The sequence below is a fragment of the Glandiceps talaboti genome, chromosome 17 (genome assembly GCF_964340395.1).
Source record: "Glandiceps talaboti chromosome 17, keGlaTala1.1, whole genome shotgun sequence".
Taxonomy (NCBI): domain Eukaryota; kingdom Metazoa; phylum Hemichordata; class Enteropneusta; family Spengelidae; genus Glandiceps; species Glandiceps talaboti.
The window spans coordinates 2,369,232-2,497,641 of record NC_135565.1 but is presented as its reverse complement, the minus strand read 5'-3'; the positions used below and the strand labels follow the sequence as shown (position 1 = coordinate 2,497,641).

Below are 128,410 nucleotides of genomic sequence, written 5' to 3'. Positions count from 1 at the left end.
AGACACAGGGCGATCCCTATAGCACTACTGAACCTGAGTTCAGTTCTGCTAAAAAATCACCGCGAACACTGCGTAACATGAAACTGAAAGGTATGACACACATACCCATGGGTTGGACTGTCTCTGATAGTGGTACTTGTATAGTATTATCTTCACCACCAAAATCAATCCCTCCATCATCAATATCGTCATCATCACAATCATTATTCTGGCCGACATCAATATCTGGTGTATCTATTTCCTCTTCTGTGGTTAATTTCTCTAGAGCTGCCAATTCTTCATACCTTCTCTCTTCTCTCTGTATTGTGTATACAGCAATATATATGATGGTGATGTCTAATATAATAATCCTGACAATAACTAAGTACTAGCAGTGCCTTGGTGATGTCTAATATAATAATCCTGACAATAACTAAGTACTAGAAGTTCCTTGGTGATGTCTAATATAATAATTCTGACAATAACTAAGTACTAGCAGTGCCTTGGTGATGTCTAATATAATAATCCTGACAATAACTAAGTACTAGCAGTGCCTTGGTGATGTCTAATATAATAATCCTGACAATAACTAAGTACTAGCAGTGCCTTGGTGATGTCTAATATAATAATCCTGACAATAACTAAGTACTAGCAGTGCCTTGGTGATGTCTAATATAATAACCCTGACAATAACTAAGTACTAGCAGTGCCTTGGTGATGTCTAATATAATAATCCTGACAATAACTAAGTACTAGCAGTGCCTTGGTGATGTCCAATATAATAATTCTGACAATAACTAAGTACTAGCAGTGCCTTGGTGATGTCTAATATAATAATTCTGACAATAACTAAGTACTAGCAGTGCCTTGGTGATGTCCAATATAATAATCCTGACAATAACTAAGTACTAGCAGTGCCTTGGTGATGTCTAATATAATAATCCTGACAATAACTAAGTACTAGCAGTGCCTTGGTGATGTCTAATATAATAATCCTGACAATAACTAAGTACTAGCAGTGCCTTGGTGATGTCTAATATAATAACCCTGACAATAACTAAGTACTAGCAGTGCCTTGGTGATGTCTAATATAATAATCCTGACAATAACTAAGTACTAGCAGTGCCTTGGTGATGTCCAATATAATAATTCTGACAATAACTAAGTACTAGCAGTGCCTTGGTGATGTCTAATATAATAATTCTGACAATAACTAAGTACTAGCAGTGCCTTGGTGATGTCCAATATAATAATCCTGACAATAACTAAGTACTAGCAGTGCCTTGGTGATGTCTAATATAATAATCCTGACAATAACTAAGTACTAGCAGTGCCTTGGTGATGTCCAATATAATAACCCTGACAATAACTAAGTACTAGCAGTGCCTTGGTGATGTCTAATATAATAATCCTCAAAATAACTAAGTACTAGCAGTGCCTTGGTGATGTCCAATATAATAATTCTGACAATAACTAAGTACTAGCAGTGCCTTGGTGATGTCCAATATAATAACCCTGACAATAACTAAGTACTAGCAGTGCCTTGGTGATGTCTAATATAATAATCCTCAAAATAACTAAGTACTAGCAGTGCCTTGGTGATGTCCAATATAATAATCCTGACAATAACTAAGTACTAGCAGTGCCTTGGTGATGTCTAATATAATAATCCTCAAAATAACTAAGTACTAGCAGTGCCTTGGTGATGTCCAATATAATAACCCTGACAATAACTAAGTACTAGCAGTGCCTTGGTGATGTCTAATATAATAATCCTCAAAATAACTAAGTACTAGCAGTGCCTTGGTGATGTCCAATATAATAATTCTGACAATAACTAAGTACTAGCAGTGCCTTGGTGATGTCCAATATAATAACCCTGACAATAACTAAGTACTAGCAGTGCCTTGGTGATGTCTAATATAATAATCCTCAAAATAACTAAGTACTAGCAGTGCCTTGGTGATGTCCAATATAATAATCCTGACAATAACTAAGTACTAGCAGTGCCTTGGTGATGTCTAATATAATAATCCTCAAAATAACTAAGTACTAGCAGTGCCTTGGTGATGTCCAATATAATAATCCTGACAATAACTAAGTACTAGCAGTGCCTTGGTGATGTCCAATATAATAACCCTGACAATAACTAAGTACTAGCAGTGCCTTGGTGATGTCTAATATAATAATCCTCAAAATAACTAAGTACTAGCAGTGCCTTGGTGATGTCCAATATAATAATCCTGACAATAACTAAGTACTAGCAGTGCCTTGGTGATGTCCAATATAATAATTCTGACAATAACTAAGTACTAGCAGTGCCTTGGTGATGTCTAATATAATAATTCTGACAATAACTAAGTACTAGCAGTGCCTTGGTGATGTCCAATATAATAATTCTGACAATAACTAAGTACTAGCAGTGCCTTGGTGATGTCTAATATAATAATTCTGACAATAACTAAGTACTAGCAGTGCCTTGGTGATGTCTAATATAATAACCCTGACAATAACTAAGTACTAGCAGTGCCTTGGTGATGTCTAATATAATAATCCTCAAAATAACTAAGTACTAGCAGTGCCTTGGTGATGTCCAATATAATAATTCTGACAATAACTAAGTACTAGCAGTGCCTTGGTGATGTCTAATATAATAACCCTGACAATAACTAAGTACTAGCAGTGCCTTGGTGATGTCCAATATAATAATCCTGACAATAACTAAGTACTAGCAGTGCCTTGGTGATATCTAATATAATAATTCTGACAATAACTAAGTACTAGCAGTGCCTTGGTGATGTCTAATATAATAACCCTTACAATAACTAAGTACTAGCAGTGCCTTGGTGATGTCTAATATAATAACCCTGACAATAACTAAGTACTAGCAGTGCCTTGGTGATGTCCAATATAATAATTCTGACAATAACTAAGTACTAGCAGTGCCTTGGTGCTGTCTAATATAATAATTCTGACAATAACTAAGTACTAGCAGTGCCTTGGTGATGTCCAATATAATAATTCTGACAATAACTAAGTACTAGCAGTGCCTTGGTGCTGTCTAATATAATAATTCTGACAATAACTAAGTACTAGCAGTGCCTTGGTGATGTCTAATATAATAATTCTGACAATAACTAAGTACTAGCAGTGCCTTGGTGATGTCTAATATAATAACCCTGACAATAACTAAGTACTAGCAGTGCCTTGGTGCTGTCTAATATAATAACCCTGACAATAACTAAGTACTAGCAGTGCCTTGGTGATGTCTAATATAATAATCCTCAAAATAACTAAGTACTAGCAGTGCCTTGGTGATGTCCAATATAATAATTCTGACAATAACTAAGTACTAGCAGTGCCTTGGTGCTGTCTAATATAATAATTCTGACAATAACTAAGTACTAGCAGTGCCTTGGTGATGTCTAATATAATAATTCTGACAATAACTAAGTACTAGCAGTGCCTTGGTGATGTCTAATATAATAACCCTTACAATAACTAAGTACTAGCAGTGCCTTGGTGATGTCTAATATAATAACCCTGACAATAACTAAGTACTAGCAGTGCCTTGGTGATGTCCAATATAATAATTCTGACAATAACTAAGTACTAGCAGTGCCTTGGTGCTGTCTAATATAATAATTCTGACAATAACTAAGTACTAGCAGTGCCTTGGTGCTGTCTAATATAATAATTCTGACAATAACTAAGTACTAGCAGTGCCTTGGTGATGTCTAATATAATAATTCTGACAATAACTAAGTACTAGCAGTGCCTTGGTGCTGTCTAATATAATAATTCTGACAATAACTAAGTACTAGCAGTGCCTTGGTGATGTCTAATATAATAATTCTGACAATAACTAAGTACTAGCAGTGCCTTGGTGATGTCCAATATAATAATCCTTACAATAACTAAGTACTAGCAGTGCCTTGGTGATGTCCAATATAATAATTCTGACAATAACTAAGTACTAGCAGTGCCTTGGTGATGTCCAATATAATAATCCTTACAATAACTAAGTACTAGCAGTGCCTTGGTGATGTCCAATATAATAATTCTGACAATAACTAAGTACTAGAAGTGCCTTGGTGATGTCTAATATAATAATCCTTACAATAACTAAGTACTAGAAGTGCCTTGGTGATGTCCAATATAATAATCCTTACAATAACTAAGTACTAGAAGTGCCTTGGTGATGTCCAATATAATAATCCTTACAATAACTAAGTACTAGAAGTGCCTTGGTGCTGTCTAATATAATAATTCTGACAATAACTAAGTACTAGCAGTGCCTTGGTGCTGTCTAATATAATAATTCTGACAATAACTAAGTACTAGCAGTGCCTTGGTGATGTCTAATATAATAATTCTGACAATAACTAAGTACTAGCAGTGCCTTGGTGATGTCTAATATAATAATCCTGACAATAACTAAGTACTAGAAGTGCCTTGGTGATGTCTAATATAATAATTCTGACAATAACTAAGTACTAGAAGTGCCTTGGTGATGTCTAATATAATAATCCTGACAATAACTAAGTACTAGAAGTGCCTTGGTGATGTCTAATATAATAATCCTGACAATAACTAAGTACTAGCAGTGCCTTGGTGCTGTCTAATATAATAATTCTGACAATAACTAAGTACTAGAAGTGCCTTGGTGATGTCTAATATAATAATCCTGACAATAACTAAGTACTAGAAGTGCCTTGGTGATGTCTAATATAATAATTCTGACAATAACTAAGTACTAGAAGTGCCTTGGTGATGTCTAATATAATAATTCTGACAATAACTAAGTACTAGCAGTGCCTTGGTGATGTCTAATATAATAATTCTGACAATAACTAAGTACTAGAAGTGCCTTGGTGATGTCTAATATAATAATTCTGACAATAACTAAGTACTAGAAGTGCCTTGGTGATGTCTAATATAATAATCCTTACAATAACTAAGTACTAGCAGTGCCTTGGTGATGTCCAATATAATAATCCTGACAATAACTAAGTACTAGCAGTGCCTTGGTGATGTCTAATATAATAATCCTGACAATAACTAAGTACTAGCAGTGCCTTGGTGATGTCTAATATAATAATTCTGACAATAACTAAGTACTAGCAGTGCCTTGGTGATGTCCAATATAATAATTCTGACAATAACTAAGTACTAGCAGTGCCTTGGTGATGTCTAATATAATAATCCTTACAATAACTAAGTACTAGAAGTGCCTTGGTGATGTCCAATATAATAATTCTGACAATAACTAAGTACTAGCAGTGCCTTGGTGATGTCTAATGTAATAACCCTGACAATAACTAAGTACTAGCAGTGCCTTGGTGATGTCCAATATAATAATTCTGACAATAACTAAGTACTAGCAGTGCCTTGGTGATGTCTAATATAATAACCCTGACAATAACTAAGTACTAGCAGTGCCTTGGTGATGTCCAATATAATAATTCTGACAATAACTAAGTACTAGCAGTGCCTTGGTGATGTCTAATATAATAACCCTGACAATAACTAAGTACTAGCAGTGCCTTGGTGATGTCCAATATAATAACCCTGACAATAACTAAGTACTAGAAGTGCCTTGGTGATGTCCAATATAATAATCCTGACAATAACTAAGTACTAGCAGTGCCTTGGTGATGTCCAATATAATAATCCTCAAAATAACTAAGTACTAGCAGTGCCTTGGTGATGTCTAATATAATAACCCTGACAATAACTAAGTACTAGCAGTGCCTTGGTGATGTCTAATATAATAACCCTGACAATAACTAAGTACTAGCAGTGCCTTGGTGATGTCCAATATAATAATTCTGACAATAACTAAGTACTAGCAGTGCCTTGGTGATGTCTAATATAATAACCCTGACAATAACTAAGTACTAGCAGTGCCTTGGTGATGTCTAATATAATAATCCTGACAATAACTAAGTACTAGCAGTGCCTTGGTGATGTCTAATATAATAATTCTGACAATAACTAAGTACTAGCAGTGCCTTGGTGATGTCTAATATAATAACCCTGACAATAACTAAGTACTAGCAGTGCCTTGGTGATGTCTAATATAATAATTCTGACAATAACTAAGTACTAGCAGTGCCTTGGTGATGTCTAATATAATAATTCTGACAATAACTAAGTACTAGCAGTGCCTTGGTGATGTCCAATATAATAATTCTGACAATAACTAAGTACTAGCAGTGCCTTGGTGATGTCCAATATAATAATTCTGACAATAACTAAGTACTAGCAGTGCCTTGGTGATGTCTAATATAATAATTCTGACAATAACTAAGTACTAGCAGTGCCTTGGTGATGTCTAATATAATAACCCTGACAATAACTAAGTACTAGCAGTGCCTTGGTGATGTCTAATATAATAATTCTGACAATAACTAAGTACTAGCAGTGCCTTGGTGATGTCCAATATAATAACCCTGACAATAACTAAGTACTAGCAGTGCCTTGGTGATGTCTAATATAATAATCCTGACAATAACTAAGTACTAGCAGTGCCTTGGTGATGTCTAATATAATAATCCTGACAATAACTAAGTACTAGCAGTGCCTTGGTGATGTCTAATATAATAACCCTGACAATAACTAAGTACTAGCAGTGCCTTGGTGATGTCCAATATAATAATTCTGACAATAACTAAGTACTAGCAGTGCCTTGGTGATGTCTAATATAATAATTCTGACAATAACTAAGTACTAGCAGTGCCTTGGTGATGTCCAATATAATAATTCTGACAATAACTAAGTACTAGCAGTGCCTTGGTGATGTCTAATATAATAATTCTGACAATAACTAAGTACTAGCAGTGCCTTGGTGATGTCCAATATAATAATTCTGACAATAACTAAGTACTAGCAGTGCCTTGGTGATGTCTAATATAATAATTCTGACAATAACTAAGTACTAGCAGTGCCTTGGTGATGTCCAATATAATAATTCTGACAATAACTAAGTACTAGCAGTGCCTTGGTGATGTCTAATATAATAACCCTGACAATAACTAAGTACTAGAAGTGCCTTGGTGATGTCTAATATAATAATTCTGACAATAACTAAGTACTAGCAGTGCCTTGGTGATGTCTAATATAATAACCCTGACAATAACTAAGTACTAGCAGTGCCTTGGTGATGTCTAATATAATAATCCTGACAATAACTAAGTACTAGCAGTGCCTTGGTGATGTCTAATATAATAATCCTGACAATAACTAAGTACTAGCAGTGCCTTGGTGATGTCCAATATAATAATTCTGACAATAACTAAGTACTAGCAGTGGCTTGGTGATGTCTAATATAATAACCCTGACAATAACTATATAAATAGTGGTCAGATAAAGATGACACTCATTATACTAGATGACTTTGACCTACTCTGTATATAAATAGTGGTCAGATTAAGATGACACTCATTATACTAGATGACTTTGACCTACTCTGTATATAAATAGTGGTCAGATTAAGATGACACTCATTATACTAGATGACTTTGACCTACTCTGTATATAAATAGTGGTCAGATTAAGATGACACTCATTATACTAGATGACTTTGACCTACTCTGGATATAAATAGTGGTCAGATTAAGATGACACTCATTATACTAGATGACTTTGACCTACTCTGTATATAAATAGTGGTCAGATTAAGATGACACTCATTATACTAGATGACTTTGACCTACTCTGCATATAAATAGTGGTCAGATTAAGATGACAGTCATTATACTAGATGACTTTGACCTACTCTGTATATAAATAGTGGTCAGATTAAGATGACACTCATTATACTAGATGACTTTGACTTACTCTGTATATAAATAGTGGTCAGATTAAGATGACACTCTTTATGCTAGATGATTTTGACCGTGTAACATACAACCATAGCTCATAGCACCTATCAAACTACCATTTTAGAGAGTATTACAGATTGCTCATCTCCTAATGTTGGACTACGGTATTATGAATATACAGGAAAGAAATTTGGTATGTCCAGTTTCTGCATGGCATTGTGAAATATACTGTAGTTATAAGTGACAACTATAGAACTTACCAGTATTTTAAGATTGTCTTGTATTTTGGCTTGTCTGATTTTGTATTCATTCCAAAAAAGAATCTCAAATTCTCCATAGAGTGGTACTTTCAACGGATTTTTTGGAAACTTTGTAACATGTGAAAAATCTAATAATGAATAACAAAATAGAACAAAACATTTACATTGTATTTTCAATTACAAGATAAAGTGTTCATAACTTGAAGGACATTTTGATGACTAGATAAAGTGTTCATAACTTGAAGGACATTTTGATGACTAGATAAAGTGTTCATAACTTGAAGGACATTTTGATGACTAGATAAAGTGTTCATAACTTGAAGGACACTTTGATGACTAGATAAAGTGTTCATAACTTGAAGGACATTTTGATGACTAGATAAAGTGTTAATAACTTGAAGGACATTTTGATGACAAGATAAAGTGTTCATAACTTGAAGGACATTTTGATGACGAGATAAAGTGTTCATAACTTAAAGGACATTTTGATGACAAGATAAAGTGTTCATAACTTAAAGGACATTTTGATGACAAGATAAAGTGTTCATAACTTAAAGGACATTTTGATGACAAGATAAAGTGTTCATAACTTGAAGGACATTTTGATGACTAGATAAAGTGTTCATAACTTAAAGGACATTTTGATGACAAGATAAAGTATTCATAACTTGAAGGACATTTTGATGACAAGATAAAGTGTTCATAACCTGAAGGACATTTTGATGACTAGATAAAGTGTTCATAACTTGAAGGATATTTTGATGACTAGATAAAGTGTTCATAACTTGAAGGACATTTTGATGACAAGATAAAGTGTTCATAACTTGAAGGACATTTTGATGACAAGATAATTTAAAGTGTTCATAACTTAAAGGACATTTTGATGACTAGATAAAGTGTTCATAACTTAAAGGACATTTTGATGACTAGATAAAGGGTTCATAACTTGAAGGATATTTTGATGACTAAATTCTTAATCCAAGAAATTGTCTCCACAATGCTTGTGTTACTCTGTAACTAAGGTCCAACTTTTGATTGTATAATAAATATACAAAAATAAGGGACAAAAAACTTATTTAGGGCTAAAAACTTGTGATTATCATAGTACTCTTTGGTTTACCACCCTCAGTTGAGGCAATAGTATAACACTGGTTGGTTTACCACCCTCAGTTGAGGCTGTATGTGAAGTCAGTGATTGCTATAGAGGCTGTATGTGAAGTCAGTAGTTGCTATAGAGACTATGTGGTCAGTAGTTGCTATAGAGACTGTATGTGAAGTCAGTAGTTGCTATAGAGACTGTATGTGAAGTCAGTAGTTGCTATACAGACTGTACATGTATGTGGTCAGTAGTTGCTATAGAGACTGTATGCGAGGTCAGTAGTTGCTATAGAGACTGTATGTAAAGTCAGTAGTTGCTATAGAGACTGTATGTGAAGTCAGTAGTTACCATTATGATAGTGATTGTATGCGAGGTCAGTAGTTGCCATAGTGATATTAAATCAGCTGTCTCTGTATGCTACTTACATGCTTTTTCTATAAATTCATCAATTGGTGTGATGTTAGTTTTAACTCTGGTATTATTTCTCTTCCTCTTCTTAGTTTGTAGGTTTGTAGGAATCTTGAATGTCTTAGCTGGAACAAAACCAAACAAAACATACAATTACATATTTTCTCAATGTTTTTCTTTTTTTTTCTCAGAAATTTGCTCTTTCAGATAACCAATGTAATAATAACAGTGAACCATATGCCCCATGACTGCATGTGTAAGTACAATGTACTTTTTATATTTGCACTCATGCTTGCAGTGTTTTCTGTTGCACTGTTTCACTTGCTACACTCATGATAGTACTTCCTGAGAACACTGCAAGCACTTGTGCAAATCCCTGAGTATGCCATACTTGTACCCATATAATGTCATGGGGTATTCCTTAGATATCAGTTTTCACACTATACTTGTACCCATATAATGTCATGGGGTATTCCTAAGATATCAGTTTTCACACTATACTTGTACCCATATAATGTCATGGGGTATTCCTAAGATATCAGTTTTCACACTATACTTGTACCCATATAATGTCATGGGGTATTCCTAAGATATCAGTTTTCACACTATACTTGTACCCATATAATGTCATGGGGTATTCCTTAGATATCAGTTTTCACACTATACTTGTACCCATATAATGTCATGGGGTATTCCTTAGATATCAGTTTTCACACTATACTTGTACCCATATAATGTCATGGGGTATTCCTTAGATATCAGTTTTCACACTATACTTGTACCCATATAATGTCATGGGGTATTCCTAAGATATCAGTTTTCACACTATACTTGTACCCATATAATGTCATGGGGTATTCCTTAGATATCAGTTTTCACACTATACTTGTACCCATATAATGTCATGGGGTATTCCTAAGATATCAGTTTTCACACTATACTTGTACCCATATAATGTCATCAGGGGTATTCCTAAGATATCAGTTTTCACACTATACTTGTACCCATATAATGTCATGGGGTATTCCTAAGATATCAGTTTTCACACTATACTTGTACCCATATAATGTCATGGGGTATTCCTAAGATATCAGTTTTCACACTATACTTGTACCCATATAATGTCTTGGGGTATTCCTAAGATATCAGTTTAACACTATACTTGTACCCATATAATGTCATGGGGTATTCCTAAGATATCAGTTTTCACACTATACTTGTACCCATATAATGTCATGGGGTATTCCTAAGATATCAGTTTTCACACTATACTTGTACCCATATAATGTCATGGGGTATTCCTAAGATATCAGTTTTCACACTATACTTGTACCCATATAATGTCATCAGGGGTATTCCTAAGATATCAGTTTTCACACTATACTTGTACCCATATAATGTCATCAGGGGTATTCCTAAGATATCAGTTTTCACACTATACTTGTTATACCCATATAATGTCATGGGGTATTCCTAAGATATCAGTTTTCACACTATACTTGTACCCATATAATGTCATCAGGGGTATTCCTGAGGTATCAGTTTTCACACTATACTTGTACCCATATAATGTCATGGGGTATTCCTGAGGTATCAGTTTCCTTAGCTTAGAAGATACTATATTCTATTTCAACACATTTTTTTTACCTTTTTTGAATGGTTTCTCTGCCAGTCCTGCAGAATCATATGCATCTAATGCTTTCCACGGATCAATAGTTGGTTTTTCAGTTTGCAATTGTATTTTTTCAATTCCTCTTCTCTCTCTCAGACCATGTCTGCTTTCAACAACCTACAAAACAGTAAAAAAAAAAACTACCAATGGCACTGTAGTACAGCTGAAGTTGGCTGTTGCTATGGGCGAGGTCTTGTTGCTGGGCAAATTTGCATATATTTTTTAATCTTTATTAATTTGACTACCCTTTCCAGTTTTCATCTTTCCAATTATGTATACCATCATTTAGCCATTGCTATGGGTGTGGTCCTTTTGCTAGGTATATTTGCATACATATTTTGAATATCTATTTACTTACCTACCCATCCCTGTTATCCTCTATAATATGCATCATCATTTCACTGTGTCCATTGAAATGTATTAAGTTAGATAATTTACCTGTGATTGGTTGCCATCATGTACAGGTGAACCATTGAAATGTATTAAGTTAGATAATTTACCTGTGATTGGTTGCCATCATGTACAGGTGAACCATTGAAATGTATTAAGTTAGATAATTTACCTGTGATTGGTTGCCATCATGTACAGGTAAGCCATTGAAATGTATTAAGTTACATAATTTACCTGTGATTGGTTGCCATCATGTACAGGTAAACCATTGAAATGTATTAAGTTAGATAATTTACCTGTGATTGGTTGCCATCATGTACAGGTAAACCATTGAAATGTATTAAGTTAGATAATTTACCTGTGATTGGTTGCCATCATGTACAGGTGAATCATTGAAATGTATTAAGTTAGATAATTTACCTGTGATTGGTTGCCATCATGTACAGGTGAACCATTGAAATGTATTAAGTTAGATAATTTACCTGTGATTGGTTGCCATCATGTACAGGTAAGCCATTGAAATGTATTAAGTTACATAATTTACCTGTGATTGGTTGCCATCATGTACAGGTAAACCATTGAAATGTATTAAGTTAGATAATTTACCTGTGATTGGTTGCCATCATGTACAGGTAAACCATTGAAATGTATTAAGTTAGATAATTTACCTGTGATTGGTTGCCATCATGTACAGGTGAACCATTGAAATGTATTAAGTTAGATAATTTACCTGTGATTGGTTGCCATCATGTACAGGTGAACCACTGAAATGTATTAAGTTAGATAATTTACCTGTGATTGGTTGCCATCATGTACAGGTGAACCATTGAAATGTATTAAGTTAGATAATTTACCTGTGATTGGTTGCCATCATGTACGGGTGAACCATTGAAATGTATTAAGTTAGATAATTTACCTGTGATTGGTTGCCATCATGTACGGGTGAACCATTGAAATGTATTAAGTTAGATAATTTACCTGTGATTGGTTGCCATCATGTACAGGTGAACCATTGAAATGTATTAAGTTAGAAAATTTACCTGTGATTGGTTGCCATCATGTACGGGTAAACCATTGAAATGTATTAAGTTAGATAATTTACCTGTGATTGGTTGCCATCATGTACGGGTGAACCATTGAAATGTATTAAGTTAGATAATTTACCTGTGATTGGTTGCCATCATGTACAGGTGAACCATTGAAATGTATTAAGTTAGATAATTTACCTGTGATTGGTTGCCATCATGTACAGGTGAACCATTGAAATGTATTAAGTTAGATAATTTACCTGTGATTGGTTGCCATCATGTACAGGTGAACCATTGAAATGTATTAAGTTAGATAATTTACCTGTGATTGGTTGCCATCATGTACAGGTTAACCATTGAAATGTATTAAGTTAGATAATTTACCTGTGATTGGTTGCCATCATGTACGGGTAAACCATTGAAATGTATTAAGTTAGATAATTTACCTGTGATTGGTTGCCATCATGTACAGGTGAACCATTGAAATGTATTAAGTTAGATAATTTACCTGTGATTGGTTGCCATCATGTACAGGTAAACCATTGAAATGTATTAAGTTAGATAATTTACCTGTGATTGGTTGCCATCATGTACAGGTGAACCATTGAAATGTATTAAGTTAGATAATTTACCTGTGATTGGTTGCCATCATGTACGGGTAAACCATTGAAATGTATTAAGTTAGATAATTTACCTGTGATTGGTTGCCATCATGTACAGGTGAACCATTGAAATGTATTAAGTTAGATAATTTACCTGTGATTGGTTGCCATCATGTACAGGTGAGGTGGGCCATTGAAATGTATTAAGTTAGATAATTTACCTGTGATTGGTTGCCATCATGTACAGGTGAACCATTGAAATGTATTAAGTTAGATAATTTACCTGTGATTGGTTGCCATCATGTACAGGTGAACCATTGAAATGTATTAAGTTAGATAATTTACCTGTGATTGGTTGCCATCATGTACGGGTGAACCATTGAAATGTATTAAGTTAGATAATTTACCTGTGATTGGTTGCCATCATGTACAGGTAAACCATTGAAATGTATTAAGTTAGATAATTTACCTGTGATTGGTTGCCATCATGTACGGGTAAGTCATTCTCAAAGGGCACTGCTTCATCAACATCAAAATCATCTGAAGGATAAACAAAAAAAAGTGTCAAAGGCATTGTAATTAAAATAGTGTCAATGGCATTGTAATTTGTAGTTAAAATAGTTCCAGTGGCACTGTAGTTAAAATAGTGCCAGTGGCATTGTAGATAAAACTGGTGTCAATGGCATTGTAGTTAAAATATTTCCAATGGCATTGTAGTGCCAGTAGCATTGTAGTTAAAATAGTGCCAATGGCGTTGTAGTTAAAATAGTGCCAGTGGCATTGTAGTTAAAATAATGCCAGTAGCATTGTAGTTAAAATAGTGTCAATGGCATTGTAGTTAAAATAGTGCCAGTGGTATTGTAGTTAAAATAGTGCCAATGGCATTGTAGTTAAAATAGTGCCAATGGCGTCATAGTTAAAATAGTGCCAATGGCGTTGTAGTTAAAATAGTGCCAATGGCATTGTAGCTAGAATAGTGCCAATGGCGTCATAGTTAAAATAGTGCCAATGGCGTTGTAGTTAAAATAGTGCCAATGGCATTGTAGCTAGAATAGTGCCAATGGCGTCATAATTAAAATAGTGCCAATGGCATTGTAGTTAAAATAGTGCCAATGGCATTGTAGCTAGAATAGTGCCAATGGCGTCATAGTTAAAATAGTGCCAATGGCGTCATAGTTAAAATAGTGCCAATGGCATTGTAGTTAAAATAGTGCCAATGGCATTGTACTTAAAAAAAGTGCCAACGGCATTGTAGCTAGAATAGTGCCAATGGCATTGTAGTTAAAATAGTGCCAGTAGCATTGTAGTTAAAATAGTACCAGTAGCATTGTAGTTAAAATAGTGCCAGTGGCATTGTAGTTAAAATAATGCCAGTGGCATTGTAGTTAAAATAGTACCAGTAGCATTGTAGTTAAAATAATGCCAGTGGCATTGTAGTTAAAATAATGCCAGTGGCATTGTAGTTAAAATAGTACCAGTAGCATTGTAGTTAAAATAGTACCAGTAGCATTGTAGTTAAAATAGTGCCAGTGTAGATAAAATAGTACCAGTGGCATTGTAGTTAAAATAATGCCAGTGGCATTGTAGTTAAAATAGTGCCAGTGGCATTGTAGTTAAAATAGTGCCAGTGGCATTGTAATTAAAATAGTACCAGTGGCATTGTAGTTAAAATAGTGCCAGTGGCATTGTAGTTAAAATAGTGCCAGTGGCATTGTAGTTAAAATAGTGCCAGTGGCATTGTAGTTAAAATAGTGTCAATGGCATTGTAGTTAAAATAGTGCCAGTGGTATTGTAGTTAAAATAGTGCCAATGGCATTGTAGTTAAAATAGTGCCAATGGCGTCATAGTTAAAATAGTGCCAATGGCGTTGTAGTTAAAATAGTGCCAATGGCATTGTAGCTAGAATAGTGCCAATGGCGTCATAGTTAAAATAGTGCCAATGGCGTTGTAGTTAAAATAGTGCCAATGGCATTGTAGCTAGAATAGTGCCAATGGCGTCATAATTAAAATAGTGCCAATGGCATTGTAGTTAAAATAGTGCCAGTGGCATTGTAGTTAAAATAGTGCCAGTGGCATTGTAGTTAAAAAAAGTGCCAGTGGCATTGTAGTTAAAATAGTGCCAGTGGCATTGTAGTTAAAATAGTACCAGTGGCATTGCAGTTAAAATAGTACCAGTGGCATTGTAGTTAAAATAGTACCAGGGGCATTGTAGTTAAAATAGTGCCAGTGGCATTGCAGTTAAAATAGTACCAGTGGCATTGTAGTTAAAATAGTACCAGTGGCATTGTAGTTAAAATAGTACCAGTGGCATTGTAGTTAAAATAGTGCCAGTGGCATTGTAGTTAAAATAATGCCAGTAGCATTGTAGTTAAAATAGTACCAGTGGCATTGTAGTTAAAATAGTACCAGTGGCATTGTAGTTAAAATAGTACCAGTGGCATTGTCGTTAAAATAGTACCAGTGGCATTGTAGTTAAAATAGTACCAGTGGCATTGTAGTTAAAATAGTACCAGTGGCATTGTAGTTGAAATAGTGCCAGTGGCATTGTAGTTAAAATAATGCCAATGGCATTGTAGTTAAAATAGTACCAGTGGCATTGTAGTTAAAATAGTACCAGTGGCGTTGTAGTTGAAATAGTGCCAGTGGCATTGTAGTTAAAATAGTACCAGTGGCATTGTAGTTGAAATAGTGCCAGTGGCATTGTAGTTAAAATAATGCCAATGGCATTGTAGTTAAAATAGTACCAGTGGCATTGTAGTTAAAATAGTACCAGTGGCGTTGTAGTTGAAATAGTGCCAGTGGCATTGTAGTTAAAATAATGCCAATGGCATTGTAGTTAAAATAATGCCAGTGGCATTGTAGTTAAAATAGTACCAGTGGCGTTGTAGTTGAAATAGTGCCAGTAGCATTGCAGTTAAAATAGTACCAGTGGCGTTGTAGTTGAAATAGTACCAGTGGCATTGTAGTTAAAATAGTACCAGTGGCGTTGTAGTTGAAATAGTGCCAGTGGCATTGTAGTTAAAATAATGCCAATGGCATTGTAGTTAAAATAATGCCAGTGGCATTGTAGTTAAAATAGTACCAGTGGCGTTGTAGTTGAAATAGTGCCAATGGCATTGCAGTTAAAATAATGCCAATGGCATTGTAGTTAAAATAGTACCAGTGGCATTGTAGTTGAAATAGTGCCAATGGCATTGCAGTTAAAATAGTTCCAGTGGCATTGTAGTTGAAATAGTGCCAGTGGCATTGTAGTTGAAATAGTGCCAATGGCATTGTAGTTGAAATAGTACCAGTGGCATTGTAGTTAAAATAATGCCAGTGACATTGTAGTTAAAATAGTACCAGTGGCATTGTAGTTGAAATAGTGCCAGTGGCATTGTAGTTGAAATAGTGCCAGTGGCATTGTAGTTGAAATAGTACCAGTGGCATTGTAGTTGAAATAGTGCCAATGGCATTGTAGTTGAAATAGTACCAGTGGCATTGTAGTTACAAGTCATTGAGAATGACACAGTCCCCGCTATAATTGGGTTTTAAGGAATTATCACTATTCTGATCACGCAACAACATTTGTGAACCTAAAACAAACAGACTTAGATATGTTGTGTGTGCTTGTTGGACATGGAATATGCCTCCAACAATAAAGGATTGGTTGGGTATGGGGGATCATATCACGATGAAAATGGAGTCTGAGTTATGGCTTTGGACATGGAAAATTCACAAACAAAATGGCTGCCAGGCAGCCATATTGGATCGTATCACGACGAAAATGGATATGCACATGTATGTCATAGAACACTGTCCTAATGCCAACTTTAAATGAGATCTGTTCAAGCATGTCTGAGTTATGGCTTTGGACATGAAAATTCACAAACAAAATGGCTACCAGGCAGCCATATTGGATCGTATCACAATGAAAATGGATATGCACATGTATGTCATAGAAAACTGTCCTAATACCAACTTTGAATGAGATCTGTTAAAGCATGTCTGAGTTATGGCTCTAGACAGGGAAAATTTGCAAACAAAATGGCTGCTAGGCAGCCATATTGGATCGTATCATGACAACAATGAATATGCACATGTATGTCATAGAACACTGTCCTAATACCAACTTTGAATGAGATCTGTTAAAGCATGTCTGAGTTATGGCTCTAGACAGGGAAAATTTGCAAACAAAATGGTTGCTAGGCGGCCATATTGGATCGTATCATAAAACAAATTGGCGTGCATATGTATGCCATAGTATTTTGCCCCTGTACCAAGTTTGATAAAAATCTGTCCAGGCATCTCCAAGAAACAGCTGCGGACGGACGGACGGACGGACGGACGTATGGACAGACGGAACCCAATCCATAAGTCCCCGTTCCGGACTTCGTCCGCGGGGACTAAAAATAGTGCCAGTGGCATTGTAGTTAAAATAGTGCCAATGACATTGTCGTTAAAAAAAGTGTCAATGGCATTGTAGCTAGAATAGTGCCAATGGCATTGTAGTTAAAATAGTGCCAATGTCACTGTAGCTAGAATAGTGCCAATGGCGTCATAGTTAAAATAGTGCCAATGGCATTGTAGTTACAGCTGAATCATCGAGGGATCGCCGAACGACTTTGCTTATCATACACATTTTATGTTCGCCAAGACATTACAAATATAAACAACACCACACTTCTGCCGACAAAAAGGCACTATATGTGCACACACATATCACCACAGGGAACCATGCAAACCGACTGTCATATATTAGGATAAATGGAAGTACATGTATACACAATAAAAGAGACCCACTTCCACTCATCATCAATGAATATACGATGCATTCGTGCTCATACTCATCGATTGCATTGACCCGTCACGTTTGAGGGAACTAGACACATCGTGATAACTGTGGTCTTCACAACATTATTTTGCATAAATTTCACCAGTGGGATCTGTAAGTGGGGTTTCAAAGATATCGGCACTGCGGGAAATCAAAACACTTCTCTGTGCCATAACAAAGCGTCATTATTATATAGGTCGTTTATTGCAGTCCATGGCCATTGGCCCAAAATGCAATACATTTACATAATTACATTCACTTGTTAAAAGCAGAAAAAAGGAAAACAAAATGTCGCTCACAACAAAGAATCTGCTTCTTTCCTCAGAGAAAGAGCATGAAAAAGAAATACAGCCAACTTTTGCAATATATCTCCGTTCTCACTATGCATTATTTCAATAAACTTTTCGTAGGATGGTGGTGAATAATAATAGGCAGGAATATATTTGTTGCGATATTGGTTGAAAAAGGTACATTTCAGAAGAAAGTGGAATTCATCCTCAACTTCTCTAAAATCACAAAGTTTACAAATACGATCCTGTCTCTCTATGCCATATTTTCTCTCACTTTCGATTTTTAAGCAATGTGCAGAACACCTGAAACGTGCTAACATCTTCCGATGTTTGTCAATGGTAACAGAGAACAAATACTTTTCAGGTTGCAGCAGGGATTTGAAATTTCTGTAATTTTCTAGTTTATCTAAGGTTGATATTTCACTGTGCCAATTTAAAAATAAAAACTGTTTAAATCTAGTGGTGAATGTGCCTATAAAAAGGTCTATATTGTCAACTTCCTGTGCGTCCCATACATCTTGTAAACCAGAAATAGAGAGTAAGGTTCGTACTTCTCTGACCCATGTACCCTTAGATCTTAAACCAGAGTTTTCAATTTGGTAAAGCATATTATAGCATTTTTTTGGGTATCTATAATTTGGCATATTTACAAGTTTGGCCCAATATTTAATACATTTTTTTGCTGTTATTAGATATATTGGGTATCTCCCACATTCACCAAGAACAGCACAATTTGGAGCGCAATGTGGAAGCCCTAAAAATATTCTGCATGCTAAAAGCTGTACCCTTTCTAGTGACAAGTAACTTTGAAAACCCCATAGTTCAGATCCATACGTCAAAATTGGTGAAATCATTGAATCAAACAACTTAAAGAAAGTATCATATGACAAGGTACCAACTCTACTACACTTGCTCCAGGCGTTTATAAAAGCTTTTCTGCCCTGTTGTGATAGCAATTTGGTGGCTTGAAACCACTTTAAACGACATGATAACAATAATCCTAGGTATTTGTAGTATGAAACAACTTCAAGTGCCTTCCCGTTAAAAACCCATTTTTCTCTCTTTGACACAAATCCCCCATTTTTGAAAACTACTATTTTTGTCTTAGATAAATTGACAGTCATCTGCCATTTACTACAGTATTCACTTAGAGTGGTTAATAATTTTTGAAGTCCTATAATTGTGTCAGAAAACATTACAACATCGTCTGCAAATAGTAAACACATGATTTCAACTAAGTCTGGGGACAGCTGCACTCCACGCTGGCCAGTAACATGGATTTCCCTTGCTAATTCATTGATAAAAAATGAAAATAAGAAGGGGCTAAGCATACACAAAGCATACACAAAGCGTCATTGATACTGTTTCAACTTCCATGTTTTGACTGTCACACTACGACAGTGATGAACACGTTAGCGGCTTTCACAGTCATTCATGTTTCAATATCACTTGAAAACATCTACAAATCTGTTTGGAATTACTAAACTATTGCTGAGTAATTATTTCAGGCGATCAAACTTTTTGGTTTTCACGTTAAACAGAAGTTCCTGAAATCAAAAGACTTTTTACGGTTTGTTTTGTCATCCCGACTATAGTATAAATGATGATACTTGGACGCACACGTCAACCAATTTCTTCCGACTTGGATGATACACGTAAACCGACTGCCAAAGCAAGGGGTTACACTGTACATGTAATATTGCAGACATTGTTTGTTTTCTTGTACCTGCAACTCTAGCTTTGAGGATTACCTTATGCCAAATTCTAGACGGGTAGGCTGTTTAGACACGATGAGGTCCAACGTACGCAAATATAAACAACAACACTGCACTCTATACTACGTACGTAACGGCATGTGACCTTGTCAACGAAAATTACCAAAGGTGCCATGGTACAAGCCGATCGTTCAATCGTAGTGGCAACACTTACATTGTATAGGACATTCACGATAATTGAGTTGAATAGACTATGGAGAGGGCATCGCTAAAATGCTCCTAAGGTTCTAAGTTAGGCCACGTTTGGGTGAAAATTACGATGATGAGATGTCACGTTTGACGTGACCTCTAAACTTCGACTAAATTGTCATAGATAGCGTGGTATTGCGAACGTTTTTTCAGTACTAACAACAAGTTGATCGTTCGACTGATGTTGATTCAATCCTTCTATTAACGCGAAAACCAAAAAGTTCGATCGCCTGAAACATGTGAAATAATTATTCAGCAGCAGTTTAGTAATTCCAAACAGATTTGTAGATGTTTTCAAGTGATAGTCGAAACATGTGTGACTGTGAAAGCCGCTATAACGTGTTCATCACTGTCGTGGTGCGACAGTCAAAATCAACTGTGTATAAATTATGGAAACGTGCGAATAAAACGAAAACGAAGAAATTACGTTTCTTGTGCGTCAGTTTTAAAATGACACGGTCCCTAAGTTTGATGTTGCGGCATACTGTCAAGCATGAAGCAACACGTTAATCGTACGTAACAGATACTAACTACATGCAGGATCGGACACACTTCAAGTTCAGTTACAGTCACTAATACCAAGCTAATAGGTAATACGTAGGCTAAAACCATCGATGATTCAGCAAGAATTATGAGACACTCCCGACAGTTTAAAACTAAGACCAAAACCAGAACTTCAAAATCAACATGTACAATGTACAAATCCAGAACAGTTTTTTGTAACACAGACTCTTCATCTGTCAAAGTTGGCGGAGGAAATACATGGTAGTTGAAACAGTAATGCAATGACGCTTTGTTATGGTACAGAGAACTGTTTTGATTTCCCGAAGTGCCAATATCTTTGAAACCCTACTTACAGATCCCACTGGTGAAATTTACATAAAATAATGTGAAGACCACAGTTATCACAATGTACCTACTTCCTTCAAATGGGATGAGTCAACGCAATCGATAGTATTATTGAAAATTATATGAATTTACGTCTTTCAATGTGAGAGTCAGTGTGCTGTAAGCATGGAGGTCACTTGCAACTTTGAATCAATACACTTGTATGTGTCAAAATCTAATCCTGCAATGTGATGACTTTCAATAGCTTGTTTGTTCCAAGGACAATGTGTATGTGTCTGTGTATCAGTAGGGGTCGAATGATGTTGTTTATATTTGTATTGAGTGGTCTGTGGGAAGCCTGTTTCTTATCTATCTAAATTGTTCTTAGGGAACATAAAATGTGTATGATAAGCACAGTCGTTCGGCGATCCCTCGATGATTCAGCTGTAAAAAAGTGCCAGTGGCATTGTAGTTTAAAAAACTATGGCCCAATAAAACTAGACTTGAAAGTCCTTAAAATTACTAACTATGGCCCAGAAAAACACTCACCATCATCCATATCTGCTAAAGGCATTCCTGCATCAATATTTTCTTCATTTCCATTCATGTCTTTGTCTACTCCCATCTCATTAGGTTCTGAAACAATAAGTCAATCATTCCTTCATGTGCATGTCAATTCAAATCACTTCACAAGTTTCAAAAGCCAATGGTTAATGTACAATGTACTCCAAAGAATCTCTGGAGTCATGATGGAAATCATGTATGAATTTTCTTCTGACAGTAGAATGTAAAATAGTTTTGGCACTGTTATTTGGAAAAACTATTTGCACTAATTTCAGAAAAATTACAACAGTGTACACTAAGTTTTTTAGAGGGCTACTATTTACACTACATGTACATCAACGTCGTTGTACCACTATTTACACTACATGTACATCAACGTCGTTGTTCCACTATTTACACTACATGTACATCAACGTTGTTGTTCTACTATTTACACTGCATGTACATCAATGTCGTTGTTCCACTATTTACACTACATGTACATCAACGTTGTTGTTCTACTATTTACACTGCATGTACATCAATGTCGTTGTTCCACTATTTACACTACATGTACATCAACGTTGTTGTTCTACTATTTACACTGCATGTACATCAACGTTGTTGTTCCACTATTTACACTACATGTACATCAACATGTACATCAACGTTGTTGTTCTACTATTTACACTACATGTACATCAACGTTGTTGTTCTACTATTTACACTACATGTACATCAACGTCGTTGTTCCACTATTTACACTACATGTACATCAACGTTGTTGTTCTACTATTTACACTGCATGTACATCAACGTTGTTGTTCCACTATTTACACTACATGTACATCAACATTGTTGTTCTACTATTTACACTGCATGTACATCAACGTTGTTGTTCCACTATTTGCACTACATGTACATCAACGTCGTTGTACCACTATTTGCACTACATGTACATCAACGTTGTTGTTCCACTATTTACACTACATGTACATCAACGTCGTTGTACCACTATTTACACTACATGTACATCAACGTTGTTGTTCCACTATTTGCACTACATGTACATCAACGTCGTTGTTCCACTATTTGCACTACATGTACATCAATGTCGTTGTTCCACTATTTGCACTACATGTACATCAACGTCGTTCTTCCACTATTTGCACTACATGTACATCAATGTCGTTGTTCCACTATTTACACTACATGTACATCAACGTTGTTGTTCTACTATTTACACTACATGTACATCAATGTCGTTGTTCTACTATTTGCACTACATGTACATCAATGTCGTTGTTCCACTATTTGCACTACATGTACATCAACGTCGTTCTTCCACTATTTGCACTACATGTACATCAACGTTGTTGTTCTACTATTTACACTACATGTACATCAACGTTGTTGTTCCACTATTTACACTACATGTACATCAACGTCGTTGTTCCACTATTTACACTACATGTACATCAACGTCGTTGTTCCACTATTTACACTACATGTACATCAACGTCGTTGTTCCACTATTTACACTACATGTACATCAACGTCGTTGTTCCACTATTTGCACTACATGTACATCAATGTTGTTGTTCCACTATTTACACTACATGTACATCAACGTTGTTGTTCTACTATTTACACTACATGTACATCAACGTTGTTGTTCTACTATTTACACTACATGTACATCAACGTTGTTGTTCTACTATTTACACTACATGTACATCAACGTTGTTGTTCCACTATTTACACTACATGTACATCAACGTCGTTGTTCCACTATTTACACTACATGTACATCAACGTCGTTGTTCCACTATTTACACTACATGTACATCAACGTCGTTGTTCCACTATTTACACTACATGTACATCAACGTCGTTGTTCCACTATTTACACTACATGTACATCAACGTCGTTGTACCACTATTTACACTACATGTACATCAATGTCGTTGTTCTACTATTTACACTACATGTACATCAACGTTGTTGTTCTACTATTTACACTACATGTACATCAACGTTGTTGTTCCACTATTTACACTACATGTACATCAACGTTGTTGTTCCACTATTTACACTACATGTACATCAACGTCGTTGTTCCACTATTTACACTACATGTACATCAACGTTGTTGTTCCACTATTTACACTACATGTACATCAACGTTGTTGTTCCACTATTTACACTACATGTACATCAATGTCGTTGTTCCACTATTTACACTACATGTACATCAACGTTGTTGTTCTACTATTTACACTACATGTACATCAACGTCGTTGTTCCACTATTTGCACTACATGTACATCAATGTTGTTGTTCCACTATTTACACTACATGTACATCAACGTTGTTGTTCCACTATTTACACTACATGTACATCAACGTTGTTGTTCCACTATTTACACTACATGTACATCAACGTTGTTGTTCCACTATTTACACTACATGTACATCAACATTGTTGTACCACTATTTACACTACATGTACATCAACGTTGTTGTTCTACTATTTACACTACATGTACATCAACGTTGTTGTTCCACTATTTACACTACATGTACATCAACGTTGTTGTACCACTATTTACACTACATGTACATCAACGTTGTTGTTCTACTATTTACACTACATGTACATCAACGTTGTTGTTCTACTATTTACACTACATGTACATCAACGTTGTTGTTCTACTATTTACACTACATGTACATCAACGCCGTTGTTCCACTATTTACACTACATGTACATCAATGTCGTTGTTCTACTATTTACACTACATGTACATCAACGTCGTTGTTCTACTATTTACACTACATGTACATCAACGTCGTTGTTCTACTATTTACACTACATGTACATCAACGTTGTTGTTCTACTATTTGCACTACATGTACATCAACGTCGTTGTTCCACTATTTACACTACATGTATATCAACGTTGTTGTTCCACTATTTACACTACATGTACATCAACGTCGTTGTTCCACTATTTACACTACATGTACATCAATGTCGTTGTTCTACTATTTGCACTACATGTACATCAACGTCGTTGTTCCACTATTTGCACTACATGTATATCAACGTTGTTGTTCCACTATTTACACTACATGTATATCAACGTTGTTGTTCCACTATTTGCACTACATGTACATCAACGTCGTTCTTCCACTATTTACACTACATGTACATCAACGTCGCTGTTCTACTATTTACACTACATGTACATCAACGTTGTTGTTCCACTATTTACACTACATGTACATCAATGTCGTTGTTCCACTATTTGCACTGCATGTACATCAACGTCGTTGTTCCACTATTTGCACTACATGTACATCAATGTCGTTGTTCCACTATTTGCACTGCATGTACATCAACGTCGTTGTTCTATTTACACTGCATGTACATCAATGTCGTTGTTCCACTATTTACACTACATGTACATCAATGTCGTTGTTCCACTATTTACACTACATGTACATCAATGTTGTTGTTCCACTATTTACACTACATGTACATCAACGTTGTTGTTCCACTATTTACATTGCATGTACATCAACGTTGTTGTTCTACTATTTGCACTACATGTACATCAACGTTGTTGTTCCACTATTTACACTACATGTACATCAATGTTGTTGTTCCACTATTTACACTACATGTACATCAACGTTGTTGTTCCACTATTTACACTACATGTACATCAACGTTGTTGTTCTACTATTTGCACTACATGTACATCAACGTTGTTGTTCCACTATTTGCACTACATGTACATCAACGTTGTTGTTCTACTATTTACACTACATGTACATCAACGTTGTTGTTCCACTATTTACACTACATGTACATCAACGTCGTTGTTCCACTATTTACACTACATGTACATCAATGTCGTTGTTCCACTATTTACACTACATGTACATCAACGTTGTTGTTCTACTATTTACACTACATGTACATCAATGTCGTTGTTCTACTATTTACACTACATGTACATCAACGTTGTTGTTCTACTATTTGCACTACATGTACATCAACGTTGTTGTTCTACTATTTGCACTGCATGTACATCAACGTTGTTGTTCTACTATTTACACTACATGTACATCAACGTTGTTGTTCTACTATTTACACTACATGTACATCAACGTCGTTGTTCTACTATTTGCACTACATGTACATCAACGTTGTTGTTCAACTATTTACACTACATGTACATCAACATCGTTGTTCTACTATTTACACTACATGTACATCAACGTTGTTGTACCACTATTTACACTACATGTACATCAACGTTGTTGTTCAACTATTTACACTACATGTACATCAACGTCGTTGTTCTACTATTTACACTACATGTACATCAACGTTGTTGTTCTACTATTTACACTACATGTACATCAACGTTGTTGTTCCACTATTTGCACTACATGTACATCAACGTTGTTGTTCTACTATTTACACTACATGTACATCAATGTCGTTGTTCTACTATTTACACTACATGTACATCAACGTCGCTGTTCTACTATTTACACTACATGTACATCAACATTGTTGTTCCACTATTTACACTACATGTACATCAATGTCGTTGTTCTACTATTTGCACTACATGTACATCAACGTCGTTGTTCCACTATTTACACTACATGTACATCAACGTTGTTGTTCCACTATTTACACTACATGTACATCAACGTTGTTGTTCTACTATTTACACTACATGTACATCAATGTTGTTGTTCTACTATTTACACTACATGTACATCAACGTCGTTGTTCCACTATTTACACTACATGTACATCAACGTCGTTGTTCCACTATTTGCACTACATGTATATCAACGTTGTTGTTCCACTATTTACACTACATGTACATCAACGTCGTTGTTCTACTATTTACACTGCATGTACATCAACGTTGTTGTTCCACTATTTGCACTACATGTACATCAACGTCGTTGTTCCACTATTTACACTACATGTACATCAATGTCGTTGTTGTTCTACTATTTACACTACATGTACATCAACGTCGTTGTTCTACTATTTACACTACATGTACATCAACGTCGTTGTTCTACTATTTACACTGCATGTACATCAACGTCGTTGTTCCACTATTTGCACTACATGTACATCAACGTTGTTGTTCCACTATTTGCACTACATGTACATCAACGTTGTTGTTCAACTATTTACACTACATGTACATCAACGTTGTTGTACCACTATTTACACTACATGTACATCAACGTTGTTGTACCACTATTTACACTACATGTACATCAACGTCGTTGTTCTACTATTTACACTGCATGTACATCAATGTCGTTGTTCTACTATTTACACTACATGTACATCAACGTCGTTGTTCTACTATTTACACTGCATGTACATCAACGTTGTTGTTCCACTATTTGCACTACATGTACATCAACGTTGTTGTTCTACTATTTACACTACATGTACATCAATGTCGTTGTTCTACTATTTACACTACATGTACATCAACGTCGCTGTTCTACTATTTACACTACATGTACATCAACGTTGTTGTTCTACTATTTACACTACATGTACATCAACGTCGCTGTTCTACTATTTACACTACATGTACATCAACATTGTTGTTCCACTATTTACACTACATGTACATCAACGTTGTTGTTCCACTATTTGCACTACATGTACATCAACGTTGTTGTTCCACTATTTGCACTACATGTACATCAACGTCGTTGTTCTACTATTTACACTACATGTACATCAATGTTGTTGTTCCACTATTTACACTACATGTACATCAACGTTGTTGTTCTACTATTTACACTACATGTACATCAATGTCGTTGTTCCACTATTTACACTACATGTACATCAACGTCGTTGTTCCACTATTTGCACTACATGTATATCAACGTTGTTGTTCCACTATTTACACTACATGTACATCAACGTCGTTGTTCTACTATTTACACTGCATGTACATCAACGTTGTTGTTCCACTATTTGCACTACATGTACATCAACGTTGTTGTTCCACTATTTACACTACATGTACATCAATGTCGTTGTTGTTCCACTATTTACACTACATGTACATCAACGTCGTTGTTCTACTATTTACACTACATGTACATCAACGTTGTTGTTCTACTATTTGCACTACATGTACATCAATGTTGTTGTTCTACTATTTACACTACATGTACATCAACGTCGTTGTTCTACTATTTACACTGCATGTACATCAATGTCGTTGTTCCACTATTTACACTACATGTACATCAACGTCGTTGTTCCACTATTTACACTACATGTACATCAACGTCGTTGTTCTACTATTTACACTGCATGTACATCAATGTTGTTGTTCCACTATTTACACTACATGTACATCAACGTCGTTGTTCCACTATTTACACTACATGTACATCAACGTCGTTGTACCACTATTTACACTACATGTACATCAACGTTGTTGTTCTACTATTTGCACTACATGTACATCAATGTTGTTGTTCTACTATTTACACTACATGTACATCAACGTCGTTGTTCTACTATTTACACTGCATGTACATCAATGTCGTTGTTCCACTATTTACACTACATGTACATCAACGTTGTTGTTCTACTATTTACACTGCATGTACATCAACGTCGTTGTTCCACTATTTACACTACATGTACATCAACGTCGTTGTTCTACTATTTACACTGCATGTACATCAATGTTGTTGTTCTACTATTTACACTACATGTACATCAATGTTGTTGTTCTACTATTTACACTACATGTACATCAATGTCGTTGTTCCACTATTTACACTACATGTACATCAACGTTGTTGTTCTACTATTTACACTGCATGTACATCAACGTCGTTGTTCCACTATTTACACTACATGTACATCAACGTTGTTGTTCCACTATTTACACTACATGTACATCAATGTCGTTGTTCTACTATTTACATTGCATGTACATCAATGTCGTTGTTCTACTATTTACACTACATGTACATCAATGTCGTTGTTCTACTATTTACACTACATGTACATCAACGTTGTTGTTCTACTATTTACACTACATGTACATCAACGTTGTTGTTCTACTATTTGCACTACATGTACATCAATGTCGTTGTTCCACTATTTACACTACATGTACATCAACGTCGTTGTTCCACTATTTGCACTGCATGTACATCAATGTCGTTGTACCACTATTTACACTACATGTACATCAACGTTGTTGTTCTACTATATACACTACATGTACATCAATGTCGTTGTTCCACTATTTGCACTACATGTATATCAACGTTGTTGTTCTACTATTTACACTACATGTACATCAATGTCGTTGTTCCACTATTTACACTACATGTACATCAATGTTGTTGTTCTACTATTTACACTACATGTACATCAACGTTGTTGTTCTACTATTTACACTACATGTACATCAACGTTGTTGTTCTACTATTTACACTGCATGTACATCAACGTCGTTGTTCCACTATTTACACTACATGTACATCAACGTTGTTGTTCTACTATTTACACTACATGTACATCAACGTTGTTGTTCTACTATTTGCACTACATGTACATCAACGTTGTTGTTCCACTATTTACACTACATGTACATCAACGTCGTTGTTCCACTATTTGCACTACATGTACATCAACGTCGTTGTTCCACTATTTACACTGCATGTACATCAATGTTGTTGTTCCACTATTTGCACTACATGTACATCAATGTCGTTGTTCCACTATTTACACTGCATGTACATCAATGTCGTTGTTCCACTTTAGGTATTCCTTACATAAGTTTTGATACAGAGAACAAAGGGCCATTCCATCACTATAGATCACTGGGAATCCTTTCTCTTCAATAACAAGTCTTCATGGAAGACATACCCCCCAAAAAGTATTTCTTGAAGTGACTACAACAAGTTCTTTAGTTTGTACATTATGTCGCAGGCTTTCAGTTGAAAAAGGACAACAACTAATGGCATGGCCTTTAAGGCAATCAAAAAGATACACTGACAACACCTGAAAGGGTTGTGCATTTCTTAACTATAATGTGTAGATCCTTGACAATTTCAGGCACATTAGCATCAATATTTATATCATCTTAATGATTTCAAAATAGACAGACGTAGCTATTTGACCCTGAAGATGAAGGTCACGGTCAAAAGTCAGTGTGTCATTAGAAAGCTGATCATTGATAACCATGACGAAAACACTTGAATAGTGTCTCTATCTTTCACTGAGAGTGACCCTTCCAAACAGTCTAGATTAATCTTTCACTGAGAGTGACCCTTACCTTTCATACATTTTAATCCAAAGTCTAGATTAATCTTTCACTGAGAGTGACCCTTACCTTTCATACATTTTAATCCAAAGTCTAGATTAATCTTTCACTGAGAGTGACCCTTACCTTTCATACATTTTAATCCAAAGTCTAGATTAATCTTTCACTGAGAGTGACCCTTACCTTTCATACATTTTAATCCAAAGTCTAGATTAATCTTTCACTGAGAGTGACCCTTACCTTTCATACATTTTAATCCAAAGTCTAGATTAATCTTTCACTGAGAGTGACCCTTACCTTTCATACATTTTAATCCAAAGTCTAGATTAATCTTTCACTGAGAGTGACCCTTACCTTTCATACATTTTAATCCAAAGTCTAGATTAATCTTTCAGAGAGAGTGACCCTTACCTTTCATACATTTTAATCCAAAGTCTAGATTAATCTTTCAGAGAGAGTGACCCTTACCTTTCATACATTTTAATCCAAAGTCTAGATTAATCTTTCAGAGAGAGTGACCCTTACCTTTCATACATTTTAATCCAAAGTCTAGATTAATCTTTCACTGAGAGTGACCCTTACCTTTCATACATTTTAATCCAAAGTCCAGATTAATCTTTCACTGAGAGTGACCCTTACCTTTCATACATTTCCAAAGTCTAGATTAATCTTTCAGAGAGAGTGACCCTTACCTTTCATACATTTTAATCCAAAGAGATTAGCATCATTCTTCTCTGGAGGTGATAAGGTGGACATAGCAGCAGTAAATGAAACCCAATGAGTTCTATTCATCCAGTAATCCATTCTACTTCCAATGACTTCACCTTTACAACTGAACAAAAGAGAGTTTGGAGAATGACTGTTAACAGACTCTCAGTTCATAGTTACTCAAAATGTTTTTCTTCAAAAAATACCATAGTCCAACAATAGGAGATAAGAAATCTGCAACACTGTAAAATGTGATTTTCTTGAGCACTCTTTGAGCTCTGGGAGTGTGTTACACAGTGAAAGTCATCTCACTAGTATAATCAGGGGTTAAAAATTACGGTGGTCTGGACTAGTGCAATTTCCTGTTGGACTAGTGACTAGTGGTTTTAAAATCGTACATCCGTAATCAGACTAGTTTCATATATATGAAACTAGATGACTAAATGAGGACCACTAGATTTCTAAGCAGGACTAGTGGATTTCAATTTCCACTAGTCCTGGTCTAGTAGGTTTTGACAAGAATTTTTAACCCCCTGATAATGAATGTCATCTTAATCTGACCACTATTTATATCCAGAGTAGGTCAAAGTCATCTAGTATAATGAGTGTCATCTTAATCTGACCACTATTTATATACAGAGTAGGTCAAAGTCATCTAGTATAATGAGTGTCATCTTAATCTGACCACTATTTATATGCAGAGTAGGTCAAAGTCATCTAGTATAAAGAGTGTCATCTTAATCTGACCACTATTTATATGCAGAGTAGGTCAAAGTCATCTAGTATAATGAGTGTCATCTTAATCTGACCACTATTTATATACAGAGTAGGTCAAAGTCATCTAGTATAATGAGTGTCATCTTAATCCCACCACTATTTATATGCAGAGTAGGTCAAAGTCATCTAGTATAATGAGTGTCATCTTAATCTGACCACTATTTATATGCAGAGTAGGTCAAAGTCATCTAGTATAATGAGTGTCATCTTAATCCCACCACTATTTATATACAGAGTAGGTCAAAGTCATCTAGTATAATGAGTGTCATCTTAATCTGACCACTATTTATATGCAGAGTAGGTGAAAGTCATCTAGTATAATGAGTGTCATCTTAATCTGACCACTATTTATATGCAGAGTAATAGAATAAGTAGTTCTTACCTCAGTAATATTTTTTCAGCTTTTTCTGATTCTTCAACTCCTAGCAATGCAGATGGAGTTCTGACAGAAGTGTTCATATTCTGAAATTAAGAGTAAATAATCATTATAATACCACGTTGCCCATGACAACTGATCAATGTGACCTGGTTTGAGTGTGAATGTGGGTGTATATGTGAAAATAAGAGACAGTGATTTAGTTGCATAATCAATAAACCAAGGACAAGCCAAGATGGACAAAAAATATGGAATACATACTCGGTTTGTTCTACGTCACGACAACATGCATCTATGTCATGACAATGTGTGTCTACATTTGTATGTCACTGGTTCTGCTGTCTTTGAAATATGAGTCAAAATGTTCAAAATTGACATTACTTTCCCCAATTTTTCTGTGATATCACTAGCACTGGTACATTGTATAATTATGTTATTCTCCAATATTTTTCTTCATTCAGCCTGAAAACACTCGTGACCTAAGGTGTGTTTGTCACTCTGAGTCACTAGATGAGTAGTGACAAATGACCCAATAGGTCTCTCATATTTTCCTTGGCTGAAAGAAGAAAAAGGTTGGGAAATAATATTTAATCATCAAGTCAACACCACAAATAGAACTGGTATTAGTAGGCTATACAACTTGATGGTCAGACACTGCATTGTATGTTATTTACCAAGTCTTATCAAATATCATACAACTTAGTGGTCAGACACTGCATTGTATGTTATTTACCAAGTCATATCAAATATCATACAACTTGGTGGTCAGACACTGCATTGTATGTTATTTACCAAGTCATATCAAATATCATACAACTTGGTGGTCAGACACTGCATTGTATGTTATTTACCAAGTCTTATCAAATATCATACAACTTGGTGGTCAGACACTGCATTGTATGTTATTTACCAAGTCATATCAAATATCATACAACTTGGTGGTCAGACACTGCATTGTATGTTATTTACCAAGTCATATCAAATATCATACAACTTGGTGGTCAGACACTGCATTGTATGTTATTTACCAAGTCATATCAAATATCATACAACTTAGTGGTCAGACACTGCATTGTATGTTATTTACCAAGTCATATCAAATATCATACAACTTGGTGGTCAGACACACTGCATTGTATGTTATTTACCAAGTCATATCAAATATAATACAACTTGGTGGTCAGACACTGCATTGTATGTTATTTACCAAGTCATATCAAATATCATACAACTTGGTGGTCAGACACTGCATTGTATGTTATTTACCAAGTCATATCAAATATCATACAACTTGGTGGTCAGACACTGTATTGTATGTTATTTACCAAGTCATATCAAATATCATACAACTTGGTGGTCAGACACTGCATTGTATGTTATTTACCAAGTCATATCAAATATCATACAACTTGGTGGTCAGACACTGCATTGTATGTTATTTACCAAGTCATATCAAATATTATACAACTTGGTGGTCAGACACTGTATTGTATGTTATTTACCAAGTCATATCAAATATCATACAACTTGGTGGTCAGACACTGCATTGTATGTTATTTACCAAGTCATATCAAATATCATACAACTTAGTGGTCAGACACTGCATTGTATGTTATTTACCAAGTCATATCAAATATTATACAACTTGGTGGTCAGACACTGCATTGTATGTTATTTACCAAGTCATATCAAATATCATACAACTTGGTGGTCAGACACTGCATTGTATGTTATTTACCAAGTCATATCAAATATCATACAACTTAGTGGTCAGACACTGCATTGTATGTTATTTACCAAGTCATATCAAATATCATACAACTTGGTGGTCAGACACTGCATTGTATGTTATTTACCAAGTCATATCAAATATCATACAATTTGGTGGTCAGACACTGCATTGTATGTTATTTACCAAGTCATATCAAATATCATACAATTTGGTGGTCAGACACTGCATTGTATGTTATTTACCAAGTCATATCAAATATCATACAATTTGGTGGTCAGACACTGCATTGTATGTCAAATACCAAGTCATATCAAATATCATACAACTTGGTGGTCAGACACTGCATTGTATGTTATTTACCAAGTCATATCAAATATCATACAACTTGGTGGTCAGACACTGCATTGTATGTTATTTACCAAGTCATATCAAATATCATACAACTTGGTGGTCAGACACTGCATTGTATGTTATTTACCAAGTCATCAAATATCATACAACTTGGTGGTCAGACACTGCATTGTATGTTATTTACCAAGTCATATCAAATATCATACAATTTGGTGGTCAGACACTGCATTGTATGTTATTTACCAAGTCATATCAAATATCATACAACTTAGTGGTCAGACACACTGCATTGTATGTTATTTACCAAGTCATATCAAATATTATACAACTTGGTGGTCAGACACTGTATTGTATGTTATTTACCAAGTCATATCAAATATCATACAACCAATAGTTTGCCATATTCCTGTTGTCCATTTTCATCTGTTTTCAAAAGAACCACTTTACTAGGGAGTGCTCATTTAAATTCAAAAAGAACCACTTTACTAGGGAGTGCTCATTTAAATTCAAAAGAACCACCTTACTAGGGAGTGCTCATTTAAATTCTAAAAGAACCACCTTACTAGGGAGTGCTCATTTAAATTCTAAAAGAACCACTTTACTAGGGAGTGCTCATTTAAAATCTAAAATAAAGATTATTTAACTCACCTCATCAATAAACTGAGTTTCAACTTCTTTTAACTCAATATTAGGATTTTCTTGACAATCATCAAGATCAAGGTATTGCTGTAACAAATATTGATAATATTCCTTGATGAATGGGGTTGAAAACTGTAAGTAGATATTGGTTTTATTTGTAATTAAGTTAATATTCCTTGATGAATGGGGTTGAAAACTGTAAGAAGATTTCGGTTTTATTTGTAATTAAGTAAATATGATCTGATCAAAGACTTTCCGATAGAGTTAGATAAATCACACATTACTTGAGTTCCCTTAATTTTACAGGTTGTCTCTGCTAAAATTACAATATTTTGAAATATAGCAAAGTTCCCTATGTGGCCTGTCTCTGTTACCTGGCTGCAATATAGCAAAGTTCACTACATGCCCTGTCTCTGTAATCTGGGTGCTAAAACCCTGCAGAAGGACAAACACTGACAAAGATACTTGTACACCATGTGAATTAACAGAAAAGTTATGTGAGTAACCATGGCAACTGATACTCACAGTTTCATCTTGTTCACCTCCTAATGTGTCCTGACCATCATTCTGGTTATTTGTAGATGCTTGCTGTACTTTTCTGTATGAGCAAAAAAGTAAAAAGGAGTCTTTTCAGTTAAAAAGTACTACAAAATCTATTTGTCTTTTCCAACCAAAACTGTTCGCTTTCTAAAACTCTACTTCATAGGCAAAAAATAAAGAAGGAGAATTTTCACATTACACCACTCTTTTTGTGTGTGTGTTTGTCTAGCCCATGCAGTCTCGTCTACAGATCTAGGAGAAGCACAAAAATGACCCTCCCTACTTCAGTGAAGACAACTTCAGAGCCAATCATCAACAAGCATATGACATCTGCACCACATACACACTTGTTCTAAAGTACTAAATAAACAGAACAGTACATGTACATTGTAACTGTCATAAATAGTAGATTTAGTGACAGGTTTGATAAGAATAATAAAAACAATTCACGTCATCACACCACTTTAGACAAAATGTCCTGACCAGAAACAATTTTTGTTTTTGGCCTTATATGTAATATACAATCTGAATATTGTAATACAGTTTATTCAACTGTACATTCAGACATTAATATACAAATGTACCTATACTTAGACAGTAACACAGATTAAAAGGTTGATGTAGACTAGACAACTCACTTTACATTTTGATATTTACAGATACATGTACAGATTTCTCCATCAGATGTTAATCAGATTGAAGTAAGACAAGCTAACATCTCAGAATAATGCATGACTCCTATCTCCCTGAAATAAGAAACCAGGCGTACACTTGAAGAAACCAGGTGTACATGAAAGAAGAAACCAGGTGTACACTGGAAGAAGAAACCAGGTGTACACTTAACCTATTCCTATCTTCCTGGAAGAAGAAACCAGGTGTACATGAAAGAAGAAACCAGGTGTACACTGGAGGAACAAACCCGGTGTACACTGGAAGAAGAAACCAGGTGTACACTTTAACTTATTCCTATCTTCCTGGAAGAAGAAACCAGGTGTACATGAAAGAAGAAACCAGGTGTACACTGGAGGAACAAACCCGGTGTACACTGGAAGAAGAAACCAGGTGTACACTTTAACTTATTCCTATCTTCCTGGAAGAAGAAACCAGGTGTACATGAAAGAAGAAACCAGGTGTACACTGGAGGAACAAACCCGGTGTACACTGGAAGAAGAAACCAGGTGTACACTTTAACTTATTCCTATCTTCCTGGAAGAAGAAACCAGGTGTACATGAAAGAAGAAACCAGGTGTACACTGGAGGAACAAACCCGGTGTACACTGGAAGAAGAAACCAGGTGTACACTTTAACTTATTCCTATCTTCCTGGAAGAAGAAACTAGGTGTACACTTTAACTTATTCCTATCTTCCTGGAAGAAGAAACCAGGTGTAAACTTAACTTACTTTTTACTGCTGACCATATCTAATGCTTGGTAGACTAGATTATATAAATGTTCTACTTTCTTGCTGTAAACACATGTTGAACTCTGGATGAGAAGGGCAGCCTCTGCAAAGTTCATAGAAGTTGTACCTCCATCAAAAGAAATTTGGACTTCTTCCAACTGATAACAAAATGAAGTGAGAATTACTTTCAATAATAAAATTGCAAGTGTCAACAGTGTGTGAAATTAAGGGAAAATGACTACCCGGTACTGGTCATAAGGACCAACAGGTAGCAAAAGCTGCTGTACATGTGTATCTACATCAACCCCCCCCCCCCCCCCACTTACAGATCAAATGATTTTGAACTTGATGATACAACATATCTTTTGATATAATAAAGTAAAATAAAAGTACAATGAATTGTTTACTATCCTCTTTTATTTCATCGATCTGTTCTTACAATTCAAAATTTCCACTCAGTCAAAAAAATAACTTTGAAGCAAATTTTTGATTCACAACCAAGTAATTTTGTGACTCTGTGAGTAGAGATTTTCATTTGTAACTATGAACCCAGAGACTATGAACATTCATTCTCGCATAATCTGTTTGGTTATTCACTGAATGTATTCAGTCCGTACAAATACAGATCCATAGATTGTAGATAATATAGGTGAATGAATCATTAAATCTACATTATCTGCAATCTCTAAGAGATCACAGTCCTCTTCTTCCTCACTGTACGATTCACTAAATTCTGAATCACATCATCCAAAAGTTAGATTCATTGTCTGTGTCAACAGCTGATGTAGCTTTCCAACTCTAAGCGAACATAGACCAATAAATTCATCATAGCAGAAAGTTTTGTCGGATAACTAGCCCTCTTGAAAAATATGTATTCGCTGTATTTCAATTTCAATCCACACAGTGACAAGAAGCAGTGTATTGAGTATCGTCTCTGACTGTGTAAAAAAAATCTGCACATGATGAAGAGAACTATGGCTAAACATGTCTTACAGTGTGAGTTGTTTTTTGATGTGGGAATGTTATGTGTTGACTGTACTGTCCTGTGTCCATCCACTATGAACCTGTGTATGATGCAATAGTGGCAACAAAAATTGCAACATTTAGTGTCTAAGATTATATGTTGATTAGGACAGGACATACATTATCATATGCATCAAAATGAAAACAATCAGACTATGCATTGTTTTTTTTACTGTTTTTACACAAAAAGTACTATTGTAATTGTACTGAAGATATTTTACGAAGCTCACTTGCCTTCTTTATTAGTTAAAACGTCATTTTCAAAGTATTTTATATGTTTTCTGTCATTTTGCTTTGATCATGGCCACAGACATGGGGAACTCTGGTAAATTGATGGGGAAACCCGGTAACATTTACCGGCTTTAGTACCAGCCTTAAAAGTTAAAAAACACTGTGTCTCTTTCGTCTTCTTCTTCAGAAGCTCATTGCCACCTTCTAAATATCGCCACATACTTATAAATACAACGTGGAACTGTCTCAATCACGTTAAAAATTTCATACACTTCGAACAGTAAACTTTACAACAGTGATTAATATATGGCGGAAAAAGACGCACACACTGAATGTGTAAATTGGGACTGAATGTCTAAGACGTTCTGATTAGTCAAGACACAAATAATTAGAGAAATTTAACCAATCATGTGTTTGCTAACATAATTTTATAAAGTAAATGCTGTATACTACGTCATATGTAGACATGATATCAACATTGACAACAACACATAGCGAGCTACATTGTAGATTGGTGTAATGTGAAAATTTTCCTTCTTTATTGTAGCTCTGTCACTTGACAGGTTAATTTACATAATGTGACTTGAACGAGAGTAAAATAGGTAACATAAGCTAGATCGGATTCAAGTAGGTGAAATTGGATACATGTATATCTTTGAATAAATGTTATTATTTACTCCAAATTTCAACTGGTCATAAGGACCGACAGGTTGTTGTAATTCTGAAAGACTGTCTGTTTGAACGGAAATCTGTTGGTCTCGGATCGATAAACCGGTGTTAATTTTGCACACTGACTGTCAAAATAAATTATAAACTAAAGATGAAAATACTTCCATATACTTTGATTAAATGGACACAATGTTATCCAATGTTATCATTATGGACATTTAAAACCATACAACCAAATCCTAACTTAATCTTGAATAATTACATGTAACAACCCAAGCTGAAAATGTAAATATGGCTAAATGAATTCCGTGACAGAAATAACACAAAGCATTGAATTTTAATTTAGAGAACTCAACAAAAAATGTTTTGATGAGAGAGAATTGAGTATTGGCATTGGCATATTTCAATCACTTCTTACAAGTTCTCTGCAGTCATACTTTCAAACTTCAACAATTAGTTTAATTTTTTATAATTTGTAAACTTTGACAATCAGTTTAATTATATAATTTGTAAACCTCAACAATCAGTTTATTTGTGAGTAAAATAAATGACTTGACTGACCTCAGCAAGATATTCTTCAAGTCTTGAAGCAACGTCTACTTCCCAGTTCTTGGCCAATTCTCTAATTGGTTGAACCAATTGTGAGTATCGAATTTCTTGATCTGTCATCTTATCTGGTCTGTTCTGACAAACTATCACACTATAGGATATCAGAACTGTAGTAGTACCTGTATGATTAATAATAAAAGGGATCTACATGTACAATGTACATGTATGTTAGTATATGTACACATGTACATTGTACCTATATGAATAAAAAATAGCACCAATAGTGTTGTAGCAAAAATGTATTTAAAACATGTAGCTGTTGCTATGGGCATGGTCTTATTGCTAGGCATATTTGCATACATTTTTGGAATCTTTATAACTTGCCTGCCCCTCCCACTTTTCAACATTGCAATATAAACCTTCATTTGGCTTTTGTTATGGGAATGGTCTTGTTGGTAGGCATATGCCCTTCCGAGTTTTCATCACTGCAACATAAACCTTAATTTGGCTGTTGCCAATGTCATTGTCATGGTAGCTAAGGCCAATTGTGTTAAATTACTTTCAATAATAACTGCAGAATAACATCTCCTAAAACTTCCCCACCAAGTTTCAGGCCCATTCACCATGCAGTTTCAAGATGTAAGTTTTTGACCAAAATTGACATTTGCACACCTAATCTGCATATCACTAATGGAGTTATCTGGCTGTGGATACAGCTTTAGCTACACATGCCCAGATGCATCCCCATTAAATGTCAGCCCAATCTGCTCAACAGTTTTGGAATTACATAATTTTCACCAAAAAGTCACATTTTGTACATGTACATGTATAGACTATGCACGAGTAGTACAATTTGATGACTGACGGTCAAAACTCGTAGTCAGTTGTCGTTTGGTATTGCATGTATGAAAACTCTAGCAGACTGTCAACGTTTTGCTGGCAACAATCTGAGATTTAAATGTACGCGTATACTATTCAGAGGAATGCGATCAAACTTATGAACGTCTTGTGACCAAGTTGAAGATTCAATTATTGTCAATATTTGTTTTGTGTGTTTTGAGATGTAAAAATGAGATGAGCACTCAACATTTATTTTTACGAGTACTTTACATGCCAAAATACAACAATAAAACTACATATACTGTAAGAAAATTGTTTAATAAAACGATGATGCATTTTGTTAAGTGTATCATATGACCTTATCGCTCACACTGTCCATGAATGTTGTTGTTTAAATATGATGGTGATGATAGCAGTGATGATGATGATGATGATGATGATGATGATGATGATTTAGTTTTGAATGTCATAGAGAACACGGACAGTGATACATGTACTGACTCAAGTATTACCAGTGAGTCAGATTAAAGTTACACTGATAATGGCAATACTGAAGGTAATGGTGATGATGATGATGACAATGATATCAGGGAACTTTTTTTACACGTGACCAGACCAGACAGAGTATGCACAATGATGGATAGCATGTTTTAGATACTAACTAGATTGTGTATGATTATACGAGAAATGTAATGCCAGTCTTTTACTGTTAGTGTTTGTCACTTTATATCATATATGTACAAATATTGCTTTCTAATAGTCAAAATCATCTAATTTGTACAAATACATTAATGGTAATGGGAATATTGATTAACTTTCAGTATATGCAATTGTCACTTTTTACAAATGGAGAATGGGGGGGGGTGTCATGTTTTGTGTGACACCCCCCCCCCCCCCCCCCCCCGGTACTTGTATAAGTTGTATAATGGTATCAATGTAAATACAATATATACTGAAGGCTTCCTGGCCTTACTAATACGTATAATACTAATGTTATTTCGATCGGATCTGTGCAGTTTTTGCGTCAGCGGAAAAATTGACAAGCATTACCTGTGAAATACAAGACAGCAGTAAACTTATTCAAAACCGCCCCAAAAATCACAAAATCGACGAAATTGCTTTGAGTAAATGCTGAATATCTACCTTAGTTAACTGAACTGTAGGTTGTCGGCATTCATCTATCCCGCCATATATCTCAGACTGGAGCTGAAGTAGCTTTATCGAGCTCGTAAATAAGCTACTCATTCATTGGTCATACATTTTTATTTATGTAAATATAAACCAATCAACAAGAGGCTATTAAAACTTATACTAGCGGTAACACTAGTTACACTATCTTTTATATTCTTCCACGATTGTGTATTCTTGCGCGCATGTATTATATTGTGAACGACACGAATTGTGTTTATCGTGGGCAAAACAAAATGACCAAAGTACGAACGTATCATTATATCAAAAATGTTAAAGTTAATATATTCTACTGACGTAATAACACAACATTTTTATCAATTTGGAACTATATTTTTGACCCGTAATTGATACTTGCGGCAAAGGTCACGACTACGATTACATGTGTGTATGTTTACCTTTTTGGTACATCAGCTGGTCTTCGTTGTTTTGGCAGTCATGAAGCAGCCTAAATTTGTTCGTGACCTTTATTTATGGTGCATGGCAATCGTTTATTTGTTTGCATTTACATCGTTGTACGTCCAAATTCCTGGTAAGTATTCTAGGCTGTTGATAACCCTGAGATTTTTAAAAAGAATTATCATATGCACAGTTTGTCAACGTGTCGAAATCTGGTACGCTATTTAGCAGACGGAAATGCAACAAGTGTATACTATCAAGTGTTTCAACCTAGTGTGTGCAAACAAATAAGCCTGAATCAGGGAACACCTGTAAAGAACATACACAGTATCTGCAGTCCCCATATACCGCCATGCAACAACACATTTTCATAGATTTGGAGTGTATGCATGGATAGGAGTTAGAGTTTCAGTATGTTTGTGCACGGAGGTAATGGATCCACGGTTTGTGTGGTTAAAATTTGTAACATGACCAGGCAGACCTCGACCATAGAATGATGTATTTAGAATTCATTCAGGACAAAACATAATGTGGCATTTGCCAAAATTAAAAGAAATATCACTGTCAAAATAAAAACCATCACTGTTCTATATTTTTGATATGGCAATCATGTAGATGTACAAATGTAGATCACATATAATATATATATAATAATCTTTATTTATACTGGATAGTTCTTTAAGTATATAAACACTTGTCTCCCAAGAATCGACTTTTGTAAAACTGAAAACTACTAGTACATGTATGCAACAGTGCTAATAAATTGTATATATTATCTAGAAATACAATTTGATCTGAAGAAGTTAATCCTGGCCCAAGCAGTGCCTTCTACTTAATCATATATTATCTACACTTACGCCCACACATCTGGTATCCAAAAGCATCACATGATACTGCATGCAGTAGTAGAGTACATTGCAACATGAGTGTTGTCACGTACACAAAGCAATAGTAGATAAAGATGTCACTGTATTTACCACTTCCGCCTTGTCCCTCATGCCCTCAGACTATATGTCTTTGTAAATAGTGCTTTAGAGAATCTAACTTTCAAATATGGAACCTCCCCCCTCCCATATATATATTTGATGAAAAGGTTTGTACACATACATTGTACATGTAGTTCTAAAGTTATAGAAGGGGTGTGGTTTAACAAAATCAATTGCTTATCTACATGTACTTCACATAAATGTAGTTCTAAAGTTATACAAAAAAATGTAGAAAGGGTGTGGTTTAACAAAATCATTTATGTACTCCACATACAGTACATGTATTTCCACAGACAAGAAGGTCTTTACTTATCTGTGGTAGTTCTAAAGTTATAGAAGGGGTGTGGTTTAACAAAATCAATCATTTATCTACAGTACAACATGTATCTCACAAAATTAACCACAATGTCTTGCAACTTTTCAATAATTTTAATCTTAACTTGAAAGTGTTACAAAGAATATTATTTTTGAGAGTTAAGACCATTGTGTAACTGTAAGAACTACTGTAATGTGTATTTATTTATTTATTCATCGTTCATATAAAGAATTCATTTCAGTTCATAGTCCTGTGCTCTCAGTGAAACCTCAGACTCAGAAAATATTAGTCATGTACAGTAACTGCAGTGTTAAGATATAACACACCGTGTACAGTAACTGCAGTGTTAAGATATAACACACCGTGTACAGTAAGTGCAGTGTTAAGAAATAACACGTCATGTACAGTAAGTGCAGTGTTAAGAGATAACACGTCATGTACAGTAACTGCAGTGTTAAGATATAACACGTCATATACAGTAAGTGCAGTGTTAAGATATAACACGTCATGTACAGTAACTGCAGTGTTAAGAGATAACATGTCATGTACAGTAAGTGCAGTGTTAAGATATAACACGTCATGTACAGTAACTGCAGTGTTAAGATATAACACACCATGTACAGTAACTGCAGTGTTAAGATATAACACGTCATGTCAAAATCATATAACTTAAACCAAGTAAATTTGAAGGATCTAGAATATACTTGCTTACATTCTAGTGTTTTTTGCTAAAGGTATGGTATATATCTGATAACATTTGCATAGATCAATACTTTATGTCCTAATTAATTTGGGTAACCTAGGCAACCATACAAGTCATTTTACGTACTTACCACCCTTGACAAAAACACTGGTAGGGAACCCTGGTAAAATGACTGGGGAACTCAGGTACATTTTACGTGCTATTCACCCTTAACAAAAACACTGGTAGGGAACCCTTGTAAAATGACTGGGGAACTCATGTAGATTTTACGTACTTACCACCCTTAACAAAAACGCTGGTAGGGAACCCTTGTAAAATGACTGGGGAACTCAGGTAGATTTTACCTACTTACCACCCTTAACAAAAACGCTGGTAGGGAACCCTTGTAAAATGACTTGGGAACTCAGGTAGATTTTACCTACTTACCATCCTTAACAAAAAACACTGGTAGGGAACCCTGGTAAAATGACTTGGGAACTCAGGTAGATTTTACGTACTTACCACCCTTAACAAAAACGCTGGTAGGGAACCCTTGTAAAATGACTGGGGAACTCAGGTAGATTTTACCTACTTACCACCCTTAACAAAAATGCTGGTAGGGAACCCTGGTAAAATGACTGGGGAACTCAGGTAGATTTTACCTACTTACCACCCTTAACAAAAACATTGATGTAACTCAGTTGCCATTGAATCTTAAAATCAAATTTGTATATCATACAATGTACATGTAATATCCTGTTTTTCAAGTTGTGTACAAAAACTAACCCCTCCTACATTAGTGTTGTCCCCACTATAGAGAAAGCATGGTACATGCTATAACTATAATCCTTGACACCCAGGTTGTCTTTCTAAATTTCTACACATGTTTCTGCCATTCTGTATTCTCCCCACTATGGAGAAAGCATGGTGCTAACACTGTCATTGCCACCATGTACATGTACCTCCCATGCTTGGCAGGTTTCTGCAATGCTTTAAAAGTTTTCTACCATCCTTTAGCTTTAGTAATCTTTGAATGACAATAATGATTTATTATACATGTACTTTCACATGGAGAGAAATGACTGATCACAATCTCCATTTGTGTGTGTTTAATATAAACATGTCACAGTATGTTCCAATGTTTAAGACAAACATACTAGTATATGCTGATTATTATGTAAGCATTATGCAAATTACCATGTTATTGATATGTAAATTACTATGCAAATTATCCACTACCCTTGCTGTCTGTACTAGGGAGAACACTAACGTACAATGTACATTTTAATCAAATTTTTTACCCAGGGTTGTATGGAAAGAATGGTATGTTACCAGCACATTTGGTTCTGAAATATGAAGGCCGGTCTGTGCAGGATGCCTTTAAGAATCAACCTACTTTACTATGGTTAACACCTAGTATTGGTTTAGACCTGGATACTGCCATGGATTTCATATGTCTACTAGGAATTATCATATCATTTATATGTATGATTTCATCAACATTGAGGGATACCTTCAATTTTACTTTACTGTGGGTTTTGTATTTGTCAATGTATCAGGTAAATACCTCATTAAATTGCATTCTGGTTAATTAATTATTTATTTCTGTTTATTCAGTGTAACTCTAATAACATGCAAGGGAAACACTTCTTTGCTTTGTACCGCCAAACACACACAGTAAGGGTGGCCTTAGTAAATTGTGTGTTTCTCATTGTGACACCTTAAGTAATACACAGTCAGTGTAGGTCATTATAGAAGAAACATAGATTTAACTAAGGCTGCCATAGTAAGGCCAAATAGAAAAACATTCTGTGTTTTCAATAACCCAACCAATCCTAGTTTAAGCCACCGACTTTAAAATGTTTTCAAACATTTAATTTAAAAACAAAAAATATGGCAAATTCCTTATCTCCTTGACCTTCATGTATGTGTTTGTTTGTTTGTTTGTTTGTTTGTTTTCTCCAGTAATATCTGCACATATTGCATCAAAGTATCACAGAAAGGGTACTCTGATATTTGTTTTTTGGTCAGAGCAATATTTTTCAAAATAAAACATTTAAAAATATAAAATGAAATTTAAACAATCCTGACTTCCATGTACCTACCCTGTTTCTCAGGCCATGTTATCAGAACTACACAAACAGGTTGTTTTCACCTAATAAAAGTCAATAAAAGAGAGTGAATAAACTTGTAAAGCAGTACATACCCACATGTATCAATAATCATGATGCAATTTGGAATGACATAGTCTGTACATGTAGGTGAGACTACACTTTACAGTCAGTAGGTGAGACTACACTTTACAGTCTGTAGGTGAGACTACACTTTACAGTCTGTAACTGAGACTACACTTTACAGTCTGTAGCTGAGACTACACTTTACAGTCTGTAGCTGAGACTACACTTTACAGTCTGTAGGTGAGACTACACTTTACAGTCTGTAACTGAGACTACACTTTACAGTCTGTAACTGAGACTACACTTTACAGTCTGTAGGTGAGACTACACTTTACAGTCTGTAGCTGAGACTACACTTTACAGTCTGTAGGTGAGACTACACTTTACAGTCTGTAGGTGAGACTACACTTTACAGTCTGTAGGTGAGACTACACTTTACAGTCTGTAACTGAGACTACACTTTACAGTCTGTAGCTGAGACTACACTTTACAGTCTGTAACTGAGACTACACTTTACAGTCTGTAGGTGAGACTACACTTTACAGTCTGTAGGTGAGACTACACTTTACAGTCTGTAACTGAGACTACACTTTACAGTCTGTAGCTGAGACTACACTTTACAGTCTGTAGGTGAGACTACACTTTACAGTCTGTAACTGAGACTACATTTTACAGTCTGTAACTGAGACTACACTTTACAGTCTGTAACTGAGACTACACTTTACAGTCTGTAACTGAGACTACACTTTACAGTCTGTAACTGAGACTACACTTTACAGTCTGTAACTGAGACTACACTTTACAGTCTGTAGGTGAGACTACACTTTACAGTCTGTAGGTGAGACTACACTTTACAGTCTGTAGGTGAGACTACACTTTACAGTCTGTAGGTGAGACTACACTTTACAGTCTGTAACTGAGACTACACTTTACAGTCTGTAGGTGAGACTACACTTTACAGTCTGTAGCTGAGACTACACTTTACAGTCTGTAACTGAGACTACACTTTACAGTCTGTAGGTGAGACTACACTTTACAGTCTGTAACTGAGACTACACTTTACAGTCTGTAGGTGAGACTACACTTTACAGTATGTAGCTGAGACTACACTTTACAGTCTATAACTGAGACTACACTTTATAGTCTGTAGCTGAGACTACACTTTACAGTCTGTAGCTGAGACTACACTTTGCAGTCTGTAACTGAGACTACACTTTACAGTCTGTAGGTGAGACTACACTTTACAGTCTGTAGGTGAGACTACACTTTACAGTCTGTAACTGAGACTACATTTTACAGTCTGTAACTGAGACTACACTTTACAGTCTGTAACTGAGACTACACTTTACAGTCTGTAGGTGAGACTACACTTTACAGTCTGTAGCTGAGACTACACTTTACAGTCTGTAACTGAGACTACACTTTACAGTCTGTAACTGAGACTACACTTTACAGTCTGTAGGTGAGACTACACTTTACAGTCTGTAGCTGAGACTACACTTTACAGTCTGTAGGTGAGACTACACTTTACAGTCTGTAACTGAGACTACACTTTACAGTCTGTAACTGAGACTACACTTTACAATCTGTAACTGAGACTACACTTTACAGTCTGTAGGTGAGTCTACACTTTACAGTCTGTAGCTGAGACTACACTTTACAGTCTGTAACTGAGACTACACTTTACAGTCTGTAACTGAGACTACACTTTACAGTCTGTAACTGAGACTACACTTTACAGTCTGTAACAGACTACACTTTACAGTCTGTAACTGAGACTACACTTTACAGTCTGTAGGTGAGACTACACTTTACAGTCTGTAACTGAGACTACACTTTACAGTCTGTAACAGACTACACTTTACAGTCTGTAGGTGAGACTACACTTTACAGTCTGTAACTGAGACTACACTTTACAGTCTGTAACTGAGACTACACTTTACAGTCTGTAACTGAGACTACACTTTACAGTCTGTAGGTGAGACTACACTTTACAGTCTGTAGGTGAGACTATAATTTACAGTCTGTAGGTGAGACTACACTTTACAGTCTGTAGCTGAGACTACACTTTACAATCTGTAACTGAGACTACACTTTACAGTCTGTAGGTGAGACTACACTTTACAGTCTGTAACTGAGACTACACTTTACAGTCTGTAGGTGAGACTACACTTTACAGTCTGTAACTGAGACTACACTTTACAGTCTGTAACTGAGACTACACTTTACAGTCTGTAACTGAGACTACACTTTACAGTCTGTAACTGAGACTACACTTTACAGTCTGTAACTGAGACTACACTTTACAGTCTGTAGGTGAGACTACACTTTACAGTCTGTAGGTGAGACTACACTTTACAGTCTGTAACTGAGACTACACTTTACAGTCTGTAGGTGAGACTACACTTTACAGTCTGTAACTGAGACTACACTTTACAGTCTGTAGGTGAGACTACACTTTACAGTCTGTAGGTGAGACTACACTTTACAGTCTGTAGGTGAGACTACACTTTACAGTCTGTAACTGAGACTACACTTTACAGTCTGTAGCTGAGACTACACTTTACAGTCTGTAGGTGAGACTACACTTTACAGTCTGTAGGTGAGACTACACTTTACAGTCTGTAACTGAGACTACACTTTACAATCTGTAACTGAGACTACACTTTACAGTCTGTAGGTGCGACTACACTTTACAGTCTGTAGGTAAGACTACACTTTACAATCTGTAGGTGAGACTACACTTTACAGTCTGTAGGTGAGACTACACTTTACAGTCTGTAACTGAGACTACACTTTACAGTCTGTAGCTGAGACTACACTTTACAGTCTGTAGGTGAGACTACACTTTACAGTCTGTAACTGAGACTACATTTTACAGTCTGTAACTGAGACTACACTTTACAGTCTGTAACTGAGACTACACTTTACAGTCTGTAACAGACTACACTTTACAGTCTGTAGGTGAGACTACACTTTACAGTCTGTAACTGAGACTACACTTTACAGTCTGTAACTGAGACTACACTTTACAGTCTGTAACTGAGACTACACTTTACAGTCTGTAACTGAGACTACACTTTACAGTCTGTAGGTGAGACTACACTTTACAGTCTGTAGGTGAGACTACACTTTACAGTCTGTAGGTGAGACTACACTTTACAGTCTGTAGGTGAGACTACACTTTACAGTCTGTAACTGAGACTACACTTTACAGTCTGTAGGTGAGACTACACTTTACAGTCTGTAGCTGAGACTACACTTTACAGTCTGTAACTGAGACTACACTTTACAGTCTGTAGGTGAGACTACACTTTACAGTCTGTAACTGAGACTACACTTTACAGTCTGTAGGTGAGACTACACTTTACAGTATGTAGCTGAGACTACACTTTACAGTCTATAACTGAGACTACACTTTATAGTCTGTAGCTGAGACTACACTTTACAGTCTGTAGCTGAGACTACACTTTGCAGTCTGTAACTGAGACTACACTTTACAGTCTGTAGGTGAGACTACACTTTACAGTCTGTAGGTGAGACTACACTTTACAGTCTGTAACTGAGACTACATTTTACAGTCTGTAACTGAGACTACACTTTACAGTCTGTAACTGAGACTACACTTTACAGTCTGTAGGTGAGACTACACTTTACAGTCTGTAGCTGAGACTACACTTTACAGTCTGTAACTGAGACTACACTTTACAGTCTGTAACTGAGACTACACTTTACAGTCTGTAGGTGAGACTACACTTTACAGTCTGTAGCTGAGACTACACTTTACAGTCTGTAGGTGAGACTACACTTTACAGTCTGTAACTGAGACTACACTTTACAGTCTGTAACTGAGACTACACTTTACAATCTGTAACTGAGACTACACTTTACAGTCTGTAGGTGAGTCTACACTTTACAGTCTGTAGCTGAGACTACACTTTACAGTCTGTAACTGAGACTACACTTTACAGTCTGTAACTGAGACTACACTTTACAGTCTGTAACTGAGACTACACTTTACAGTCTGTAACAGACTACACTTTACAGTCTGTAACTGAGACTACACTTTACAGTCTGTAGGTGAGACTACACTTTACAGTCTGTAACTGAGACTACACTTTACAGTCTGTAACAGACTACACTTTACAGTCTGTAGGTGAGACTACACTTTACAGTCTGTAACTGAGACTACACTTTACAGTCTGTAACTGAGACTACACTTTACAGTCTGTAACTGAGACTACACTTTACAGTCTGTAGGTGAGACTACACTATACAGTCTGTAGGTGAGACTATAATTTACAGTCTGTAGGTGAGACTACACTTTACAGTCTGTAGCTGAGACTACACTTTACAATCTGTAACTGAGACTACACTTTACAGTCTGTAGGTGAGACTACACTTTACAGTCTGTAACTGAGACTACACTTTACAGTCTGTAGGTGAGACTACACTTTACAGTCTGTAACTGAGACTACACTTTACAGTCTGTAACTGAGACTACACTTTACAGTCTGTAACTGAGACTACACTTTACAGTCTGTAACTGAGACTACACTTTACAGTCTGTAACTGAGACTACACTTTACAGTCTGTAGGTGAGACTACACTTTACAGTCTGTAGCTGAGACTACACTTTACAGTCTGTAACTGAGACTACACTTTACAGTCTGTAACTGAGACTACACTTTACAGTCTGTAACTGAGACTACACTTTACAGTCTGTAGGTGAGACTACACTTTACAGTCTGTAGGTGAGACTATAATTTACAGTCTGTAGGTGAGACTACACTTTACAGTCTGTAGCTGAGACTACACTTTACAATCTGTAACTGAGACTACACTTTACAGTCTGTAGGTGAGACTACACTTTACAGTCTGTAACTGAGACTACACTTTACAGTCTGTAGGTGAGACTACACTTTACAGTCTGTAACTGAGACTACACTTTACAGTCTGTAACTGAGACTACACTTTACAGTCTGTAACTGAGACTACACTTTACAGTCTGTAACTGAGACTACACTTTACAGTCTGTAACTGAGACTACACTTTACAGTCTGTAGGTGAGACTACACTTTACAGTCTGTAGGTGAGACTACACTTTACAGTCTGTAACTGAGACTACACTTTACAGTCTGTAGGTGAGACTACACTTTACAGTCTGTAACTGAGACTACACTTTACAGTCTGTAGGTGAGACTACACTTTACAGTCTGTAGGTGAGACTACACTTTACAGTCTGTAGGTGAGACTACACTTTACAGTCTGTAACTGAGACTACACTTTACAGTCTGTAGCTGAGACTACACTTTACAGTCTGTAGGTGAGACTACACTTTACAGTCTGTAGGTGAGACTACACTTTACAGTCTGTAACTGAGACTACACTTTACAATCTGTAACTGAGACTACACTTTACAGTCTGTAGGTGCGACTACACTTTACAGTCTGTAGGTAAGACTACACTTTACAATCTGTAGGTGAGACTACACTTTACAGTCTGTAGGTGAGACTACACTTTACAGTCTGTAGGTGAGACTACACTTTAAAGTCTGTAGGTGAGACTACACTTTACAGTCTGTAGGTGAGACTACACTTTACAGTCTGTAGCTGAGACTACACTTTACAGTCTGTAGGTGAGACTACACTTTACAGTCTGTAGGTGAGACTACACTTTACAGTCTGTAGCTGAGACTACACTTTACAGTCTGTAACAGACTACACTTTACAGTCTGTAGGTGAGACTACACTTTACAGTCTGTAGCTGAGACTACACTTTACAGTCTGTAGGTGAGACTACACTTTACAGTCTGTAGGTGAGACTACACTTTACAGTCTGTAACAGACTACACTTTACAGTCTGTAGGTGAGACTACACTTTACAGTCTGTAACAGAGACTACACTTTACAGTCTGTAGGTGAGACTACACTTTACAGTCTGTAGGTGAGACTACACTTTACAGTCTGTAACTGAGACTACACTTTACAGTCTGTAACAGACTACACTTTACAGTCTGTAACTGAGACTACACTTTACAGTCTGTAGGTGAGACTACACTTTACAGTCTGTAACTGAGACTACCCTTTACAGTCTGTAGGTGAGACTACACTTTACAGTCTGTAACAGACTACACTTTACAGTCTGTAACTGAGACTACACTTTACAGTCTGTAGGTGAGACTACACTTTACAGTCTGTAACTGAGACTACACTTTACAGTCTGTACGTGAGACTACACTTTACAGTCTGTAACTGAGACTACACTTTACAGTCTGTAGGTGAGACTACACTTTACAGTCTGTAGGTGAGACTACACTTTACAGTCTGTAACTGAGACTACACTTTACAGTCTGTACGTGAGACTACACTTTAGTCTGTAACTGAGACTACACTTTACAGTCTGTTACTGAGACTACACTTTACAGTCTGTAGGTGAGACTACACTTTACAGTCTGTAACTGAGACTACACTTTACATTCTGTAGGTGAGACTACACTTTACATTCTGTAGGTGAGACTACACTTTACAGTCTGTAGGTGAGACTACACTTTACAGTCTGTAGGTGAGACTACACTTTACAGTCTGTAACTGAGACTACACTTTACAGTCTGTAGGTGAGACTACACTTTACAGTCTGTAGGTGAGACTACACTTTACAGTCTGTAACTGAGACTACACTTTACAGTCTGTAGGTGAGACTACACTTTACAGTCTGTAGCTGAGACTACACTTTACAGTCTGTAACTGAGACTACACTTTACAGTCTGTAGGTGAGACTACACTTTACAGTCTGTAACTGAGACTACACTTTACAGTCTGTAGCTGAGACTACACTTTACAGTCTGTAGCTGAGACTACACTTTACAGTCTATAACTGAGACTACACTTTATAGTCTGTAGCTGAGACTACACTTTACAGTCTGTAGCTGAGACTACACTTTGCAGTCTGTAACTGAGACTACACTTTACAGTCTGTAGGTGAGACTACACTTTACAGTCTGTAGGTGAGACTACACTTTACAGTCTGTAACTGAGACTACACTTTACAGTCTGTAACTGAGACTACACTTTACAGTCTGTAACTGAGACTACACTTTACAGTCTGTAGGTGAGACTACACTTTACAGTCTGTAGCTGAGACTACACTTTACAGTCTGTAACTGAGACTACACTTTACAGTCTGTAACTGAGACTACACTTTACAGTCTGTAGGTGAGACTACACTTTACAGTCTGTAGCTGAGACTACACTTTACAGTCTGTAGGTGAGACTACACTTTACAGTCTGTAGGTGAGACTACACTTTACAGTCTGTAGCTGAGACTACACTTTACAGTCTGTAGGTTAGACTACACTTTACAGTCTGTAACTGAGACTACACTTTACAGTCTGTAGGTGAGACTACACTTTACAGTCTGTAGCTGAGACTACACTTTACAGTCTGTAACTGAGACTACACTTTACAGTCTGTAACTGAGACTACACTTTACAGTCTGTAGGTGAGTCTACACTTTACAGTCTGTAACTGAGACTACACTTTACAGTCTGTAGGTGAGACTACACTTTACAGTCTGTAGGTGAGACTACACTTTACAGTCTGTAACTGAGACTACACTTTACAGTCTGTAGGTGAGACTACACTTTACAGTCTGTAGCTGAGACTACACTTTACAGTCTGTAACTGAGACTACACTTTACAGTCTGTAGGTGAGACTACACTTTACAGTCTGTAGGTGAGACTACACTTTACAGTCTGTAACTGAGACTACACTTTACAGTCTGTAGGTGAGACTACACTTTACAGTCTGTAGGTGAGACTACACTTTACAGTCTGTAACTGAGACTACACTTTACAGTCTGTAACTGAAACTACACTTTACAGTCTGTAGGTGAGACTACACTTTACAGTCTGTAGGTGAGACTACACTTTACAGTCTGTAACTGAGACTACACTTTACAGTCTGTAACTGAGACTACACTTTACAGTCTGTAACTGAGACTACACTTTACAGTATGTAGGTGAGACTACACTTTACAGTCTGTAACAGACTACACTTTACAGTCTGTAGGTGAGACTACATTTTACAGTCTGTAACTGAGACTACACTTTACAGTCTGTAACTGAGACTACACTTTACAGTCTGTAACAGACTACACTTTACAGTCTGTAGGTGAGACTACATTTTACAGTCTGTAACTGAGACTACACTTTACAGTCTGTAACTGAGACTACACTTTACAGTCTGTAGCTGAGACTACACTTTACAGTCTGTAACTGAGACTACACTTTACAGTCTGTAGGTGAGACTACACTTTACAGTCTGTAGGTGAGACCACACTTTACAGTCTGTAGCTGAGACTACACTTTACAGTCTGTAGGTGAGACTACACTTTACAGTCTGTAGGTGAGACTACACTTTACAGTCTGTAGGTGAGACTACACTTTACAGTCTGTAGGTGAGACTACACTTTACAGTCTGTAGCTGAGACTACACTTTACAGTCTGTAACAGAGACTACACTTTACAGTCTGTAGGTGAGACTACACTTTACAGTCTGTAGGTGAGACTACACTTTACAGTCTGTAGGTGAGACTACACTTTACAGTCTGTAACTGAGACTACACTTTACAGTCTGTAACTGAGACTACACTTTACAGTCTGTAGGTGAGACTACACTTTACAGTCTGTAGGTGAGACTACACTTTACAGTCTGTAACTGAGACTACACTTTACAATCTGTAGGTGAGACTACACTTTACAATCTGTAGGTGAGACTACACTTTACAGTCTGTAACTGAGACTACACTTTACAGTCTGTAACTGAGACTACACTTTACAGTCTGTAACTGAGACTACACTTTACAGTCTGTAACTGAGACTACACTTTACAGTCTGTAGGTGAGACTACACTTTACAGTCTGTAGGTGAGACTACACTTTACAGTCTGTAACTGAGACTACACTTTACAGTCTGTAGGTGAGACTACACTTTACAGTCTGTAGGTGAGACTACACTTTACAGTCTGTAACTGAGACTACACTTTACAGTCTGTAGGTGAGACTACACTTTACAGTCTGTAGGTGAGACTACACTTTTCAGTCTGTAACTGAGACTACACTTTACAGTCTGTAGGTGAGACTACACTTTACAGTCTGTAACTGAGACTACACTTTACAGTCTGTAACTGAGACTACAATTTACAGTCTGTAACTGAGACTACACTATACAGTCTGTAGGTGAGACTACACTTTACAGTCTGTAACTGAGACTACACTTTACAGTCTGTAGGTGAGACTACACTTTACAGTCTGTAGGTGAGACTACACTTTACAGTCTGTAGGTGAGACTACACTTTACAGTCTGTAGCTGAGACTACACTTTACAGTCTGTAACTGAGACTACACTTTACAATCTGTAACTGAGACTACACTTTACAGTCTGTAGCTGAGACTACACTTTACAGTCTGTAGCTGAGACTACACTTTACAGTCTGTAGGTGAGACTACACTTTACAGTCTGTAGGTGAGACTACACTTTACAGTCTGTAGGTGAGACTACACTTTACAGTCTGTAGGTGAGACTACACTTTACAGTCTGTAGCTGAGACTACACTTTACAGTCTGTAACAGAGACTACACTTTACAGTCTGTAGGTGAGACTACACTTTACAGTCTGTAGGTGAGACTACACTTTACAGTCTGTAGGTGAGACTACACTTTACAGTCTGTAACTGAGACTACACTTTACAGTCTGTAACTGAGACTACACTTTACAGTCTGTAGGTGAGACTACACTTTACAGTCTGTAGGTGAGACTACACTTTACAGTCTGTAACTGAGACTACACTTTACAATCTGTAGGTGAGACTACACTTTACAATCTGTAGGTGAGACTACACTTTACAGTCTGTAACTGAGACTACACTTTACAGTCTGTAACTGAGACTACACTTTACAGTCTGTAACTGAGACTACACTTTACAGTCTGTAACTGAGACTACACTTTACAGTCTGTAGGTGAGACTACACTTTACAGTCTGTAGGTGAGACTACACTTTACAGTCTGTAACTGAGACTACACTTTACAGTCTGTAGGTGAGACTACACTTTACAGTCTGTAGGTGAGACTACACTTTACAGTCTGTAACTGAGACTACACTTTACAGTCTGTAGGTGAGACTACACTTTACAGTCTGTAGGTGAGACTACACTTTTCAGTCTGTAACTGAGACTACACTTTACAGTCTGTAGGTGAGACTACACTTTACAGTCTGTAACTGAGACTACACTTTACAGTCTGTAACTGAGACTACAATTTACAGTCTGTAACTGAGACTACACTATACAGTCTGTAGGTGAGACTACACTTTACAGTCTGTAACTGAGACTACACTTTACAGTCTGTAGGTGAGACTACACTTTACAGTCTGTAGGTGAGACTACACTTTACAGTCTGTAGGTGAGACTACACTTTACAGTCTGTAGCTGAGACTACACTTTACAGTCTGTAACTGAGACTACACTTTACAATCTGTAACTGAGACTACACTTTACAGTCTGTAGCTGAGACTACACTTTACAGTCTGTAGGTGAGACTACACTTTACAGTCTGTAGGTGAGACTACACTTTACAATCTGTAGCTGAGACTACACTTTACAGTCTGTAACTGAGACTACACTTTACAGTCTGTAACTGAGACTACACTTAACAGTCTGTAATAATATACCTTCCAGTCATTTTGATAATTGCTTTTAACAATTTTGCTGTCTTGTATTTCTTCTGATTAGGTTGGACAGACCTTTCTATGGTTTCAATGGGATATACTTCTTTTGGAAGCTGGCTTTCTTACCATCTTGGTGGCACCAGTTAATCTATTCAAATGGAGGGCGCCCTCACACAACCAACATGACAATGTTACCATGTGGTTGGTGAAATGGTTGCTATTTCGATTGATGTTTGCATCAGGAGTTGTGAAGTTAACCAGTCACTGTCCAACATGGTGGGGCCTTACTGCATTGAATTATCACTATGAAACACAGGTATAACAAACAAACAATTATATTATACCAGTATATTGATGGTGGAAATCAAGGGATCTGATTGGTCTAGACATCGAACTAGCGCATCTAAAACGAGTGATAATGCACTGTTGGCATGATAATGCACTGCTGGCACACGTCCAAATTTTGTTTGTTTTGGCTACGGTCGAGCGTTGAGTTGTAGTTCGCTGTGATCTACTGATAGTGAACTCTTCGAATTGTCAGACAGAGGAGGATTTTCTCTCAATGAGACAATATTTTATGAGAAATTGTTGAAGGAAATTTCGAAAGCAACCAAGTCATCGCGTATTTGTTCAAATCATCGCTTCCTACTAAGGTCAAGGCATGCACGAGATCGGTCCCAGCCTCGGGCCTCGCTTGCTCGGCGCGGCTGGAGTGGTGAGCTGTCCTGTCCTGTCATAAAAATGAGGCAAGTGAAAGAGCTTACACTGGCCGACTTACCATTAATCTAAATAGAAATTTGTCTGGGATCCTGTCCTAGAGTATCAGTCATCAATCCGAGAGGGAAATCCTCAAACCCGAAAATCTACTGACGTAACTTTCAGTAATATAAATACATTGTAAATATCAACCTGTCTATCACTTCACCGAGTCGTGAATTCGGCCGGGAACGATCGAAGCATGCTGTATTCAATAAACCACTTCAAGTTTATACCTTGAGTCAGACAGGTTGTTTATTCATCACTGTGCACTTTTAATGAGCCGATCAATGTACAGATTATCCATAGAAACGACTAGCAGATAAAATAAATCCAGTCGCTGCACGACGTTCATGTTGAGGCCAAGATCAGCTGTTTTGAAAGCAGCGTTATTGTTATGCAAATTAGTCACAGAGGCGCATATGAAACGAGAAAACGTTAGTTCTTATCGTGTTTCCGATATTTTCAATATACTAGTATAATATAATAGCGATAAACCACCCCCTGGGAAAGGTATACCACTCGGTTTTGACCAGTGAACCCAATATATGCACTCGCTATCGCTCGTGCATATATTTCGTTCACTGGTCAAAACCTCTTGGTATACCATCCCCAGGGGGTGGTTTATTGCTTAAATATGCCATAGTCCAGTTATAGGAAAGATAAAAGATTTCATGGATTGGCCACTAGGAGTGCTGTTCACAAGCCATTTGTTGGCATTGCAGGACACGAGGGCCAGAATAATGTAGCATAAAGACATCAGAGAGACACAAAGTTAAAACACATTCTTTGTGTTCCCACCATACTATTTTATTTGTGACTCTCCGTGATTGAAATGTACCTAACCACTACTGTAATACTCTTTAGAACAAACAGTTTTTTTTTACATACATTTCATTCATTCATTCACTACGTCATGCAATGCCATACAATAAGTGGCCATGACAAAATATTTTAGCCTTCACTTTGTCAAATCTGGTGTGTCCTCTTGTGGTGCTTCCTTATGGCTGTGTATTCAGTGATTGGAATATGGCGCATTGGAGAATACATTTTAGTATCACAATGAACAAACAAACAATACTATGTAAGTTGTGTACCCTCTGAATAAAAGATAGCTGAATTGTTTTCTTATTCATTGAAATAGGAAACTCTAAACTTGTGTACATTACTAGAAATTACCATGACACTAGTACTATGCTTCGAGGACAAACTGCTGCCTGCAAATTACCATGTCATTGAACTTAGAGGGCAAACTGCTGCCAGCAAATTACCATGTCACTGAACTTAGAGGGCAAACTGCTGCCAGCAAATTACCATGTCACTGAACTTAGAGGGCAAACTGCTGCCAGCAAATTACCATGTCACTGAACTTAGAGGGCAAACTGCTGCCAGCAAATTACCATGTCACTGAACTTAGAGGGCAAACTGCTGCCAGCAAATTACCATGTCACTGAGCTTAGAGGACAAACTGCTGCCATCAAATTACCATGTCACTAAGCTTAGAGGGCAAACTGCTGCCAGCAAATTACCATGTCACTGAGCTTAGAGGGCAAACTGCTGCCAGCAAATTACCATGTCACTGAGCCTAGAGGGCAAACTGCTGCCAGCAAATTACCATGTCACTGAACTTAGAGGGCAAACTGCTGCCTGCAAATTACCATGTCACTGAGCTTTGAGGGCAAACTGCTGCCAGCAAATTACCATGTCACTGAGCTTAGAGGGCAAACTGCTGCCAGCAAATTACCATGTCACTGACCCTAGAGGGCAAACTGCTGCCAGCAAATTACCATGTCACTGAACAGGGCAAACTTCTGCCAACAAATTAGACATGAAATTATTAACTGTCGATTAGTTTGTGTTACTTGCTTAGTAGAACTCAAACCTGACAGGATGTGTTGATAAGTTTATAACATCAATTCATATTACACGTACATGTATACTAAAATGTCATGGCAACGCCTGTACTTATGTTATAGTATTAACTGTACTAACAATGTCAGAAGACAATTCCTAGGTCATTAAAGTCATGTATTAATACTAACATCACTTGAGGTTTTATGTACTATATTTTCACCGTGTTTGAAAACCTCATCAATTCAGTTGTTATGTTAATTGACTTTAATGCATTATTATGTATGTTTATTTCCAGTGTATCAGTACACCACTGGCTTGGTATGCACATCAATTACCGGAATGGTTCCAGAAACTTAGTGTTGTCTTCACCTATGTTATAGAGATAGCATTACCTTTCCTCTTCTTTTCACCAATCAGAAGTCTTAGACTATTTGCAGGCCTGTCACAGGTTAGTATAGAAGTCTTAGACTATTTGCAGGCCTGTCACAGGTTAGTACAGAAGTCTTAGACTATTTGCAGGCCTGTCACAGGTTAGTATAGAATCTTAGTCTATTTGCAGGCCTGTCACAGGTTAGTACAGAAGTCTTAGATTATTTGCAGGCCTGTCACAGGTTAGTACAGAAGTCTTAGACTATTTGCAGGCCTGTCACAGGTTAGTATAGAAGTCTTAGACTATTTGCAGGCCTGTCACAGGTTAGTACAGAAGTCTTAGACTATTTGCAGACCTGTCACAGGTTAGTATAGAAGTCTTAGACTATTTGCAGACCTGTCACAGGTTAGTACAGAAGTCTTAGACTATTTGCAGGCCTGTCACAGGTTAGTACAGAAGTCTTAGACTATTTGCAGGCCTGTCACAGGTTAGTATAGAAGTCTTAGACTATTTGCAGGCCTGTCACAGGTTAGTACAGAAGTCTTAGACTATTTGCAGGCCTGTCACAGGTTAGTACAGAAGTCTTAGACTATTTGCAGACCTGTTACAGGTTAGTACAGAAGTCTTAGACTATTTGCAGGCCTGTCACAGGTTAGTACAGAAGTCTTAGACTATTTGCAGGCCTGTCACAGGTTAGTACAGAAGTCTTAGATTATTTGCAGGCCTGTCACAGGTTAGTACAGAAGTCTTAGACTATTTGCAGGCCTGTCACAGGTTAGTACAGAAGTCTTAGATTATTTGCAGGCCTGTCACAGGTTAGTACAGAAGTCTTAGATTATTTGCAGGCCTGTCACAGGTTAGTACAGAAGTCTTAGACTATTTGCAGGCCTGTCACAGGTTAGTACAGAAGTCTTAGACTATTTGCAGGCCTGTCACAGGTTAGTACAGAAGTCTTAGACTATTTGCAGGCCTGTCACAGGTTAGTACAGAAGTCTTAGACTATTTGCAGGCCTGTCACAGGTTAGTACAGAAGTCTTAGATTATTTGCAGGCCTGTCACAGGTTAGTACAGAAGTCTTAGACTATTTGCAGGCCTGTCACAGGTTAGTACAGAAGTCTTAGACTATTTGCAGGCCTGTCACAGGTTAGTACAGAAGTCTTAGACTATTTGCAGGCCTGTCACAGGTTAGTACAGAAGTCTTAGATTATTTGCAGGCCTTTCACAGGTTAGTACAGAAGTCTTAGACTATTTGCAGGCCTGTCACAGGTTAGTACAGAAGTCTTAGACTATTTGCAGGCCTGTCACAGGTTAGTACAGAAGTCTTAGACTATTTGCAGGCCTGTCACAGGTTAGTATACAGAAGTCTTAGACTATTTGCAGGCCTGTCACAGGTTAGTACAGAAGTCTTAGACTATTTGCAGGCCTGTCACAGGTTAGTACAGAAGTCTTAGACTATTTGCAGGCCTGTCACAGGTTAGTACAGAAGTCTTAGACTATTTGCAGGCCTGTCACAGGTTAGTACAGAAGTCTTAGATTATTTGCAGACCTGTCACAGGTTAGTACAGAAGTCTTAGACTATTTGCAGGCCTGTCACAGGTTAGTACAGAAGTCTTAGACTATTTGCAGGCCTGTCACAGGTTAGTACAGAAGTCTTAGACTATTTGCAGGCCTGTCACAGGTTAGTATAGAAGTCTTAGACTATTTGCAGGCCTGTCACAGGTTAGTACAGAAGTCTTAGACTATTTGCAGGCCTGTCACAGGTTAGTACAGAAGTCTTAGACTATTTGCAGGCCTGTCACAGGTTAGTACAGAAGTCTTAGACTATTTGCAGGCCTGTCACAGGTTAGTACAGAAGTCTTAGACTATTTGCAGACCTGTCACAGGTTAGTACAGAAGTCTTAGACTATTTGCAGGCCTGTCACAGGTTAGTACAGACATCTTAGACTATTTGCAGACCTGTTACAGGTTAGTATAGAATCTTAGTCTATTTGCAGGCCTGTCACAGGTTAGTACAGAAGTCTTAGTCTATTTGCAGGCCTGTCACAGGTTAGTACAGAAGTCTTAGTCTATTTGCAGGCCTGTCACAGGTTAGTACAGAAGTCTTAGTCTATTTGCAGGCCTGTCACAGGTTAGTACAGAAGTCTTAGACTATTTGCAGACCTGTTACAGGTTAGTACAGAAGTCTTAGACTATTTGCAGACCTGTTACAGGTTAGTACAGAAGTCTTAGACTATTTGCAGGCCTGTCACAGGTTAGTACAGAAGTCTTAGACTATTTGCAGACCTGTTACAGGTTAGTATAGAAGTCTTAAACTATTTGCAGACCTGTTACAGGTTAGTATAGAAGTCTTAAACTATTTGCAGACCTGTTACAGGTTAGTACAGAAGTATGTCTTAGACTATTTGCAGACCTGTTACAGGTTAGTACAGAAGTCTTAGATTATTTGCAGACCTGTCACAGGTTAGTACAGAAGTCTTAGTCTATTTGCAGACCTGTTACAGGTTAGTATAGAATCTTAGTCTATTTGCAGACCTGTTACAGGTTAGTACAGACGTCTTAGACTATTTGCAGACCTGTCACAGGTTAGTACAGAAGTATGTCTTAGACTATTTGCAGACCTGTCACAGGTTAGTACAGAAGTCTTAGTCTATTTGCAGACCTGTTACAGGTTAGTACAGAAGTAAGTCTTAGGCTATTTGCAGACCTGTCACAGGTTAGTACAGAAGTATGTCTTAGACTATTTGCAGACCTGTTACAGGTTAGTACAGACATCTTAGACTATTTGCAGACCTGTTACAGGTTAGTATAGAATCTTAGTCTATTTGCAGACCTGTTACAGGTTAGTACAGACGTCTTAGACTATTTGCAGACCTGTTACAGTTTAGTACAGAATCTTAGTCTATTTGCAGACCTGTTACAGGTTAGTACAGAAATCTTAGATAATTTGCAGACCTGTTACAGGTTAGTATAGAATCTTAGTCTATTTGCAGACCTGTTACAGGTTAGTACAGACGTCTAAGACTATTTGCAGACCTGTTACAGGTTAGTACAGAAGTCTTAGATTATTTGCAGACCTGTTACAGGTTAGTACAGACGTCTTAGACTATTTGCAGACCTGTTACAGGTTAGTATAGAATCTTAGACTATTTGCAGACCTGTTACAGGTTAGTATAGAATCTTAGACTATTTGCAGACCTGTTACAGGTTAGTACAGACGTCTTAGACTATTTGCAGACATGTTACTGTATTTGCACGCCTGTAACGGGTTAATGTATTACAGTAGTTTATTTGCAGACCTACATATGTATCACAGGTTAAAAGTCTTAGGCTTTGTGTTGTGGTGTCATATGATGTTGCATGAGTACCATCAGTCAACATGTGTTTTATAACACATCACATGGTTTCCCACATAGTACATGTACATGTATATGCCCTGCCCGAATAATATGATATGGTATATCATGTAAACTGAATGGTTTCCATATGACAACAGTAAAGGTACTTCCAGTTTACTCCTTTAACAATAATAAATTACCAAGTTTGTTCATTCCAAATCCTTTCTGACACAAAGGTGGCAAGTTTGACTTCTGAAAATTGTAAAAGCCAAGAAGTTTCTATGGTAACACCTACATGGATATACTCCACCAGCACAAGGTGACACCATATGTGTCTGCTGTTAAAACATGTACAGTGTACACATGTGCACATGACGTTGCAGTTATCAGTTTTTAGTGATGATGCCCATACAGGCATCGTCATGAAAATTGTTGACCGGTAAACATCATTTGCAAAATTCCTAGATACCATGTGACCAAGCATTGACGAATCACAACATAGGACATGGAGTAGATGTGTTACAACATGACTTGACTCAGTAAAGAGTACTGTGATTTGTATAGTAACATTTTTCAAAGGATACACAGTGAGTTATATTATACCTTTTGTAATAACCCTACTGTTATATATCTGTACAGCATTATTATTCATCAAAATAACCTTACATTAACTAGATATTGACATCATACTATTCCAGTCTGTTTTATATGTTATGAATATAGGCCTGCCTGATTTCTTTTGGATTTACTAAATTATATTTTTCAGGTGTTTTTGATGATTGTGATATTCTTGACAGGAAATTATAATTTCTTCAACATACTGACTGCTGTAATGTGTATAGCTACATTAGATGATCAGTTCTTTACTAGACACCATGGTAAGTTTAGTTATTTACATTACATCTACACTAGATGATCAGTTCTTTACTAGACACCATGGTAAGTTTAGTTATTTACATTACATCTACACTAGATGATCAGTTCTTTACTAGACACCATAGTAAGTTTAGTTATTTAGATTACATCTACACTAGGTGATCAGTTGTTTACTAGACACCATAGTAAGTTTAGTTATTTACATTACATCTACACTAGATGATCAGTTCTTTACTAGACACCATGGTAAGTTTAGTTATTTACATTATATCTACATTAGATGATCAGTTCTTTACTAGACACCATGGTAAGTTTAGTTATTTACATTACATCTACACTAGATGATCAGTTGTTTACTAGACACCATAGTAAGTTTAGTTATTTACATTACATCTACACTAGATGATCAGTTCTTTACTAGACACCATGGTAAGTTTAGTTATTTACATTACATCTACACTAGATGATCAGTTCTTTACTAGACACCATAGTAAGTTTAGTTATTTACATTACATCTACACTAGATGATCAGTTCTTTACTAGACACCATAGTAAGTTTAGTTATTTACATTACATCTACACTAGATGATCAGTTCTTTACTAGACACCATGGTAAGTTTAGTTATTTACATTACATCTACACTAGATGATCAGTTGTTTACTAGACACTATGGTAAGTTTAGTTATTTACATTACATCTATACTAGATGATCAGTTGTTTACTAGACACCGTGGTAAGTTTAGTTATTTACATCTTTTTCACGATGTAATCATCCCAAATTATCAAAAGCCATCGGGTCATATCCTTTGTTATCCCTAGAATTTACATACAAGATGGGTCACAGGCCTGTAATGTCTTCTGATTGAAAAGTAAGTGGTGAGTTTAGTTAGATTGTACCTACATGTACTTACTGCACATAGATAGTAAATGATTGATTTGTTTGTCTTTCTGCTAGATGATGGCAAGACACACAGTGTACCATGGATTGTACAAAAAGTTGTAATCAAAATTATTGAAATTATAACATTTGGAGGATTGCTGTATTGGACTGTCAAGTTGTTCTCACTTCATGTTGATACCAAGGTCAATGGTATTGAATCTAAAATAAGTAGGTATAGTATATAAGACAAGAATTCTATGATGTGCGAGTGCTAGTGTGCCACACTCAGTATATTTGCATGAGGGCTTGCAGTGTTCTCTGCACCTATAGTGAGTGAAAATGCAGCAGAAAACCCCATAATCACAAGTACAAATACCCCTGAGTACCCCACTTACAAATACTTCTGAGTACCCCCACTGACAAATACTCCTGAGTACCCCCTCTGACAAATACCCCTGAGTACCCCCACTGACAAATACCCCTAAGTACCCCCAGAGACAAATACCCCTGAGTACCCCCACTTACAAATACTTCTGAGTACCCCCAGAGACAAATACCCCTGAGTACCCCCCCTGACAAATACTCCTGAGTACCCCCACTTACAAATACCCCTGAGTACCCCCTCTGACAAATACTCCTGAGTACCCCCCACTTACAAATACTTCTGAGTACCCCACTGACACATACCCCTGAGTACCCCCCACTGACACATACCCCTGAGTACCCCCCACTTACAAATACTCCTGAGTACCCCCACTTACAAATACTTCTGAGTACCCCCACTTACAAATACCCCTGAGTACCCCCACTGACACATACTCCTGAGTACCCCCCACTTACAAATACCCCTGAGTACCCCCACTGACAAATACTCCTGAGTACCCCACTGACAAATACCCCTGAGTACCCCCCACTGACAAATACCCCTGAGTACCCCCACTGACAAATACCCCTGAGTACCCCCACTTACAAATACCCCTGAGTACCCCCCACTTACAAATACTCCTGAGTACCCCCCACTTACAAATACTCCTGAGTACCCCCCACTGACAAATACCCCAGAGTACCCCCACTGACAAATACCCGAGTACCCCCACTGACAAATACCCCTGAGTACCCCCACTGACAAATACCCCTGAATACCCCCCACTGACAAATACCCCTGAGTACCCCCACTGACAAATACCCCTGAGTACCCCCACTTACAAATACCCCTGAGTACCCCCACTTACAAATACCCTGAGTACCCCCACTGACAAATACCCCTGAGTACCCCCACTTACAAATACTCCTGAGTACCCCCACTTACAAATACCCCTGAGTACCCCCACTGACAAATACCCCTGAGTACCCCCACTGACAAATACCCCTGAGTACCCCCACTGACAAATACCCCTGAGTACCCCCACTGACAAATACCCCTGAGTACCCCCACTGACAAATACCCCTGAGTACCCCCACTGACAAATACCCCTGAGTACCCCCACTTACAAATACTCCTGAGTACCCCCACTGACAAATACCCCTGAGTACCCCCACTGACAAATACCCCTGAGTACCCCCACTGACAAATACCCCTGAGTACCCCCACTGACAAATACTCCTGAGTACCCCCACTGACAAATACTCCTGAGTACCCCCACTGACAAATACCCCTGAGTACCCCCACTGACAAATACCCCTGAGTACCCCCACTGACAAATACTCCTGAGTACCCCCACTTACAAATACTCCTGAGTACCCCCACTGACAAATACCCCTGAGTACCCCCACTGACAAATACCCCTGAGTACCCCCACTGACAAATACCCCTGAGTACCCCCACTGACAAATACCCCTGAGTACCCCCACTGACAAATACTCCTGAGTACCCCCACTGACAAATACCCCTGAGTACCCCCACTGACAAATACCCCTGAGTACCCCCACTGACAAATACCCCTGAGTACCCCCACTGACAAATACCCCTGAGTACCCCCACTTACAAATACTCCTGAGTACCCCCACTTACAAATACCCCTGAGTACCCCCACTGACAAATACCCCTGAGTACCCCCACTGACAAATACCCCTGAGTACCCCCACTTACAAATACTCCTGAGTACCCCCACTTACAAATACCCCTGAGTACCCCCACTGACAAATACCCCTGAGTACCCCCACTGACAAATACCCCTGAGTACCCCCCACTGACAAATACCCCTGAGTACCCCCACTGACAAATACCCCTGAGTACCCCCACTGACAAATACTCCTGAGTACCCCCACTTACAAATACTCCTGAGTACCCCCACTGACAAATACCCCTGAGTACCCCCACTGACAAATACCCCTGAGTACCCCCACTGACAAATACCCCTGAGTACCCCCACTGACAAATACCCCTGAGTACCCCCACTGACAAATACTCCTGAGTACCCCCACTGACAAATACCCCTGAGTACCCCCACTGACAAATACCCCTGAGTACCCCCACTGACAAATACCCCTGAGTACCCCCACTGACAAATACCCCTGAGTACCCCCACTTACAAATACTCCTGAGTACCCCCACTTACAAATACCCCTGAGTACCCCCACTGACAAATACCCCTGAGTACCCCCACTGACAAATACCCCTGAGTACCCCCACTTACAAATACTCCTGAGTACCCCCACTTACAAATACCCCTGAGTACCCCCACTGACAAATACCCCTGAGTACCCCCACTGACAAATACCCCTGAGTACCCCCCACTGACAAATACCCCTGAGTACCCCCACTGACAAATACCCCTGAGTACCCCCACTGACAGCCATGCCAGTCTTGTTATCGTATATTTACCCAAAACTGGACATTTCTGTAAAAATCATACCATGCAATTATGCCACATACGTCATGTTCAAGGAATGGCTGCATTTACATAACATTTGAATACAGGTATGCAATAATAACCACACTCATTTACATAACATTTGAATACAGGTATGCAATAATAACCACACTCATTTACATAACATTTGAATACAGGTATGCAATAATAACCACATTCATTTACATAACATTTGAATACAGGTATGCAATAATGACTACTCTCATTTACATAACATTTGAATACAGGTATGCAATAATAACCACACTCATTTACATAACATTTGAATACAGGTATGCAATAATGACTACTATCATTTACATAACATTTGAATACAGGTATGCAATAATAACCACACTCATTTACATAACATTTGAATACAGGTATGCAATAATGACTACTATCATTTACATAACATTTGAATACAGGTATGCAATAATAACCACACTCATTTATATAACATTTGAATACAGGTATGCTATAATAACTGTGCTCATTTACATAACATTTGAATACAGGTATGCAATAGTGACTACTCTCATTTACATAACATATGAATACAGGTATGCAATAATAACCACTCTCATTTACATAACAATTGAATACAGGTATACAATAACATTTGAATACAGGTATGCAATAGTGACTACTCTCATTTACATAACATTTGAAGTTGATAAGAAAATCAATAGTTCAAATAAGTCACAAGGTATAATAATTTACAACTGGTTGGTTCATTCCTAATATTGCCAAATCCATGTACACATAGTACCACTTAGAATGACTGGTTATTGATGGACAAGACAATTTGGCCTGCAGGAGAACTCAGCCTATATCCCATGATAATGGTTGCATGCAAAATATTGTGATACATAGTTGAACCTAGTTAGTAGCCATATCTAGGTACCAGGAATCTTTGTTTGTTATAGCAAGGAACCAGGAATCTTTGTTTGTTATAGCAAGGAACCAGGAATCTTTGTTTGTTATAGTAAGGAACCAGGAATCTTTAGTTTGTTATAGCTAGGAACCAGGAATCTTTGATATAGCTAGGAACCAGGAATCTTTGTTTATTATAGCTAGGAACCAGGAATCTTTGTTTGTTATAGCAAGGAACCAGGAATCTTTGTTTGTTATGGCTAGGAACCAGGAATTTTTGTTATAGCTAGGAACCAGGAATCTTTGTTTGTTGTAGCAATGAACCAGAAATCTTTGTTTGTTATAGCTAGGAACCAGGAATCTTTGTTTGTTATAGCTAGGAACCAAGAATCTTAGTTTGTTATGGCTAGGAACCAGGAATCTTTGTTTGTTGTAGCAAGGAACCAGGAATCTTTGTTTGTTATAGCTAGGAACCAAGAATCTTAGTTTGTTATGGCTAGGAACCAGGAATCTTTGTTTGTTATAGCAAGGAACCAAGAATCTTTGTTTTTTATAGCAAGGAACCAGGAATCTTTGTTTGTTATATCCGTATACAAAAGGGGGGTTGGGGGGACACGGATAGATTTTACCTACATTCCACCCTTAACAAAACACCACTCATAATTAACAAAAGCACATTAATGTACAGCTGGAAGTCTGCAGCTCAGTAGATGTACAATCAAATTTTATCTACATTGTTATTTACAGACTTTACTTCTGAAGAATTCCACACAGCATTAAAGAGAATAATGCCTATAACAATATGGATTGGAATGGTTTCATTGGCATGGCAAATTATCTCATCACTAGCCAGGTTAGTGTTATTCTAGGATTATTAATTTCACTAGCCTCTAGGATTATTAATTTCACAAGCTAGGTTAGTGTTATTGTAGGATTATTAATTTCACAAGCCAGGTTAGTGTTATTGTAGGATTATTAATTTCACAAGCTAGGTTAGTGTTATTGTAGGATTATTAATTTCACAAGCCAGGTTAGTGTTATTGTAGGATTATTAATTTCACAAGCTAGGTTAGTGTTATTGTAGGATTATTAATTTCACAAGCCAGGTTAGTGTTATTGTAGGATTATTAATTTCACAAGCTAGGTTAGTGTTATTGTAGGATTATTAATTTCACAAGCCAGGTTAGTGTTATTGTAGGATTATTAATTTCACTAGCTAGGTTAGTGTTATTCTGGGATTATTAATTTCACAAGCCAGGTTAGTGTTATTCTAGGATTATTAGTCCCTGTCGGATGAAGTGCGGGACGGGGACTTATGGATTGGGTTCCGCCTGTCCGTCCGTCCGTCTGTCCAGAGCCGTTTCTTGGAGATGCGTGGACCGATTTTTTTCAAACTTGGTACAGGAGCAACATACAATACCATACATATGCACGTCAATTGTTTCATGATACGATCCAATATGGCCGCCTAGCAGCCATTTTGTTTGCAAATTTTCCCTGTCTAAAGCCATAACTCAGACATGCATGAACAGATCTGCCATTGTATCTGCAGAGTGTCACCACATTCCAGGCATTTAAATCAGGTCTTAAGACCTATTTCTTCAATAAGACTTTCGCTTGAGTCTTTTGTACTCGTTTTTCCCTGTCCAAAGCCATAATTCAGACATGCTTGAACAGATCTCATTCAAAGTTGGCATTAGCACAGTGTTCTATGACATACATGTGCATATCCATTTTTGTCGTGATACAATCTGATATGGCTGCCTGGCAGCGATTTTGTTGGCGCAGTTTTCATGTCCAAAGCCATAACTCAGACATGCTAATTTTCAAAGATTATAACAACACAAACAGTTCAAAGTTTTTTAGCATTGAGGTTTTCTATCTGTCTTGGTCAACAATCCTAATTAGAATGACAAATTCCATAGTTAAAACTGACCACTAGGTGGCAGTATAATCTGTCTCGGTTGACAATCCTCATTAGAATGACAAATTCCATAGTTACAGCTGACCACTAGGTGGCAGTACAATCTGTCTTGGTTGACAATCCTCATTAGCATGACAAATTCCATAGTTAAAACTGACCACTAGGTGGCAGTATAATCTGTCTCGGTTGACAATCCCCATTAGAATGCAAATTCCATAGTTACAGCTGACCACTAGGTGGCAGTATAATCTGTCTTGGTCAACAATCCTAATTAGAATGACAAATTCCATAGTTAAAACTGACCACTAGGTGGCAGTATAATCTGTCTTGGTTGACAATCCTCATTAGAATGACAAATTGCATAGTTACAGCTGACCACTAGGTGGCTGTATAATCTGTCTTGGTTGACAATCCTCATTAGAATGACAAATTCCATAGTTACAGCTGACCACTAGGTGGCAGTATAATCTGTCTCGGTTGACAATCCTCATTAGAATGACAAATTCCATAGTTAAAACTGACCACTAGGTGGCAGTATAATCTGTCTTGGTTGACAATCCTCATTAGAATGACAAATTCCATAGTTAAAACTGACCACTAGGTGGCAGTATAATCTGTCTTGGTTGACAATCCTCATTAGAATGACAAATTCCATAGTTACAGCTGACCACTAGGTGGCAGTATAATCTGTCTTGGTTGACAATCCTCATTAGAATGACAAATTCCATAGTTACAGCTGACCACTAGGTGGCAGTATAATCTGTCTTGGTTGACAATCCTCATCAGCATGACAAATTCCATAGTTAAAACTGACCACTAGGTGGCAGTATAATCTGTCTTGGTTGACAATCCTCATTAGAATGACAAATTCCATAGTTACAGCTGACCACTAGGTGGCAGTATAATCTGTCTTGGTTGACAATCCTCATTAGAATGACAAATTCCATAGTTACAGCTGACCACTAGGTGGCAGTATAATCTGTCTCGGTTGACAATCCTCATTAGAATGACAAATTCCATAGTTAAAACTGACCACTAGGTGGCAGTATAATCTGTCTTGGTTGACAATCCTCATTAGAATGACAAATTCCATAGTTAAAACTGACCACTAGGTGGCAGTATAATCTGTCTTGGTTGACAATCCTCATTAGAATGACAAATTCCATAGTTACAGCTGACCACTAGGTGGCAGTATAATCTGTCTTGGTTGACAATCCTCATTAGAATGACAAATTCCATAGTTACAGCTGACCACTAGGTGGCAGTATAATCTGTCTTGGTTGACAATCCTCATCAGCATGACAAATTCCATAGTTAAAACTGACCACTAGGTGGCAGTATAATCTGTCTTGGTTGACAATCCTCATTAGAATGACAAATTCCATAGTTAAAACTGACCACTAGGTGGCAGTATAATCTGTCTTGGTTGACAATCCTCATTAGAATGACAAATTCCATAGTTAAGTTACAACTGACTGCTAAGTGGTGGTATGAACAGCAGATTGCAGATGTCAGCTCGTTCGATGCCAATAAATTTGCATATTATAAGAAAAACATACAGAAATACATACATGTAGCCAGTATTTGACAATGTATGTGTTATATCATATTGAAATACAGAAATGTAAATACTGGTATTTCATAGTGTGCTAGTAGCTGCATATATGATTTTATATGTCATCTCTCTTTGCTAGGTGTGTGTATATGGAGCAAGGTATACTAAGGAAGCTATGGTCACTGTGTCTTTGCATTCTCTATTCATCAGCTGCAGTCTATATGTTTACTATTAGTTTGGTATGTATCAAACAAATTGTATTAAGTCAACTTTACCTTGTATTCAACAATTGGTGGTTTATGTATTGTATTCAGTCAACTGGGGTCCAGTGAACACTACATTGTGTACATTTCACTGTGATTACTGGGGTCCAGTGAACACTACATTGTGTACATTTCATTATGATTACTGGGTCCATTGAACACTGTATTGTGTACATTTCACTGTGATTACTGGGGTCCAGTGAACACTGTATTGTGTACATTTCACTGTGATTACTTGGGTCCAGTGAACACTACATTGTGTACATTTCACTCTGATTAATGGGGTCCAGTGAACACTACATAGTGTCCATTTCACTGTGATTACTGGGGTCCAGTGAACACTACATTGTGTACATTTCACTGTGATTACTGGGGTCCAGTGAACACTACATTGTGTACATTTCACTGTGATTACTGGGGTCCAGTGAACACTACATTGTGTACATTTCACTGTGATTACTGGGGTCCATTGAACACTGTATTGTGTACATTTCACTGTGATTACTGGGGTCCAGTGAACACTGTATTGTGTACATTTCACTGTGATTACTTGGGTCCAGTGAACACTACATTGTGTACATTTCACTCTGATTACTGGGGTCCAGTGAACACTACATTGTGTACATTTCACTGTGATTACTGGGGTCCAGTGAACACTGTACTACATTGTGTACATTTCACTGTGATTACTGGGGTCCAGTGAACACTACATTGTGTACATTTCACTGTGATTACTTGGGTCCAGTGAACACTACATTGTGTACATTTCACTGTGATTACTGGGGTCCAGTGAACACTGTATTGTGTCCATTTCACCATGACTACTTGGGTTCAGTGAACACTGTATTGTGTACATTTTACAGTGATTACTGGGGTCCATTGAACACTGTATTGTGTACATTTCACTGTGATTACTGGGGTCCAGTGAACACTACACTGTTTATGTTTCACTGTGATTACTGGGGTCCAGTGAACACTATATTGTGTACATTTCACTGTGATTACTGGGGTCCATTGAACACTGTATTGTGTACATTTCACTCTGATTACTGGGGTCCAGTGAACACTGTATTGTGTACATTTCACTATGATTACTGGGGTCCAGTGAACACTATTGTGTACATTTCACTGTCATTACTGAGGTCTAGTGAACACTGTATTGTGTACATTTCACTGTGATTACTGGGGTCCATTGAACACTGTATTGTGTACATTTCACTGTGATTACTGGGGTCTAGTGAACACTACATTGTGTACATTTCACTGTGATTACTGGGGTCCAGTGAACACTACATTGTGTACATTTCACTGTGATTACTGGGGTCCAGTGAACACTACATTGTGTACATTTCACTGTGATTACTGGGGTCCAGTGAACACTACATTGTGTACATTTCACTGTGATTACTGGGGTCCAGTGAACACTACATTGTGTACATTTCACTGTGATTACTGGGGTCCAGTGAACACTGTATTGTGTCCATTTCACCATGACTACTTGGGTTCAGTGAACACTGTATTGTGTACATTTTACAGTGATTACTGGGGTCCATTGAACACTGTATTGTGTACATTTCACTGTGATTACTGGGGTCCAGTGAACACTACACTGTTTATGTTTCACTGTGATTACTGGGGTCCAGTGAACACTATATTGTGTACATTTCACTGTGATTACTGGGGTCCATTGAACACTGTATTGTGTACATTTCACTCTGATTACTGGGGTCCAGTGAACACTGTATTGTGTACATTTCACTATGATTACTGGGGTCCAGTGAACACTGTATTATGTACATTTCATTATGATTACTGGGGTCTAGTGAACACTGTATTGTGTACATTTCACTGTTATTACTGGGGTCCATTGAACACTGTTGTTAACAAATGGCATCATTCATTGCATGTACCTCACACTGTTGTAGACAGTGTTTGTGGCCAGTTGTTAACAAATGGCATCATTCATTGCATGTACCTCACACTGTTGTAGACAGCACATCTAGGCAGAGTTTGTGGCCAGTTGTTAACAAATGGCATCATTCATTGTAGGTACCTCACACTGTTGTAGACAGCACAGCTAGGCAGAGTTTGTGGCCAGTTGTTAACAAATAGCATCATTCATTGTAGGTCCCTCACACTGTTGTAGACAGCACAGCTAGGCAGAGTTTGTGGCCAGTTGTTAACAAATGGCATCATTCAAGTACTTATCTACACTTAACAAGTCCGTACGGACTATTCCGTAGAATGACAGGGGTCGGAGGTCGACCTGAAGTGATCATTGAAGGTAGTAATGACTTTCAACAATGGAAGGTAAGACAAAAGCAAAAGATGGTCATGATGGTGCTATCTTGGTCTTTTCTTTCTCTTCTTAGTTCCTGATACCAGACTCTCTTCCACAAATTGTTCCTTGTTGAAGAGAAATAGATTAAGTCTTGTAGATCTGGCTAATACTAATAGATGAAGTGTTGTAGATCGGGATAATAGATGAAGTGTTGTAGATGTGAAGTATTGTAGATGTGGGTAATAGATGAGGTGTTGTAGATGTGAAGTATTGTAGATGTGGGTAATAGATGAGGTGTTGTAGATGTGAAGTATTGTAGATGTGAGTAATAGATGAGGTGTTGTAGATGTGAAGTATTGTAGATGTGGGTAATAGATGAGGTGTTGTAGATGTGAAGTATTGTAGATGTGGGTAATAGATGAGGTGTTGTAGATGTGAAGTATTGTAGATGTGAGTAATAGATGAGGTGTTGTAGATGTGGGTAATAGATGAAGTATTGTAGATATGGGTAATAGATGAAGTGTTGTAGATGTGAAGTATTGTAGATGTGGGTAATAGATGAAGTGTTGTAGATGTGGGTAATAGATGAAGTGTTGTAGATGTGAAGTATTGTAGATGTGGGTAATAGATGAAGTGTTGTAGATGTGAAGTATTGTAGATGTGGGTAATAGATGAAGTGTTGTAGATGTGGGTAATAGATGAAGTGTTGTAGATGTGAAGTATTGTAGATGTGGGTAATAGATGAAGTGTTGTAGATGTGGGTAATAGATGAAGTGTTGTAGATGTGAAGTATTGTAGATGTGAGTAATAGATGAAGTGTTGTAGATGTGGGTAATAGATGAAGTGTTGTAGATGTGAGTAATAGATGAAGGTTAGGTTTAAATAATATAATGACCATTTATTATACTAGTTAGGTTTAAATAATATGATGACCATTTATTATACTAGTTAGGTTTAAATAATATGATGCCCATTTATTATACTAGTTAGGTTTAAATAATATGATGACCATTTATTATACTAGTTAGGTTTAAATAATGTAATGACTATTTATTATACTAGTTAGGTTTAAATAATGTTATGACCATTTATTATACTAGTTAGGTTTAAATAATATGATGCCCATTTATTATACTAGTTAGGTTTAAATAATATGATGACCATTTATTATACTAGTTAGGTTTAAATAATATGATAACCATTTATTATACTAGTTAGGTTTAAATAATATAATGACTATTCATTATACTAGTTAGGTTTAAATAATATAATGACTATTTATTATACTAGTTAGGTTTAAATAATGTAATGACCATTTATTATACTAGTTAGGTTTAAATAATATGATAACCATTTATTATACTAGTTAGGTTTAAATAATATAATGACCATTTATTATACTAGTTAGGTTTAAATAATGTAATGACTATTCATTATACTAGTTAGGTTTAAATAATATGATGACCATTTATTATACTAGTTAGGTTTAAATAATATGATGACCATTTATTATACTAGTTAGGTTTAAATAATATAATGACCATTTATTATACTAGTTAGGTTTAAATAATATGATGACCATTTATTATACTAGTTAGGTTTAAATAATATAATGACCATTTATTATACTAGTTAGGTTTAAATAAAGTAATGACTATTTATTATACTAGTTAGGTTTAAATAATATAATAACCATTTATTATACTAGTTAGGTTTAAATAATATAATAACCATTTATTATACTAGTTAGGTTTAAATAATATGATGACCATTTATTATACTAGTTAGGTTTAAATAATATGATGACCATTTATTATACTAGTTAGGTTTAAATAATGTAATGACCATTTATTATACTAGTTAGGTTTAAATAATATGATGACCATTTATTATACTAGTTAGGTTTAAATAATGTAATGACCATTTATTATACTAGTTAGGTTTAAATAATGTAATGACTATTCATTATACTAGTTAGGTTTAAATAATGTAATGACTATTTATTATACTAGTTAGGTTTAAATAATATAATAACCATTTATTATACTAGTTAGGTTTAAATAATGTAATGACTATTTATTATACTAGTTAGGTTTAAATAATATGATGACCATTTATTATACTAGTTAGGTTTAAATAATATGATGACTATTCATTATACTAGTTAGGTTTAAATAATGTAATGACTATTTATTATACTAGTTAGGTTTAAATAATATAATGACCATTTATTATACTAGTTACGTTTAAATAATATGATAACCATTTATTATACTAGTTAGGTTTAAATAATATGATGACTATTCATTATACTAGTTAGGTTTAAATAATGTAATGACTATTTATTATACTAGTTAGGTTTAAATAATATGATGACTATTCATTATACTAGTTAGGTTTAAATAATATGATGACCATTTATTATACTAGTTAGGTTTAAATAATATGATGACTATTCATTATACTAGTTAGGTTTAAATAATATGATGACCATTTATTATACTAGTTAGGTTTAAATAATATGATGACTATTCATTATACTAGTTAGGTTTAAATAATATGATGACCATTTATTATACTAGTTAGGTTTAAATAATATGATGACCATTTATTATACTAGTTAGGTTTAAATAATGTAATGACTATTCATTATACTAGTTAGGTTTAAATAATGTTATGACCATTTATTATACTAGTTAGGTTTAAATAATATAATGACTATTCATTATACTAGTTAGGTTTAAATAATGTAATGACCATTTATTATACTAGTTAGGTTTAAATAATATGATAACCATTTATTATACTAGTTAGGTTTAAATAATATGATGACCATTTATTATACTAGTTAGGTTTAAATAATATGATGACCATTTATTATACTAGTTAGGTTTAAATAATATAATGACCATTTATTATACTAGTTAGGTTTAAATAATATGATGACCATTTATTATACTAGTTAGGTTTAAATAATGTAATGACCATTTATTGTACTAGTTAGGTTTAAATAATATGATGACCATTTATTATACTAGTTAGGTTTAAATAATATAATGACCATTTATTATAATACTAGTTAGGTTTAAATAATATAATGACCATTTATTATACTAGTTAGGTTTAAATAATATAATGACCATTTATTATACTAGTTAGGTTTAAATAATGTAATGACCATTTATTATACTAGTTAGGTTTAAATAATATGATAACCATTTATTATACTAGTTAGGTTTAAATAATATAATGACCATTTATTATACTAGTTAGGTTTAAATAATATGATGATCATTTATTATACTAGTTAGGTTTAAATAATATGATGACCATTTATTATACTAGTTAGGTTTAAATAATATAATGACCATTTATTATACTAGTTAGGTTTAAATAATATGATGACCATTTATTATACTAGTTAGGTTTAAGTAATATGATGACCATTTATTATACTAGTTAGGTTTAAATAATATAATGACCATTTATTATACTAGTTAGGTTTAAATAATATAATGACCATTTATTATACTAGTTAGGTTTAAATAATATGATGACCATTTATTATACTAGTTAGGTTTAAATAATATAATGACTATTTATTATACTAGTTAGGTTTAAATAATGTAATGACCATTTATTATACTAGTTAGGTTTAAATAATATAATAACCATTTATTATACTAGTTAGGTTTAAATAATGTAATGGCCATTTATTATACTAGTTAGGTTTAAATAATATGATGACCATTTATTATAATACTAGTTAGGTTTAAATAATATGATGACCATTTATTATACTAGTTAGGTTTAAATAATATGATAACCATTTATTATACTAGTTAGGTTTAAATAATGTAATGACTATTTATTATACTAGTTAGGTTTAAATAATATGATGACCATTTATTATACTAGTTAGGTTTAAATAATGTAATTACCATTTATTATACTAGTTAGGTTTAAATAATATGATGACCATTTATTATACTAGTTAGGTTTAAATAATATGATGACTATTTATTATACTAGTTAGGTTTAAATAATATAATGACTATTCATTATACTAGTTAGGTTTAAATAATATGATGACCATTTATTATACTAGTTAGGTTTAAATAATATAATGACTATTTATTATACTAGTTAGGTTTAAATAATATAATGACTATTTATTATACTAGTTAGGTTTAAATAATATGATGACTATTTATTATACTAGTTAGGTTTAAATAATATGATGACCATTTATTATACTAGTTAGGTTTAAATAATGTAATTACCATTTATTATACTAGTCAGGTTTAAATAATATAATGACTATTCATTATACTAGTTAGGTTTAAATAATATGATAACCATTTATTATACTAGTTAGGTTTAAATAATATGATGACCATTTATTATACTAGTTAGGTTTAAATAATATGATGACTATTCATTATACTAGTTAGGTTTAAATAATATGATGACCATTTATTATACTAGTTAGGTTTAAATAATATGATGACCATTTATTATACTAGTTAGGTTTAAATAATATAATGACTATTCATTATACTAGTTAGGTTTAAATAATGTAATGACTATTTATTATACTAGTTAGGTTTAAATAATGTTATGACCATTTATTATACTAGTTAGGTTTAAATAATATGATGCCCATTTATTATACTAGTTAGGTTTAAATAATATGATGACCATTTATTATACTAGTTAGGTTTAAATAATATGATAACCATTTATTATACTAGTTAGGTTTAAATAATATAATAACCATTTATTATACTAGTTAGGTTTAAATAATATGATAACCATTTATTATACTAGTTATGTTTAAATAATGTAATGACCATTTATTATACTAGTTATGTTTAAATAATATAATTACCATTTATTATACTAGTTAGGTTTAAATAATGTAAAGACCATTTATTATACTAGTTAGGTTTAAATAATATAATGACTATTCATTATACTAGTTAGGTTTAAATAATATGATGACCATTTATTATACTAGTTAGGTTTAAATAATGTAATGACCATTTATTATACTAGTTAGGTTTAAATAATGTAATGACTATTTATTATACTAGTTAGGTTTAAATAATGTAATGACCATTTATTATACTAGTTAGGTTTAAATAATATGATAACCATTTATTATACTAGTTAGGTTTAAATAATATAATGACCATTTATTATACTAGTTAGGTTTAAATAATGTAATGACTATTCATTATACTAGTTAGGTTTAAATAATATGATGACCATTTATTATACTAGTTAGGTTTAAATAATGTAATGACCATTTATTATACTAGTTAGGTTTAAATAATGTAATGACCATTTATTATACTAGTTAGGTTTAAATAATGTAATGACTATTTATTATACTAGTTAGGTTTAAATAATATGATGACCATTTATTATACTAGTTAGGTTTAAATACTATGATGACCATTTATTATACTAGTTAGGTTTAAATAATATGATGACCATTTATTATACTAGTTAGGTTTAAATAATATGATAACCATTTATTATACTAGTTAGGTTTAAATAATATAATAACCATTTATTATACTAGTTAGGTTTAAATAATATGATAACCATTTATTATACTAGTTATGTTTAAATAATGTAATGACCATTTATTATACTAGTTATGTTTAAATAATATAATTACCATTTATTATACTAGTTAGGTTTAAATAATGTAAAGACCATTTATTATACTAGTTAGGTTTAAATAATATAATGACTATTCATTATACTAGTTAGGTTTAAATAATATGATGACCATTTATTATACTAGTTAGGTTTAAATAATGTAATGACCATTTATTATACTAGTTAGGTTTAAATAATGTAATGACTATTTATTATACTAGTTAGGTTTAAATAATGTAATGACCATTTATTATACTAGTTAGGTTTAAATAATATGATAACCATTTATTATACTAGTTAGGTTTAAATAATATAATGACCATTTATTATACTAGTTAGGTTTAAATAATGTAATGACTATTCATTATACTAGTTAGGTTTAAATAATATGATGACCATTTATTATACTAGTTAGGTTTAAATAATGTAATGACCATTTATTATACTAGTTAGGTTTAAATAATGTAATGACCATTTATTATACTAGTTAGGTTTAAATAATGTAATGACTATTTATTATACTAGTTAGGTTTAAATAATATGATGACCATTTATTATACTAGTTAGGTTTAAATAATATGATGACCATTTATTATACTAGTTAGGTTTAAATAATATGATGACCATTTATTATACTAGTTAGGTTTAAATAATATGATAACCATTTATTATACTAGTTAGGTTTAAATAATATAATGACTATTTATTATACTAGTTATGTTTAAATAATATGATAACCATTTATTATACTAGTTATGTTTAAATAATGTAATGACCATTTATTATACTAGTTATGTTTAAATAATATAATTACCATTTATTATACTAGTTAGGTTTAAATAATGTAAAGACCATTTATTATACTAGTTAGGTTTAAATAATATAATGACTATTCATTATACTAGTTAGGTTTAAATAATATGATGACCATTTATTATACTAGTTAGGTTTAAATAATGTAATGACCATTTATTATACTAGTTAGGTTTAAATAATGTAATGACTATTTATTATACTAGTTAGGTTTAAATAATATGATAACCATTTATTATACTAGTTAGGTTTAAATAATATGATAACCATTTATTATACTAGTTAGGTTTAAATAATATGATAACCATTTATTATACTAGTTAGGTTTAAATAATATGATAACCATTTATTATACTAGTTAGGTTTAAATAATATGATAACCATTTATTATACTAGTTAGGTTTAAATAATATGATAACCATTTATTATACTAGTTAGGTTTAAATAATGTTATGACCATTTATTATACTAGTTAGGTTTAAATAATATAATGACCATTTATTATACTAGTTAGGTTTAAATAATATAATGACCATTTATTATACTAGTTAGGTTTAAATAATGTAATGACTATTCATTATACTAGTTAGGTTTAAATAATGTAATGACCATTTATTATACTAGTTAGGTTTAAATAATGTAATGACTATTTATTATACTAGTTAGGTTTAAATAATATGATGACCATTTATTATACTAGTTAGGTTTAAATAATATGATAACTATTTATTATACTAGTTATGTTTAAATAATGTAATGACCATTTATTATACTAGTTATGTTTAAATAATATGATGACCATTTATTATACTAGTTAGGTTTAAATAATATAATGACCATTTATTATACTAGTTATGTTTAAATAATATAATGACCATTTATTATACTAGTTAGGTTTAAATAATATGATGACTATTCATTATACTAGTTAGGTTTAAATAATATAATGACCATTTATTATACTAGTTAGGTTTAAATAATATAATGACCATTTATTATACTAGTTAGGTTTAAATAATATGATGACCATTTATTATACTAGTTAGGTTTAAATAATATAATGACCATTTATTATACTAGTTAGGTTTAAATAATATAATGACCATTTATTATACTAGTTAGGTTTAAATAATATGATGACCATTTATTATACTAGTTAGGTTTAAATAATATAATGACCATTTATTATACTAGTTAGGTTTAAATAATATAATGACCATTTATTATACTAGTTAGGTTTAAATAATATGATGACCATTTATTATAATACTAGTTAGGTTTAAATAATATGATGACCATTTATTATACTAGTTAGGTTTAAATAATATAATGACCATTTATTATACTAGTTAGGTTTAAATAATATAATAACCATTTATTATACTAGTTAGGTTTAAATAATATAATGACCATTTATTATACTAGTTAGGTTTAAATAATGTAATAACCATTTATTATACTAGTTAGGTTTAAATAATGTAATGACTATTCATTATACTAGTTAGGTTTAAATAATATAATGACCATTTATTATACTAGTTAGGTTTAAATAATATGATGACCATTTATTATACTAGTTAGGTTTAAATAATGTTTAAATAATATAATGACTATTTATTATACTAGTTAGGTTTAGATAATATGATGATCATTTATTATACTAGTTAGGTTTAAATAATATGATGACCATTTATTATACTAGTTAGGTTTAAATAATATGATGATCATTTATTATACTAGTTAGGTTTAAATAATATAATGACCATTTATTATACTAGTTAGGTTTAAATAATATAATGACCATTTATTATACTAGTTAGGTTTAAATAATATAATGACCATTTATTATACTAGTTAGGTTTAAATAATATGATGACCATTTATTATACTAGTTAGGTTTAAATAATATAATGACCATTTATTATACTAGTTAGGTTTAAATAATATAATGACCATTTATTATACTAGTTAGGTTTAAATAATATGATGACCATTTATTATACTAGTTAGGTTTAAATAATATAATGACCATTTATTATACTAGTTAGGTTTAAATAATATAATGACCATTTATTATACTAGTTAGGTTTAAATAATATGATGACCATTTATTATACTAGTTAGGTTTAAATAATATAATGACCATTTATTATACTAGTTAGGTTTAAATAATATAATGACCATTTATTATACTAGTTAGGTTTAAATAATATGATGACCATTTATTATACTAGTTAGGTTTAAATAATATAATGACCATTTATTATACTAGTTAGGTTTAAATAATATAATGACCATTTATTATACTAGTTAGGTTTAAATAATATGATGACCATTTATTATACTAGTTAGGTTTAAATAATATGATAACCATTTATTATACTAGTTATGTTTAAATAATGTAATGACTATTCATTATACTAGTTAGGTTTAAATAATATAATGACCATTTATTATACTAGTTAGGTTTAAATAATATAATGACCATTTATTATACTAGTTAGGTTTAAATAATGTAATGACCATTTATTATACTAGTTAGGTTTAAATAATGTTATGACCATTTATTATACTAGTTAGGTTTAAAAAATGTAATGACCATTTATTATACTAGTTAGGTTTAAATAATATGATAACCATTTATTATACTAGTTAGGTTTAAATAATATAATGACTATTCATTATACTAGTTAGGTTTAAATAATATGATGACCATTTATTATACTAGTTAGGTTTAAATAATGTAATGACTATTTATTATACTAGTTAGGTTTAAATAATATGATGACCATTTATTATACTAGTTAGGTTTAAATAATATGATGACCATTTATTATACTAGTTAGGTTTAAATAATATGATAACTATTTATTATACTAGTTAGGTTTAAATAATATAATGACCATTTATTATACTAGTTAGGTTTAAATAATGTTATGACTATTCATTATACTAGTTAGGTTTAAATAATATGATGACCATTTATTATACTAGTTAGGTTTAAATAATATAATGACTATTTATTATACTAGTTAGGTTTAAAAAATGTAATGACTATTTATTATACTAGTTAGGTTTAAATAATGTAATGACTATTTATTATACTAGTTAGGTTTAAATAATATGATGACCATTTATTATACTAGTTAGGTTTAAATTATATGATGACCATTTATTATACTAGTTAGGTTTAAATAATATGATGACCATTTATTATACTAGTTAGGTTTAAATAATATAATGACTATTTATTATACTAGTTAGGTTTAAATAATGTAATGACTATTTATTATACTAGTTAGGTTTAAATAATGTAATGACTATTTATTATACTAGTTAGGTTTAAATAATATGATGACCATTTATTATACTAGTTAGGTTTAAAAAATATGATGACCATTTATTATACTAGTTAGGTTTAAATAATATGATGACCATTTATTATACTAGTTAGGTTTAAATAATGTAAAGACCATTTATTATACTAGTTATATCAATCTGTCTAACAGTTTAATGTCCCAAACTTCTTGTCAGCTAACTATGACTCTTGCATTACATGTTTTTGATATTGACAGGAATATGATTTTGTGTACAAGCCAGGCAATGTGAGTGAAGCACCACCCATAGTAGGTATGATCAATGTATACTCATTGATGAGGGAATGTTTGTATCAGCTGTTACTATGTGTAACACTTCACAACTAATACACCTTTATTTCTGTTACTATGTGTAACACTTCACAACTGATACACCTTTATATCCGTTACTATGTAACATTTCACAACTAATACACCTTTATTTCTGTTACTGTGTAACACTTCACAACTGATACACCTTTATATCTGTTACTATGTAACACTTCACAACTAATACACTTTTATTTCTGTTACTAAGTAACACTTCACAACTGATACACCTTTATTTCTGTTACTAAGTAACACTTCACAACTAATACACCTTTATATCCGTTACTATGTAACATTTCACAACTAATACACCTTTATATCCGTTACTATGTAACACTTCACAACTAATACACCTTTATATCCGTTACTATGTAACACTTCACAACTAATACACCTTTATTTCTGTTACTATGTAACACTTCACAACTAATACACCTTTATATCTGTTACTATGTAACACTTCACAACTAATACACCTTTATTTCTGTTACTATGTAACACTTCACAACTAATACACCTTTATATCTGTTACTATGTAACACTTCACAACTAATACACTTTTATTTCTGTTACTAAGTAACACTTCACAACTGATACACCTTTATTTTTGTTACTATGTAACACTTCACAACTAATACACCTTTATTTCTGTTACTACGTAACACTTCACAACTGATACACCTTTATTTCTGTTACTATGTAGCACTTCACAACTAATACACCTTTATATCTGTTACTATGTAACACTTCACAACTAATACACCTTTATTTCTTTACTATGTAACACTTCACAACTAATACACCTTTATATCTGTTACTATGTAACACTTCACAACTAATACACTTTTATTTCTGTTACTAAGTAACACTTCACAACTGATACACCTTTATTTTTGTTACTATGTAACACTTCACAACTAATACACCTTTATTTCTGTTACTACGTAACACTTCACAACTGATACACCTTTATTTATGTTACTATGTAGCACTTCACAACTAATACACCTTTATATCTGTTACTATGTAACACTTCACAACTAATACACCTTTATTTCTGTTACTATGTAACACTTCACAACTAATACACCTTTATTTTTGTTACTATGTAACACTTCACAACTAATACACCTTTATTTCTGTTACTACGTAACACTTCACAACTGATACACCTTTATTTATGTTACTATGTAGCACTTCACAACTAATACACCTTTATATCTGTTACTATGTAACACTTCACAACTAATACACCTTTATTTCTGTTACTATGTAACACTTCACAACTAATACACCTTTATATCTGTTACTATGTAACACTTCACAACTAATACACTTTTATTTCTGTTACTAAGTAACACTTCACAACTGATACACCTTTATTTTTGTTACTATGTAACACCACAACTAATACACCTTTATTTCTGTTACTATGTAACACTTCACAACTAATACACTTTTATTTCTGTTACTACGTAACACTTCACAACTAATACACCTTTATTTCTGTTACTATGTAGCACTTCACAACTAATACACCTTTATTTCTGTTACTACGTAACACTTCACAACTAATACACCTTTATTTCTGTTACTATGTAATACTTCATATTTCATAACTTGAACATCTTTATATCTGTTACTATGGTAACATAACTTGTGCCGTATTAGCCTCACGTATCCATAAGGTCACCTATACTACATAGTGGGTTAATCCGTTGACAAATCCCAAAGAATACAGCCAAAATTTTCCTGCAAAATTTTCAAATTGTGTTTGGAATAAAAGTTGAATTGAATACTATGGTTTACCAACAAAATGAAGAATTTCCATTTGAATATAATTTGTACATCTTTATATCTGTTACTATGGTAACACTTCATTACTTGTACATCTCTATATCTGTTACTATGATAACACTTCATAAATTTATACATTTATTTCTATATAGCACCTCATCAACCCAGACTTGATTGGCAGATGTGGTTTGCAGCATTGGGAGATTTTCGTCATAATAAATGGTTTCTTAATATGGTTTACAGATTACTAAAAAATGAACCTGATGGTAAGAATTTATCATTTTCTTTGTCTTTTTTAATAGCTTTGTACAGAAAATATGCACATTTAGCTGATACTTATGATATCTACAGGTTGTAGGAAATAGAACAAGTCATAACTGATATTTAGATATCTACAGGTTGTAGGAAATAGAACAAGTCATAGCTGATATTTAGATGTCTACAGGTTGTAGGAAATAGAACAAGTCATAGCTGATATTTAGATGTCTACAGGTTGTAGGAAATAGAACAAGTCATAACTGATATTTAGATATCTACAGGTTGTAGGAAATATAACAAGTCACAGCTGATACTTAGATGTCTACAGGTTGTAGGAAATAGAACAAGTCATAGCTGATATTTAGATATCTACAGGTTGTAGGAAATAGAACAAGTCATAGCTGATATTTAGATATCTACAGGTTGTAGGAAATAGAACAAGTCATAGCTGATATTTAGATGTCTACAGGTTGTAGGAAATAGAACAAGTCATAACTGATATTTAGATATCTACAGGTTGTAGGAAATAGAACAAGTCATAGCTGATATTTAGATATCTACAGGTTGTAGGAAATAGAACAAGTCATAGCTGATATTTAGATGTCTACAGGTTGTAGGAAATAGAACAAGTCACAACTGATACTTAGATATCTACAGGTTGTAGGAAATAGAACAAGTCATAGCTGATATTTAGATGTCTACAGGTTGTAGGAAATAGAACAAGTCATAGCTGATATTTAGATATCTACAGGTTGTAGGAAATATAACAAGTCATAGCTGATATTTAGATATCTACAGGTTGTAGGAAATAGAACAAGTCATAACTGATACTTAGATATCTACAGGTTGTAGGAAATAGAACAAGTCATAGCTGATATTTAGATGTCTACAGGTTGTAGGAAATAGAACAAGTCATAGCTGATATTTAGATGTCTACAGGTTGTAGGAAATAGAACAAGTCATAGCTGATATTTAGATGTCTACAGGTTGTAGGAAATAGAACAAGTCATAACTGATACTTAGATATCTACAGGTTGTAGGAAATAGAACAAGTCATAACTGATATTTAGATATCTACAGGTTGAAGGAAATAGAACAAGTCATAACTGATATTTAGATATCTACAGGTTGTAGGAAATAGAACAAGTCATAGCTGATATTTAGATATCTACAGATTGTAGGAAATAGAACAAGTCATAGCTGATATTTAGATATCTACAGGTTGTAGGAAATAGAACAAGTCATAGCTGATATTTAGATGTCTACAGGTTGTAGGAAATAGAACAAGTCATAGCTGATATTTAGATATCTACAGGTTGTAGGAAATAGAACAAGTCATAACTGATACTTAGATATCTACAGGTTGTAGGAAATAGAACAAGTCATAGCTGATATTTAGATATCTACAGGTTGTAGGAAATAGAACAAGTCATAACTGATATTTAGATGTCTACAGGTTGTAGGAAATAGAACAAGTCATAACTGATATTTAGATGTCTACAGGTTGTAGGAAATAGAACAAGTCATAGCTGATACTTAGATATCTACAGGTTGTAGGAAATAGAACAAGTCATAGCTGATATTTAGATATCTACAGGTTGTAGGAAATAGAACAAGTCATAGCTGATATTTAGATGTCTACAGGTTGTAGGAAATAGAACAAGTCATAGCTGATATTTAGATATCTACAGGTTGTAGGAAATAGAACAAGTCATAGCTGATATTTAGATATCTACAGGTTGTAGGAAATAGAACAAGTCATAGCTGATATTTAGATATCTACAGGTTGTAGGAAATAGAACAAGTCACAACTGATATTTAGATGTCTACAGGTTGTAGGAAATAGAACAAGTCATAGCTGATATTTAGATATCTACAGGTTGTAGGAAATAGAACAAGTCATAGCTGATATTTAGATATCTACAGGTTGTAGGAAATAGAACAAGTCATAGCTGATACTTAGATATCTACAGGTTGTAGGAAATAGAACAAGTCATAGCTGATATTTAGATGTCTACAGGTTGTAGGAAATAGAACAAGTCATAACTGATATTTAGATGTCTACAGGTTGTAGGAAATAGAACAAGTCATAACTGATATTTAGATATCTACAGGTTGTAGGAAATAGAACAAGTCATAGCTGATATTTAGATATCTACAGGTTGTAGGAAATAGAACAAGTCATAACTGATATTTAGATGTCTACAGGTTGTAGGAAATAGAACAAGTCATAGCTGATATTTAGATATCTACAGGTTGTAGGAAATAGAACAAGTCATAACTGATATTTAGATATCTACAGGTTGTAGGAAATAGAACAAGTCATAGCTGATATTTAGATGTCTACAGGTTGTAGGAAATAGAACAAGTCATAGCTGATATTTAGATGTCTACAGGTTGTAGGAAATAGAACAAGTCATAACTGATATTTAGATATCTACAGGTTGTAGGAAATAGAACAAGTCATAGCTGATATTTAGATATCTACAGGTTGTAGGAAATAGAACAAGTCATAGCTGATATTTAGATGTCTACAGGTTGTAGGAAATAGAACAAGTCACAGCTGATATTTAGATGTCTACAGGTTGTAGGAAATAGAACAAGTCATAGCTGATATTTAGATATCTACAGGTTGTAGGAAATAGAACAAGTCATAGCTGATATTTAGATGTCTACAGGTTGTAGGAAATAGAACAAGTCATAGCTGATATTTAGATATCTACAGGTTGTAGGAAATAGAACAAGTATTAGCTGGTACTTAGATGTCTACAGGTTGTAGGAAATAGAACAAGTCATAGCTGATATTTAGATATCTACAGGTTGTAGGAAATAGAACAAGTCATAGCTGATATTTAGATGTCTACAGGTTGTAGGAAATAGAACAAGTCATAACTGATATTTAGATATCTACAGGTTGTAGGAAATAGAACAAGTCATAACTGATATTTAGATATCTACAGGTTGTAGGAAATAGAACAAGTCATAGCTGATATTTAGATATCTACAGGTTGTAGGAAATAGAACAAGTCATAACTGATACTTAGATATCTACAGGTTGTAGGAAATAGAACAAGTCATAGCTGATATTTAGATGTCTACAGGTTGTAGGAAATAGAACAAGTCATAACTGATACTTATATATCTACAGGTTGTAGGAAATAGAACAAGTCATAACTGATATTTAGATATCTACAGGTTGAAGGAAATAGAACAAGTCATAGCTGATATTTAGATATCTACAGGTTGTAGGAAATAGAACAAGTCACAGCTGATATTTAGATGTCTACAGGTTGTAGGAAATAGAACAAGTCATAGCTGATACTTAGATATCTACAGGTTGTAGGAAATAGAACAAGTCATAGCTGATATTTAGATATCTACAGGTTGTAGGAAATAGAACAAGTCATAACTGATACTTAGATATCTACAGGTTGTAGGAAATAGAACAAGTCATAGCTGATATTTAGATATCTACAGGTTGTAGGAAATAGAACAAGTCATAACTGATATTTAGATGTCTACAGGTTGTAGGAAATAGAACAAGTCATAACTGATACTTAGATATCTACAGGTTGTAGGAAATAGAACAAGTCATAACTGATACTTAGATATCTACAGGTTGTAGGAAATAGAACAAGCCATAACTGATATTTAGATGTCTACAGGTTGTAGGAAATAGAACAAGTCATAACTGATACTTAGATATCTACAGGTTGTAGGAAATAGAACAAGTCATAGCTGATATTTAGATATCTACAGGTTGTAGGAAATAGAACAAGTCATAGCTGATATTTAGATGTCTACAGGTTGTAGGAAATAGAACAAGTCATAACTGATATTTAGATGTCTACAGGTTGTAGGAAATAGAACAAGTCATAGCTGATATTTAGATATCTACAGGTTGTAGGAAATAGAACAAGTCATAGCTGATACTTAGATGTCTACAGGTTGTAGGAAATAGAACAAGTCATAGCTGATATTTAGATATCTACAGGTTGTAGGAAATAGAACAAGTCATAACTGATATTTATATATCTACAGGTTGTAGGAAATAGAACAAGTCATAACTGATATTTAGATATCTACAGGTTGTAGGAAATAGAACAAGTCATAACTGATATTTATATATCTACAGGTTGTAGGAAATAGAACAAGTCATAGCTGATATTTAGATATCTACAGGTTGTAGGAAATAGAACAAGTCATAACTGATATTTAGATGTCTACAGATTGTAGGAAATAGAACAAGTCATAACTGATATTTAGATGTCTACAGGTTGTAGGAAATAGAACAAGTCATAGCTGATATTTAGATATCTACAGGTTGTAGGAAATAGAACAAGTCATAGCTGATATTTAGATATCTACAGGTTGTAGGAAATAGAACAAGTCATAACTGATATTTAGATGTCTACAGATTGTAGGAAATAGAACAAGTCATAGCTGATATTTAGATATCTACAGGTTGTAGGAAATAGAACAAGTCATAACTGATATTTAGATGTCTACAGATTGTAGGAAATAGAACAAGTCATAGCTGATATTTAGATATCTACAGGTTGTAGGAAATAGAACAAGTCATAACTGATATTTAGATATCTACAGGTTGTAGGAAATAGAACAAGTCATAGCTGATATTTAGATATCTACAGGTTGTAGGAAATAGAACAAGTCATAACTGATATTTAGATATCTACAGGTTGTAGGAAATAGAACAAGTCATAGCTGATATTTAGATATCTACAGGTTGTAGGAAATAGAACAAGTCATAGCTGATATTTAGATATCTACAGGTTGTAGGAAATAGAACAAGTCATAGCTGATACTTAGATGTCAACAGGTTGTAGGAAATAGAACAAGTCATAACTGATACTTAGATGTCTACAGGTTGTAGGAAATAGAACAAGTCATAACTGATATTTAGATATCTACAGGTTGTAGGAAATAGAACAAGTCATAGCTGATATTTAGATATCTACAGGTTGTAGGAAATAGAACAAGTCATAGCTGATATTTAGATGTCTACAGGTTGTAGGAAATAGAACAAGTCATAGCTGATATTTAGATGTCTACAGGTTGTAGGAAATAGAACAAGTCATAGCTGATATTTAGATATCTACAGGTTGTAGGAAATAGAACAAGTCATAGCTGATACTTACATGTCTACAGGTTGTAGGAAATAGAACAAGTCATAACTGATATTTAGATATCTACAGGTTGTAGGAAATAGAACAAGTCATAGCTGATATTTAGATGTCTACAGGTTGTAGGAAATAGAACAAGTCACAGCTGATATTTAGATGTCTACAGGTTGTAGGAAATAGAACAAGTCATAGCTGATATTTAGATATCTACAGGTTGTAGGAAATAGAACAAGTCATAGCTGATATTTAGATATCTACAGGTTGTAGGAAATATAACAAGTCATAGCTGATATTTAGATATCTACAGGTTGTAGGAAATAGAACAAGTCATAACTGATACTTAGATATCTACAGGTTGTAGGAAATAGAACAAGTCATAGCTGATATTTAGATGTCTACAGGTTGTAGGAAATAGAACAAGTCATAGCTGATATTTAGATGTCTACAGGTTGTAGGAAATAGAACAAGTCATAGCTGATATTTAGATGTCTACAGGTTGTAGGAAATAGAACAAGTCATAACTGATACTTAGATATCTACAGGTTGTAGGAAATAGAACAAGTCATAACTGATATTTAGATATCTACAGGTTGAAGGAAATAGAACAAGTCATAGCTGATATTTAGATATCTACAGGTTGTAGGAAATAGAACAAGTCATAGCTGATATTTAGATGTCTACAGGTTGTAGGAAATAGAACAAGTCATAGCTGATATTTAGATATCTACAGGTTGTAGGAAATAGAACAAGTCATAACTGATACTTAGATATCTACAGGTTGTAGGAAATAGAACAAGTCATAGCTGATATTTAGATATCTACAGGTTGTAGGAAATAGAACAAGTCATAACTGATATTTAGATGTCTACAGGTTGTAGGAAATAGAACAAGTCATAACTGATATTTAGATGTCTACAGGTTGTAGGAAATAGAACAAGTCATAGCTGATACTTAGATATCTACAGGTTGTAGGAAATAGAACAAGTCATAGCTGATATTTAGATATCTACAGGTTGTAGGAAATAGAACAAGTCATAGCTGATATTTAGATGTCTACAGGTTGTAGGAAATAGAACAAGTCATAGCTGATATTTAGATATCTACAGGTTGTAGGAAATAGAACAAGTCATAGCTGATATTTAGATATCTACAGGTTGTAGGAAATAGAACAAGTCATAGCTGATATTTAGATATCTACAGGTTGTAGGAAATAGAACAAGTCACAACTGATATTTAGATGTCTACAGGTTGTAGGAAATAGAACAAGTCATAGCTGATATTTAGATATCTACAGGTTGTAGGAAATAGAACAAGTCATAGCTGATATTTAGATATCTACAGGTTGTAGGAAATAGAACAAGTCATAGCTGATACTTAGATATCTACAGGTTGTAGGAAATAGAACAAGTCATAGCTGATATTTAGATGTCTACAGGTTGTAGGAAATAGAACAAGTCATAACTGATATTTAGATGTCTACAGGTTGTAGGAAATAGAACAAGTCATAACTGATATTTAGATATCTACAGGTTGTAGGAAATAGAACAAGTCATAGCTGATATTTAGATATCTACAGGTTGTAGGAAATAGAACAAGTCATAACTGATATTTAGATGTCTACAGGTTGTAGGAAATAGAACAAGTCATAGCTGATATTTAGATATCTACAGGTTGTAGGAAATAGAACAAGTCATAACTGATATTTAGATATCTACAGGTTGTAGGAAATAGAACAAGTCATAGCTGATATTTAGATGTCTACAGGTTGTAGGAAATAGAACAAGTCATAGCTGATATTTAGATGTCTACAGGTTGTAGGAAATAGAACAAGTCATAACTGATATTTAGATATCTACAGGTTGTAGGAAATAGAACAAGTCATAGCTGATATTTAGATATCTACAGGTTGTAGGAAATAGAACAAGTCATAGCTGATATTTAGATGTCTACAGGTTGTAGGAAATAGAACAAGTCACAGCTGATATTTAGATGTCTACAGGTTGTAGGAAATAGAACAAGTCATAGCTGATATTTAGATATCTACAGGTTGTAGGAAATAGAACAAGTCATAGCTGATATTTAGATGTCTACAGGTTGTAGGAAATAGAACAAGTCATAGCTGATATTTAGATATCTACAGGTTGTAGGAAATAGAACAAGTCATAGCTGGTACTTAGATGTCTACAGGTTGTAGGAAATAGAACAAGTCATAGCTGATATTTAGATATCTACAGGTTGTAGGAAATAGAACAAGTCATAGCTGATATTTAGATGTCTACAGGTTGTAGGAAATAGAACAAGTCATAACTGATATTTAGATATCTACAGGTTGTAGGAAATAGAACAAGTCATAGCTGATATTTAGATATCTACAGGTTGTAGGAAATAGAACAAGTCATAACTGATACTTAGATATCTACAGGTTGTAGGAAATAGAACAAGTCATAGCTGATATTTAGATGTCTACAGGTTGTAGGAAATAGAACAAGTCATAACTGATACTTAGATATCTACAGGTTGTAGGAAATAGAACAAGTCATAACTGATATTTAGATATCTACAGGTTGAAGGAAATAGAACAAGTCATAGCTGATATTTAGATATCTACAGGTTGTAGGAAATAGAACAAGTCACAGCTGATATTTAGATGTCTACAGGTTGTAGGAAATAGAACAAGTCATAGCTGATACTTAGATATCTACAGGTTGTAGGAAATAGAACAAGTCATAGCTGATATTTAGATATCTACAGGTTGTAGGAAATAGAACAAGTCATAACTGATACTTAGATATCTACAGGTTGTAGGAAATAGAACAAGTCATAGCTGATATTTAGATATCTACAGGTTGTAGGAAATAGAACAAGTCATAACTGATATTTAGATGTCTACAGGTTGTAGGAAATAGAACAAGTCATAACTGATACTTAGATATCTACAGGTTGTAGGAAATAGAACAAGTCATAACTGATACTTAGATATCTACAGGTTGTAGGAAATAGAACAAGCCATAACTGATATTTAGATGTCTACAGGTTGTAGGAAATAGAACAAGTCATAACTGATACTTAGATATCTACAGGTTGTAGGAAATAGAACAAGTCATAGCTGATATTTAGATATCTACAGGTTGTAGGAAATAGAACAAGTCATAGCTGATATTTAGATGTCTACAGGTTGTAGGAAATAGAACAAGTCATAACTGATATTTAGATGTCTACAGGTTGTAGGAAATAGAACAAGTCATAGCTGATATTTAGATATCTACAGGTTGTAGGAAATAGAACAAGTCATAGCTGATACTTAGATGTCTACAGGTTGTAGGAAATAGAACAAGTCATAGCTGATATTTAGATATCTACAGGTTGTAGGAAATAGAACAAGTCATAACTGATATTTATATATCTACAGGTTGTAGGAAATAGAACAAGTCATAACTGATATTTAGATATCTACAGGTTGTAGGAAATAGAACAAGTCATAACTGATATTTATATATCTACAGGTTGTAGGAAATAGAACAAGTCATAGCTGATATTTAGATATCTACAGGTTGTAGGAAATAGAACAAGTCATAACTGATATTTAGATGTCTACAGATTGTAGGAAATAGAACAAGTCATAACTGATATTTAGATGTCTACAGGTTGTAGGAAATAGAACAAGTCATAGCTGATATTTAGATATCTACAGGTTGTAGGAAATAGAACAAGTCATAGCTGATATTTAGATATCTACAGGTTGTAGGAAATAGAACAAGTCATAACTGATATTTAGATGTCTACAGATTGTAGGAAATAGAACAAGTCATAGCTGATATTTAGATATCTACAGGTTGTAGGAAATAGAACAAGTCATAACTGATATTTAGATGTCTACAGATTGTAGGAAATAGAACAAGTCATAGCTGATATTTAGATATCTACAGGTTGTAGGAAATAGAACAAGTCATAACTGATATTTAGATATCTACAGGTTGTAGGAAATAGAACAAGTCATAGCTGATATTTAGATATCTACAGGTTGTAGGAAATAGAACAAGTCATAACTGATATTTAGATATCTACAGGTTGTAGGAAATAGAACAAGTCATAGCTGATATTTAGATATCTACAGGTTGTAGGAAATAGAACAAGTCATAGCTGATATTTAGATATCTACAGGTTGTAGGAAATAGAACAAGTCATAGCTGATACTTAGATGTCAACAGGTTGTAGGAAATAGAACAAGTCATAACTGATACTTAGATGTCTACAGGTTGTAGGAAATAGAACAAGTCATAACTGATATTTAGATATCTACAGGTTGTAGGAAATAGAACAAGTCATAGCTGATATTTAGATATCTACAGGTTGTAGGAAATAGAACAAGTCATAGCTGATATTTAGATGTCTACAGGTTGTAGGAAATAGAACAAGTCATAGCTGATATTTAGATGTCTACAGGTTGTAGGAAATAGAACAAGTCATAGCTGATATTTAGATATCTACAGGTTGTAGGAAATAGAACAAGTCATAGCTGATACTTACATGTCTACAGGTTGTAGGAAATAGAACAAGTCATAACTGATATTTAGATATCTACAGGTTGTAGGAAATAGAACAAGTCATAGCTGATATTTAGATGTCTACAGGTTGTAGGAAATAGAACAAGTCACAGCTGATATTTAGATGTCTACAGGTTGTAGGAAATAGAACAAGTCATAGCTGATATTTAGATATCTACAGGTTGTAGGAAATAGAACAAGTCATAGCTGATATTTAGATATCTACAGGTTGTAGGAAATAGAACAAGTCATAGCTGATATTTAGATGTCTACAGGTTGTAGGAAATATAACAAGTCACAGCTGATACTTAGATATCTACAGGTTGTAGGAAATAGAACAAGTCATAGCTGATATTTAGATATCTACAGGTTGTAGGAAATAGAACAAGTCATAACTGATGTTTAGATATCTACAGGTTGTAGGAAATAGAACAAGTCATAGCTGATATTTAGATATCTACAGGTTGTAGGAAATAGAACAAGTCATAGCTGATATTTAGATGTCTACAGGTTGTAGGAAATATAACAAGTCACAGCTGATACTTAGATATCTACAGGTTGTAGGAAATAGAACAAGTCATAGCTGATATTTAGATATCTACAGGTTGTAGGAAATAGAACAAGTCATAGCTGATATTTAGATATCTACAGGTTGTAGGAAATAGAACAAGTCATAACTGATACTTAGATATCTACAGGTTGTAGGAAATAGAACAAGTCATAGCTGATATTTAGATGTCTACAGGTTGTAGGAAATAGAACAAGTCATAGCTGATATTTAGATATCTACAGGTTGTAGGAAATAGAACAAGTCATAACTGATGTTTAGATATCTACAGGTTGTAGGAAATAGAACAAGTCATAGCTGATATTTAGATATCTACAGGTTGTAGGAAATAGAACAAGTCATAGCTGATATTTAGATGTCTACAGGTTGTAGGAAATATAACAAGTCACAGCTGATACTTAGATATCTACAGGTTGTAGGAAATAGAACAAGTCATAGCTGATATTTAGATATCTACAGGTTGTAGGAAATAGAACAAGTCATAGCTGATATTTAGATATCTACAGGTTGTAGGAAATAGAACAAGTCATAACTGATATTTAGATATCTACAGGTTGTAGGAAATAGAACAAGTCATAGCTGATATTTAGATATCTACAGGTTGTAGGAAATAGAACAAGTCATAGCTGATATTTAGATGTCTACAGGTTGTAGGAAATAGAACAAGTCATAGCTGATATTTAGATGTCTACAGGTTGTAGGAAATAGAACAAGTCATAGCTGATATTTAGATATCTACAGGTTGTAGGAAATAGAACAAGTCATAGCTGATACTTACATGTCTACAGGTTGTAGGAAATAGAACAAGTCATAACTGATATTTAGATATCTACAGGTTGTAGGAAATAGAACAAGTCATAGCTGATATTTAGATGTCTACAGGTTGTAGGAAATAGAACAAGTCACAGCTGATATTTAGATGTCTACAGGTTGTAGGAAATAGAACAAGTCATAGCTGATATTTAGATATCTACAGGTTGTAGGAAATAGAACAAGTCATAGCTGATATTTAGATATCTACAGGTTGTAGGAAATAGAACAAGTCATAGCTGATATTTAGATGTCTACAGGTTGTAGGAAATATAACAAGTCACAGCTGATACTTAGATATCTACAGGTTGTAGGAAATAGAACAAGTCATAGCTGATATTTAGATATCTACAGGTTGTAGGAAATAGAACAAGTCATAACTGATGTTTAGATATCTACAGGTTGTAGGAAATAGAACAAGTCATAGCTGATATTTAGATATCTACAGGTTGTAGGAAATAGAACAAGTCATAGCTGATATTTAGATGTCTACAGGTTGTAGGAAATATAACAAGTCACAGCTGATACTTAGATATCTACAGGTTGTAGGAAATAGAACAAGTCATAGCTGATATTTAGATATCTACAGGTTGTAGGAAATAGAACAAGTCATAGCTGATATTTAGATATCTACAGGTTGTAGGAAATAGAACAAGTCATAACTGATACTTAGATATCTACAGGTTGTAGGAAATAGAACAAGTCATAGCTGATATTTAGATGTCTACAGGTTGTAGGAAATAGAACAAGTCATAACTGATATTTAGATATCTACAGGTTGTAGGAAATATAACAAGTCATAACTGATACTTAGATATCTACAGGTTGTAGGAAATAGAACAAGTCATAGCTGATATTTAGATATCTACAGGTTGTAGGAAATAGAACAAGTCATAGCTGATATTTAGATGTCTACAGGTTGTAGGAAATAGAACAAGTCATAGCTGATATTTAGATATCTACAGGTTGTAGGAAATAGAACAAGTCATAGCTGATATTTAGATATCTACAGGTTGTAGGAAATAGAACAAGTCATAACTGATGTTTAGATATCTACAGGTTGTAGGAAATAGAACAAGTCATAGCTGATATTTAGATATCTACAGGTTGTAGGAAATAGAACAAGTCATAGCTGATATTTAGATATCTACAGGTTGTAGGAAATAGAACAAGTCATAGCTGATATTTAGATGTCTACAGGTTGTAGGAAATAGAACAAGTCATAACTGATACTTAGATATCTACAGGTTGTAGGAAATAGAACAAGTCATAACTGATACTTAGATGTCTACATGTTGTAGGAAATAGAACAAGTCATAACTGATACTTAGATATCTACAGGTTGTAGGAAATAGAACAAGTCATAACTGATATTTAGATGTCTACAGGTTGTAGGAAATAGAACAAGTCATAGCTGATATTTAGATATCTACAGGTTGTAGGAAATAGAACAAGTCATAACTGATACTTAGATATCTACAGGTTGTAGGAAATAGAACAAGTCATAGCTGATACTTACATGTCTACAGGTTGAAGGAAATAGAAATATTTTGAAAACCAAAGAGTTGCCTTGTGAAAGTTTAAGGAAAATACTAATGATTTCGACTCAAATTACGAGTCTTGTAGAAGCAATTCAATGTAAATAAGCGTTACTGTGATGTAGACAGATAATGAAATAAATCGTGTGTTCTCTGTTCATATGTGTTCATATGTGTTCTCTGTTCATAAACAAACATCGTATATCTGTGTTTTATCTCGTTTTATTACTTAATTATAGCTAAAAATCTTATAATATATGACCTGCACAGGTTATAACACACAATCAATGCAAATATTTTTATTAGCTTTGAGCTTTCGATCTGTCTTGTGGACCATCCCTATCAGAATTAGAAATTCCATAATTACAGCAGCAGAGCTGACCACTAGATGGCAGTATGATATCAGCTAATTGTAGATGCTAGTAGTTTGCTGCCTCCATTTCTGTTGATCTTGGGATTGTAGCGTCAGATGTTGATAGCCTCCCAGAACTTCCTCTTGAAATCATATGGGGATGTATCAATAATTGAAACAGAGTCAAAGTCAATGTTATATCTGTAGCTATGGGAATGTTCAGCTTAGGCCAATGTTACCGTTTTGTACCTCACAGATTTACAATGTTCAGCTTAGACCTATGTTACTGTTTTGTACCTCACAGATTTACAATGTTCAGCTTAGACCTATGCTACCATTTTGTACCTCACAGATTTACAATGTTCAGCTTAGACCTATGTTACCGTTTTGTACCTCACAGATTTACAATGTTCAGCTTAGACCTATGCTACCGTTTTGTACCTCACAGATTTACAATGTTCAGCTTAGACCTATGCTACCGTTTTGTACCTCACAGATTTACAATGTTCAGCTTAGACCTATGTTACCGTTTTGTACCTCACAGATTTACAATGTTCAGCTTAGACCTATGCTACCGTTTTGTACCTCACAGATTTACAATGTTCAGCTTAGACCGATGCTACCGTTTTGTACCTCACAGATTTACAATGTTCAGCTTAGACCTATGTTACCGTTTTGTACCTCACAGATTTACAATGTTCAGCTTAGACCTATGCTACCGTTTTGTACCTCACAGATTTACAATGTTCAGCTTAGACCAATGTTACCGTTTTGTACCTCACAGATTTACAATGTTCAGCTTAGACCTATGTTACCGTTTTGTACCTCACAGATTTACAATGTTCAGCTTAGACCTATGTTACCGTTTTGTACCTCACAGATTTACAATGTTCAGCTTAGACCGATGTTACTGTTTTGTACCTCACAGATTTACAATGTTTAGCTTAGCCTGATGTTACTGTTTTGTACCTCACAGATTTACAATGTTCAGCTTAGACCTATGTTACCATTTTGTACCTCACAGATTTACAATGTTCAGCTTAGACCGATGTTACCGTTTTGTACCTCACAGATTTACAATGTTCAGCTTAGACCTATGTTACCGTTTTGTACCTCACAGATTTACAATGTTCAGCTTACATCTATGTTACCGTTTTGTACCTCACAGATTTACAATGTTCAGCTTAGACCTATGTTACCGTTTTATACCTCACAGATTTACAATGTTCAGCTTAGACCGATGTTACCGTTTTGTACCTCACAGATTTACAATGTTCAGCTTAGACCGATGTTACCGTTTTGTACCTCACAGATTTACAATGTTTAGCTTAGCCTGATGTTACCGTTTTGTACCTCACAGATTTACAATGTTCAGCTTAGACCGATGTTACCGTTTTGTACCTCACAGATTTACAATGTTTAGCTTAGACCTATGTTACCGTTTTGTACCTCACAGATTTACAATGTTTAGCTTAGACCGATGTTACCGTTTTGTACCTCACAGATTTACAATGTTCAGCTTAGACCGATGTTACCGTTTTGTACCTCACAGATTTACAATGTTCAGCTTAGACCGATGTTACCGTTTTGTACCTCACAGATTTACAATGTTCAGCTTAGACCTATGTTACCGTTTTGTACCTCACAGATTTACAATGTTCAGCTTAGACCTATGTTACCGTTTTGTACCTCACAGATTTACAATGTTCAGCTTAGACCGATGTTACCGTTTTGTACCTCACAGATTTACAATGTTCAGCTTAGATCGATGTTACCGTTTTGTACCTCACAGATTTACAATGTTTAGCTTAGACTGATGTTACCGTTTTGTACCTCACAGATTTACAATGTTCAGCTTACACCTATGTTACCGTTTTGTACCTCACAGATTTACAATGTTCAGCTTACACCTATGTTACCGTTTTGTACCTCACAGATTTACAATGTTCAGCTTAGACTGATGTTACCGTTTTGTACCTCACAGATTTACAATGTTCAGCTTACACCTATGTTACCGTTTTGTACCTCACAGATTTACAATGTTTAGCTTAGACCTATGTTACCGTTTTGTACCTCACAGATTTACAATGTTTAGCTTAGACCGATGTTACCGTTTGTACCTCACAGATTTACAATGTTCAGCTTAGACCTATGTTACCGTTTTGTACCTCACAGATTTACAATGTTCAGCTTAGACCTATGCTACCGTTTTGTACCTCACAGATTTACAATGTTCCTAGTGCTCAGATGTAACTATATGATTTCTCATTCTGAACAGGATCGTCAACCAAGACAGATCAAAAGTTCAATCCTGAAAACTTTGAACTGCTTGTGTGTTATATATAACCTTTGTCATTTGATCTACCAAGCTAATGAATATTTATCATAGTAATATATTCATAGATATAATGTTTTTGTTTTATCAACAGTGCTAGCTCTCCTAGCTAACAATCCATTCCCTGAAAAACCACCAAAGTACATAAGAGCACAATTATACCATTATCATTTCACAAAAGTAGGCAAAAATGTAACACTTAGGTAAGTAAGAACTACATATATGTGTCATCTAGTGTACAACAGGCTGTCACAAGTATAATAAAACAGTTTTTATTGTTTTCAGATAGCAACATTTGGGATACTGGCCAGACAGTTGTACCCTACCTAGACTTGAAAACGACTATCGCTATATATATACACTAGTTTTCTGCTATCCTAACTGACATTTTTAGCACAACTGAAATGATAAGGTTCAGTAGTGATATAGGCATGGTGCAGTGTTGGTCTGTCTGTCTGTGTGTGTGTGTGTGTGTGTGTGTGTGTGTGTGTGTGTGTGTGTGTGTGTGTGTGTGTGTGTGTGTGTGTGTGTGTGTGTGTGTGTGTGTGTGTGTGTGTGTGTGTGGATGACCAATTGGCTTTGTTGTTTGGTGGGGACATTACTTTTGGTGTCTAGTTTGAAAATTGTTCAAGTGAAAAGCTAAGTCACTGATATTAATGGTTACATTGTTACCCATAGAGCTAAGTCACTGACATTAATGGTTACATTGTCACCCATAGAGCTAAGTCACTGATATAAATGGTTACATTGTTATCCATACAGCTAAGTCACTGACATTAATGGTTACATTGTTACCCATAGAGCTAAGTCACTGATATTAATGGTTACATTGTTACCCATAGAGCTAAGTCACTGATATTAATGGTTACATTGTTACCCATAGAGCTAAGACAATAGTGACGTAACTGTGAAGACGTATGCATGCGTCGCTCCTGCAAAATACTAGTGTTTAGACTGTTCTTACACGTTTTTTGCAACTGATTTCACTCCAAACTACAAGTATGAAGTGCCAAGACTGTGGGAAGAGAAATGCTAGACTGTGTCAAGGTGATCTCCACCTCTGTCAAAGATGTAACAATATTCGTTTTCCAGTACCAAGTCAAGCCATTGACAAGATGGCCGAACTAGACACTGGCAATGACGATCGAGAGGCGAGTAACAAAGTGGAAAACTCCAAACTAGATGGCATCCAAGCTACACTTCTCAACCTTACTACCAAAGTTGATAAACTCGTTGACATGGAAGGCACACTGCAAGACCTACAGCAGTCTGTAACTTATGTGAGTAATTCTTTTGACGAATTTACACGACAGCTCCAGAGCCTCAAAAATGAAAACAAAGGATTGAAAGAACAGCTCGCGAAGACAACACACAAACTTAACGATCTGCAACAGTATACCCGCAGAAACAACTTAGAATTGTCGGGATTACCTGAAGAAGAAGATGAAGATACTGATGACATCGTGGTAAGAGTAGCTGCAGCTGCAGGGGTGAACATTTCACCAGAAGATATAGACATATCGCACCGTCTACCACGCAGAACAAATCGTCAGGGTCAACAACAACCTGCAACCATTATCGTTAAGTTCGTCCGACGTACCGTCCGCAACAAACTATACAACTCAAAGAAACATCTTAAAGACAAAACCGCCCGTAACATCGGATACACAAATAACAACCGTTTATACATCAATGAAAACTTAACCCCGACAAATAAACATCTATTCTATGAGGCAAACCAACTACGCAACACCAAGCAGTGGAAGTTCATCTGGACCTACAACGGCAAGATCTATACAAGGAAGAATAATGGTGACCCAGCTATCTGTATAACAACAACCCAAGATCTTAGCCGAATTGTCTGAATAATATAACATTTATGCAGTGAACTTGTACATATTTATGGAACTGAACTCAGATTCTTTGCCAGACAAAACAAAATGTTCATTTTACTCTACAGACCAGTTCAATGAAGGTACTTGTACATCTTACTCCCAAAACTCGTTTTCTTTTTTACATTTGAATATCAGATCGTTAGCTAAACACTACGATGATCTAGTATCTCTCTTAGATATCTTAGATTGTAATTTTCATTTTCTTGGTTTGTCAGAAACGTGGTTAAATCACAATTCAGATCCTTCTTTTTATAACTTGCCATTGTATCAACTCATTACTTCTAACCGGGAAATTGCAAGGGGTGGGGGAGTAGCACTTTACGTTCACAATTCTCTATCTTTTACCCGTATTGACAACATCAGCATTATGCACTGTGAATCGATCTTTGTAGAAACTGTCATTAATAACAAAGCAATCATAGTAGGTGTCAATTACAGAAAACCCAACACACCACATCTTGAATTCCTCCATAGTCTTGAATCGTGTCTTGACCAGCTGTCTGCTTCAGGTAAATCCTGCATAATTCTTGGTGATGTGAACATTGATACTTCCACTGACAGCGCACCTGCTATCCAGTACAATACACTTCTAAATTCCTATAATTTCTACCAGATCATCAATACCGCCACCCGTATCACCGACAACACCAGTACAATCATTGATCACTGCCTTACAAATATCACTAACTATTTTATCAACTGTGGTACACTTCAGTCCGACATCACAGATCACTATCCCATCTTTTGTATTATCAATCACATCAAACATATACTGAAACCAGCAAACTCAGCCCAAATACTTAACTTTAAAAATTATAACCCTGACACTTTCTTATCCGACTTGAATGCTACATCTTGGCAACCTGTCTATGACTGCACAGACCCAAATATTGCCTACGAAGCCTTTTACAACATATTTTATAACATCGTATCAAATCACGTTCATACCAAAACCGCCCGCCATTCCAATAGTATCCGCAAACCCTGGCTCTCAAACGGCCTACTTAAATCAGTACGTACAAAACATAGGTTGTTCACAAAAATGAAAAACAATCCCCACAATGTTAATTATAAACTTAAGTACAAAAAATATAGAAATATTCTAACAAAACTCCTCAAGTCGGTAAAGAAACGTTATTACTTCAATAAATTTCGATGGGCCCAAGGTAATATTAACAAGACGTGGCAGGTGATCAACGAAGTACTGAACAAATCGACTAACAAACTCTACCCACGCAAACTGATCTCAACGACGCCCAACAATGGTCCTCTGACAGAAAGTTCTGATATAGCGAACGAATTTAACGACTTTTTCACAAGCATTGGTCCAAGCCTTGCGTCAAATATTACTTCAGCCACCAAATTCACACAATATCTCGACGGTAACTATCTCAACTCTTTCTTCTTCCACCCTGTTTCTGAACAAGATGTTTTAAATGAAATCAAAACTTTAGACCCACGTAAAGCTGTTGGATACGACAATATTCACCCAAGACTTGTCACACATGCTGCACATATCATCGCTCGTCCTCTTGCACACATCATCAACTGTTCACTGAGCCAAGGAATAGTCCCAAATTCTTTAAAAATAGCCAAAATAATGCCAATTTATAAAAAAGGTGCAGCTGACAACGTCAGCAACTATAGACCAATCTCAATTCTCCCTACATTTAGTAAAATTATAGAGTCACTTGTAAATAAACAGTTTATCAATTATCTTGAAACTAAACATATTCTTTTAGATACACAATTTGGATTCCGAAAAAAATATAACACAAAATTGGCCCTTGCAGACCTGGTCTCTGATATTAGTGAACAACTAGACAATGGATTCATCACCTTCGGCATTTTCATTGACCTAAAGAAAGCATTTGATACCATAAACCACGACATTTTAATTCATAAATTAGAACATTATGGCATAAGAGGCATTCCACTACATTGGTTTAAAAACTACCTCACAAACCGACAGCAATACGTTACCATTGACAATATATCATCCCCCTATAAACACATTCAATGTGGCGTCCCACAAGGATCGATTCTTGGCCCCATTCTCTTCTTAATATATATCAACGACATAGCAAATTCTACCAACTCCTTCCAGTTTCGACTTTTCGCAGATGACACTAACTTATTCAAATCTATTGAAGGAAACGAGATTAATCTTACCCACATAAATGTAGATTTTCAGAAGGTGTGTGATTGGTGTGGAGCGAACAAACTAACGGTCAATGTTGAAAAAACAAATTACATGGTCATCAAAACACCCCGTAAACCTGTGAACATAGAGGGTAGTTTGGGAATAGATGGAAATGAATTGATCAACGTCTCCTCGACAACGTATCTTGGAGTTTCTCTTGACATCAATTTTAACTGGAAGTCCCACATCCAAAAAGTTGTCAAATCTATTGCCCCAAAGATCGGACTTATCTCACTACTCCGACACTTTATTCCGAAATCTATTCTTCTGTTATTGTACAACTCCCTAATTCTTCCACATATAAGCTACTGTGTCGAAATCTGGGGGAATACTTACACTTCTTTCTTGGAACCAATATATTTACTACAAAAGAAATTTACACGTCTTATCACTTTCTCTGACTTTCGTGCACACACTGACTCTTTATTCAAACAGCTACATATTTTACCAATTCATAAACTTTGTTCATTTCACACCTGCCTCTTTACTTTTGATTTGTTACACAATCACTTTGCCCATGATGTAAACCGCTATTTGGATACATTTTCACATTCCTATTCTACTCGTTCCGCTACACATCGCAATTTCTACGTACCCAAAGTTAACCTAACACAAAGTAAACACAGTATAAGATATGCAGCCACTCATCACTGGAATTTATTACCAAGACACATTAAAGACATCACTGATAGGAACAGATTCAAATCAATTTTAAAGGCTCACCTGAGTAATTCATAGAAAACATATGACATGTATTTTTTTTTCTTTTATTAGTATAAATTTTATTTAAATTATTGAGACATGTAAATATTTTGTAAAATTATTGTTTCGTATTTGTAGATATCCCTTTCTTTTCTTAGTTTTTGTTGCCCAGTTACACACTTGTATTTTTTTTCTTCTATATTTATTTTGTCAGGGTCACAGACTAGACTAGTTCAGATCGAACTATTTCTGTGGCCCTCACCAGATACATTATCCAATCAACCTCCTTTTTGAAATGTACATAGAAATGTTATCCTGTTTTATATCTGGTGAATAAACAATTCAATTCAATTCAATTCAATTCAATTCAATTCAATTCAATTCAATTCAATTCAATTCAATTCAATTCAATTCAATTCAATTCAAGTCACTGATATTAATGGCTGCAATGTTACCCATAGAGCTAAGTCACTGACATTAATGGTTACATTGTTACCCATAGAGCTAAGTCACTGACATTAATGGTTGCATTGTCACCCATAGAGCTAAGTCACTGATATTAATGGTTACATTGTTACCCATAGAGCTAAGTCACTGATATTAATGGTTACATTGTCACCCATAGAGCTAAGTCACTGATATTAATGGTTACATTGTTATCCGTAGAGCTAAGTCTCTGACATTAATGGTTACATTGTTACCCATAGAGCTAAGTCACTGATATTAATGGTTACATTGTCACCCATAGAGCTAAGTCACTGATATTAATGGTTACATTGTCACCCATAGAGCTAAGTCACTGATATTAATGGTTACATTGTCACCCATAGAGCTAAGTCACTGATATTAATGGTTACATTGTCACCCATAGAGCTAAGTCACTGATATTAATGGTTACATTGTCACCCATAGAGCTAAGTCACTGATATTAATGGTTACATTGTTACCCATAGAGCTAAGTCACTGATATTAATGGTTACATTGTCACCCATAGAGCTAAGTCACTGATATTAATGGTTGCATTGTCACCCATAGAGCTAAGTCAATGATATTAATGGTTGCATTGTCACCTATAGAGCTAAGTCACTGACATTAATGGTTACATTGTCACCCATAGAGCTAAGTCACTGACATTAATGGTTGCATTGTCACCCATAGAGCTAAGTCACTGATATTAATGGTTACATTGTTACCCATAGAGCTAAGTCACTGATATTAATGGTTACATTGTTACCCATAGAGCTAAGTCAATGATATTAATGGTTACATTGTTACCCATAGAGCTAAGTCAATGATATTAATGGTTACATTGTCACCCACAGTACATTACCAAAGAATTGGTGGAGAAGGAAGTGGGTAAGGGAATACATGCCAACTCTGACTGTACAGGAAGAAAGTTTTATTAACTATCTGAAGTCACAAGGAATCATAGAGGTAATACACCACTCTTAATCGCAATGTACTTTATATACTAGATGAAAAAGTTGAACTCACAGAGGGTTCTTTGCTGTTAAGTGATGAAGTCATATACAGCTTAAAGGTCAATTATTCAATCCCGGGTTTACATACTAGTGTTATAAACGATAAGGATTAGATAATATTCCTTTGTTCAGGACTAATGGTTTCTATACCAGGTCCTCTGTCAAAGATTACTTTGTCACATGTTAAACTTGCAATAGCTGCAACTCAGATAACAAAAATTCATCAAGTAACAAAATATACCTGGTACATCTCTAAGAATTGGTCAGTTATTTATAAAAAGACATTGTATCTGTTATTTTTAATTAGTTGTCAATATTATCCTTAGGTAGTGTAGTGGCAAGCTTGGTGTTGAATCTGTCGCTACGTTCAAACTGCACTAGTTTGTAACTGTAGTATCATTTTTTTGATCAAACAATTACAATCTATTCACTGAAAAGTGTTAAAATACCAATTATTAGTCATTTGACATATTAATCAGGGGTTGATCTTGTCCATAAACATTACATTAATAGGTTTAAATTGTGATCACTGATTATTGGGTACAGATTAACAGATTGAATTTACCTATCTTTTAAGCTATAGGTGATTCAATACTGTTCAGGATGTATGATATTATTAGTAACTTAAAGATATTGTATCTAACAAAAACATTTTCAAAACACTGTTCAGTTGCAGCTAGTTCAACTTTAGGAGGTCTTCCAATACATACATGTATACCCAGATGATTGTTTGTAGTTAAACACATTGATTTGCATTATGATCTTTATGTAAGCTTTGTTCATAAATTTCACTGCATTTTGCACTAAGAATTACTAATAGTTCCCCAAAGCCTTCACCAGGTATCCACCATGGCTTCATCTGTGTTTTCTGAAATCACAACACATTTATCCCAAATTCTCAGAAGTTGGTAACGTCACCCACTTTGGTTCACTGAAGGATTGTGTAGACACTGATGAAGCCATGATGGATACCCAGTGATGAAGCCATGATGGATACCAAGTGATGAAGCCATGATGGATACCCAGTGACAAAGCCATGATGGATACCAAGTGACAAAGCCATGATAGATACCCAGTGATGAAGCCATGATGGATACCCAGTGACAAAGCCATGATGGATACCCAGTGACGAAGCCATGATGGATACCCAGTGACAAAGCCATGATAGATACCAAGTGATGAAGCCATGATAGATACCAAGTGATGAAGCCATGATAGATACCCAGTGATGAAGCCATGATGGATACCCAGTGATGAAGCCATGATGGATACCCAATGATGAAGCCATGATAGATACCCAGTGATGAAGCCATGATGGATACCCAGTGATGAAGCCATGATAGATACCAAGTGATGAAGCCATGATGGATACCCAGTGATGAAGCCATGATGGATACCAAGTGATGAAGCCATGATGGATACCCAGTGACAAAGCCATGATAGATACCCAATGATGAAGCCATGATGGATACCCAGTGATGAAGCCGTGATGGATACCCAGTGACAAAGCCATGATGGATACCAAGTGATGAAGCCATGATGGATACCCAGTGATGAAGCCATGATGGATACCAAGTGACAAAGCCATGATGGATACCAAGTGATGAAGCCATGATGGATACCCAGTGATGAAGCCATGATGGATACCAAGTGACAAAGCCATGATGGATACCAAGTGACAAAGCCATGATGGATACCCAGTGATGAAGCCATGATGGATACCCAGTGATGAAGCCATGATGGATACCAAGTGACAAAGCCATGATGGATACCAAGTGACAAAGCCATGATGGATACCAAGTGACAAAGCCATGATAGATACCAAGTGATGAAGCCATGATGGATACCCAGTGAAGTCATGATGGATACCCAGTGATGAAGCCATGATGGATACCAAGTGATGAAGCCATGATGGATACCAAGTGATGAAGCCATGATAGATACCCAGTGATGAAGCCATGATGGATACCCAGTGACAAAGCCATGATGGATACCCAGTGACGAAGCCATGATGGATACCCAGTGACAAAGCCATGATATATACCAAGTGATGAAGCCATGATAGATACCCAGTGATGAAGCCGTGATGGATACCCAGTGAAGTCATGATGGATACCAAGTGATGAAGCCATGATGGATATCCAGTGATGAAGCCATGATGGATACCCAGTGACAAAGCCATGATGGATATCCAGTGATGAAGCCATGATGGATACCAAGTGACAAAGCCATGATGGATATCCAGTGATGAAGCCATGATGGATACCCAGTGACAAAGCCATGATGGATACCAAGTGATGAAGCCATGATGGATACCCAGTGATGAAGCCATGATGGATACCAAGTGACAAAGCCATGATGGATACCCAGTGATGAAGCCATGATAGATACCAAGTGATGAAGCCATGATGGATACCAAGTGATGAAGCCATGATGGATACCCAGTGACAAAGCCATGATGGATACCCAGTGACGAAGCCATGATGGATACCCAGTGACAAAGCCATGATAGATACCAAGTGATGAAGCCATGATAGATACCCAGTGATGAAGCCATGATGGATACCCAATGATGAAGCCATGATGGATATCCAGTGATGAAGCCATGATGGATACCCAATGATGAAGCCATGATGGATACCCAGTGATGAAGCCATGATGGATACCCAGTGACAAAGCCATGATAGATACCCAGTGATGAAGCCATGATGGATACCCAGTGATGAAGCCATGATGGATACCAAGTGATGAAGCCATGATGGATACCAAGTGATGAAGCCATGATGGATACCCAGTGAAGTCATGATGGATACCAAGTGATGAAGCCATGATAGATACCAAGTGATGAAGCCATGATGGATACCCAGTGATGAAGCCATGATGGATACCAAGTGATGAAGCCATGATGGATACCCAGTGAAGTCATGATGGATACCAAGTGATGAAGCCATGATGGATACCCAGTGAAGTCATGATGGATACCCAGTGAAGCCATGATGGATACCAAGTGATGAAGCCATGATGGATACCAAGTGATGAAGCCATGATGGATACCCAGTGAAGCCATGATGGATACCAAGTGATGAAGCCATGATGGATACCCAGTGAAGTCATGATGGATACCAAGTGATGAAGCCATGATGGATACCAAGTGATGAAGCCATGATGGATACCAAGTGATGAAGCCATGATGGATACCCAGTGATGAAGCCATGATGGATACCCAGTGAAGTCATGATGGATACCCAGTGATGAAGCCATGATAGATACCAAGTGATGAAGCCATGATGGATACCAAGTGATGAAGCCATGATGGATACCCAGTGAAGTCATGATGGATACCAAGTGATGAAGCCATGATGGATACCCAGTGATGAAGCCATGATGGATACCAAGTGATGAAGCCATGATGGATACCCAGTGATGAAGCCATGATGGATACCAAGTGATGAAGCCATGATGGATACCAAGTGATGAAGCCATGATGGATACCCAGTGATGAAGCCATGATGGATACCCAGTGATGAAGCCATGATGGATACCCAGTGAAGTCATGATGGATACCAAGTGATGAAGCCATGATGGATACCAAGCGATGAAGCCATGATAGATACCCAGTGATGAAGCCATGATGGATACCCAGTGATGAAGCCATGATGGATACCCAGTGATGAAGCCATGATGGATACCAAGTGATGAAGCCATGATGGATACCCAGTGATGAAGCCATGATGGATACCAAGTGATGAAGCCATGATGGATACCAAGTGATGAAGCCATGATGGATACCCAGTGATGAAGCCATGATGGATACCCAGTGAAGTCATGATGGATACCAAGTGATGAAGCCATGATGGATACCAAGTGATGAAGCCATGATAGATACCAAGTGATGAAGCCATGATGGATACCAAGTGATGAAGCCATGATGGATACCCAGTGATGAAGCCATGATGGATACCAAGTGATGAAGCCATGATGGATACCCAGTGAAGTCATGATGGATACCAAGTGATGAAGCCATGATGGATACCCAGTGATGAAGCCATGATGGATACCAAGTGATGAAGCCATGATGGATACCCAGTGAAGTCATGATAGATACCCAGTGATGAAGCCATGATGGATACCCAGTGATGAAGCCATGATAGATACCCAGTGAAGTCATGATGGATACCAAGTGATGAAGCCATGATGGATACCCAGTGATGAAGCCATGATAGATACCAAGTGATGAAGCCATGATGGATACCAAGTGATGAAGCCATGATGGATACCAAGTGATGAAGCCATGATAGATACCAAGTGATGAAGCCATGATGGATACCCAGTGAAGTCATGATGGATACCCAGTGATGAAGCCATGATGGATACCAAGTGATGAAGCCATGATAGATACCCAGTGATGAAGCCATGATGGATACCCAGTGAAGTCATGATGGATACCCAGTGATGAAGCCATGATGGATACCAAGTGATGAAGCCATGATGGATACCAAGTGATGAAGCCATGATGGATACCAAGTGATGAAGCCATGATGGATACCAAGTGATGAAGCCATGATAGATACCCAGTGATGAAGCCATGATAGATACCCAGTGATGAAGCCATGATGGATACCAAGTGATGAAGCCATGATGGATACCAAGTGATGAAGCCATGATAGATACCCAGTGATGAAGCCATGATGGATACCAAGTGATGAAGCCATGATGGATACCAAGTGATGAAGCCATGATGGATACCAAGTGATGAAGCCATGATGGATACCAAGTGATGAAGCCATGATGGATACCAAGTGATGAAGCCATGATAGATACCCAGTGATGAAGCCATGATGGATACCAAGTGATGAAGCCATGATGGATACCAAGTGATGAAGCCATGATGGATACCAAGTGATGAAGCCATGATGGATACCAAGTGATGAAGCCATGATGGATACCAAGTGATGAAGCCATGATAGATACCAAGTGATGAAGCCATGATGGATACCCAGTGATGAAGCCATGATGGATACCCAGTGATGAAGCCATGATAGATACCAAGTGATGAAGCCATGATGGATACCCAGTGATGAAGCCATGATAGATACCAAGTGACAAAGCCATGATGGATACCCAGTGACAAAGCCATGATGGATACCCAGTGACATCTTTGTTGCTACTAGTATTTATTGATGCAAAATAAAGTTAAATCTATTACATAGACAACGTTTGCACAGATGTTAGTTTTCATCATACTATGTAAACTGCTATTATCCCAAGTTCCAACCACCAAGTTGAGATTGGTTTATTTGGTTTACACCAGAGTTTACTTGGGGAAGTGTCTTTTTATATATCATTTACAGTTTTATTTGAGCTAAGTTTTTCATTGCTGTGTACTGAGTGCTACTTGTATGTAAATTGTACTATTGCTATTAGCATATCATAATACATAAAGTTTTCAATCAATTTTATTGATATTACAGGAAAAAGCAAAGAAGAAGAAGAAGAAAAATGAAGATTTAGTAAACAATTTTCTTAAAAAATGTGTAAAAGCCGTACGAGAGTTTGTTGGTGAGATGGAAGGTTTTAAGTTTGTTATGTCATTGTTTACCACTGGCTTGTTTATAAACATAGTGGGGTATTTATTGAAGAAACCACACAAGACGGATGATGGATGATGAATGATGAAGGTAGTAGCAAATACACAATATAATTTGACATGTACTTGTAATCTGATAAAGAACAAAATTATATTTGCCTTATTTGAAGCCCAAGTCATGCTATAACTAAAATGATTTTTTGTGGTTATGAATCTTTAGGCTGTATCCATGGCTATGAACCTCTAGGCTGTATCCATGGCTACAAATCTCTAGGCTGTATCCATGGCTACGAACCTCTAGGCTATTCATTGCTACGAACCTCTAGGCTGTATCCATGGCTACGAACCTCTAGGCTGTATCCATGGCTACGAACCTCTAAGTTGTATCCATGGCTACAAATCTCTAGGCTGTATCCATGGCTACGAACCTCTAGGCTATTCATAGCTATGAACCTCTAAGTTGTATCCATGGCTACAAATCTCTAGGCTGTATCCATGACTATGAATCTCTAAGTTGTATCCATGGCTACGAATCTCTAGGCTGTATCCATGGCTACGGCTCTGTAAGCTATTCATGGCAAAGACATTTATTAGGGAATAATGGATGTGATATAAATATCAATCTATCAATTTTACTGTTTTAAAACATTTATAATTTTACTTTAAGAATTTGGGGGGTTTTTTCTTGGCAAAAAAATATGGTTTATTTTTTCTGACAAAGAAATCTTGTCAAAGTCTTCAACATGGTAGTTTTCTCATTGTTATTCTGTTAAAGTGGCCATATGGATGAAGAGTGGCTATTTTTTTTATCGTGACTTTCTACTTGCAAAGTCAATTGAAATAAAATTGACCAAGTCTGTTTGTAACTCAGTACAGTGCAAAAATAATTCAAAGTTCTTATTCAGATTGATTAATCTTTATGCATCTCTTTAGGAATGCTGGGATAAAGGTCACACAGAGGTCATGGCAGCAGAATAACTTTCTTTTTATCACCATGACATTGTTGATGTGAAATATTGTGATGTTACCTGTTAGTTTACTTTCAAAGTATAAACAATTAGAAATATTCATCCAAGTAAAACCCATTCTACTAAACTGGTACTTGTAAAACCTCTAACTCACCCAATAGGTTTTAACTATTACTAGTAGGACTGTTGCACTGCCTCTTGATCATGTGACCATCTTTGAAATGTAAGGTCACCTGACTAAAGTTTAGAGTTCAATCATTGTGAGACACTTGCCATTGCACTGTACAATATTTTACCCACAACTCTTTCTGATTTGTACTGTTGGACGTCATCTCCCTGAAGTCAGACAAATTTCACCAGTGTACACGGTTTTGTAAAAACATTCTTGACATTTACAAAGCATAGAATTGACACTGATGAGTTTCTGAATACAAATGAGATTCTGAATACAAATGAGATTCTGAATACCCATGAGATTCTGAATACAAATGAGTTTCTGAATACCCATGAGATTCTGGATACCCATCAGATTCTGAATACAAATGAGATTCTGAATACCCATGAGATTCTGGATACCCATGAGATTCTGAATACCCATGAGATTCTGAATACCCATGAGATTCTGAATACAAATGAGATTCTGAATACCCATGAGATTCTGGATACCCATGAGATTCTGAATACCCATGAGATTCTGAATACCCATGAGATTCTGAATACAAATGAGATTCTGAATACCCATGAGATTCTGGATACCCATGAGATTCTGAATACCCATGAGATTCTGAATACCCATGAGATTCTGAATACAAATGAGATTCTGAATACCCATGAGATTCTGAATACAAATGAGATTCTGAATACCCATGAGTTTCTGGATACCCATGAGATTCTGGATACAAATGAGATTCTGAATACCCATCAGTTTCTGAATACCCATGAGATTCTGAATACCCATCAGATTCTGGATACAAATGAGATTCTGAATACCCATGAGTTTCTGGATACCCATGAGATTCTGGATACCCATGAGTTTCTGAATACCCATGAGATTCTGAATACCCATGAGTTTCTGAATACCCATGAGATTCTGAATACCCATGAGATTCTGAATACCCATGAGATTCTGAATACCCATGAGATTCTGAATACCCATGAGATTCTGAATACCCATCAGATTCTGGATACCCATGAGTTTCTGGATACCCATGAGATTCTGAATACAAATGAGATTCTGAATACCCATGAGATTCTGGATACCCATGAGATTCTGGATACAAATGAGATTCTGAATACCCATGAGATTCTGAATACAAATGAGATTCTGAATACAAATGAGATTCTGGATACCCATGAGATTCTGGATACCCATGAGATTCTGAATACCCATGTTCATCTGTTCTCAAAATAATGATTTATTGTAGAAGGAGATAGCAATTTTAGTAATTTGTCAACAGATTTTCTTGAAAGACATGCAGAATATTTGTAACAAAACAAAGGACAATATATGCACATGTTATGATTTTGCCAAAGATACAGATTATACTAAACAGGTATAACAAAAGAAATTTACTTATTAATACTCTTCATACAAACTGACCACCAAAGTTAGGGATATGTTGACATTGAAAAGTATTTTATTTAGAGTAAATGTTTAATTTGGTTGGTAGTACATTTTTGTACATTATTTTTTAGGATTTTATTTTTAGCACAATTGAACTGAGGATCAGTAGTGCTATAGTGATCGGCCGGCGTCTGTCTGTCTGTCTGTCTGTCTGTCTGTCTATCAGTGTGTGTGGAAACAACTTAAAGTCAAAAACCGCTGAACCGATTGCCATGATATTTGGTGGGTCCATTACCTTGGGTGTCTAGTTGGGAAATTGTTCAAATCAAAGTGATCGCATCACAGGTGTGTGATTTGGGTCAAAAAATGTGATTTTTGGTAAAAAAAAAAAAAATTAAACTCCGAAACTACTAGGCAGATTGGTGTGAAATTTGGTGGGAACATTCTTAAGGGGGTGTAAAGTAAAATTTGTTCATGGCATGATGATTCCATCAGTAATATGCAAATTAGGGCTAAAAATGTGTCTTTTTGGTTAAAAATCTGTAATTCCAAAACTACTGAGCAGATTGGGCTGAAATTTATTTTTTGGTCAAAAACGTATATCTCAAAAAGTACTTGGTCAATGAGTCTGAAACCTAGCAAGATGTTTCTGAAAGTGTTATTCTGCAGATTATCTTCAAAACATTTTGACAAAATTGGCCCTAGCAACCATGACCACGCCCTTTAGCAACAACTAAATGGCAGTATATTTTGGTCAAATAACAACATCATCTGATAGGCAAGTGAATAAACATTCAAAAAATGTATGCAAATACTCTAGCAACCATGACCACGCCCATAGCAACAGCCAAACGGTGGTGTATTTCGCAAAGATAACAAGTGTTTAATAGACAATTGATTAAACATTCAAAAAATGTATGTAATATGCCTATCAACAAGACCACGCCCATAGCAACAGCCAAATGATCATGTATATTGCAAAGATATTATCAGGAATTCATACACAAGTGAACAAAAACATACACAAATGTATGCAAATATATCTAACAACATGACCACGCCCATAATATAATGATAGCATATATCGTAAAGATAGCAACATGGTTGGATAGGCAACTGGATAGTTATTCAGCAAATGAACACTTAATGTTAGCATGGACTACCATATGGATAAACATCTTTAAAAACTGTACAGTTGTGCTACAACACCATTGGTGGTATTTTTTACTGTAAAGCATACTTTTGTTACATATTATATTAACGGTAATTATTATGTTTAAAAATGTTAAGAAAATAAAGAAGTTCTAAGCATACCAATCAGGGAGAGTTGTGGATAACATATTGTATAGTGCATGGTTGTGAATGTAATACAGAGATTTGTACCATTTGTAAAATATAGATTGATTTCCCTACAAAGACTCTTACTACACTGTGTGTTAATTTAGTCTTTGATAATGTTTTCTGATCTTTTATGTAATGAAATTTTTTTCAACCAATAATAACCAATAGTGTCTTAAAAGATCATGTTTTAAAAGTAACCTGCACGTTCTCAATACAAATCTGTTTAAATCATCGGATAGCAGGACTGTAGTAATCTATAGTAATGCCATCACATCAGTAGGCAGGCTGTTTGTTGTCTGTGTAGTCATGGCAACTAATGCATGGCAATACCATCACATCAGTAGACAGGCTGTTGGCTGTGTAGCCATGGCAACTAATGTATGGTAATGCCATCACACCAGTTGACAGGCTGTTGGCTGTGTAGTCATGGCAACTAATGCATGGTAATGCCATCACATCAGTAGACAGGCTGTTTGCTGTGTAGTCATGGCAACTAATGCATGGTAATGCCATCACATCAGTAAGCAGGCTGTTGGCTGTGTAGTCATGGCAACTAATGTATGGTAAAACCATCACATCAGTAGACAGGCTTTGTTGTCTGTGTAGTCATGGCAACTAATGTATGGTAATGCCATCACATCAGTAGACAGGCTGTTGGCTGTGTAGTCATGGTATGTTATGATTTCAACATAGACAGGCTATATACAGAAAGGAGAAGCAGTGAATTAATATTTATGTATACATGTGTGGAAAAGAACAATACAATAGCCAGGCTCAGTACCACTAAACTGGAGGCAGGTTGTGGTTACTATGTGAAATACGATTTTAAATAAAAACGCTAATTTCACTTTGTACCTAGACTATGTGTAACACTTGGCTTACCAAAGATTTCAGTACTTTGTAATAAAGTTAATATTCTCTACAGTCTGCACTCTTGGTTTATTACAAATTATCTGATATCTGATATGAACTGAATAGGTTGATGCGTGCGCACACACACACACTCACACACACACATACATACATACATACATACATACATACATACATATGCGTACACACACTTACATACATACATACATACTCATACATACACACGTACGTACGTACGTACGTACATACATACATACACACATGCATGCATACATACATACATACATACATACATACATACATACATACATACATACATACTTGTACTCCAGCGTGGGGGTTAAATTTCGACTGACAGTTACAAATGAGGGCTATTGACCAATCAGGGAAAAGCGTGAAGACCGGTGTATCAGCAGAGTAGCAAATTCATCAAATGTCGGTGGCGGGAGTGTATTTACTGTGTATGAGATCCAATTAATGGCATCCAGGGAAGAGTGATTAGACGCATACAATCATAACAAAAACTTACATACATACATACATACATACATACATACATACATACATACATACATACATACAACGAACTCAACCATAAGTTACACACAACCTGGCATTGACCGACAGCCCCCTTATTAATAATACATCTAAGGGGCTTGTCGTCACCATCCCATAAGATCTTGATATATCCGATTCTGAACGAGATGTTCTCAGTAGGGGGCTTACATTTATTCCTGTTAAGGCCTAAAAAACGTTTGGTTCCAGTTACCTAACCCCACCTAGTTTTTCACGCCGACTTTAATTTTTTTACGTATTTGAGAAAAAATAATAAAATCGCGAAAATTGTGAAGTCTCGCGAAAATTAGTGAATGTGAAAATTGATAAACTTAAAAAGACAAAGTAAAACCAATCTGTAATACAACGGAAAACATAACTACCTAAACTAGACAGCCACATATGAAAAAACAAATAAATATTATATATATATATATATATATATATATATATATATATATATATATATATATATATATATATATATATATATATATATATATATATATATATATATATATATATATATATATATATATATATATATATATATATATAACTCGGTGAGTATCAATCTGCTATAAGACAGTGCTCTATACCGCAGTGGCAGAGCGCAATAGTTTTGGTAGTACTGGAACTCTTTCTTGGGTGTAACTCGGAGTTTCACGCATATTGCGATCATCAGACACTCTGAGGCCTACTCTCTGGGTGTGCTGTATATATAGAGTGTAGACAATAGAAATACCATCACTATTGTCTGTGTCGGTGGGTAGGTGTTGTATGTGTGGAGGTGTTGGTTGTTATTGTGTGGGTTATTGGGTGCGGACAAGTAAGTGTTGGCGGGTTGTTCCATGTTGGGCTTTGATGTTCCGTTAGTTAACGGGTTTAATAGTTTAGGTGATAGATGCTCTATTGAAGTTGGACAAATAAAACTTATTCTCGTGTTATATATATATATATATATATATATATATATATATATATATATATATATATATATATATATATATATATATATATATATATATATATATATATATATATATATATATATATAAAATAAAAAATTTACCTACCCCACCTATTCTAAAATTGAGTGTAATCGGAACCACACAATTTTTTTAGGTGTAAACGTGGTTGAATTTTTTTCCGTCGTATTCTCTTGAAAGAGTACTTTGATTATAATACCCAAGGTGACACATCTAATGTTAATAAAACCAATAACCAACGATTGGAGCCCTCCTAATTAAATCTCGTTGGACCCCACCAGCTGGTCACAATAGTACTCTATCAATGTTTGCAGCTGTGAGGTTTATACTATTAAATTTAATAACAAGTTTCCTTTCAGTATCATCACTAAGGAAGAACGCGATGATATTACATCTCTTAGCAATGAACGCAATGATATTGCTGATAAGGGTGGAGCGGTAGTTGGCATAAAGTTTTGTATGTAGCTGAGGCAGAGCCAGAGAGACAACTTTTGAACAGATTTTTACCAGGAATTGGAAGAAAATATCACTGAAGACGTACAACGTGATACATTGCTATCAACTTCCTTGACATCTCCCGTAGGATTGATGGTGATGATATAGCTACATCTATTTATACTAAACCTACTGATTCACTTTCATATTTGTAGTATGGTTCATCACATCCTAATAAGTGTAAAGATTCCATTCCCTATTCACAATTACTTCGTTTACGTCGTATTTGTAGTAGTGATTTGGATTTCAGAGAAAGGTCTGCTGAATTTTGCACGTACTTCCATCAACGTGGTTATCCTATGTCGGTTACCAATGCGGCTTTACAAAAGGTGTCATCGTTGTCTAGGGAAGCTTGTATCAAATCACATGATCAGAAGCGTAACAACGATCGTCCCATATTGGCTCTAACCATACCATCCCTTTTCCACCAGAGTTAAGAAGCATTTTAATATCTTACGTTGTAATGATAAGAATAGTTCTAATAATAGTAATAGGTTAATAATTCATTGTTTTTGCTGAAGCACCTTTAACAGCTTGGCGTCGTTCTACCAGTCTTAGAGATATGGTGGTCCATACAGAACAACATGGATTGGAAGTTAATGCTGGTTCATTTCCATGCGATCATACTCGATGTGGTACATGTCGTTTCATAATTAATACTAATCATGTTTTTGGCCCTAAGAACAGTATGACGTTACGGCCGGGGGAAAAAAAGAGAAATTGGCTGGGAGGGGCATTTCTCTCTCTCTCTCTCTCTCTCTCTCTCTCTCTCTCTCTCTCTCTCTCTCTCTCTCTCTCTCTCTCTCTCTCTCTCTCTCTCTCTCTCTCTCTCTCTCTCTCTCTCTCTCTCTCTCTCTCTCTAAAGTGTCATATATGTGTCTCTGTTACAATGTGTCATATACTAGTATATGTCTCTGTTACAATGTGTCATATATATGTCTGTCTGTTACAATGTGTCATATATGTGTCTCTCTATCTGTTACAATGTTTCATATATGTGTCTCTCTGTTACAATGTGTCATATATGTGTCTCTCTATCTGTTACAATGTGTCATATATGTGTCTCTCTGTTACAATGTGTCATATATGTGTCTCTCCGTTACAATGTGTCATATATGTGTCTCTCTGTTACAATGTGTCATATATATGTCTCTCTATCTGTTACAATGTGTCATATATGTGTCTCTCTATCTGTTACAATGTGTCATATATGTGTCTCTCTGTTACAATGTGTCATATATATGTCTCTCTATCTGTTACAATGTGTCATATATGTGTCTCTCTATCTGTTACAATGTGTCATATATGTGTCTCTCTGTTACAATGTGTCATATATGTGTCTCTCTATCTGTTACAATGTGTCATATATGTGTCTCTCTGTTACAATGTGTCATATATGTGTCTCTCCGTTACAATGTGTCATATATGTGTCTCTCTATCTGTTACAATGTGTCATATATGTCTGTCTGTTACAATGTGTCATATATGTGTCTCTCTGTTACAATGTGTCATATATGTCTGTCTGTTACAATGTGTCATATATGTGTCTCTCTGTTACAATGTGTCATATATGTCTCTCTGTTACAATGTGTCATATATGTCTCTCTGTTACAATGTGTCATATATGTGTCTCTCCCACAAATTTATAGTGGGGGAGGAAAAACAAAATTGATAGTGGGGGAGGAAAAAATACTTTGGTCAAAATTTTAGTCACAGTTCAATCCCCTTCATGCGGTCAAACAATTCATACCTGCTCCCCCCCCCCCCCGAAAATTAACCCAAGAATGTTCATAGTCCTCCCCCCGGTTACATAGATTCTGATATATGTAATTATATGGTAACCCCTCCCCCCTCCACACACACACACACACACACACACACACACACACACACACACACACACACACACACACACACTTTCTCGAAATGTACAATTTTGTGGTACACTACATTATGGCAATTGACCAGCTAGTATCCATACATAATAAGGCCTAAAAAAATAATAGCTTGGTTCCGGTTACCCGACCCACCTAGCTTTTCACTGCTGACCCTAACCTTTTTTTTACGTATTCTAGTGATAAATAATAAAATCGCAAAAATTGTGAAGTATTACGAGAAACAGTGGATGCGGAAACTGCCATCAACGTAAAAAGACAATATAAAACTGTTCTTCCAATCTGTAATGGCTGTACATCTAATAGGAAGAAATAAACAACACAGAGATCATTTGGTAAACAATGGAAAACCTGAAATAGACACTCACACAGGAAAAAAACAGATAATAAAAAAATTAAAAAATCTACCTATTCTAAAACTGAGCGTAATCGGGGGAGAGAGAGAGAGAGAGAGAGAGAGAGAGAGAGAGAGAGAGAGAGAGAGAGAGAGAGAGAGAGAGAGAGAGAGAGAGAGAGAGAGAGAGAGAGGGAGGAGACAGACAGACAGACAGACATTAGGTATATACAAAACATTCCCATGGCAATCACTCACTTGTAATTAAATATAGGCTAACAAACACCACGACAAATGAACGAATTCCATAGAGCTGACCACTAGGTGGCAGTATGACATAATTGCTGTTAATGTTGTAGTGTATTTTTATTTATTTATTTATTTTCTGCATCCCTTTTATATCAGGGGCTCACTAAAAACATTAGGAGCAGCATTTACATAGAAGTCAAATACATACACAATATCATGTTAAAATAGCAACTAATGACTTCAAAGAAATAATAAGAGAGAAAGAAAGAGAAAACAATTACAATTCCCCATCAGGTTAAACATGTTTTCCTATGTTCCATTGCATTAATTAGAATTCGCTGGAAAAAGCTTTGTACCATGAATAATGTCTAGGTAATGGCTGCAATAGAGAGCCTTGTACCATGTATAATGTCTAGTTAATGGCTGCAATAGAGAGCCTTGTACCATGTATAATGTCTAGTTAATGGCTGCAATAGAGAGCCTTGTACCATGTATAATGTCTAGTTAATGGCTGCAATAGAGAGCCTTGTACCATAATGTCTAGTTAATGGCTGCAATAGAGAGCCTTGTACCATGTATAATGTCTAGTTAATGGCTGCAATAGATAGCCTTGTACCATGTATAATGTCTAGTTAATGGCTGCAATAGAGAGCCTTGTACCATGTATAATGTCTAGTTAATGGCTGCAATAGAGAGCCTTGTACCATTTATAATGTCTAGTTAATGGCTGCAATAGATAGCCTTGTACCATGTATAATGTCTAGTTAATGGCTGCAATAGAGAGCCTTGTACCATGTATAATGTCTAGTTAATGGCTGCAATAGAGAGCCTTGTACCATGTATAATGTCTAGTTAATGGCTGCAATAGATAGCCTTGTACCATGTATAATGTCTAGTTAATGGCTGCAATAGAGAGCCTTGTACCATGTATAATGTCTAGTTAATGGCTGCAATAGATAGCCTTGTACCATGTATAATGTCTAGTTAATGGCTGCAATAGATAGCCTTGTACCATGTATAATGTCTAGTTAGTCCCCGTGGACGAAGTCCGGAACGGGGACTTATGGATTGGGTTCCGTCTGTCCGTCCGTCCGTCCGTGCGTCCGTCCGTCTGTCCGTCCGCAGCTGTTTCTTGGAGATGCCTGGACCGATTTTTTTCAAACTTGGCACAGGGGCAACATACTATGGCATACATATGCACGTCAATTTGTTTTATGATACGATCCAATATGGCCGCCTAGCAACCATTTTGTTTGCGAATTTTCCCTGTCTAGAGCCATAACTCAGACATGCTTGAACAGATCTCATTCAAAGTTGGCATTAGGACAGTGTTCTATGACATACATGTGCATATTCATTGTTGTCATGATACGATCCAATATGGCTGCCTAGCAGCCATTTTGTTTGTGAATTTTCATGTCCAAAGCCATAACTCAGACATGCTTGAACAGATCTCATTCAAAGTTGGTATTAGGACAGTGTTCTATGACATACATGTGCATATCCATTTTCATTGTGATACGATCCAATATGGCTGCCTGGTAGCCATTTTGTTTGTGAATTTTCATGTCCAAAGCCATAACTCAGACATGCTTGAACAGATCTCATTCAAAGTTGGTATTAGGACAGTGTTCTATGACATACATGTGTATATCCATTTTCGTCGTGATACGATCCAATATGGCTGCCTGGCAGCCATTTTGTTTGCGAATTTTCATGTCCAAAGCCATAACTCAGACATGCTTGAACAGATCTCATTTAAAGTTGGTATTAGGACAGTATTCTATGACATACATGTGCATATCCATTTTCGTCGTGATACGATCCAATATGGCTACCTGGCAGCCATTTTGTTTGTGAATTTTCCATGTCCAAAGCCATAACTCAGACTCCATTTTCATCGTGATATGATCCCCCATACCCAACCAATCCTTTATTGTTGGAGGCATATTCCATGTCCAACAAGCACACACAACATATCTAAGTCTGTTTGTTTTAGGTTCACAAATGTTGTTGCGTGATCAGAGTAGTGATAATTCCTTAAAACCCAATTATAGCGGGGACTATGTCATTCTCAATGACTTGTTAATGGCTGCAATAGAGAGCCTTGTAACATGTATAATGTCTAGTTAATGGCTGCAATAGATAGCCTTGTACCATGTATAATGTCTAGTTAATGGCTGCAATAGAGAGCCTTGTACCATGTATAATGTCTAGTTAATGGCTGCAATAGAGAGCCTTGTACCATGTATAATGTCTAGTTAATGAATGCAATAGAGAGCCTTGTACCATGTATAATGTCTAGTTAATGGCTGCAATAGAGAGCCTTGTACCATGTATAATGTCTAGTTAATGGCTGCAATAGAGAGCCTTGTACCATGTATAATGTCTAGTTAATGGCTGCAATAGAGAGCCTTGTACCATGTATAATGTCTAGTTAATGGCTGCAATAGAGAGCCTTGTACCATGTATAATGTCTAGTTAATGGCTGCAATAGAGAGCCTTGTACCATGTATAATGTCTAGTTAATGGCTGCAATAGATAGCCTTGTACCATGTATAATGTCTAGTTAATGGCTGCAATAGAGAGCCTTGTACCATGTATAATGTCTAGTTAATGGCTGCAATAGAGAGCCTTGTACCATGTATAATGTCTAGTTAATGGCTGCAATAGAGAGCCTTGTACCATGTATAATGTCTAGTTAATGGCTGCAATAGAGAGCCTTGTACCATGTATAATGTCTAGTTAATGGCTGCAATAGAGAGCCTTGTACCATGTATAATGTCTAGTTAATGGCTGCAATAGAGAGCCTTGTACCATTTATAATGTCTAGTTAATGGCTGCAATAGATAGCCTTGTACCATGTATAATGTCTAGTTAATGGCTGCAATAGATAACCTTGTACCATGTATAATGTCTAGTTAATGACTGCAATAGAGAGCCTTGTACCATGTATAATGTCTAGTTAATGGCTGCAATAGAGAGCCTTGTACCATGTATAATGTCTAGTTAATGGCTGCAATAGAGAGCCTTGTACCATGTATAATGTCTAGTTAATGGCTGCAATAGAGAGCCTTGTACCATGTATAATGTTTAGTTAATGGCTGCAATAGAGAGCCTTGTACCATGTATAATGTTTAGTTAATGGCTGCAATAGAGAGCCTTGTACCATGTATAATGTCTAGTTAATGGCTGCAATAGAGAGCCTTGTACCATGTATAATATGTACACGAAGTAAATGACTCAAGTTTAACAAATAATGATAACCCTTAGTGGGTATTGACTAAGTACACAAGTTAAGTTATGCTTTAAAAGTTTGAATATATATGTTTTAATTTCATTGTAGTTCTTTATTTCTTTCTTTACAGTCATATTTTCTGTATTTATGTTGTTGTAATTTAATATGTCATCATCATCAAAGTCCCCTGCCATTGGTAGGTTACAATCATCAAAGTCCCCGGCCATTGGTAGGTTACAATCATCAAAGTCCCCGGCCATCGGTAGGTTACAATCATCAAAGTCCCCGGCCATTGGTAGGTTACCATGTTTATACACCTTGCACACAGTGTGTACACTCAGCAGGACAGTCTGTGACTAAAATAATGTAAGACAAATTGATCAATTATTAGATTGTGTTGTCATTGAGTAAAATAGTGCATATGAAACACTGAAATGATGTGAGAAAAGTTATTAGTATCATTGAGTAAATTAGTGCATCACCAGATGTACACTGAATGCCATCATAAGGGTAGAACCATAGTTTTTAGTTCATTGAGTAAATGAGTGCATCACTAGATGTAAACTGAATGCCATCGTCAGGGTATGACCATAGATTTTTGTTCAAGCTGTTGAAACATGCACTCTTAGATATAGCTTAATTACTGCAATTCATTAATTGTGCAAATTGCTCCTTAAAACCATATCAATGAAAATTACAGGACATGTGCACTCTGTTAGGGTTAACGCATGTTACAAATTATATTGAATATGAAGTATGCATTCTTAAGATATAGCCTAAATACTAAAAAATATTAATTCTGTAAATGACTATTTACTGTTCATTGGATGTTCCACAAAATCTAATCAGTAAATGTCACTATCATATAGAAGGTGTGTAGCAAGTTTCATTAGAATCGATGCAGTAGATTTTGAGATATCGTGTCCACAGACAGACAGACATACAGACAGACAGACAGACAGACAGACAGACAGACAGACAGACAGACAGAAAGACAGACAGACATGCACACATGCACGCACGCACATACATACATACATATGCATTTCTTTAGACATATATATACATGTACATACACAGACAGACACACACACAGATAGACACACAGACAGACACAGACAGACAGACAGACAGACAGACAGACAGACAGAAAGAAGTATAACATAACTTTCCCTTATGGGAGGTAATAAAAACCACTATAAATAGACACGATGATAAAATGGGAAGGATTCACTTTTCCTCTGAGTGGATTCCAGCGATGAGACAAGTTTCATGACATAATTGTTGTTGATAATTGATCTGAGAGAAAAAGGAAGGAATTCCAACTGCCTGTAATTATTGATAATTGAGGTCAACAGAGTGTCCATTTTGTATCAGTGATACAAGGTAAAATTTATGTGGCCCGCCCCAAAAAATCAATAGTCCCGGACCCCAGGACCAGTGGATTTGTTCACCCCTGATCATACTTTACTACAACTGTGGATTGAAAAGCGTTGACTTTACTTGTATCTTCCATACTTCCATATTGCATTACATTACATTACATTACATGACATCACATCACATTAGGTAACATTACGTTATATTACACTACATTATATTACATTGCATCGCATTATATTGCATTACATTACATTATATTATATTGCAATACATTACCTTGGGTTACCTTACAGTGCAGTACAGTACAGTACAGTACAGTAAAGGACAGAGCAGAACAGTACAGTACAGTACAGTAAAGGACAGTACAGTAAAGGACAATACAGTAAAGGACAAGGCAGTACAGTACAGTACAGTAAAGGACAGTACAGTAAAGGACAAGGCAGTACAGTACAGTACAGTACAGTACAGTAAAGGACAATACAGTAAAGGACAAGGCAGTACAGTACAGTACAGTACAGTACAGTACAGTAAAGGACAGTACAGTAAAGGACAATACAGTAAAGGACAAGGCAGTACAGTACAGTACAGTAAAGGACAATACAGTAAAGGACAAGGCAGTACAGTACAGTACAGTAAAGGACAGTACAGTAAAGGACAGTACAGTAAAGGACAAGGCAGTACAGTACAGTACAGTAAAGGACAGTACAGTAAAGGACAAGGCAGTACAGTACAGTACAGTAAAGGACAGTACAGTACAGTACAGTACAGTACAGTACAGTACAGTAGGGTACAGTACAGTACAGTACAGTACAGTACAGTACAGTAAAGGACAGTACAGCAAAGTATAGAACAGTATAGTATATACAAGGTAGGACAGTACAGTACAGTAAAGGACAGAACAGTACAGTATATACAAGGTAGGACAGTACAGTACAG

General features: G+C 35.3%; 1 protein-coding gene across 1 annotated transcript; it reads left to right on the top strand.

The window, feature by feature from the left end:
• The first annotated feature begins 41,493 nt into the window (after positions 1 to 41,493).
• LOC144448500 (lipase maturation factor 2-like) lies at positions 41,494 to 114,084 on the top strand. Its single transcript, XM_078138762.1, has 14 exons — positions 41,494 to 41,628; positions 44,785 to 45,038; positions 56,446 to 56,697; positions 59,287 to 59,439; positions 63,463 to 63,583; positions 64,529 to 64,681; positions 68,929 to 69,034; positions 71,800 to 71,899; positions 74,051 to 74,233; positions 84,266 to 84,320; positions 86,326 to 86,439; positions 101,817 to 101,925; positions 107,845 to 107,956; positions 113,475 to 114,084. Exons 1-14 carry the CDS (start codon positions 41,535 to 41,537, stop codon positions 113,667 to 113,669), a joined length of 2,001 nt encoding a protein of 666 aa, XP_077994888.1. The 5' UTR covers positions 41,494 to 41,534; the 3' UTR covers positions 113,670 to 114,084.
• Positions 114,085 to 128,410: the final 14,326 nt, after the last annotated feature.

Bases quoted from the DNA above. Each gene is read 5' to 3' on its own strand.
- LOC144448500 (XM_078138762.1), top strand. From the start codon at position 41,535: ATGAAGCAGCCTAAATTTGTTCGTGACCTTTATTTATGGTGCATGGCA. The intron at 59,440-63,462 runs GTTAGTATAGAA...TATATTTTTCAG, and splicing joins TATTTGCAGGCCTGTCACAG to GTGTTTTTGATGATTGTGAT. The intron at 107,957-113,474 runs GTAATACACCAC...TTGATATTACAG, and splicing joins AGTCACAAGGAATCATAGAG to GAAAAAGCAAAGAAGAAGAA.